The 115,273-nt window shown below is 39.1% G+C and overlaps 2 protein-coding genes across 2 annotated transcripts; both read right to left on the bottom strand.

The window, feature by feature from the left end:
- Positions 1–7,107: 7,107 nt before the first annotated feature.
- Positions 7,108–96,351, bottom strand: prmt3 (protein arginine methyltransferase 3). Its single transcript, XM_057835692.1, has 16 exons — positions 96,164–96,351; positions 95,832–95,952; positions 90,180–90,262; positions 90,031–90,080; positions 87,235–87,340; positions 85,202–85,349; positions 84,601–84,742; positions 82,467–82,532; positions 80,083–80,204; positions 75,080–75,179; positions 56,918–56,996; positions 48,340–48,527; positions 37,101–37,187; positions 24,765–24,815; positions 24,252–24,339; positions 7,108–9,387 (listed from the first exon to the last, which is right to left on the bottom strand). Exons 1-16 carry the CDS (start codon positions 96,183–96,185, stop codon positions 9,278–9,280), a joined length of 1,563 nt encoding a protein of 520 aa, XP_057691675.1. The 5' UTR covers positions 96,186–96,351; the 3' UTR covers positions 7,108–9,277.
- Positions 96,352–96,478: 127 nt separating this feature from the next.
- htatip2 (HIV-1 Tat interactive protein 2) lies at positions 96,479–111,789 on the bottom strand. Its single transcript, XM_057835705.1, has 10 exons — positions 111,604–111,789; positions 110,879–111,068; positions 110,685–110,792; positions 103,206–103,343; positions 103,030–103,091; positions 101,718–101,929; positions 98,067–98,603; positions 97,772–97,934; positions 97,641–97,702; positions 96,479–97,551 (listed from the first exon to the last, which is right to left on the bottom strand). Exons 1-6 carry the CDS (start codon positions 111,726–111,728, stop codon positions 101,719–101,721), a joined length of 834 nt encoding a protein of 277 aa, XP_057691688.1. The 5' UTR covers positions 111,729–111,789; the 3' UTR covers positions 96,479–97,551; positions 97,641–97,702; positions 97,772–97,934; positions 98,067–98,603; position 101,718.
- Positions 111,790–115,273: the final 3,484 nt, after the last annotated feature.

The following is a 115,273-nucleotide window of genomic DNA, read 5'->3' as shown; positions in this document are numbered from 1 at the left end:
TGGGTATTTGTCCTGATCAACATTCGTTTTGGAGTAATCATAATCGAATTTGGACTTTGTGTCGTAGTTTTGGTATGTTACTCATCCAGACCCACGTAAGGCAAAAATGAAGATTTTAAACAATCTAAAATAATTCGGCTTATAACCCATAAACAATCTTCCAAGTGCCAGCAAGATTATCAAATAGAACCATTAAAGGAATATTAAACAAAAGAGCTATACCAAAATTAAGCACGTGTTTTTAATATCCCTCACAAAAGAGATATTTGTGGTTGTGCACCAATGAAACTATAACCACAGCAATAATATATTTAATACCTTTCACCAAACATTATATTTTCAGAACTTTGTGTACATTTTGACCCCAACCTTCCACGGCTGATGAAGGGTAAAGCGAGTCGATGCAATACGAAAGTATCATATAAATACATATAAATAAATATGTATATATATATATTTAATTCTTACCCCTCCCTCTCCCTCTCTCAAAATGGGAAACTTCAAAAGCAAAGAGTCAAGTGTCCATCTTGTCTGTAGGATTAAAAAAATTACAAAATACTTCAGCATAGATTTCCCCCTTTTGCATGTGTAAAGCTTTGCTATGCACACAGCGCTCCTTGCAAATCTGCCTCCGTTCCAGATAAGAGTGGAACCGCTGTATTAGCCTTGGCTTTAATTACATTGTCAACTGGGAATAATTGTAATTGATTCGTGCCCTTAACACACACGCGCACACACGTGTCATGCACGTACGCGTACGCATACGCACAAGCACACACGCGCGCACACACACTCTTAGAACAAGTCTCAACGCCCTATTTTTAAACTATGGATGTTGACGAATATTATTTAAAAAAGGTTGACTTTTAACAAATCAATATCGTTTAAAATGAAGAGAAAGAGATGCTTGACTATCTATGGGTTGTGCTGCTTAATTACACATGCGTCTATAATTAATGGCCCACTCCCACTGTCGCGTGGGTGATAAGCAACAGCATCCATCCGAGGCGCCTGAAAAGCAGTGATTCAGTGGTGGAGGTCACCCAGAGGCCTGCGACTCCCATCATCATCATCATCAGCAGCTTCATCATCACCATCACTCTCTGTTGACAGGGACCCTAACACTTATAATATAGCCTATACAGGCTCTGCTATTTACTACTGAGCCACTGTCTCACATGGCTGATCTGCAAGTACTGACAACCTTTCAGAATTAGAACAGTTAATCAGGAGACGTTTGGGTGGGGTGATGATCCATTAAGACTATGTGTTTCATTTTTGGGTGCATAAAGAAGCTATGTAATACAACAAACATTGATGACACTTTTCATCTTGTGCTGGATTAAAAAAAAAAAAAAAACTTAGGATGAACGGTCATTTGAAAGGATTCATGCCCATAGCTTGTAATGTTTGGTTAGCCTTTTATGAGTAACAGTATCAGTGGTATGGTTATGCTTTTTATTGCCAAACTTGTTTACGTGTTCATCAAAATGTAATCTATAAATCAGTGGTGTTACCAGGATGCCAGGTGTGGGTGGGCATTAGTTTTACCTGGGGGGAGGGGCAAAAAAAAAAAAAAGCTACAATGCTCAAGTAGGTCGAAATTCTGCGTAGGGCTACTGCACCTTAAGACATGTTTTGTTTTCTCCTTGAGATAACTTTTGTTGTGATTGGGTCCAAAGAAATAAATGTTGATTTTATTTGACTTAGAACACATTCATAACTGAACAGTATGGACATGTAGGTGACAATGTTTTTTTTTAGGTAACCTATTGCGGTTCCTCTGTTTTATTATTATTATTATAGTTATTTTTTGTTCCGCAGCCCCTTTGAGCTCAATTTGACCCCCTTAGAATGCTTCAAAATGCACCAAAATCGGCAGGCAGGTCAAGACAGGTGCAATCTTTATTACCGTGTAAAGACAAATTTTAAATACACTATGTAGCGCCCCCTAGCAGTCATTCCTTGCCCCGCCGACTCTTTGATAAAAACTTTGATAAAATGCAAAAAAAAAAAAAAAAATAAAAAAAATAAATAATAATAATTAATAAAAATATGCGTAAATAAGTATAGCGCCCCCTAGGAACAAAACCAACATTTCATTTTTTTAAGGTGAAAGAGAGGTAACAACACAAATGTTAAAACTTAGAACACATCAGTACTATATGAATGGGATACCATACGCGGTGCCCAGATTGTCATTAGTACTACATCCCGTTTTCCTGCCCGTTAATGCCCCTGCTATAAATCTATATTCTCTAAATTTCTGTCATTCGTAACGTTGCATATGTTTTTGACATACTTTACGTGGTGTGTTCCGCCGTGCTATCAAATTTGGGTGATGTTTTTACTATACAAAAGTAACCTCATCAACTGAAGACCCTTGGCCCACTCTCAAACCCTACATTTGACTATATATAACTGTATAACTGTAATAAATGGCACCTATGGCCAGCCTATTAAGTCATTCTAATGGCTGGACCTGAGCTTATACATCTTCACGTAGTTTGCTCAGTCTTTTGGTTTGAAATGAACTGAGCTCTAATTGGAATTTCAATCTAACCAATTTCACATTTGGGGGAAGTTATACATAATTTACTGATGTCACAAAGACTGTTTTTTGCTGAACTTTTATGGGCATTTTTTCAGTAATATTTCGGTCCGTGTCCAAATAGTAAAGCAGCCAAGAGGACTAGTTCATGCAGTTAGCACTGTGATAAAAAGAGGCACTTTTCCTACCCTGCATACAACTAGGACTCATGGTCATCCTGCCAATCACGCATTAGTCCAATTGTCTGAGACAAATAACAAAAGTTGGATCAATAAACAGAGAAAGAACAATGTGGTTGGAAAAGGTTATTTGAACCTTGGATCAGGAAGTACAATGTTGTTCCAGCGGCCCATTTGAGGCAAACCTAGCAAAACAAGGATCACTACGTATATTTAACACCCACTAAATCCAGTAAATTGAACACAGTAAGTATCATCTCCTACAAATAACGCTGTGTTTTATTTGGAAAGAGGTGGATTATTCCCTCTAGTTTGAGAGTAAAATACAGATCTTGAAAAGAGGAGCTGTTTAAGCATCTCAAGTGTTCAAGGGCAGAGAACAGAATGAAGTCTAAACTGGAGGCACAAGATGTGCCAGCTCCATGCGACTTTTGTAGAAAAGAGAAATGGCAAGCGCTCAATTTGCATGTTGATCACTATTACGCCCCTCTAGGGTCACAAGTCTAGTGACCAAAGGTACCAAAAGGTAGAGGTTGTGGAGACAAGCTGTGCTTTTAAGAGAGTCGATTTTACCTAAGTTTTTACAGATTCTTTAATTCTTTTAATGGACAGGAGATGATGACACACAATTCAGGAGTATAGGAAAGATGCTGGTTAGCCAGGAACGTCTACCCAGGTGTCTACAGTAAAAGTCTTTCGACCTTTGATATCATACAGTTTATATATGCATAACAGTGAAGAGAACTAGTGGGCAGCCTAGTCCCGCCTCCTAGATAAGAAACAGTAGAATGCCTTATCAGACTACATAGGGGGGATTTCTCCGCTCCCGTCCCCGAGTAGCACAAAGAAATATTGTGTCAAGATGTTAGCTAAGTTGATACATACACTGATGTGAGAACAAAGAATGACTGTGTGAGCCTGGGAGAAGGCTGGTTAACTACATGGTTAGTTGAATAAATGGGGATATACATCTACAATATCCATCTCCTCCCTGTTCAAGTTTTACGTGTATGCCCAAGAGGCTGCAAAAATGGCCGAGGGCATGCACGGGAGGGCATTCCACGGGGTAGGTAGCCGTATAATTTAATAGTCTCCGGATCCAACACCCTCCATATTTATAAGAATCATAAACAAAGGAAGTGATGTCATGGAACGCCCCACTACCCCATCTGCATTGTAAACACTGGAGGCGAATGGTACAGATGTGACTTTGCTGCTCATTTTACATTTGTAAGTGCTTGTGAACATCTGCAGTCATGTTACTTTCAGTGACAATACAACCCTTTTCGTCAATTTATGCGCATCATCACCATCTTGAGTGTGGCATTACTGTATTGCAAATAGTGGAGGGGAACAGTAGACATGACTTTGTCATTCCTTATCTTACATGTCGAAGCGCTTGAGAACTATGGAGGACCAGGAGTGGAAAGATTCAATAAATAAATAAACAATTATATAAATAATTAAAAGTGTCATTAAAATGCTTTTATTTCAATATTTATTTATTTATTTCAATATTTATTTCAATTTTTATTTATTTCAATTTATATTTATTTATTTCAATTTTTATTTATTTATTTCAATTCATATTTATTTCAATTTTTATTTATTTCGATTTATATTTATTTCAATTTTTAATTATTTCAATTTATATTTATTTATTTCAATTCATATTTACTTATTTCAATTTTTATTTATTTATTTCAATTTATATTTATTTCAAAATTTATTTCGATTTTTATTTATTTCAATTTTTATTCTTTTATTTCAACTTTTATTTATTTCAACTTTTATTTATTTATTTCATTTTATACTTATTTATTTCAAAATGTATTTCAATTTTTATTTATTTATTTCAATTTTTATTCATTTATTTCAATTTTTATTTATTTATTTCATCATTTATTTATTTCAACATTTATTTATTTCATTCTTGCACTCTTGTTCCTATGGAGCCCCCCGGGTGCCAGGGTAGAAAAAATTAAAAAATCATAGCTAATCTGTATCCACAGTTTACTAATCTGTGGGTACAGTTTAGTAATCTGTACAGATTACTAAACTGTACCCACAGATTACTAAACTGTACCCACAGATTACTAAACTGTACCCACAGTTTAGCAATCTGTACCCACAGATTACTAATCTGTAGATGAAATAATTTTATCTGTCATTGGCTCATGGGCGGGCGTGAACTAGGCGGGGTTTGAGTTGATCGAGTAATAAGCGATTGCTTCGTCCTATTTCTTCCCAACATGGCGGCATTATCTGAGATTTTGCATGAGCTCTCTTGGGACATGTTAGATTTCTCAGAACAAATTGAAGCAGGACATTTGGACCCTGAGTACGTGTCCTACAAAACAGAGCAATTAATTAACGTTATTGGCATCATCTCGGCTCTGTCAGATCAAGATGTTGATCGAAGAGTTTTCGATAGTTTCGAACTGCGGTCAAGACAGCCTCCATTCGTAAAAACGAAGTCAAACCAGCCGCCCCTCATTTGGATTATTGTTTGCATTATGGTAATGCAATGCGCTGGCTTCAGAATGCAATGACGTGGCTTCAGAGCGCAAGTCCCTTTATTAAATATATGGGGAAAAAAACGGTGACCTATTCGATAACGGGTCCACTTTAGAGAGACACTGGAGCACCCCTAGACCCAAACTAAATCATTATCATGTAAAAATGATGTCGGAGTTCAGAGTAAAACTACTTAGAAAACTGCTAGTTATTTCTGTCATTTAGCCTTATTTCAAAACTTGATTTAAAAAAAAAAAAAATCTGGTAAATATCCAAGGACCGTTCCACTTCTGAGTTATACTAGAATTTCCCGTATGCAGACATCAGCCCGTTTAAAGGCGCTGGCCCGCGCGATGTAGAAGCCACAGACTGGACTCCACCATGGGCTGCTGGTGGAGTTCTCCTCAGAGTGTCCTCGATTAAATTTGCTGCTTCTCTGAGCAGCCCTGGGCACATTTTGGACATATGTATGTTTTGCTTGGACAACACGCGAAATGCGTCAAAGCCTACTACCGCTACACTGACCACGCTACTAATCTTCGTCGTCTTTGTGATTTTGAGGGAGCAATTATTTTTCAGATTATACGGATCTACACTGCCACTTTATGTATCGGGTGTACATAAAAATTAGCCAACGCCTCAGGCGTCAATCTATTATCTGAGACCGACTAGTTAAGACTTGCTTAGCTGAGCAACCAATCAGACGTTAGAAACTTTGACGAGCAAACGTGACAGATAAAATTATTTCATGGTTGCACCTCCAGAGGAACAAGAGTGCAAGAATGAAATAAATAAAAAGTGAAATAAATAAAAGTTGAAATAAATAAATAAAAATTGAAATAAATAAAAACTGAAATATTGAAATAAATAAATGTTGAAATAAATAAATGTAAATTGAAATAAATAAAAATCGAAATTGAAATAAATATGAATCAAAATAAATATAAATCGAAATATAAATTGAAATAAATAAAAATTGAAATAAATAAATATAAATTGAAATAAATACATATAAATTGAAATAAATAAAAATTGAAATAAATAAATATTGAAATAAAAGCATTTTAATGACACTTTTAATTACTTATTTAATTGTGTATTTATTTATTGAATTTTTGCACTCCTGGTCCTCCATAGAGAACATCTGAAGTCATTTGTTAATTTCAGGAACAAAACCTCGTCGGCCATCCACAGAAATCTCATCTCTTCCCCAGTCATTGTTGATGACATATTTTCTCTCTCTCTTTCTCTCTCTTAACAGTAAGAAATGAATTTTTGCATTCCTGCTGGCGAATGAGCTTCCGGTTGAGAGGTAAACTGCCCAAAAGATGACATAACATGAGGTTGGCTCATTTTCAAACATGCATAGCCTGTGCAATTGTGGGTTTACCTTGTAGCAGCCGGGCTCATAAACACTTAGATTCCAGTGTGGCCAGGTATAATGTTAGGTGTGAAATACCCTGTATAAAATTATTCATCCCAGTGTAGACATAGCCTGTGAAAGGTTGTTTGTCTATATGTACAATGCAATTGGCTGGCAAGCAATTCAGGGTGTACCCCATCACCTGCCTGTAGTTAGCTGGGGTAGGATCCAGCACCCCTGCGACCCTAGTGAGGATAAGCGGTACAAAAAAATAGATGTACATGGTGACAATAAACTTTACAGAATGTAAAGAGCGAAATGGATGGCTTGGGGGAAAAAAAGACTTTTTTGGAGAGGCAAGCAATTCATTCAATTTGCACAATAAAAATACTTAGACCTTAAGTTCAAACTTCAGTTTTCAACATTTCCACATCGATAAAAATTATTACCATCAACTGCAAAGACACGAGAATATATTGATACAATGTGGTCTTTATTACAAGAAATAAAACCCAAACCGGATACTAAAAATGTTGGGACAGTATACAAATTGTGAATAAAACTGAATTCAAGGATGTAGAAGTGGCAAATTTCAACATTCAATTCAAAATAGAACATCCATGACTTATAAAAAGTATAAACTGAGAAAATGTATCGTTTTAATGGGAAAACTATGTTGACTTTATTTATTTCATGGTGTCAAGAAAATTCAAAGTTGGGACAGGTGGCTCTTCAATTCCCTATGTAACCCCAGCTGAAAGACTAATTACTACCATTAGGTCCATTGGCAACAAGATTGAAGAAGAGCTTATCAGAGTGGCAGTGTCTCTCAGAAGCAAAGCCACGTAGAGGATCACCAATTGCCCCAATGTTTGTTTGTTCTTTATTTCATTCTTTAAAAGCAAATACACTCAAGATAAACACAATGGTAAAAGTATAGATTGAAAGGGAGCAGAAAGAAGACTAATCACATTATATTTGCCCCTTGTCCCAATAAATTAATTCACAAGAAAATCAGATATTACTGTGCAGAAAGATAGTGGATCAGAATTAGGTGTTTCCCAGCGAAAAATTGCCAAGAGTTTATCTACCGTTCACAACATCATCTAAAGCTTCAGGGTATCTGGAACAATCTGTGCGTAAGGCTCAAGGGCAAAAAACCGTATGGGATGCTCATGATCTTTGAGCCTTTAAATAGCACTGCACCACAAACCAGAATGCTACCGTAAAGCAGGGAAGCACGGATCCCCAACCCCCGGGCCTGAGAGTGGTACCAGTCCGTAGAGAAATAATAGTTTGTTATTGACCGCAATGTGGCCTATGCCTCTTGACACATCAATATGCCCGTGAAAAAGAGACGACTTTGGACAGTTTTTTTTAAAGGGAACAGACCACCTGCTGAGTCAGAAGAGGAGCCTCCAAGGCCATTCTGCATTATATATGGCTAGAAGCTAGCAAACGAGGCAACAAAAGTGCAATGAGAGCATCATACTTTGTGGCGACCTGTATTGCCAAAATCATTATGCCTGCGACCAATGATATTTGCCGACAAGTCTTAGGAGAGGCCCCAGTTTAAAAAGTTGATTCAGTGTGTGGTGAATTACATTTTCCATGCACTTAATGTTCATTTTTAGCCCCGTCGTGTTATTTTACAACTACTGTAATTTATTCCACACATTTTCGGTACGGGATAAAAAAGGCTCACGTCACACTGGTTCTTGGTACAAAAAAGGTTGGGGACCACTGCTGTAAAGGACATCACAGATTAGGCACAGCAATACTTCCAGAAACCATTGCTGGTAAACACAATCTACTGTGTCATTGGATTTTGCCAGCTGAAACGGTGAAAAGAAGAAGCCATGTCTAAACAGGACTCAGAAGCACAGGCGTTTTGTCTAAGCCAGGGGTCATTTAAAATGTTATCAGAGCTCAGTTCAGAAGCCTGCATCTCTGACGTATGGGGGTGCATATGTGCGAGAGGCATGGGAAGCTTTTCACATCTGGATGGGCACCATGAATGCAGAAACGTCTTCTGAGATTCGAGAACAACATATGCTCCCATCCAAACGTCTTCTCTTTTGGAGAAGATCTGGCATTTTCAACACGATAATGCCAGACCAAACGCGACATTAATTACAGCATCATAGGTCGGAAGAAAAATTATCCTTTTATTGAGGTGGTCAGCCTGCAGTCTAAATCTTTCACCTATAGAGAACATTTGATGCATCAAAAGAGGAAAGTGTAACAAAGAAGGCTCAAGACAGTGGAACAGTTAAGAGTCCTGTATTTGACAAGAATGCAACCGCATTTCTATTTCTTAACTTGTCAGCTCAGTCCCCAGCTGTTTGCAATTGCAAGAAGACCGGCTGCCTCACATTTTTAAAAATGGCCTCGTCCCAATATTTTTTAGATTTGTGGACACCGTGGAATTTACAATCAACATATTCTTCACTTAAAATGACACATCTCGGTTTAAACATTTGACCTATGTTCTCTTCTGAATATTGAAATTTGGTGCTTCCACATCATTGCATTGTTTTATTCACAATTTGTTCAGTTTCTCAATTTTGTTGAAACTCAGTTTGCATTTTAAACACTATAAAATACAAGTTCAGTTTTAATACTAACAAACTATACTTTTTTGGTTTTAATGTCAGTTACATGCCTTTACTGTACACAGTATGTCAGCTTTTTGTCTCGAAGGTCAAAAGTGACAAACAATGAGCGAGGGTCCTTCTTGTTTTTGCACACGGTGATCTTTCCTTGAAGCTCCTCCCCTACAATGCATGAAATACAAACAAAGGTAGATTTAATCTTTTGAGTTGGACAAATAATACTAAAAAACAAATATTGTTATGGTAAATAAAACCCTTCCTACAAAAGTTCAATTCTTCCCCAAAAGAACATTTAAACTCTAATATTCCAATGTATTCACAAGTATTAAAGGTACCATATGGAATTTATAGTGTTAATGTAAAATACATTTCTATTCAATACATGCTCCATAAATGTCCTGATGAGTACACAGAGCCCTGACATTTGAACTGAGATTGCCCCAAAGAACCATTTTTCTTCCCTTCAAAAGAAAAGGTTTGGGTCGAACACCCTGGGCAAATACGCGCCTTGTACATCCACGCACGTCCCCACGGCAGCTGCCTAGTCTCCACTTGGCAAAAACACTTGACACGCGAGCTGATAACTGTCCACAATTTACCATGGATTCTTCAGACAAAAAGAAGAGACCGGCTTTTCAGCACAGCCCCAAATGATGCTCAGACTCCAAACTTTACAATTGTGCTCTTACTAGCATGCCCGCCATGCACGAGATTAACACAGGGGCTGCAGTTACACTTCAGGCCGGAGGTGCAGTCGCTAGTAAAAAAAAAGTGAAACTCCATATAGCACCTTTAAGCATTTTTTTTTTATCCACCAACTGCAATGTACGCATGTACAGTTGCGTTCAAAATTATTCAATCCCCGCTTACAGTATATTGTTGTAATATTACATTTATTTTTCATTTATCATATTCATAATTGTGGTAGCACATCCCCCTCACAGTCCTGAGATCAAAGGTTCAATCTCGAGCTCCGGCTTTCCTGTGCTGACTTTGCATGTCCTTCCTGTGCCAGTATGTGTTTTCTCCAGTTACTCAAGTTTCTCCTGCATCACAAAGACATGCATGATAAGCTGATTGAACACTCCAAATTGCTTTTTGATACAAGTGTGTGTGTGAATTAGGGCTGTCAAAATTATCGTGTTAAGGGGCGGTAATTAATTTTCTAAATTAATCACGTTAAAATATTTGACGCAATTAACGCACATGCCCCGCTAAAACAGATTAAAATGACAGAACAGTGCAAAGTCCACTTGTTACTTGTGTTTTTTGGAGTTATATCGCCCTCTGCTGGCGCTTGGGTGGGACTGATTTTATGGGCTGCAGCTCCCATGAGCATTGTGTAATTATTGACATCAACAATGGCGGGCTACTAGTTTATTTTTTGATTGAAAATTTTACAAATTTTATTAAAACAAAACATTAAGAGGGGTTTTAATATAAAATTTCTATGACTTGTACTAACATTTATCTTTTAAGAACTATAAGTCTTTCTATCCATGGATCACTTTAAAAGAATGTTAATGCCATCTTGTTGATTTATTGTTATAATAAACAAATACAGTACATATGTACCGTATGTTGAATGTATATATCCATTTTGTGTCTTATCTTTCCATTCCAACAATAATTTACAGAAAATATGGCATATTTTATGGATGGTTTGAAATGCGATTAATTGCGATTCATTAATTTTTAAGCTGTAATTAACTCGATTAAAAATTTTAATCGTTTGACAGCCCCAGTGTGAATTGTTGTTTGTCTCATTGAGCCCTATGATTGGCTGGGAACCAATTCAGAGTGTACTGCTCATAGTTAGCTGGGATGGGCTCCAGCACCCCCACGACTTTTGTGAGGAAAGGCGGCACAGATGATGAATGAATGAACATTCATAATCAGATCAAATTAAAACTTGTTATACTTAGGCCTTTAAGTGCCGAAGTCATAAATTTGCAACATTGCTGACTTTGGCAGGCCAGAGCTTCAAATATAGTTCCTTATGTAAATGCTACTTTGCACCAAAAAATAGATTTCTGCCATCTTTGCTTGACGCAATTAAGGGTTATGTCCTCTCTTGATCAAGTGATGAATGAGAGAAATTAAGTGTCAGACCTTCTACAACACCATCATATTCATGATCAGATCATATTTTAAAAATATGACCGTTAAATGAGCACATTGAACAGCACTCCAAGAAGAAAAACTCTCCTACGTTAAAAAATCTTTCATCAGTAATGACAAGTGCTGCTTTTAAAGTGGTGTTTGTAACTAGCGACCATCGTGGGAAGGGCGAACGGCGGTTGAAAACTAAATCTCGAAGAGTACATATTGCGCACCAGTTATTTTTCAGTACTAATCAATACAGATGCTTGCATTTTAATGTATCAGGTACCAGGGCACCTATTATCGTGAAACACTATTCATATATAAATGACATAATTTCATTTATTTATACTGTATATATGTAGAGATGTTGTTAGTGAAGTAGCTCCATTGAAAGACAATAAAAATGTTGCATTATTTTGGAGATTAACCAGTGTCTGTATACTAATATACTAATCATTTGCTATTTACTAGGGATGTCCTAATCTGATCACGTGATCAGAAATCGGGCATATCGTGCCATTTTTTAGAGGATTGGAATCAGGTGAAAAGACTTGGATTTTTAATTAAAATATATATATTTACTGCACGTTTTTCTGCGTCGTGCTCCTACAGCCTCTCTCTCTCCCTCCTGCTGCTTTTGTTGGTCAGCACTGCACTGAAGTTTGCTAGTTAAAGTTAATGATGATTGACAGGTTAGGAGCTTTGATCTTGCCAGAGAAGCTTAGTAGCTCTACAATCAAAGGCGCAGATGTGTCAATCATTGTTTAGCTTGTAACACAATCAATTATTTAAAAAAGACAAGCATTTTTCTATATTATTCTTAACTCATTTGCTCCCAAAAACGTATAAATATGTTCTATTTTTAATTGCTTCAGTGTCCCAAAAACGTATTTATACGTCTTTTGTGTTATTTTTTTTTTTCACAATCGGCATCTATAGGTTCCCATGTATCACAGATAGAATGCACAAAGCTCAAAACCCATTTTAAAGCAATAAAACTGGCCACTGGAGGGCAGTAGCGCATTTAGTATGACCCACAACCCTATTCAACGGCAACCAACGGCCAGGCCGCAAAGCCGGGGAGAGGGCACAAGACAACCGAATGGATGACAGGCGGCTGACGACCGAGCAGAACCGGTAGAACGCCTGGGATGCCAGGCGCTGGACGACCGAGCAGAACGACCGGGACCACTACAGCCGTACAGTCCGTGCTGCTGGCGAGAAGAGCCCGCAGACTCAAAAAAATTCATCTTTTTGAAACAGGCATCAATGAGGGAAAAGCTTAACCCGCTGTCGCGGCCAACACAACGTCATATTTCCGTTAGTTATGTCTAAATAACTTGTTACTTTGCTATCAAAAGCTCTATTTGTCTTGTTGTTTCTGTTTTTTTTTTTTGTAAAAGGAAAACATTCAGATGTTTGGAATGTAACTAAAACAAAAAATAGCTGTGTTAAAGTCAAAGTTATGTTTGAAATGTATGCGTTCACAAAAAGCTCATTTTCTCAGTTTTTTCATCAGAAATTGGAAAAATGCTCAAACTGAGCTATTTTCTGATGCCTATTTCTAAAGAATAGAAAAAGACATGAACTTACTTTTTTCTGCTGAAAGAAGAGAGTCTAATCTTTCTTTTGGTGGGTTCCATGTTTATTTAGCAATAGAACAGAATTCTCTGTGGGCCTTGCAAAATCAGTCAAAATCCAGTAAAACGGCCGGGATTGAAGGGCCTTGCTCCGGTGAAAATGGCTGGGAGTGACTGAGTTAAAAATAATTCACATTGTTCAACCCCCCCCCAAAAAAAAAAAAAAAAAAAAAAAAATCAGGATCAGGACTCCATTTCGGCAGATTCTCAAAATCAGGTGACTCTGATTCGGGTGCAAGAATATGCGATTGGGACATCCCTGCTAATTAACTAATATTGTTCATTTTGGGTAGCGGTAGCATAAACATTACGTTGTAGTCAACTCAAATTTGTAAAGTACAATCATGTAAAATGTGAGCATGCACCAAATTAAGTTATTGTGGACCATGCGATATAAATTTTGTGAATGCATCTTAGTGGAATACATTTACATTTACATGCACACACATGCTCCACCCTCGTAACCCTAGATACACTAACATAAAGAGGCAAAATTAAATTTGCCAGTTCGGTCAACATAAAATATGAACTATTGCTGATAAAGAATGTTAACAGCCCTGCAGCAGTGCTGAGCTCGGACCTCTGCAGTATGAGCACAAATGCACTGGTGCTCACAAGAATGATGACGCGCGTTTAAAGAAAATGTGGTTTAATATATGTTAATAAGCACCACTGCCTTGTGCCTATATTTGTGCTTGAACGCACAGCCTCCACTCTCCATGCTACACGCTTTTAGTCGCTGGAGGTTACGAGAGGACGACGCGAGCAAATGCTGAGTATGCCACTTTTGCCTGTATTCGCCATCATTTCTGTCACGTCTCAGTCGTTGCCATGCCAACACTTCTGCTACACAGTCCTTGCTACTGGCGCCGCACTCTGGGTCTGTCACTTCACTGCAGATTTTGAACAGCTGTGGGAGTTTACATTGCTTGCAAAATATAAAATAAAAAAAAGTTAAGGTTGCCAGTATTGCAGATGGCTAGTGCAGATTTGTGACAGGCACAGACACATTGTTGGAACATAATAAGGATGGCTTACTCTTTCTGGTCCATGTTGACATCTTAAGTGAGCCCCAAATACAATGTGCACATCATTGCATCTTCTCTCTGTTTGCAATTGTAGCTCAAATCTAAAGGGAGAGGCCAAAAATGACTCTCAGAGTCATTATATAGTATAATTACACAGAGCTCCAGACTGGAACAAATGGTCGCATTTTGCAACTAAAATTAAAGCCAGTATGAGTATTTTTTTCATCTACTTGCACATATGCGACCAGTAACATTGTGGGTTTTTAATTTTGTTTGTTTGTTTTTGTTGCTGACAAACCCCTTCACGGTTAAATCCATTAGTTGGCGGTAATGTAACGAGCTGGTTTACCAAGGGAAAATACAACAGAAGAAAACGGTGGAGTTGGGCGATGTGGGGAGTGGATTATAATTGGGGTAGCGGGGAGACATGACAGCACTTGTGAACAATGGCGATAAGTGACTTACTTTCTTTTCAACAAACCCGCCGGCACAGTTTCAAAGGATGGTTGGCTTGAAGAGAAACGTCAGTCTCAATCAGTGTTGTTAATAACGGCATTAGAGTATAACGGCGTTTCCAGCTGCGTTATTTTTTTCAGTTGTGAGTAATCTAACTTTTGCCATCTTTGCAACGACGTTAGAATTACTGAGGATGTGAAGGGAAATGTTACTACAATTTGGTTGAATGAGGCGCGAGTTGTCTGATTTTGTCACAGCTGCCCCGGAAAGATCAGACCAAGAGAGAGGAGGGAGGAAGAGGGTGGTGATGCCGTTGCAAACGCGATGATAATTAGCTAGGTGGATCAGAGCGGTAGCATAGCGTTCGAGTTCTCATTACCATTCGTGTTCTCATTAGCATTGCGAGCGTCATCCTAAACTCTTCGGCAATTTTTCTTCAGTACAGTTTGCCGCATCCTGCTGAGTGCATTATCATCACCAAGTTGGTGTTGTCCTTGTAGATGCTAAAAAATATACTATATACATATATATATATATGTATATATATACACAGTATATATTAGTGCTGTCAAATTTATTGCGTTAACGGGCGGTAATTATTTTTTTTAAATTAATCACGTTTAAATATTTGACGCATTTAACGCATTCGCAGAGTGACCCGCTCATGCATTGCCTCAAATAGATTACAATGACTCCGTTTTTTGCACATTGAGAGCTAAGAGGCAGAGAAAGGCGAGTGGACACAGGCGTTTATTGGACCGCACAGTTTATTGACATAAGCTTTGGCAACTCCTTCACAACAAACATAAGTATAATTTAGTGAAAGCACAACAAAAATAATATTCCTATCCCTCAAGAAAAAAATAATGTTCACAAAAAGAAAAGAGAACTGGCATTCCCAATCAAAATAGCTATGTAAAATACACATAAAACTTACTCAGACTTTGGTCAAACTCTATTCAAAAATTTCTTTAGCTCAACAAATAAACTGCAAGGCCGGTCCAGCCTATACGCAGATTATGCAGCTGCTTAGAGCCTCTGACCACAAGGGGCCCTCAATCTCATTTTATATGTTGTTAATAGAGCATCGTGAATAATGTGGCGTGCATCGCCGATTATCTATGCAAACATCCATGTTCTAGTCATTACAATCTGGCAACCTGGGGAGTGACGTTGAACCTGCTTTGCGATAATTGGTGCTTAAACTTGCTTGGAAAATACCGTAATTTCCCGAATATAACGCACACTTTTTTCCCCAAAATCAACTTGTAAAATCACGGTGCGCATTATAAACGGGTACATGGATGGAGACAGAAATATATATATATTACATATATATATATATATATATATATATATATATATATATATATGAACCGATTTTTTTTTTTTTTTATTGATACGGCCACGTTGTGTTGAAGAAACGTATGCAGCGACCCGTTGCCGACCATTACGGTACGTGACATCACCATTTTGTTTCGGTAATACTTCACGCTAATCGGCCGAATGATTTCGTCTGTGTTAAATTCTGCTTTTTTCACTCTTCATAAAGCACAGAATTTAGTTTCTTGAACTCATTTGAGTCAACGTTTATTGCAGCTCTGTGTAAGCACACAGACTTCCTGTGTCCGTCAACTATATCTATCCCTCGGGAAACTCAAACCCAAATAACAATAGTTCCTATTGTTACTGCCGTGTTGACAGCGATGAGCCCTCACGGATTTCAGACTTAAGTTCCCACTTTCATTTTACCGTATCAATCCATGGAAGAAACCTTTATTCATCATGATGAAACGAGCAAGTCATACAGCAGCCTTTAAAAGAAAAGTCACATCTATTTTGTTTTCTTCTAGATTATGCTAAGTTGGAGAAGTTGTCAAATCATATTATTACCGTAAATATTGTCAGTTTGTTTGTTAGACGGCTAATATAGGCGGGTAATGTTACCCGCTGCCTACGCGCCGCCTAACATGGACTTCTGTCACCGTACAACATTCGGATGCTCAGCTCGGGACGTCATGCCGTTGCTGTTTTTAGTGCGCCATGACAGCATCATAAACAATGGAGGCGGACGATCACGACGTGGCATTCCTGCTCTTTTCTTTTCCACACATTTTTCTTGAACCTTCAAACTATGTCTCATTAATATGCTTCAATTCAGTGCCCATTTGGGGTCCTCCCGTCACGGATGGGGTGGAGCATTGGAGATGACCATTTTTTTTGCGCTCGTCTCCCAAGTTGTTTCCGATCAGCCCTCTGCGGGGCTGGCCCCTCCCAACTCAATGCCGACCGAACATGACTACTGTATATAAAAATGCATAGAGGAAAATTAAACCCCGAAAAGTGACCTGCGTGGTACTCCAAGTCAAAGAGGCGCGCGATCAGTTTTTTTCCCCAGACATAATGATGTCAGGCTTCCGTTGTTTTATAAAGATTTATTTCAATCACAACACGGCGCCTTCAGCTAAAAGTAGAGATGTCCCAATCCGATATTTTGATCGGATCTGGATCTGTTTTATCCGTTTACCTTTTTTTTTTTTTTTTTTTTTTTTTTTTTTTAAAATGGTAATTATTTTTTTCAGAACAGCTTGTGTCGTGTAAGCTTAACTCATTTTAGAAATGGCTAAAGGAAAATCAGAGTTGAGATAAGAAGGGGCACTGGATGACTTGATGGGCCATGAATGTTGACTTTGTCAAAGACTACCTAAACAGTTTATGAACTGAAAAGAACAGAAATAGAGATAAAGTCTCATAAGTGACTCTAGGCACAGTTACAGTAAATAGCACACCACCTTCTGACAATCATCACGGAGAAAACAACCATTTTTCTCTGGTTAACACTAAGTAGGTGAGAGCATGAAAGAAGGACCCTCCTCTTCAATAGCTGAGCCACACAAACACATCAGAGCATGACAAATGATTTGCTGTTTAATTTATTACACTGCCAGCAAGGAGGATTTGCAGGGATGTTTTGTTCCAGCCTGATGCTTGTGTGCACTCTCTTGTACTGGCACCTCCCACAGAAACACAGCCTTAGAGTTAATTACTGTTGCACTCGCAAGAACACATCAAAATGTATTCACTTTCTGCCATGATAAACCACCAAAGACAGTCAGCACAAACCACTTGAATGTTTACACCGAGACCTCAATATAGCCAAACGGAGATGAAGGCCATCCGAGCCCAAACACAAAGGTCACTATGTTTTTTTTTTTTTTTTTGGTAGTGTGTTTTAAGACGGTTTCATCAACTTCAAGGTGACTTTGGGGATTTTTTTCATTCATTGCAAAAGGATAGTTTAGTATAGAACTATGCACCAACTCTCTCTGAAGTTGAGTGTGAAAGAGAAAGCAGGGTGTGTGTGTGTGTGTGTGTTATAAAGTATACCATACACCCTATCAAGCGATCAGAGAATGCTGTTAAAAACTCAATTTCTGGTTTACGGCCCCTGGAGGAGGTTGAGGACCGTCTGAGTGGCGAAGTGGAGAGAACACATCAATAACCTGCTGCTCTCTCCTTTGCTCACCTACTACAGGGCTAATTCTCTTCCCTCTCATATGCATTCATACAGCACCTGCTTTAATATTTTTTAGGCACACCAACACAAACTAATATCCTCAAACCTAGGCGTTATCAAATATCAACCAAATAAAATACAGTGCTCATCAAAAATAGATTGCTGTTCTAATCTCTTTAGCCACTGTTCACTTGAACTCATGTTGGTCTCTAGTAGAGCTGTTCCGACTAGTCGACATAGTCGACGTCATCGACGACGTAAATCCGTTGACGAGCACAACTACCCGTTGACGGTTAGTGAAGGGTTAAAAAAAAATATATGTGCGGAAAGTTCAGAATGTCGGACGCTCGGTATGCAAGCGGGGAAAGTGGCACAAAGCCAAAAAAGCGCACCATAGTGTCCAAAACATTGACTTATTTCAAAGAAACAAAGGAGGGTACACTCTGGTGTCCTATCTCTTCAATGCCAAGCTTGGCTGCACGTCGGCCGTGAATCACCTAAGCTGTCCCCAGTTGTCATTTTCGAAGACGACAGGAGTAAGTCCATCTAACTAACTAATGACATGTTTTATTGAAGTTGCTAAGCCTGTGCAATATGCAATGAGTCCATTTATCGCACGGTAAATAAAAATGAGGGCGGTCATTTTCACGGCTGTGTTTTATCGCTGCGCCTGCGTGCTGATGACGTCTGAGACTCCAGTTCCTTTCTCTTATCAACACGCTGTAGAATTTAAGTTCAGACATACAAAATAAGAAAACACATTTATATTAAACACTGTAAACATTAGCATTGCTACATTTAGGTGAACGTGGAAAAAAAGAGCACCTACTTTAGCCTGCTATAAAACATTAGCAGTTTTCTCCAAAACGCAAACTTGCGGTTAAAAGGTGATACAAAAATCGCTGGTACACAGCATTTGCAAACGAAAAAAATGAAAAAAAAACTATTACTGACACCACATGCAATGACAAAAAGTGCTTTTTTTACGGAGTGTAAAGCTTAAGTTAGCTGTTTAGCGAACGTACTTCCGGTGAACATTTCAAAATAAAAGCATGTCATGTTCGTCATATAAATAACGATTTCTTGAGTTAATCCCATATGCTTCAGAATTTAGATTCTACGCTAATAATACATTTAAAATGACACCCTTTATGAAAAATGTGATTGGCAAAGAATAATTATTATAATTATATATAGTATATATAGTACTACACTATAATATTAACGCTAGGTTTTTTTTTTAAAGAATTGTTTTGAATCATGTTGGAAAGACGAAGTCAGTGTTCTGAATCTATTTACATTCCATTCTTTTTCACTAGTTAATTGTATCAGCATTTGAACTCATTGTTTTTTTTTGTGATTTATTATTGTTATTTACGTGTTTATTTGTACTTTAATAAATAATTTAAGTGTTCCAAAATGTTTTTGTGGATTGATAGGTGTCAACAAAAATTTCACTGGTAAATTAGTAAAAAAAATATATATTAGATTAGTCGACTAATCGTAAAAATAGTCGGCTGACTAATCGGGAGAAAATTAGTCGTTTCGGACAGCCCTAGTCTCTAGCATTCTATAATGACGCTTGTATTTTGAGAGTACAGTGGAGTGCAGAAGACGTGTCTCACAGGATATTTTAATGAACATTCCTGTCAAAAAACACAACACAGCAACCCTGTAAAGACTGACTAAAAACATTGTTCGTGCAAGTAATACAGAACCCTTACTATTGCTGTGGAGGTTACAGTAATGCTGAAAAATTTAATTCAATATTTTTCTAGTTTAGTGGGTGCTTGTCGGTCATGAAAACAGTACATCAACGGAGAATTGTCAATAATGGACGTCCTCTTCTCCCAATTAGCCAGTGACATCAAGGTTAAACTGTACACTTTAAATTTAAAAATACTGTGTACAGTGTTTTAATGTGACAGCACATAAAACAAGTTTTGCTTATCAAGCTCTTGACATAGATGTACTGTATGTCGGAATAATTATATACACATTAAAACATTTATGCTTTATTATTCTATACAGTTAGTCGTCAGATAGGATAACTTCTCTCTAGCCAGTCTTCCGTGTTTTGGGCTTTTAAGCCCGTTTGTGCATTCTATGTTAATTTACTAGCCTTGCCCTCCTCTGTCTCTTTCCTTTCCCCTCTGGCCCTTCAATAGAAGGGGGTCGCAAAGCAACTTGAAGTCAGAGTGTCCAAGCCTGTAGCTGGCCTAGAGTTGTTTCGGGACTCTCAAACAGAGAGAACTTGATTTATCTCCCGCGTGTATTGTCTTGCTACATGTAAATAAACCTAGCATTTCCTGTAAACCCTGACAATGCATGTAATTCACAAAAGATTTTAAGTATCTCATGATAATCTTAATCGCTAAAATAGTTGTAAATGGAAGTAAAAAGGATAAGGTAGTTTGATAAGAATGTCGTCACTCAAACTTAAAATTTAGATTCTGGCTAACAACTTTTCTTGCCATCGGCACGAAAAGATTAAATTCTATCACAACAGTACACACAACTCTTACATGTAGAGAAAGATACAGTAACTGTGCAATGAGTGCGACTCTTATCACACTAGAGAACTCCAAGATGGAGCAACATCACCACCTCCAATCTGATTAAAATTTCCTAAATGATCAGCAGTATTTTCGCAAAATATAGCAAAGGTAGAACAAGTATTACCGTATTTTTCGGACTACAAGTCGCAGTTTTTTTTTCATACTTTGGCTGGGGGTGCGACTTATACTCTGGAGCGACTTATGTGTGAAATTATTAACACATTATCATATCATTACACATGTTATTTAGGTGTTTTGGAGTGATACTTATGGTTTGGTAAATTTGTTAGCATGTTCTTTAATCTTTATCCTATAGTTATCTGAATAACTCTTAATAGCTGTAACGTTAACATACCGGCCACATTCGCATTTCGTTGTTCATGCATCATGTTACATTATCATACTGTACACTTATTCGGCATGTTGTTCTCTATTAGGCATGTGCCGGTTACCGGTTTCAAGGTTTACCGTGGTATGAAAACGTCACTGTTTCAAAACCATTCAAATTTTCCGTCATACTGTAGTACGGTATTCGCTATTTTACAAGTCTCAAAAATGCAGCCAGATGTATCTTGGAGCGGCAGCGCTCATCCCTCCCTCTCCGGTTGTTGATGTGTGTGTGTCAGTGACGCTATTCTGCTAAACACCAAAAAAGAAAAACTCCAAACAAAAGTCGTACTTTTTTTGAATTTATGGAAGTCTCAAATCATGGTAACTGAAATATACAGTTTTAAAACGTTGTACTTTACGTTGTATTTTTCACGTGTGAGTAGCTTCATTAGCACAAACACAACAGAATGTGAGGAAGTCATCCATGAAAAAGTTCGCCAAAAACAAAACACACATTTTCCTTTCAAATTCAAAATACAAATTAACTAAAAACTTACAAAGACGAATGTTAGCCTAGTCTTAGCTGGGAGAGCAACTTCATCAAGGTTATAAATCTCACGGCCACTGAGAAACAAGCTTGAATGAAGGAAAAGGGATAACATCAAAGATCGCTAATCGCGACAGATGATCTTGAGCCCTGAGCACAAATGTACGCTCGCTGGACAAGGAGAGGTCTCACTCCCAGTGTTTTTAGATGAAACCTTTACACAAAAACATTCACATTTTAACTAACTTATCCATTTTTAACTTATTTACACAAAAACATTCACATTTTAACTAACTTATCCATGTTTAACTTATTAACTTATGAATTCTGCGTCTTTTTAACACAAAGGCATGACATGTAGACTAGAGTTGACACAGTGGCTGAAAATGGCGAAACTTCACTTGAGCTTTTGCCCCCTCAAAAAGAAAAAAAACAGTACAGTCAATATTTTTCAATTTTATTTAGAAGTGTTTTTACTTTTTTATAGCAATTAATTTAGTTCTTGCTCCAATCTTGAGCAACCTGAACTGTGGTTGTGGGTAGTCTATAAGTTCTATTTATTTTAATTTTATTTAAAATATGTTTTTGTTTATTCATTTATTTTAACATAATATTCATGTTCCAATTTGCAAATATTTTCTGAAAAATTAAAAAAATCCCGGAAAAAAGTTTTTTGTTGTTGTTGTTTTTAACTCATACCTCTCAAAATAACACATTTTGGAGCTATAATTGCAATACCGTGATACCGTAAAACCGCTGTATTTTTGCTCACGGTTATTGTACCGTCAAAATCTCATACCGGCACATGCCTATTCTCTATTATATTTTTATTTTAAATTGCCTTTCAAGATGACATATCTGTTCTATGTGTTGTATTTTATCAAGTAAATTTCCCCCCAAAAAGCGATTTATACTCCGGTGTGACTTATATATGTTTTTTTTCCTCTTCGTTGGGCATTTTATGGCTGGTGCGACTTATACTCAGGTGCGACTTATAGTCCGAAAAATACGGTAAAAGATAGGCAACTTTAGAACCCTACGGCATTGTAGCAGTAAAAGCAGAAATTAATTCATATATAGCGTGTTACTACTCTCAGGCACACTAACACTGTTGCCAATAATTGCAACATCTGCAAATACAATTTCAGACACTGCCATGCAAAGCAAAAGTCATTTCAGTAGGAAAGTCTCAGTAAGCCCATCTGAACATTAACAAGCCGATAGGAAATTTGTGGTGGCTAAAGTTACAGGGATTCCTCCACAAAGTACAAGTAAATTAAGCAAAAAGGAAATGAAGTTTGCTTGGTAACCATGGCAAGGTTCAAACATTGTAACATTTAAACATTAGATGTCTTTACAATAAGTCAAACTAAAAACTCATAAAAGCAACATTTTAAAAATTGGTACTATGTAGGATCAGATTGTAAACTCAATTGAAATCCTTTCACAGACTTTCAAGCACAACTGCCTTCATGGATCACCATTGGACCAAATTGAATCAGTTCTGCTCTGCACATTCTTACTGCGGCATGGCGCTATCATACGGTCATCCAAAGCTCTCACATTCAGCAGCATCTATCTGACCAATGAGAGCACAGCACCGCCAATAGTGTTTGAACTGCTACAGAGGTTTTAAGTTTTTATCACAGTGGTTCCTGCCAGAGCGTAGCCAAGGGCCAACAGACATCTAGCGTATGTGTTCCCCCCACAGGTCATTTATTACAGTAGGCTCCATCTGATATCCAGTCAGTAAGTGGGCAGTCTGCCCCCACGGCCCATTCATCCTCACATCACCAGACACATCCATGATTCCCATTATGATACAGCGTACAGAGCACTAGAGCTTGTAATGTAGAGAATATAACAGACTCGAGCTGTGTTCTCCAACAGTACTTCTTGCAGAGTATGCAAACCTTTTCTCCATCAGTAATAGGAGGGAATTGTATTGCATGGGGGGGTTGCTTTCAGTCCACCGTGATGCATATTATCTTAAGTCTGAGGTGCAGATTCACATCCCAGGAATCAAATTTCCAAAAAACACAGAAGCTCCTGGTGCTCTTCCATGTGGCCAGTGTGGTGATCAGTGGCAGATTTATATAGTTTCAATTAGTCATTAAGTCATTATTTCAACACAGAATAGAAAGTGACAGATCAGTGTAGACAAGTCATTGCAATGTAGTTTAGACCCTTGTGATCTAGTAACCAACTAGACCATTCAATTGGTAGGTGATTAAAAAGTATTAGGAATTTTTCGTCGTCCTATATATTTACAAATTACAATATCAGCTTTTGTATTTGTTCAAAAGTGGTGGCTATTGCCTATCCCAGCTACGCAGGGCAGACGGATAAATGGATTGATGAATTATTATACCATGTTTAGAACTGCACATTTGAGTCCTGAAGTTAGGGAAGTTGTTGGTAATTATCATCGTTACAGAAGAATACATGACAAACAGATCTTTATCAATTAAAATTGGAAAAAAATGTGAACTACACTTTCAGGCATTTCCATACAATTTTGTGTTGTATATTCACAAGTACTATATTCTATGGGTCAGGCACTAAGCGCTTCCCTTTCGACATGTCATGAATCAAAACGTGCAAACGGCTATCAGATGAGTTTCACATGCTGTCTCTGACAGCTGAATGTGATTTGTTTGGATCCCCTGCTTTCTCTCGTCATGACGGATAATGAATGTCAAGCAGTCTGAGGACATTGGCACATGAGAAGATTACCTGACAGGCTGCTGCTAAGCACCATTATTGTACCCAAATACAGTAAAATACACACACGCACAGATGTTAAACACTTAAAAACGATAATTGACAATGCTTTATACTAACCGGCCTGGACAGGAAAAGGTTTTTCCAGTTGGAAGATGGTCTGTTTCCAGTGTGTCTTTGCGACCTGAGGACCTGTGGAGAACGTCACCTGGCAAAACAACCAAACTGTTAAGCAATGTTTATATGCAGAATAAATTGGATTATTTTACAAGCAGTTCCAAATCAGAGGTTGACCTTTGTCTCCGGATCTAGACCGCTTAAGATTACGATGAGGTTTAATGTATTTCATTAATTAAATTATTGTGTTAACCATGAAGTAAATGCTGTTATTTGATCAACAGCACTGGTAACCAAACTCTTAGTCCCAAGTAAAACACACAGAGTACTCAGATAGATGGATGAGCCTGGCATTTGCGTTCCACCTGGTTGCCTCTGCTGGAGAAGTGTTTATATCAGCAACAGACTAGGTTGCCTGTCGATAGACGACAAATGCCTCAAGGAGGGGAAGTAAGCTAAAGCGTGAACATAATTGACATTCTGTTAAATGGCTTTGCTGCTGCCAGTGCTGCTTACCTTGTTGCAGCAGCCTTTGTCAAAGAAAACGTCAAAGTAGCCGACGATTGCCTGCAATGAAATATGATAGGCGAGTTGTTAGACTGGGTGCAATAAACACCTGAATTTGTTTGGCTGCATCAGTCATAAAGAAGTCGACAGGAAAGGACAAAAAAAGATGTGTCATGTGCTGTTGAATAGAGAGAGCTAAGGAAACATGTAAGGCTATCAGAATTTCATGGTGTTCGGGGTATGGAATACTTATGCATTATTATGAAAATTCTGCTTTTCTTCTCCTTTCCCTTGATGCAAACTTGGATCCTTATTTGGCTGAGTCAACAACATGTGCCATGAGCTCCGGCTCACCTCATCAGTGGCTTGTCACCACACAAAAGTAATGCATTATCAAGTAGCCACGAACACTGTGCTGGAAATATTGCTGACGATTAAAAGAAAATCCATCTGGGAACATGAAATTAGCAAATGGTGCAATATTGAATGTATTGTAGCAATGGATTGATTGCTACAGGAAAATACCAGCATGACTCGGCAACCAACCAATTTAAACGGGTGTTGTGCTCTTACTTTTATGTTGCACATTTGATGAATTTAAGATTTAAAATTTAATTCAAACCCGTACACTGATGAAAGCACTTAAACTTTCTCAAATGGAGCGTTTTGGATGTGTTTAAACAACTAAAACACAAAGAGGAGAAGAGGAGGGACTGCCCATGACCAAACTCCCTTTGGCTCACCAAAGACAACCCCCAGGATGATTTTGCCCCCCCTATCTGAGGAAGGAAGAGAGGTGCTCAATCTCAGGAGCATACTTGTAGTGGCAATGATGCAGAACTAATAGCTTTTAATCCTGACGCAGCTGACAACTTGGAGGCCAGCTTTCAGACACAAAGAACTAAATCGATGCAGCAAAGAGAGGGGCTTTTCCTATTTAATGCTATTTATTCTCATTGTACAATGACTGAAGAAGTGAAGCATTGTAAACAGCGTTTTTCCTTAAGATTCTGGATAGAATGGCATAAGAAGATAAAATACAAGAAAAAAAAGAGCATGTCACTCCAATACAATTATAGATTTTAATCAATGCAGCGCTGTGGTAATTACAAAATTTGCTGTAATTACTCGGCAGGAAGAGCGGTTTTACTTCAGATGGTGATGATCATCATGCAGCTTTGCAGATGACAACCTCAGCATTTCATAAGTGAGATTGTCACTTGTTTTGCGTAACTTTAAACTACAGTGAAAGAGCAAGACATATCTTATCATATCAAGCCTAAGTGGCACACAATAATCATAATCTAAGCAAGGATGCACTTGCACGCACCTAATCCTACACATGAGTTAACAGTTTGACTGATATAACTGCGATTTCTCCTGCTTCCGCCTTCCTCTCCATTTTCTACCATGGTATTCTACTAGGGCCATGGCGCAGGGCGCTGGCTGTGTGCCGGTGGCGTGTCACCCAATCCATGTGGGGATTCCATCCTGCCCCGGGCCCAGCGGGCCGTGGGAGTCTCATGATGAGCCGTGTAGGTTGGGGGGTTGTGGCGGCGGCTAGTGGGCCGGAGGGGGTTCGGTGGCACATCTCCTCATTCCTTCTCTGAAGGCCGATTAAAGGTGGCACGGAGGGTCTGGGGAACAACCCTGGGTCCTGGGTGGGATGGCGGTGGCCCCCTTTGCCGGAACTGCAGGAGGAGTGATGGGCCGCGCTGAACCCCCCGCCCCCCAATTGGATGGGGAGGTGCATTTCCAGTTGTCTGTAGGACTATCACACTTCTAATAGGATTCACACGAGTGGTCGCGCTTATACTCAAGTAGAGCGATTGTCAGGGCCATGATTAGCGATCAGGCAGCATAGAATAGGATAATATATCCACACTTGCATGTGATTCACATAATACTGGGTGCCCCACCTCACACTGATTTGTGTTATCTCTTTTTGACTCACCCCCCCCCACCCCCTTTTCTTTGGTCAACAGGCCCCCTACGTGGCGTCCAAGGGAAATACAATTAGGTAATGATAGCATCACTATATTCATAGGTAGTGTAGGCGTTTAAGGTAGTCCCCGGTTTACGAACAAGTTGTTCCTGCTCTGGCGATGTAACCAAGATTTCTGTGTAAATTGGAATTAACACTTTACATACCTCAAAACATCCACCAAAAAACAACAACAAAAAAACTATTCAAAAACATTATACGTCATTGTACTGTCCTCGCCAAGACGTTGGAGCCAAGTCCTAGAGACTGTGAGCTATGCTCCGAAATTACGATGTCAGATGTCCTTGTGTTTTGCTAACTTTATTCAGCAGCTCATGACATCAACTTGCAGAATGAAACTAAACTAAAATGAAATTAAATCAGTCTCTTCTTCGATAACAGCTATTCAAATTTGCGTTTATAAGTAGCTGCTGATACAGCAATAACTACCGACTAGCATGTATCAGTTAGCGTCTGCACATGATCAAAAACAATCACAAACGTAAACTCACCCCAAGTATTCAACCACAATTGAAAATGCACAATAAATTGTACATAAGGGGTTAAATACAGCAGTCGCCTCTGGATGCTTCCCAAGCAACAAATGTGCGCGCAGGCTGTCTCCTCTGTGACTCGGCTGCTCTGTGTGTGCGTGTGTGGGGTGGGCGGCACTGAGCGTGTCTGTACATTCGCTTCCTGTTCTACGCTTCCTGCGCCAAAATAAAAGCATGCATCACAAAAAAGAAGTCAACATTAAAAAACGCTGAGACTCATGCGTAGTAAAGTCGAAATTGCGTAAATCGGATCCGTCGTAACCCGGGGACTACCTGTAATCTTGTCAGTGTAGGGTGGTGTGACTCAGTGGGAAAGTAGTCGTTCCCCAACCCAGAGGTTGTGGGTTGGATTCTCCGCCCTGATGAACTCGTCTAAGTATCCTTGAGCAAGATACTTAACCTTACGATGGGGATGTAGTGTGAATAACTTTGAGGGCCTTGAAGGTGGAAAGTTACTATACAAGTATAATCCAATTTACCATTCACCAATATACTATTCCCACTTGACACCTGGTAATCGTTGTAGATTTATGTGGAGTTCAATTTCTAAAAGATCCTGATGTCGGTCCAAAATGGCAGTCCAAAAAAAAAAAAAAAATCTACATGAACCTGAATGAAAAAACAAAACAAAAAAATATATATATATATATCCAGGTCTTTTTCCCCCCTCAATATTTGTAGATCATTAGGAGAGCAAAGGCTAACCCATAGACTTAATTATTCCTTGACAACTCACTTCGCCCTCACTCCGCGCAACTGCTGACGGTAGGGGGCTGTCCCATCTCACACTAGCTCAGGCCATTGGCACGGAGAGCAATTCTCATACTCTGCGTTCGGATTTAGGTTGAAACAGGACGACACTTCAGCCTACCAGCAGGCACGGAAGTCTCAAGAGTGATTTGGTCGAGGATTCAAGGTAATTATTATATTTTTCTCACCATACATGCATTTTGAAACGTGAATACAATGGGTTAACAACAGTGTAGCTCGTTCCCCAAGCTACCGTCATGTTTACTTACCATCCGAAAGTTGTGTGTAAATGGGAGTAGTGTTGAAGTGTGACTTCACAATGTATAAACACGTTTGGTTGATGAGTTCCTCAGCTAATAATCTATTGCATTCGCTAGCCGCCGAGAACTAACCGCCCTGTGCTAATTGCTGACGCTAATTTGACTACAATGATGAGGTTTACAGTTTATATTTCCAATTCACATGTCAATCTAGGTTTTTATTCTAATTTCCTGCTAAATGTGTTTGCTGATTATTGTCCATGATGAGCAATTATATGCATTATGTGAGCGGTATATTTATTATGTTCATATCAAGGGTGTAGGTTTGCATAGGGATGGTAGGAACACAACACTACCAACTTTTCAGGATGCTAAAATTGACTCCACCAACTTTTAAGCAACCGTATTTGCATTATATAATGAGTTCAGTTATATAGGGAATTTAGATCGTCTTCCCATATGTTGTAAGGAAAAAAATGACACTACCATTATTATTTATTTTCATTATGTTTATGTATGCTAATAAAAACTAGACATTCTGGAAGTTTTAAAAATGCTTCTTTAGTAGGTTTTGAAAACAAAGGTTTGAATCACCTGAACCAATGCATGTAAAAGTTATTATCAGTCCATACTGATTTATTTAGCCTATCAATTAATTAGTTTCATATTCATGAGAAATGTGGCCCTTTGCCCCGCTTACCCAATCTGTTTGGTCTTATTAATGTCCCGTCCCCAGCAAAAAGTGTACATGCAGGTTTGCAGTTATATCGTCCCTACTAATGTTGAGATCAAACCTACGCATATGCACGTGTGTATTATATAACTGACATGTTGCATATGGTTATACTGTATTGCAGAAAACCACACACATCATCATTCTCTGAAGTAAACCAAAAATAAATCCAGAACAGCCTCTTTAAATCTCTGATCGGATTCACAACATCATAGCGTCACTGGCTTTATTCCACGCACCCATAGAGGGATCCCAATCCGAACTAGCTCTTTTTTTTTCCCCACTCTAGACTGTTTTACATTCATATCTATTAAAACATTCAGGGATTTAAGCAATTATTCACAAGATTTTTCAATTTAAAAAGCTCTTTGTTGTGCTACTTCGAAATATTTACGTAAAATGAATTATAACTGCCTTTTTTTTTTTTTTTTTTTTAATTTGCTTTTGGTCAGCAACTGCACTTGCCAAAGCTTGTTGAGTTCTTCCCTGGAGGTGTGCAGGCCAACCTGGACCGCGTCAAGTTAGAGGAGAAACCGGATGAGGAGGAGATCTTGCCCGAGCTTTCCAGAGAGCTAGCCAGACCCGCCGACGAACGACAGTTACATGGCCAGGAAGGTCCAGGCCAAGCAGGAGCTTGCCCAGCAGGAGAACGTGGAGATCACCGTGGAGCTCGAGAGGTGTGACCCCGCCTCCATGATGTTCAACGTCCTGGTCGAGCTGGTGGACAGGGGAGAGCTGGAGACTGGAGAGCTGGGCTATCCTCAAGCGGCCATCTGTTTATTATTTATAATTGATCCTGCATGTTTTCCTCAAGAATTAAGTTTCTGATGTTGAGTGATTTATTAGCTGTTAAAAACTTACAGTAAATTAAAAAAAAAAAAAAAAAAAAGTTGTTATTTTGGTCAAAAACGTATGTTCAATATTGCTATTGATCCTGAAAATATAGGTGATTATCTCTGCATTTGGTGATTTTTGTGCATCTGGTGTAAAATCTGATTTTTTTTTTACCATTTTAAGTTTTGTTATACTTATATAAAAAATAATTGGGATTTTATAAAGGAGCGACTTTAAATTTTTTTATGCTGCTGCTCATGGAGACTCATGTAAGGCTAAGGTAGGTGCCTGTTTTGGTTTTAGGTCGGTAGCAGTGTTGGTTTTGAAAATATTTGAATTTGTGCCTGTTTTGGTTTTAGGTCGGTAGCAGTGTGGGTTTTGAAAATATTTGAAGTTTTTCAACATACGGATCGGCCCTGTTTCCCGTGTCCTGTCAAGTATTATGAAGTCTGTAGCTAACCAGTGACCAGATACAACGTCAAGACATACCACACCAAAAAGTGCTTCAAATGCTAATTGTGACATTTTTGGACAAAAAATATTCCATATTTCTATTCTACAATTACAACAAGTAGTGCCATGTTTTACTTAGAAGTTGCCTGAAAAACACAGGAATATAAGTTCCAGTGTGGCCTTGAGTTTCATATTTCCTAGGTTTCCCTGGATCAGAACACACCAATCAAACTCAATGCTGGGGAACTAAAAGCATCAGATAAGAAGCTGTCCATTTCAAAAATGTTCATTTACCCAACTTGAAGGCAAGCGAGTAGTCATGATTGTTACAAACACACACACATTACCACAAGCAAGAAAAAGCGGAATGAACGCATTTAATTTTCATCAGCATTTTGCCCAAGGCCCTGGATGTGTCTGTGATAAGTGATGACAGTGGGCTTCCTGATAGTCCAGACTCCAGAGAGGAAGCTCTGCTATACACTGCAGCACTCCAGCCAAGTCTCAGGGAAGAGTGGAGGGAAAATTAATAATTATCATCATGGATAACACCAACAGGGAGCAATTCATCATTACTCCCCTTTTGCCCGGCTATGTGTCAGTTAGCCGAGTGTCCTGACCTGATACTATTATACAACAGTGGGGGGACGCGAGGAGGGGGCATGAAGAGGAGGGAAAAACAGAGGACTGCTGACGGGGACTGGGGAGGAGGGGGGCAAGATAGGAGAGGTCTAATGCGCTTTTGATAGGGTTTACCCAGGCGTAGAGGCTTCAAGCATGACCACCTCACAGGCACATTGGTGTGAATTCCCTTCCGTGCACCTCCTCTGCTTCGCATCTCATCCTCTGCCAGATTGCTGTTGTTTCAGTGAGCTGGAGCACGAATCGCCATTGCCTGTACCTCTAACTAAAGCTCCTAATACCTAATGTCCTCAAATAACATACAAATAACCATGCAAATTAACAGCTGCAGATGCTCCCAGTTTCAGAAATGCAACCCAGACTGTACTGGCCAGGCAGGCATTTCTTTTTTAATCTAGCGCATTAATAAATGAGTTTTTTTTTTTGTTTTTTTTTTGTGGAGGGGGGGGCGGTTTATGGGTAAGAAAAAATGGTGGAAACAGGTTTGCTTTAACTATCAATCTGAAAATGGAGTTTTTCCACACTGATCAGGCTGATTCGATTGTTTATCCCTTGGCTGTATGTTTTATCTAGAAGTGTATTTTTTAATTATATACATGGCGTATATTTGTGTAGAATATTTGAGAGAAAGCTATTCTGATTCTATTAAGTCTCTCTTATGGTCATTAGGCGCACACAGAAACAGCCATGCTACAATGTTAAAAAAAGGCAAAACATCTGACAAAACACACTTTGTCAGATGAGAGCCAGTGATTTAGATGGGAAAAGTTCCACAGTTTTTCAAAATTTTGATGAGATTTAAAAGACAAATATGCAGCCAAATTTACACAAATTTGTGGCTTATTTCTTATTCTTCATATATCCACTGAAAGCAAATATTTTGCTTGTTGTATTACCTGCATGTGGCTTCAGGGTATTTATTCAGAGACAATAAGCACAAGCGCGTGAGATGTAAAGTGTAGTAAAGAAAGGAAGGCTGAAAGAGAGAAAAAGGATTTATCTTGTGTGTGAGCGGCACAGACGCAGGGGTTGTGCTGTTCATTTAATGCAAGGTTAGGCAGACTGAGCTGATGAATGGACTGTCGACAGGAGAACAAAAGCAGGCGCTCCATCATAAGGCGAGAGGCTCAGCAGTTCTCCCACACCAGTCCCAAAGCACTGGTCCAGGAGCAGTTTACCCTTCACACATCCTAAGCTTAACGATCACTGAAGATTTGAAGACAATACTGATTCCAGATCCGTATCTTTATGACAGCAGAGTACCCCTTGTGCAGGTTAACAGTCATCTGTAAATCCTGAGGCCAAGCAGCTTTAATACTGAAGGAGCGTAGAAAGGAACAATTTGGACTGATGATGCTTTCCTTACAGAATGCTTGCATTAAAATAGGCTTTTGATAGCGCTAAAAATACATCCCAATGCATAGCCATATAATCAAGTTTAATTACAGTATAGACCCTACCCACGTGACGTCACAACTCCACTCTCCTGAATGGTACCGCCCACTTGTCCGTCAAAACATAGTGTTAACCTGTTACGGCTACGTACATTTCTCCTATTTACTGCGTGTTTTTCTGCTCCTTAACATTAATAATCAAAATGGTGAAGGCGTGTGTGGCTGTTGGTTGCACTAACAGAGAAGATGGAAGGAGAGACTTGAAGTTTTACCGTATTCCGAGGGATCCAAAGAGGAGAGCAAAATGGACGGCTGCAATTCGACGTGAAAACTGGGCACCAAAAAATCACCACAGACTATGTAGTAGTCATTTTATATCCGGTAAGATGCATTTAAGATATACTTAGAGGGTTTTGGGCTGACAAATAACCACAATTAAGATCATTGCGAGGCTAATCGCCGACAACATACGACGTAGTACGACATAGTTTCAAATTCAAGATGTTTGTGACTTCCCTTTCTTCCACCATCGTTATTTTTTGAATAATATTTAGCTGGTACCAAGTGAAAGAAACTGGCCTCGTCTACGGGGCTGACAAATAACCACAATTAAGATCATTGCGAGGCTAATCGCCGACAACATACGACGCAGTACGACATAGTTTCAAATTCAAGATGTTTGTGACTTCCCTTTCTTCCACCATCGTTATTTTTTGAATAATATTTAGCTGGTACCAAGTGAAAGAAACTGGCCTCGTCTACGGGGCTGACAAATAACCACAATTAAGATCATTGCTAGGCTAATCGCCGACAACATACACGTATGTATGTAGTGAGAGTGCTATCGCTAAACCATATAAACATTAAAAGCCTTAACTCCATTGACAAACGACATGAAATACATTAGACTTGACAGTGGATGTTAGCAATAACAAAAGATTTTGAATTGAAAATTTCGTAACTCACCTTTCCAAGCACAAGATAGATTCCTGCCGAATTTTCGTGGACGAGGACATGTTTCACCCAACCAGCAACGAAGTATTTATAAGCCTCCAAGCTCTTAAAGTGTTTTTCAAATTTTCGTGAGAATAGGCTGATTTTGTGTGGACAAGATAATTGTAAATATCAGCGTAGCAGATGTCAGGCAGACAGGGCGAAGACAGTGGGTCGAAAAACATCGATTTGGGCAGCAAATATGGATCTGGCGACTGTATAGAACGAAGCTTTTCCACATAACACCTTTTATGCAACACATCCAGTGAGTTTACGGCATCAGAAAGCACCGGGTCTTCCATGAAATGCATTTTAAATTCCTCGATCAATTGAAACCAATGCTAATACAGAGACAAAATGACGGACAAGTGGGCGGAACCATACAGCGAGCACGTGATTTTATGACGTCGGTGGGTAGGGTCTATATAGCCTTAAATAAAGATACTGTACTAAATGAATTATATAAAAATCCAATAAAAGAGCTACCTGCAGGGGGTGCCGGCTATCAAACATCATTTTGCAGTATTACAAATGACTTTGGAGTATAATGCGACCTGACGAACAAAATGAGTTCCCAAATAAAAGGCTAAATTGTTTCACCCGGTACATATTTTCAAAATTGACAGTTCCTCATTAAACGTTCTCCAAACATCTCTATCATGGATTCAAATTGCCGTTATAACAAAAAAAAAAAAAAAAAAAAAAAAAAAAAAACAGCGTTCAGAAATCAAATTTTATAAATGGTAGTCAAGACTCCAAGAGGTAAAAAAAAAAATTCTCAAAAATAGTTACTTATTTTTATGAATTAAAGCGTAATAGTTAATTATATATATATATATATATATATATATATATATATATATATATATATAAGGGCTGTCAAACGATTAAAATCTTTAATCGAGTTAATTACAGCTTAAAAATTAATTAATCGTAATTAATCGCAATTAATCGCAATTCAAACCATCTATAAAATATGCCATATTTTCTGTGAATTATATATATATATTCTGTAAAATAAATTGTTGGAATGGAAAGATAAGACACAAGATGGATATATACATTCAACATACGGTACAAGGACTGTAGTGGGCATTTCACTCTACTGTCATTTAAATCTGTCTATGCTGTCCTCACTCCGAAGCGTCTACTTTTTCCAAAGCTAGTGAGCGACGCCTTAATAATCAGACTTCTTCCTTTTTCATCTGATTTATTAATAAAATGGCCTCAAACCATTGTCCTCTTTAGACCGTTTACGTAAAACTACAAAAATAAAGTAAACAAGCATTGCATTAGCAACAACGTTAGCTTAGCACGCTATACAGGTTGACTAAACATAAAAAAAAAAGCGTCTCATACAAAAAATATAACATTTCGCTAATTAACATAATATGTACATTCTTTACAACAACCATACTTACGGACAAATCTTTTCCAAGGATCATATAAGCACACCAGAGACGTCGTGCAGCCCATATTGAACAGGCAAGAAAAAAATAAACCATGTCGCAAAGCGACCACAAGAGTTCGCTGTTAGACAGCACAAAACGCCTTGCTGTAAAACTTATCAAAAGGCAGAATACTGTCTGAGAGGGACATGTGCGTTAATTGCGTCAAATATTTTAACGTGATTAATTTAAAAAATTACCGCGCGTTAACGCGTTAATTTTGACAGCCCTAATATATATATATAAACCTTCCAATTATATATAAACCATTTTGCTACAATCTTTCATCCCCCAGAAATTGAGAATTGAAGTTGGATGTTCCATGCATCTTATATTTCCAAAATAGGAGAACACGGAATCAACAACCCCATGACTTGCCCTTATAACAGCATGTTAGTAAAGCTGTACAACTACCAAGTCTGGCCCAGAATTTTAGGACATACAGTATATAGGGCCCTTTTTGTACCTGTTTGTATTTCATTTAACTTGAAAACTTAAAAAAAAAATTGTTCTGAAACAGTGTCATTGTAGTGCATCAACAAGGCCCAAGGAGTAAAAAGCTGAATACTTTCTGAATGCACTGCAGATACTGCATACATACTGTGCATGAGCTGGATTAATTCATATGATCGTCATCAGGTAGATGATGATGATTGTACAATTATGAAACACTTCAGGCTAAGTGTATTCAAGTTAGTGTTGTCACGATATTAAAATGTTCAACCCGATATCAATACTCTGATGAAAAAAATACTTGATACCATATTCAAAACTACATTTAAAAAAAAAAAAATTAACAAAATTAATAAGAAGTCACTTACATGTCGTCGTGCATTCATCGGACATCGACACAGGGGGCGCAAGATCAATTCCGACACAGTGGGGGTGTGATTGCAAGTGTGACTGTCTGTCTCTGAATGTGCCTTTCAATTGATTGGCGACCAGTTGAGGGTGTACTGTACTAGTATATAGTCCACCTTTTGCCTTCGGTCAGGTTTGCTGTTACCGCCTTCATGACACATCACAAAGTCCCGTCTCGTGTGATTTGTCAGTTGATGTTGGACAAGAGTGGAACCCCAATTATAACCACAGAAGATACGACTGACTTGCCATGTGTCTTATAGATAGTCAAAGTCAAGCTACAAGACACCTGCTTTACATTAAAAAAACTCACCATATATCCCCGAACAAAAATATCGGGAACGTGTGCATATAGAATTAATGAACTTTCTTCCCTTTAGTCATAGACAAAGTTAATTAAATCCAAGCTTGTATAGCTGAATACAAAGTTGAGATATTTGAAGGAATTCATCATCTTTTCTGTTGTGTGAATGCCAACAGTGAGATACAGTGGTTATTACCATCCTAATGAAGCCCATTTATATGTCACTTAAAATAACATAAAAGCATGTAAATAAAATAGATCATTTATAAAAAAAATAATTTTGTGAACAAATACAAGTACTAATGGAGTCTATGTGCACCGATACGAAAACTGGGCACAAAAGCGCTATATGAAGCAAACTGTGGATTTAGAATATTGATCTATTCACACCGTATAAGTATACCCATTTCATTTTCCGTTCAACTAATCCACCAAATTACTGTCTGTAGCGATGCACCACACCACCAAAGACTGCACCACTACATGCGTCACAATGCAGAGCATCAGAAGACATTAAAGTGGGGCTCTTCTGCTGCAGGGTGCAACACAGTAAAATGGAGCTCACTCATTGAAGGAACTTCAGGTGAGGGATGAGGTGGCAGTAAAAATAGTATCATAAAGCATTTCATACACTTGTGTGTTTATAGCTAACACCTACCTAAGACACAATTTATATAGTTGCAATTGACCGACCCTATGACTTTAGTTTCAAACTTTCGAAAGACTGTTTCTCTCTTTTAATTTGACAGTTGAAAACTTTGTTTTCTGTACTAAAAGCCCTCGATTGTTCTATTTATGTATATGCCAATATACAGCTGTGTATAATATCTTGGTCAGACTGATTTTGTATACCTTATCTGGTAGGTTTCTGATCAATTATTTATAAAATGAAATATTTGTATTATAATCAGTATTTGATTTTAGGTATAAAAATAATATATTATGATCTGTCTGATTAACCAATGTTTTCACAAATGTAGTGATGTGGACAATTCAGCATCACCTGTATTATCATCATGAAGAAACCAAACATGCTTAGGAAATAACTTTAGGTAAATCTATTTACTGATCTTGTGAATAAACGTGTGTAAATGGGCGTTGCGAGGGGGTGCGTGCGTGTGTGTGAATATATTACCGTGCAGTCTGTGGTGTTGGTAATCTTCAAACAAAAGTTGGATGAAAATTCCAGCTCTGATAGACATACTTTGTTGCAGTCAATTGTCTGTTGAGTGTAAAAAAGGAAATATTACAATTAGTGTTGCACTGATACCGATACGCCACAGACCCTTGTAGCGGAATCTGTATTGGGAGCCAAAATATGCTATTGGTGCAACTCAACCTCAGCTAGGAGAGATAAAATGACATATCATGCTTCATATTAAGCCTGAACGATATATCGTTTAAACACCGCCATCGCGATGTGTGCGTGCGCGATAGTCCCATCGCGAAGACGTGCGATAGTTTTTATTTTTTTTAATCCACATACGCCCTGCTTTCTGCTCTGCGCAGAGCCTCACACGCTCTTTGAACCTCACAGTCACTGCAGCACTTGCTTATTAAAGTTAACGATGCTTGTATCTTTGATCTTGCCAAAGAAGCCGGACATCACAGCACAGCAGCTGTCAATCATTGTTAAACAGTTTCTGCAAGCCGCTTTGGAATGAATGTGTGTGCGTGTGGAGACGTTTGAGACATAAATTAAATGCCAGAAGTGATCATGAGGAGTTAGTAATTTCTACATGTCCACCAAAAGTCACAGCCATGTTAGGTAAACAGAAGCATTTAATAAAGCCAAGCATTTTTCTACTACAGTACTTCATTCCTGTTCAAAAATTATTTTGGTTGGACAGTTATGTTTAAAACTGATCATAATTATTACATTGGAAGTGCTTAAAACCATCTATTAATATGTATATACATTTTTAAAAATAATACTTAGGGGAAAAAGTGAGAAAAAAACATCCCTGACATGTATCTCTTTCCAATGCTAAATCTGAATAAATACATTGAGCACACACACAAAAAAATAAAAATTTGGGGGGCGGGGGGCGCAGCTTAGCAGTTTTTCACTTATCGCGGCGGGTTCTGGTCCTCATTAACCGCGAAAAACGAGGGCTCACTGTACACTGGTCATTGCGAGTCATCTAAAGTCTTTCCAAAAAGCTATTCAAGTCATCGAGTGAAAATTTCTTTAAAAAATATATATATATATATTAGGGCTGTCAAAATTATCACGTCAACGCGCGGTAATTAATTTTTTTAAATTAATCACGTTAAAATATTTGACGCAATTAACGAATATGTCCCTCTCAGACAGTATTCTGCCTTTTGGTAAGTTTTACAGCAAGGCTTTTTGTGCTGTCTAACAGCGAACTCTTGTGGTCGCTTTGCGACATGGTTTATTGTGTTCTTGCCAGTTCAATATGGCTGCACGACGTCTCGGGCTGACGCCTACGTTGTAATATTGTGCTTATATGATCCTTGGACAAGATTTGTCTGTAAGTATGGTTGTTGTAAAGAATGTACGTATTATGTTAGTAAGCGAAATGTTATATTTTTTTGTATGAGACGCTTTTTGTTTATGTTTAGCGAACCTGTATAGCGTGCTAAGCTAACGTTGTTGCTAATGCAATGCTTGTGTACTTTTTTTTGTAGTTTTACAACGGTCTAAGGAGGACAATGGTTTGAGGCCATTTTATTAATAAATCAGATGAAAAAGGAAGAAGTCATTATTAAGGCGTCGTTCACTAGCGTTCTAGCTTTGGAAAAAGTAGACGCTTCGGAGTGAGGACAGCATAGACAGATTTAAATGACAGTAGAGTGAAATGCCCACTACAGTCCTCATGTACCGTAGGTTGAATGTATATATGCATCTTGTGTCTTATCTTTCCATTCCAACAATTTTACAGAATATATATATAATTTACAGAAAAATATGACATATTTTATAGATGGTTTGAATTGCGATTAATTAATTTTTAAGCTGTAATTAACTCGATTAAAAATTTTAATCGTTTGACAGCCCTAATATATATATATATTTTTTTTTTTTAATATCGCAATATAATATCGCAAACCCCCAAAAAATCGCAGCAATAGTTTTTTCCAATATTGTTCAGGCCTACTTCATATTACGGAAAAATAAACAGTAAGATACTACGTTCTGTGAAAGATATGCAAGTGGTTCCTGCTTTTAAAAGTCACGCCATGAGATCTTGCTGTCCTATTGGTCACAATCTTTCCCCATCATACTTTAGTAACCCAATTCTGCTCTCCTATTGGCCTATTGTTGATGACGTTTCAATTTGAGTGTCGCAGTATGATGATGTGCACAGGCATGACAGTGTTTTTGTTGTTCTTGAAGCAGGCTCAACATTTTCGCCAAAGTGGGTAAATGGTGTTATACATATATAGCGCTTTTCCATCTTTCAAGGTGCTCAAAGCGCTTTACACTATCTCACCTACTGGTGACGGAACACGTGGGGTTCAGTATCATGCTCATGGACATTTAGACGAGTTCATCAGGGCGGAGAATCGAACCCACAACCTCTGGTTTGGGGGACAACTACTCTACCACTGAGCCACGCCACCCCACTCCAAAGAGCACCAGTCTCCTCGCGTTTTTGTCTCACAAAGAGTGAGATAGGTGATAGGCACCATCTTGAAACAGAAGGAACTCATCAAAGCAGTAACACCTTTGAAGAGTGTGACTATCCTTTCATGCAAGAGGAACCAATTTCATGATGAGATGGAGAAACTTCTCTGGATTAAGGAAAAGGAAATCGCTGGACACACAATCACAGAGACTGAAGACCATAAAGCCAACGCCATCTCGCCATTTCTATTTTGCGAAAGAGGACATCGCCTCACTCGGAATACAGTGCATCACAAAAGTGAGTACACCCCTTGCATTTCTGCAGATATTTAACGATATCTTTTCATGGGACAACACTACAAAATGACACTTTGACACAATGAATAGTAGTCTGTGTGCAGTTAATTTATTTTGCCCTCAAAATAACTCAAAATATTGCCATTAATATGTAAACCCCTGGCAACAAAAGTGAGTACCCACCTTATTAAATACATACATCCCTAAATGTCCAAATTGAGTACTGCTTGTCATTTTACCTCCAAAATGTCATGTCACTCGTTACAGGAGTGCTGTCAGCATTGCTGCAGAGATTGAAGAGGTGGGGGGGGTCAGCCTGTTAGTGCTCAGACCATACGCCACACTCTACATCAAATTGGTGTGCATGGCTGTCACCCCAGGAGCAAGCCTCTTCTGAAGACGGTACACAAGAAAGCCCGCCCGTCTCATCAGACCATAGGACATGGTTCCCGTAATCCATGTGCTTTGTTGACATGTCTTTGGCAAACTGTTTGCGGGCTTTCTTGTGTACCGTCTTTAGAAGAGGCTTCCTCCTGGGGTGACAGCCATGCACACCAATTTGATGTAGAGTGCGGCGTATGGTCTGAGCACTAATACGCTCACCCCCCCCCCCCCCCTTCAATCTCTGCAGCAATGCTGACAGCACTCCTGTAACGAGTCACATGACATTTTGGAGGGAAAATGACAAGCAGTACTCAATTTGGACATTTAGGGATGTTCGTATTTACTAAGGGGTGTACTCACTTTTGTTGCCAGGGGTTTAGATATTAATGGCTATATTTTGAGTTATTTTGAGGGGAAAATATATTAACTCTATTATATAAGCTGCACACAGACTACTTTCCATTGTGTCAAAGTGTTATTTTGTTAGTGTTGTCCCATGAAAAGCTATACTTAAATATCTGCAGAAATGTGAGGGGTGTACTCACTTTTGTGATACACTGTATAAGTTTTTTCCCCCATTTTTCTTTGCATTATGTTCTATTATTGACTTCATTACAGGTATTAACAGTTGAATTAGGTATATTGAATGATTTAGATGTGTTCGGCTGTGTTTTGGCACGTTTTATTCCAGTTTTACCCAGATTATAAAATATGTGGTTTAAGTAGTGCTTGGAACAAATTAGGCAATTTACATGTAAAACACTGAAGATAAATAAAAAAAAAAAAAAATTATGAAAGGAAAGAGTTTCGAACGGAATGACTTCGTATGTCGAGGTACCACTGCACTCATGAAAGATATTGTTAAGTCAAGTCAGAGCCTTTGTTATCTTTAGTAGATAATCCTTAATGTGTTCAAAATTCTTGTAGAGACTCCTGCCGTTGATAAGTTTCAGCTTACCGTCCACATCCACGGAGTTGTTATACTGGTCCACTGTGTAGTATTTACAGTTATCCAACATGCTATTGTAGAAGTTGTGGTCCGAATCAAGATACTGCATGATATTAAATTATTTTCAATAGGAAACTCAATAGTGGTAACTCTTTACCATTAGCGATCAAATCATATGAAAATGATTCATTTATAGTAGATTTTATGCATTGTATCTTTATGGAGGCATGAATTAAACTGTAGATTCAGAACATGACAAGCATTACTGACCTGATCAGTGCAGCTTGAAATTCCGGTTTGAACTTCAATCAATTTGTCAAACTTGTTCCCATTGAAAAAAAGAAAAGTCATCCCGTTTGGAGAATAAATAATTCCAAGAGAGGGTTCTCAATTTTACGGAGTAGTAGTCTGCCTTAATAGAATGTTATTGGATTGTATCAATGAGCGGCAATGGATGAGAGTTCGTTTAATTTGGGGAGAGGGGCTGTCTATTTGTCACTGGAGGGGAGAACCTATCGATTAGCAGATTCAAATTCCATTACATCAAGTTCTGCTCTCATTCATCACATCCACACATGGGCGGAGGACATGCTACTTAACAAATAGGCCAGCCGGAGATGAAATGCATAATGGTATTAGAGATTAAAGGAGGAGAGTGCCTTGGAACACTAAAAGACATTAAGGAGGTAACTATGTTTAGATGTGGAATGGCTTTGTCTTTCCTTTAATCTCAGTGCTTTCTCAAGTCTTTAGTGAAAAGCGTTTTATTCACAGCATGATCAGAGTAATGCTGTCAAGTTTCCTAAACAGGAAGTTAAACTTTTTATTATACGTACATCTACTGTGTTGCATTTACACAGTCCTCACCATGTCTATTTGGTCATCTCAACAACGAACCAAGCCACCACAGTTCTATTCATTTTTATTTAGTTTTGTTATAGTGGCTTCCTCTTGCCAAACCTGTTCACTTGTGCCATCACTTACTTAATCGATGAATCTAAAGCTGAGTTTTACTCCACATTTTCTTGATTTCAACTGTGCAAGGTGTCAGGTAAAATGAATGACCAGAGCAATAACATTAACCAACCATGCCAAAATATCTAAATACTTTTAAGTTTTGGTCTATAAACTGTTACTTTTACCCACCACTTTGAACCTTCCAGCTTATCAGTACAGTGAAGTCATAGATTTTTATAGGCTAATTACTTGCATGTCTTTTGTTGTAAATTTCCCACAATACCATGTGGATACCCACAGTTTATAGTACGGTGCAGTTCATATGGCTATAAAGTAAGCATTTCTCTCTTTTTTTTTTTAATTTTCTATTTAATTTTTGTTATGCCAGATACCATTCCTGATGCAACCCAGTTCCCGTGGTTGGTCCCAGGAGTGGTTAGGAATTGGTGCAATGACCAGATATCTAACCCGTGCCCTCTGTGTGAAAGACAGCAGTATGTACCACAACACATTACTATCGACTAAAACATTTTATGTCTTTACTTTATAAACTCGTGTTACGATGCACAGATGTGGCCATAAGCTTCCAGTTCCACGACTGACAGAAAAACGCTACATACCCAATCTGTTAGGTGACAAAGACAACAGGAGGAAAAAGTTGTGCTAAAGTCATGCAAGAGTTCAACAAGTTGTTTTTTGGGGTTTTGCTTTGTTCTTCTAGAGGTTCAGATCAGTGGATGTCGTAATTGTCACAGTGGGCTCATGTAGCCCTTTGAGACATACAGTGTATCACAAAAGTGGGTACACCCCTTGCATTTCTGCAGATATTTAGGTATATCTTTTCATGGGACAACACTGACAAAAGGACACTTTGACACAATGAAAAAAGTGCTCTGTGTGCAGTTTATATAATAGAGTTAATTTATTTTCCCCTTAAAATAACTCAAAACATAGCAATTAATATCTAAACCACTGGCAACATAAGTGAGTGTTACCCTTAGTGAAAGTTGTCACTATTAACATACAACGTGTCAACTGTCAATATTTTGTGTGGCCACCACTATTGCCCAGAACTGCCTTTACTCTCCTGGGCATGGAGTTGACCAGAGCTTCACAGGTTGCCACTGGAATGCTCTTCCACTCCTCCATGACGACGTTGCGGAGCTCCCGGATATTTGAGACTTTGTGCACCTCCACCTTCCTCTTGAGGATCCCCCAAAGATGTTCTATTGGGTTCAAGTCTGGAGACATGCTTGGCCAGTCCATCCCCTTTACCCTCAGCCTCTTCAGTAAAGCAGTGGTCATCTTGGAGGTGTGTTTGGAGTCATTGTCATGCTGGAACACTGCCCTGCGACCCAGTTTCTGGAGGGAGGGGATCATACTCTGCTGCAGTATTTCACAGTACATGTTGGAGTTCATCTTTCCCTCAGTTGAATGTAACTCTCAAACACCTGCAGCACTCATGCAGCCCCAGACCATGACATCCCCACCACCATGCTTGACTGTATGCATGACACACTTATCTTTGTACTCATCACCTGGTCGCCACAACACATGCTTGAGACCATCAGAACCAAACAAATTAATCTTCGTCTCATCAGACCATAGGACATGGTTCCAGTAATCCATGTGCTTTGTTGACATGTGTTCAGGAAACTGTTTGCGGGCTTTCTTGTGTACCGTCTTCAGATGAGGCTTCCTGCTGGGGTGACAGCCATGCACACCAATTTGATGTAGAGTGCGGCGTATGGTCTGAGCACTAACAGGCTGACCACCCACCTCTTTAATCTCTGCAGCAATGCTGACAGCAGTCCTGCAATGATCTTTCAAAGAAAGCATTTGGACGTGACGCTCAGCACTTTCGCTCAGCTTCTTTGGACGACCAACCCGAGGCCTGTTCTGAGTGGACCCTGCTGTTTTAAAACGCTGAATGATCTTAGCCACTGTGCCTGCAATCTTCTTGTAGCCTTGGCCATCTTCATGTAGCGCAACAAAACGTCTTTTAATAGACCCTACTCACCTACGTCACAAAATGACGTGTCGCTGTATCCGGCCGCCATATTGTACCTATTTTTTAGACCTATTCTCATTGTTTTCAATTAGTCGTGCAAGTTATAGAGCAATTCATGGAAGCCCCGGTGTTATCTGACGCTGTAAACTCATTGGATGCGTTGCATAAAAGGCGTTACGTGGAAAAGCTTCAGTTTATCCATTCGCCAGATCCGTATTTGATGCCTAAATCGATGTTTTTCGACCCGCTGTCTTCGCCATCTTTGCCTGACCCTGATATTTACAACTATCTTGTCCACACAAAATCAGCCTATTCTCACGAAAGTTTGAAAAACTTTAAGAGCTTGGAGGCTTATAAATGCTACGTTGCTGGTTGGGTGAAACAGGTCCTCGTACACGAAAATTCGGCAGGAATCTTGTGCTCGGAAGGTGAGTTACGAAATTTTCAATTCAAAATCTTTTGTTCTTGCTAACATCCACTGTCAAGTCTAATGTATTTCATGTCATTTGTCAATGGAGCTAGGGCTTTTAATGTTTATATGGTTTAGCGATAGCACTCTCACTACATACATATATGTAATAAATATGAAGTGCGATAGCACTACTCCAGATTGTCCCTAGTTGAATTTATTTTTTGGCTTTTGACCTCAATAGTGAAATTGTAAATTAATTGTATGACAACTGTCTGATTATCCCCTTATAATTATATATTTTCAGGTAGTTCATTCACAACGTCTGAGTGTATGTTGTCGGCGATTAGCCTAGCAATGATCTTAATTGTGGTTGTCAGCCCAAAACCCTCTAAATATATATTAAATGCATCTTACCAGATATAAAATGACTACTACATAATCTGTGGTAGTCGTTTGGAGCCCAGTTTTCTCGTCGAATTGCAGCAGTCAATCTCGGTCTCCTCTCCGGGTCACTCGGAATACGGTAAAACTTCAAGTCTCTCCGTCTATCTTCTCTGTTTTTGCAACCGACCGCCACACACGACTTCACCATTTTGATTATTAATGTTAACGAGCAGAAAAACACGCCATAATAGGAGGAATTTACGAAGCGCTAATGCATTAACATGACGAGTATACGGACAACATGGCGCGGGGGCGTGGCTGTGACGTCACGTGAGTAGGGTCTATATCCTCAGAGAGTTCTTTTCCATGTGGTGCCATGTTAGAACTTTCAGTGACCAGTATGAGAGCGCGTAAGAGCTGCACTACAAATTTGAACACACATGCTCCCTATGAACACCTGGAAAAAAATGATAAGCAGTACTCAATTTGGACATTTGGGGATGTAGTTTCTAAGGGGTGTACTCACTTTTGTTGCCAGAGGTTTAGGTATTAATGGCTATATTTTGAGTTATTTTGAGGGGAAAATAAATTAACTATTATACTAGTATAAGCTGAACACAGACTACTTTTCATTGTGTCAAAGTGTCATTTTGTCAGTGTTGTCCCATGAAAAGATATACTTGTATATCTGCAGAAATGTGAGGGGTGTGCTCACTTTTGTGATACACTGTACATTTTCTCCCGCTTCGAGATCGGGTCGTGGAGGCAGCAGCTTCAGCAGTAAAGCGCAGACTTCCCTCTCCCCAGCCACTTCATCCAGCTTTTCTTGGGGGGATCCCTAGGCGTTTCCAGGCCAGCCGAGAGACAGTCTCCCCACCGTGTCCAGGGACGGCCCCACAGCCTGGTCCCAGTTGGACGTGCCCGGAACACCTCACCAGGGAGGCGCTCCCGAAGCATCCTGATCAAAGGCCCAAGCCACCTTATTTGGCTCCTCTTGATGCAGAGGAGCAGCGGCTCTACTCCAAGCCCCTCTCGGATGACCGAGCTTCTCACCTCATCTCTAAGAGAGAGCCCGGACACCCTACGGAGGTAACTCATTTCGGACGCTTGTATTCCGGGGTCTTGTTCTTTCGGTCATGACCCACGGCTCGTGACCATAGGTGAGGGTAGGAACCTATATCACCTTTCGGCTCAGCTCCCTCTTCACCACGACGGACCGGTGCAGAGTCCGCATCACTGCAGACGCGGCACCGATCCGCCTGTCAATTTCTCGTTCCATTTTTCAGTCACTCGTAAACAAGACCCCAAGATACTTGAACTCCTCCACTTGGGGAAGGACCTCATCCTTGAGAGCGGTCATTCCACCTTTTCCCAACTGAGAACCATGGTCTTGGATTTGGAGGTGCAGATTCTCCTCCCGACCGCTACAAACTCAGCTGCGAACTGTTTCAGTGAGAGTTGAAGGTCCCGCTTGATGAGGCCAACAACACTACATCATCTTCAAAAAGCAGAGATGCAATATGAGGCCACCAAACCTGACCCTCTAAACCCCTTGGCTGCGCCTAGATAATCTGTCCATAAAAGTTATGAACAGAACCGGTGACAAAGGGCAGCCTTGGCAGAGTCCAACCCTCACTGGAAACGGATCAGACTTACAACCGGCTACACGGACCAAACTGACACCGGTCATACAAGGACCGGATTCTTATACCCCATATTCCTGGAGACCCCCCTAAAGGACTCCCTGGGGGACACTGTCAAATCCCTTCTCCAAGTCCACAAAACACATGTAGACTGGTTGGGTGAACTCCCATGACCACCCGAGAAGCCTGCTGAGAGTATAGAGCTGATCCACTGTTCTGCGGCCCGGATGAAAACCACATTGCTCCTCCTGAATCAGAGATTCGACTTCCCGACGGAGCCTCCTCTCCAGTACCCCTAAGTCCCTCTTTCCAGGGAGGCTGAGGAGTGTGATCCCTCCTATATTTGGAACACATCCTCCGGTACCCCTTATTAAAGAGAGGGACCACCACCCCAGTCTGCCAATCCATAGGCACTGTCCACAATGTTCACGCGATGTTGCAGAGGCGTGTCAACCAAGACAACCCAACAACATCCAGGGCCTTTAGAAACTCCGGCCAGATCTCATCCACCCCCGGGGCCCTGCCACCGCAGAGCTTTTTAACTACCTCAAGTGACTTCAACCCCAGAAGACCCACTACGGAGTCCCCAGGCTCTGCTTCCTCATTGGAAGGCGTGTCGGTGGAGTTGATGAGGTCTTTAAAGTATTCGGTCCACCAACTCACAACATCCTGGGTCGAGGTAAGCAGCGCCCCATCCACACTATACACAGTGTTGGTGGTGCACTGCTTTCCCCCTCCTGAGACGCCGGATGGCGGACCGGAATTCATTTAAAGCCATCCGGAAGTCGTTCTCCATGGCCTCACCGAACTCCTCCCATGCCCAGGTTTTTGCTTCAGCGACCGCAAGAGTCGCGTGCCGCTTGGCCAGCCGGTACCCATCAGCTGCCTCTGGAGTCCCGCAAGCCAAAAAGGCGCGATAGGATTCCTTTTTCAGCCACGACAGGCACCAAACTCTTTGCGGCCACAGCTCTGGGCGGCCGCCTCAGCAAATGAGGCGTGAAAGATGGTCTATTCGGACTCAATGCCCCCCGCCTCTCCCTGGACATTGGTGAAGCTCTGCCTGAGATGGGAGTTGAATTTCCTACGGACAGGGGACTCCTCCAGGCATTCCCAGCAAACCCTCACAAAACGTTTGGGTCTGCCGGGCTGGACTGGCAACTTCCCCCACCACCAGAGCCAACTCACCACCAGGTGGTGATCGGTTGACAGCTTCGCCCCTCTCTTCACCCGAGTGTCCAAGACATGCGGCAGCAAGTCCGATGACAAGACTACAAAGTCGATCATCGAACTGCGGCCTACGGTGTCCTGGTGCCAAGTGCACATATGAGCCTTTGAGACGTTTGTCGTGATTAAGGGCCATATAAATAAATGTGACATGTCAAAGAGCAGAGCTGAGTAATGTTACGCAGCTACATTCAAACTGAAAGTTTACCTGTAATAATGCATCATGGCATAACTGGTAGATAGCTTTTCTGCATAGAATCCACCACCTTGAATCCAAACAATCTCCATACTATTAACATTCCATATGTCTTTTTAACAATGTTCTCCTTCTTTCTGTATGTGCTTGTGACGCTCATTCCACTTAGCTATTTCTCCAGACAAATGTGCATTTGTATGACATAATTGACTGCAATTAACCAATGTAATGAAAATCTCTACATGGCCAAAATTCATACTGCATATAAATTACACTGTCCACAACCACCTTACATTTAATATAATATTTCATGAATATTTACCTGTATGACTGTAGGTTCTGATATGAGCGTGTCTGCATTTAACACTTCCACCACAGCCTCTGGCACCACAACCTTCTTCATGCATGACATGTTGAAGCCATACACGTCATCCCAGAATGCAATACGTTCTTGGTACCTCTGTTTATCTCCCACTGCTGCCAAACTTAGGTTACAAAGGTCTGGATAGACTGAGGCAAGACAAAGGGCATATGGAAAACGACAGGAAAATGAAAAGAAAATGAGCATTATTTTTTTTTTAATACAGCCATTACTACTACAAGCAAAGTTAAAAGTTTAGGAAAACTACAAATAGGTGTAACTTAAATACTCTACCATTCATTATGCATATAAAAGAAAAAAAAAACACCTGAACCCAATAAATTGTTCATGTTGTCATGCAATCGGTCACGACAAATAAAATATAAGAGATTTAAAAATGAAAAGTTCACTTGGAGCAAAAGAGGATGATGAACATGAAGTCCAACAAAGTGACACTAGAGAAGGTTGATGTGGCCAATTTTGAAGGCTTCCAAAGCACTCATCAAAACTAATTAAAGAACACCTTCAAGTCCAATGGGCGTGGTTTGTTTCATCAATTTCCTGAAGCGATAGTTATGACTAAACATGGTTTGGCCTGGTTTTTGACCTACTTACAAACGCCACACTTCCGTACATTACACTTCCCATTCATACAGCAGCAACAGCTGCATTAAACATATGTTAATGTATTTTCACATATGAGATATTGGTCTCCTGTGTGATTAGGTTATAGCTAAGGGTGTTTCCACCCCCACTGTGAACTGGCATTAGTCAAGAGAGAAGCCTAGGGTCACACTTTTTTACTTTTCAACTCTTAAGTTTATTTGTACAGTGCTTAACTACATAAGCATCTCACATGCATTCACAGCCCCACAAATGGTAATGATCATCTCCACATCTAAAGCCCCCCTATGGGCTGACATTTGTGCCATCAGAAACTGAATCTTTCTAAATTGAATCTGAAATGCTAAACCTGAATTTCAAATACTTAAAATGGAATACTTCAAATGTAAAACTATCTAGGTAAAGTAATTTGAAACTGTATTTTTGATTTAAAGGCATGCGTAGAAATCTGAATAATTTGAAATTTGTAATTAAGCTTGAAGAAAAATGTAACTCCTTTAATTTTTCACATTGATGTCTCACTACAAATTCAGTTTCAGCTTCAAAATTCAGGTCAATGGCCTTGGTGAGCACATAAATGCCAAATGTTTAGTGGATAAAATGCATGATTACAATATTTTTGTATGTCATATTGTAAGGAAAAAATGGTAATGGAACTTGGCGGACGTGATTTAAAGATTTTCACACAGCTCCGTTCCCCTCAATCGAAAAATTTTGGTGCCAATTTAGATTTTTTCCCCCCTTTTTTCTTGCTGTATGTTATTAACGAGAATTATAATACTAAGAGGCTGTGAGATATCAATAGAACTGTTATGTGGCAAGATAATAAAAATAAAGTTAACAAAAAAAAAAAAAAAATCACATTCATGACCAATTATCGAAAATAGATCGAAAATTACGAACATTTCCGAATGTAGCCCGGAAACAGCCGAATGGGGCTGTGACGTCACAGCCAGGAAACAAAAGGTCGAAGCAGGTGCCATCGTTGTTTATCGATGAGAGAGTTACGTTCGTGTTTGATCAAAAAATTGCTAAAATGGTTCCAACCTGTCGTGCTATGTGGTGTACAAAAAGCCATTTGTCGCAATGTAGTACCCATGAGTTCCCGAACTAGAGAAAAAGAGCTGGACTACGCAGACAATGAGTAAAGTTCGTCCATGCAAAGAGGGCTAATTTTGCAGACCCAGCCTCCGGCACGGTTTTGTGTGCTACGCATTTTACACCTGAAAGCTATTCGAGCTATGGATAAATGAAATCAGGTTTTGCTAAGAAATTGTTGCTGAAAGCAGATGCGGTGCCCACCATACATGAGCAGCCTCCTAAATTTCCCGAGATATTAAGAAAGAGGACGATGACTGACACTGATGAGACCACCCCACCACCCCAGGCAAAGCAAAGGAGGGGAAGCAGCCAAGCTCGAAATGGCCAGAGTGAGTACTCTTTTATAATAAAAAAACATATCATGCATTGGATATAGGACTGGACACATGTATAAATTATCTCTCTTAAAATATAAACAACAAATCCTTTAATCCCATTCATATTTGTGTCTGTTGGCAGAGCGAAAACCTATGATAGCACAATAAATGATAATTATTCTATATATTACTTTATTTTGCGGTCACGGTGTGTCAGCTTCACAAAAAGAAATGCAAAACAAATTATTGGCTTTCATTTGGGCTCATATTGATAACCCAAAACACCAAAGAAAGGTTCATAACTCTCCTCGTCACCATTAGAAGAACGTTCGTTACGTCGGATTCGTCGCTGCAACTACAAACAAAATTGTCTGCCATCATCGCCGCCATTCAGTACTTTGTCAGGACCCAAGCGCTGAGCCAGGTGTTTCCTAGTTGTGACGTCACGCATACAATATGCTAGTTTCAGGGATCTCTGGCACCAGTCGTTTTAGCTTGACAATCGATCCAAATTTCTATAATTTTCTTGGTGTTGCAATGTGTGTAATTACACGAAGTGGCATGATATAAATCCAAAAGGCATGCGTTTATGGATAAATGATGGAATATTAGCATTTCCCCAGGTGTTGTAATACTCTTTAAGATCACTATTGTCAAATATAGATGCAACATTATTCAAAAATCATTGGATGTTGCTTTTATTCATGCCCGGGCAAGCTGACAAAAGTTGTTATCAAGATAAGAATTTTCTTATCAGCCAATGACGATAATAATCAAGATAATTATCACATCCTTTTTTCAAGTCTGATTTTTGCTCCTGATTGAAAGTTGACAAAGCCAGATGTTGCTTTAAACCAATCTTTAATGTTACAACAAAGATGCATGCTGACAAACTACTACACAGCATTTCAAAAATATGAAGTCCATTGCAAATGAGGTAATCAAAATGCAGAACATTGCACAAAATGTCAGATAGACATACAATCCCCCCCAAAATAAAATAGACATAAATAGACAAATTTTAATTTACATTCAGCAACTGTTGTGCTCGTTATTGACGACTATAACGAAAATCGACAACCAACAATTTTTTCATGACGATGACGGACGAAAACAAAATAAAAATGTGTTTTGGGAGACTAAGACATAACGAGCTGAATGCCACTTTTCATCTGGCGAGATGAGACCAACATGTAAATGCACAACAGCTCCCATCACATGTTCACAATGTGTGAACATTTCTGAGTACTTAGCCTGCATCGTATCAGTGTCTGTGTCACTCATGGGACGTGCTGCACCCCCCACCTCCCCGCCCTGACTCACAAGTGTGTCCTCTCCAGTCTCCAAGCTTGCACACACGGTAAGATTTGTTTTATCTTAGCCAGAGAGAAAATAAAATGTTGATTTAGCCTTTAAAGGTCGGTGCTGAGTGACCATCACACACTAAATGTAACCCGTAGAGTTAGCATAGCATTCGCGTTCACATTAGGGTAATGTTAACAGAGAGCATACTCAAACTAACGTATATTTTAATTTTTTTTTTTTTTTTTTACATACAGTTCGTGGCGTCTCAGGTAGGTGTAATTAATTGAAAATAATTGTACTGTTTTTCTGCTGAGTGCGTATTATCACCGAGTTGGAGTTGTTCTTGTAGACGAAAAAATGAGCATCAGCGCCTGCCCCCTTCACTCAGGTGTTTGGGTGGTGTAATTACAGTTAAATCTATTCACTTTGAATCAAACGTTCTTATTATTTCTGTTGAGAAAATTCTATGAGGATAATTATCATTAGCGTTTTATTGCCAATGGTTAATTGGGGTTGTATTTCAGCAAATAACATTAATTTAATCGAACATGATTTGCTTTTGCAAGCCACTGCAAAAGAAGGTGGCAAGGACGGATCTGACCCGTTTGACAGTTTTGACAGCTGTACAGGTCTGCACCATTTATGTTGTGTTTTGTTTCCTATTGTATATATAAATATGTTTTTTTAAATAAAATTTTAAATATCCTTAGGTAATGATTATCATACAGAACTTAAGTATTTTATTGACATAATAACCATTCACTTCTGTAGCCCTACAAACAGGCTGATAAAGAATTTAATGGGTAAAAACTTTTTTGAAAACAGTGGAGAAAACCTTGCCTGCAGGCATCAATGTAGAAAAATAGCCTTCAATTTTCAATGATTGAAAAAATATAACCCTTACTTCTTGGCATGGGCTTTTCTTTTTATTTTGCCAGACATATGGGTTGCTGTTCAGCTTCACATAGCCTTCAATACATCGGAGCATAAATTGCAAGAAGGGATGGTGACAGCTCAGTGATGGGCATCTCATGGTCTCTCATTATTAGACGTTGCCTGCTTGTGACCATGTGAGTGTCACGATACCTAATGATGGTGTTTGCTCACTTAGAGACAGAAACATCAGTTCATTTTATTCTCATTTTACTTTTACTGAAGCAAAAGAGTGATCATGAAGGCAGGAGGGGGCTTTTGCTGATTTGGCGAAATTTGGACAGGCTTAGTTGAAAAACGCACTGTATAAAGGAGGCAAAAAATGAGCAAGCAGAGGAGGGGTTACTGTACTGAGAATGTAAAGGGGGAAAAAACTAACAAAAGGGGCACATGGGTGTCCCCAGATTCATGGCTTTGACATCTGCGTCCTTCTCGACTCACTGCTTTCAGCCCGTTTGTCATGGGCCCCCCACGCGCCAGCCCAACTACACTTGCTCTCTTGAGCCCCCTCGTTGGTCGGCTGTGAAAGAGTGGATGGCGAGGGAGGGAGTAGAGTATAAAACAGATCTTTTGCCAGGACACGCCAGGACAGGCATATCATGCTAAAACACATTATGGATTAAAGGGAGGTTAATTCTATGGTGAAATAAGTTTTGTAATTGGGGGTGTGGGTGTGTGTCTACACGGCGATTAGGGATAGACATGACATTTTGGCTTTTTCCTGATAGAAGTCATTATAAACAATTTTTTGATTGTGTAAAAAAAAAAAAAAAAAAAAAAAAAAAAAAAAAAACACCAAAACTAATATTAATCCTATATTTTTGGGGGGATAATTTGTGACATTCTCTAAATCTATTAGTATCCACATAATAAATCTGCAGAAGCTCAAACAGCAGTCCATTTTAAATCCAAAGTTTATAAATAACATATCAACTGTAATACCTCTATGCCAAACTCATCCAAGCATGTCTTAACTGAGACGAGACCTTACTTCTAGAAGTAATGGATGAAAACCAGGGTCAGGGTTAAAGGTTCTTGATAAGCCGAACAGCATATTCTGACCTTTCATTTACTGTCCTGCTAAGGTCACAGATCTATCTAAATGGGTACTACTATACTGGCTGGCTGTATGTACAGTTGCTTTCATGCGTGTGACCTTTAACACTTGCTTCAAAAAGCCAGTGTGGGAGAACACCTCCCAGGTAGAGCACATTTGACACAAGCCATTACATCTAATGGATGACAAACACTTTCACTTGAACATCTTTTTTGATGCTTATGTGCTGAGTTTTTTTATTTTATTTTATTTTTCGACTAATTCCACATCGTGATCCCCATACAGGAGCATTTTTTCCTTTTTTTTTTTAATTATTTTTTTTTTAATTATTTTAATCTTCTCCCTCTTCCACCAGTTTCTCATTTTACTGTTGGCATCTGATTCTGTTACGATAATACCCAATAATGCTTTTGCATTAGTAGCTGTTTACATGGTTTACATGGTGATGCTGCCACACCAAGCAATGGCAAAAATGGAAGGCGAAGATGAAAACTTTTGATTCCGGCCATCAAAGCCGAACGATTTGATTGTGGGAATTGCTCCACAACCATATGAATGGGTTTCTCTCGCGTCAATGACATCAGCACTCGCATGCGTCACTTTAGGCATGCGCAGTCGCTGCTGCTGTACATTTAAAACAGCAAACATGATCAGACGTCGGCTTTAATTCAATGTTTTTATAATATCTTTAATCTAAATTTTATGTTCGTGTTTTTTGAGCCACTTGAAGCAGAAGAAAAACGACGTGGACGCCATTGCGTCGAGTGGGCAGACACGTTGTCTACCAGGCTGACGAGGTTGTTGTCAAGAAAGTGCATCATTGGCTGTCGCCTTGTCAATCTGCACTGCCCCCTATGGCCTGGCATGAATACTACATCATTTTCATGCGGAATTGCAACGTCGTTTGAATGGAGACTGAACAAAGATGGAACCATGTAAATGCAAACATGAAATGAGTCGTATTCTCGGCGCATCACCATGTAAACAGCCCCTTAGATGACTTGTTTGCTTAGGCAGCAGGTATTACCGCTTTATGCTGCTGCAGGTCAGACTAAATCCTTTCAAAGTGGTCTATTGTGCTGTGTCCAAGATAGGCCAGATTTTACAGTCACTGGTGAAAGTAGTGCCCAAATGCAGAATACCAGACTGGAAGACTAGACCACCAATCAGCCAATAGGACAGGCAAATGGAAAGCTGAAGGGCCTAGACGGAAAACACCATCAACGACAGTTAGTTGAATACATCACTAGAAAAGGGGGGGGGGGAGAAAAAACACGGCAAAACCAAGGTCCAAGCCAAGCCGATTTGAAAATGGGAGAACAAGTTGAGTCGGAGAGGCTTATGTTAGCTGATGCCTGATTAGAAGCAACGTTGTCCTCAAGATGAATAGCTAACGGGGTGGGCATGACTGACAAGCACTAAATTAAAAAACTCCAAGAGCACACAGGTAAAAAAGAAAAAAAACAGCAGGATTGTGAAAAGTTCTAAAACGGTATTAGAGATTTTTTTTTTTTTTTTTCAAATACCGTATTGGCCCGAATATAATACGACCCCGATTATAAGACGACCCCCTCTTTTTCAAGACTTAAGTTTGAAAAAAGACTTTTTGAACACCAAATTAATTTTTATACAGAAACGACCACGGAAAGCTTTTCTCTGACTGAGCATTTTTTAGGCGATCTTTTTGAGCTCTCCATCTCCGTACATTACACTCTGTGACACCATATTTCACAGCCGCTTTGCAGTTGTTTGAAGACACCGCCTCATTTATCACCATCAACTTGAAGTTTGCGTCATAACTTCTCCTCAGCTGCCGGTGTTCTGCCAAAATGTCCTACATCGGCGAAACGTCCTACATTAGTCGAATTTGACACCTAAATTACTACCGTGCGCTCTAAACTTGTTTTGTTTAGATGCATACAGGAATAACGTACTAAAGAAATGCCTGCAGAAAATACTTAAATGTAGTTATGTCAAATAAGGACGATTTAAATACGCTACGTGGCTAATGTGGTCAACTGCTTCAAAGCTAACACAAAAAAACACAATGGTTAAAAGTATGAGAGGGTAATACATGCAAAAAGTATCTTTGAGGCTGTGAAAAGGTTCTAAATAACTAAATAAAAACAAAAATAGTGAGTACTCGCCGCTTCCAACCGATGTGCGCATGCGTGTGAATGCATATGCAAGCGCCCTGAGCATTGTGTAGGACGTTTCGCCGCGTAGTAAGGAATGGCCAAACACCGGTTAACCTGGCCAATCTTCGACCCACTTTTCTCCAAATTGTCGCGAAGTTTCTCCATTTTCGGTTATCTCTTCTATTACCGGTATTTTCTTCTCTTTTCCTTCTTACCACTTTCTTCTTCGTGTCAGGGGTTCGCTTTGGCCGCCCGAGTCGCGTTCAGCATTCGATTCATTGATGACTGGCGCCATCAAGCGTCGTGAATGGGTATATATCTAGGCCGCAGTTTTTTTTTTTTTGTTTTTTTGTTTTTTTTTTAGACCGCAGTTATAAGACGACCTCCTCTTTTTCAATCTTATTTCAGTGCAAAAAACATCGTCTTATATTCGGGCCAATACGGTAAATCAATTCAAATTACAATGCATTGAAGCCATGGCTCTAGTTAGTGTCCAAATCATTTTTTTTTGGTTTGTACATAAGACTTTTGTTAGATACAGAGCACAAACACTGGGTTTTACATTTTTTCCCGTAAAATGGTTGCATTAAAAATCCAAAATCATATAACAAAGTAATGTGAGAAAACTAAAACACTAATGCTGGATGGTTAGCATGTTTCTGTTTCTTCCACAGGACACTTTAATTGAACCGCCACGAGTGGACATACCGATCGTAGCTGAATTCCCATGAGACTAAATTGTTCCCCTTCAGCTGTTTGTTGCAACTCCCATTAGTCTCACCTTGATTAATGGCCTTGTGCATTGTTGTGTACAAGTCATGCATGAGTGTTTTTTTCCATACAGATATTAGCCAAATGTAGTATACCTAATATGGTGACTTGATTGCTTTGGAAATTTGGCAAAAAATCCAAGGATGGATTTGTGTAATTGGTATCAGAACTGCTCATTTATATAGTGTACACCATTTAAATTTCCAAAAAATGGACACAGTTTTACATGACATGTTCCCTTTGTGTAGATTAGTATTTTTGAGATAGAAATCAAGAGAGAATAGAAGGGTTACCTGAACCACCATCATGCAGAAAGAGGTCTCTGGCCACTAAGATGGAGTCCAACATGGATTCAAACAGCAAAAAGTAACCCTGCGTAAGACAAAATGGCAGTAAATATACAATATCTATGTCACTTTCTAGCATATTTAAGGCACAAGAATCACTGTACAGACACTTACCCCTGTAGATATATTTATTCCCACATATTTTTTCATTTTACTTGGTCTATTTATTTCTACATTGTCTGCCTTCTTTCTATAATTTATGACTATTGGGATTAGAAGTGGGAGCTTTTCTCCCACGGTTATAAGACAGCAGCTGCTAGTAAAATTTCACTTTCTTGTGAGCCACCCCATAGGTTAACATGGGGGCCTATCTACTCGCATTTTGAAAAACAAAGCTTTTACTTGGTCTTAATGAATGTATTTAGCTTAGATGATCATTGCTTTGTTTTCATTCCTGAATTGTGTATCGCCATCTTCTGTTCATTACGAGATTTAGAGAAAATGTTACAAAAGAAAATCAACATTTTTCTTCTGCACTTGCAATACAAGGATAATGGAATATCATGTAGTTACTGGATAATTAAAGGGAACCACAGACTTAAAGACTTGTAGGCTCTAATAAGCTACAGTTGTTTTACTAAAATATGTTATTAGAAACAAATATTATTGCCATTGATTCAAAAATCTGTAATACAGTGGAACCTCAACATACGAAGTTAATTCGTTAAGTCGAAATGATCGTATGTCAAGCAGGATTTTCCCATTAGAATACATTATAATTCCATTAATTCGTTCCACAGCCTGAAAACTTACACTAAATTTTTCATAAATACTGATGGTATCATTGAAAATATAATTTCCAAAGATCAAAACAAATACATTATGGATACAAATTTGAATAATAATATAATAATGGTAATAATGATAATAATAAAACTTGCAATAATGTAAAATAACGGGTTCTAATGTGGCGAATGTGTTTGCGTAGTGTACTGGAACACATCGTGTGGCTGACCGGATAGTGTGAGCCTTTTTAGTTTCACTTTCACTTGGTTTACTTGCTGCCGACAGGGGACACTAGGCATAGGTTGATGGAATAAATGATTAAAAACCTTACAAAGCTGGCGATTTCTTTGGTGATGTCACCAAAATAATAATTGCCACCTTAACTTGTAAAGACTGGTGAACGGAGGAGGACCATCATAGAAAGTCTACGGCTGTATTGTTGAGCGAGCCATATCACGGATGCGCACCCCACGCTCAGATTTTTCTATCATATCTATCTTAATGTCAATGGTAACAGTAAGCATCCCGTTTTTTCCTTTGTTTCGCCGCTTGCAGCAACATTGTTGAAATCCGTGTTGATTTCTCTCACAAGAAAATCTACCATGCAACCGTCTTGCGGGAAAAAGAAACTGCGGTGCTGTCATAGATAGTCTTATTTAGAGCATGTCATTGGATGTAGAAACAAATGGTGAGTCAAATTTTACGTCCAATGTCGAAAAGATCGTGTGTTGAACCAATCGTATGTCGAGGTACCACTGTATTTAGTTCATTTTTTGACCTATGGAGGGCGCCATGTTTTACACGTGTAATGCATGCTGAGGGTGATGACGAGGTTAGGTTGGACTGGGAGAATATCTGCTCTATACAAGCGACGCTAGTATGACGACTGGCATGATTTTGTCACATTCTGCTGCTGGTCAGACTGTTTTGTTACAGAGCTGTGGGATGAGTTCCCGACGTCATACCTACATCCAATTCCACCTCATTAGCAGTGTCTTTAAACCGATCCTAGGTGACTTGCCAAGTAATTGACTTGCTACCATTTGACACTTTCTATCCTTGACCCCTTCGTTGAGAGTTGCATCCTTGACTTTTTTTTTGTTCGTCTGCCCCTCACCGCGGTTTTCCCTCTGTTCTTGTTTTTAATTATTTTTTATTTTTACTTTTTATTGATCCCGACTTACTGTCAACCTCTTTTTGTGATTGTATGTTTTTTGTGTGTTCAATAAACCCTTCTACACAACCCTCTGTTATTGTTTTCTGCTGGCTTCCGCTTTCATGGACCGTAACAGATTTGTTGGTTTTGATCTGAGGACTTGTTACTGATTGCAGCTAATAGATTAATAAACAATATATATACTATCGATGTAGAAAAAATATATCATGGTCCTTCTTGGTGTTAGTTAATGTTACTAAACAGTGTGGTCTTGAACGCTACCTGCATGCAGCAATAGTGCTGAGTCCGCAGCGGTCACTAGACGTTTACTACCGGTGTTCTGCAATACCATCCTACGCAGCGAGACATCTACACATGCGGACATTGGTTAAAAGCAGCAAGTAATTACTATTCGTGTTTTTTATTGAGCCTTTTATTACCTTTTCAGTGCCTCAAAATACTTTTTGCATGTGTTTCCCTCTCATACTTTTAAGCATTGTTTTGTTGTGGTAGCTTTAAAGCAAATTGTTGATCTGGTGACCAAATTGGTCACGTAGTGTATTTAAACCAACCTTACTTGATATTACTACGTAATACGTAAGTATTGTCTTCAGGCATTTTTAGTACGTTCTGCCTGTATGCATCTAAACAAAAGCTGAAAGCGCACAGCAGTACTTTAAGTGTCAAATTCGCCTCTTACAGATGTTTCGCCAGTGTTGGACATCTTGGCAGAACACTGATTTTGTCTACTCTCGTCTCATCCCGTCTTTCCCGTTCAATTTGCTTTTGCTGCTAATTTTGTGAAATATCGACAGTGCTGTCTTGATCATTAATGTTCCTCTCGGGTTCAAATTGAAAGGAATGAACAGATGACATGTTTATGTTGCTAGTCATACTCTGAAAGCCCTGCAGCCCTGCCCATTGATGTCACCACCCACAGTGCATTGTGGTGTCAACAACAATGGCGACCTATTAAACTAATTTCACAAATTTTATATAAACAAAAACATCAAGAGGGGTTTTAATATCAATCTATTATTACTCATACTAACATTTATATTTCAAGAACTACAAGTCTTTCTATCCGTGGTTCCCTTTAAAGGAACACTAGGGAACTTTTCGAATCTTTATATTTTCATAACATCTATGATGTCGAACGACAACTAGTTGAATTACACATTTGTTATGGCCTAAGGGGGTTTGTTTCGCTTTCACCCGCACTAATTAACTTTGAGGAGGGTGGCAGGAACCCTGCCACACACACACACACACAAAAAAAAAACAAGTGTGCTGACTGCTTTACAGCATACGTCACTTTCCCCCTTCGTTATAAAGACGGAAGTTGATACGAACGCTTTCGCGCCATTTCTGCAAAAATGGCAGCGTAACAAGAGACGAAGGTTTGTCAGAGGAGACAAAAAAGAAAAAGGGAGGCTACCAGAATAAAAGGACAGTCAAGAATAAACAGGGTGGGGCGGATTACGGTGCAAAATCAAACGATTCTTATTTTCAACAGTGTCATATGATATTGCTTAGCCACAACTGGATTCATATCCTCACTATTCATCCTTCACACAACCGCTAGAAATAGAAATGTTGTTCAATCCAACTTTAGGCGACCGGGAGATCAGGATTTTACAACACTGTGTGGTGGTCCTCATGGGAAATGCAGTCTTAAGGCAAAACACGACCGCTTTTGTCCACCTGTGCCACTAAAATCGACCAAAACTGAAAGTTACCTAGTGTTGCTTTAAATGACAGTTGTCATTTGTAACAATGAAAACCCCAAATCTCCAGGACCATAAAAAGATTAACATCTCTACAAGGTCTGCAACAAAACATCCAGATTTGACCCCAAGACAACATACTGTTCTGCTCCAGCAGAGAGCACATCAAGCGTTATATTATTTAATTCTTAAATTGCATTTAGTCTACACATCATGTCAGATTCTGCTGATGAATGGCCTTTTTTCCCCCCCCTAACTTCCAACCAGCAGATTGGCCAAGCCAAAAAGCAATCCTATTCACTAGGTTACGCACTGTGTAAGTTGAGGATGGATAAATAGTGCTAAATTGAGGTAAGCGCTTATTATGCGAATTACAGCCTTGCACTGAGAGGATGACAGGAGGAGGAACAAACGAGGAGCGCAACAATGATTTATAACTTTGACCCCCAAATCAACACCATAGACATCAAGGTCCAAAGCTGATGACTACGAGAGTAATGATACAGATAAACCTAAACCAATTGGAATTTTAGAAAAGGGATAAATTTTTTGTTTGCCAATGCTGAATTGGTTGTGATCCAAAGTCAGATACATTCAATTTTGCTGACTATGGTCCACTCAATGACCTTAACGTTATACCCTTTTTAAAACCCTCACACGGCCATACACCAGCCTCATAATTTAGTGCCAATTTCACGGGACACTGCTTCACTTGAAGGAAAAGGGATACGAGAGAGGCCTGTATGGAGTCATACCTTCATGATCAATGATGGTCCAGGATTATTGCCACCAATACCTTAATGTCCACACCCAACAATTAAAAAAAAAAAATTTTAATCAGTGTTGCAGCCACATTTTTGCGGGATGTTTTGTAGAACCCCAATTCTAATGAAGTTGGGACGTTGTGTTAAACATAAAAACTGAATACAATGATTCATTTATCATGTTCAACCAAAATTGAATACATTTCAAAGACAAGCTATTTAATGTTCAAACAAAGACAAGCTTTCAGTTGAGGGCTGCCACATGGAACGATTCGACTGCAGGCTTGTTGAGCAGTGAAATAAACAAACCACAGCTGACTAACTCTCTTGCTGCGATGATCAGCACAAGCCGCAGCTCATTTTGGGCATGCGCAGTCACCGCTGATGGCGGGCCCCTTCTCTTGTGTATCCTCCAACATTTGGCCACGTTGTTTTGTATTTTATAACCTTTATAGCTATACGTTGTCAGTGAAGAAGCATTGAATACATGCCAAAAATAAAAATTTTAAGGCAGAAACCGACTACAGTAGTTTTGATGCGCACAGCACGTCAACTGACTCGCGAGACTTTTTGGAGATTACATTACTGAAGCAGACAGCTGAGCATTGAAAAAAACGTCCGATCAGCTTGCTCCACTTTTGAAAGCAGACTGCAGGTGGCATTAGTAGGTGCCGATGGAACAATGTTGAATATATTAAACACTTCCATTTTATTTGTGCTTTTCTTTAAGATTTCTGCAAGATTGTGTGGTGTCTTGATGAATAAACTACTTTTTATGTCCTAATTTTTGTTAATTCTCCTTTTACACACATGCACAAAAACCTTTACATGCTAAGTTATGACACAGGTAGCATTGTACTATATATTAACAACTCATGTAAGTACAAACAACTCGAGTGTCCTTCATGGATATTTGTGCAATCAGAGTAGCATGGCTCTCAGTCAACGTTACGTTGATATTTCGAAGTTTTGTAGTCCAGTGCAACACGAAGTACTAATTCTCATTTTCCATCAGTCCAAACAGAAAACAGTCTGTCATTAACATTGCGATGCGAGACGTAGGGATGGGCGCGACTAGTCGTTTAGCTGCCTACTCATACTTAAACGTTTCGTAGTTTACTACTCTGTTAAACGCAGCATCATGAGCCCCTTTCAGACATACTGTACGTTGAACTCCGGTAGCCCTTATGTCTGAAAGGAATTTCCCAGGTCGACTGACACAGAGATGACACAGACATAAACTGGGTCGCGTCCTAGTATAATGTCCGGGACTTCACTGGGACGCGGCATGCATGAAAGCAGCCGGTAAATTCGCCAGTCACAGCGCGAAGGCTGATGACGTCAATATCATGGCGGGCCAATCACGATTTCCTCTTTCTTCGTAGTAAGACGAAAAGCGGTAAACAAACATCACAATCATCAACATGGCAAACTGAAAGCAAAGCAAAATTAAACTGGAAACGTAACTAATTTAATTTGCTACTGAATCTTAGAACTGAGAAAGAGACAGTGCATCATCCATCTTTGAAATGTGTGGTTTATTTTGTTGCCAATGCAGACCAAAAATGACGTAATGTCAGAGTTATAAAATCCCGTCCCTCGACGCACAGAGAGTACCAAGTCGCCAACACTGGACAAGTCTGAAAGAAATGCACCCCCCCCCCCACACACACACACACGTAGGAGGGGGTAGCGACACAAAGTTTGGGGAAGTTTTGGCGAACGTATTTCTCTTTCAATTGTTTACCTTTAGTAATTTTATGTAACATCAATAGAATTTAAAAACTTGTTCTGAAATTCCGGCTAAAATAGGCAATCAACACACAAAATTTGTGCATTTTAAACTTTTTATCTAATATGTGTATTAAATTGCAAGTTTTCTTGCTTATAGACTAGTCGACAAGTCGCAAATAAAAATCAGACTAGTCGGCAGGGAAATTCCCATTCCCTAGAACTACTGAAAATCCAATGTCGGTTGACTGCGCCGAACAGCCTGAGCTCAGGAGGATGTTGTCAAGGAAGTGAGTATTGGCTGTCATGTTGTAAAACTCCACTTCCCCCTATTGCAAGGCATGAATACTACATCGTATTTACGCGGACTTGCTGTGTCGTTCCAGTGGAGATCGAAACCAAGTGCTGGTTGTGTGTAGGCCTGTCGTGATAACAAACTGTGCGATAATTATTCTCATAAATTATTGCGATATGCGATATTATTGCACCGCACCCAATTTTTTTTTAACCAATTTACAATAACAGTGCGAATACAGTATATATTAATAGATCAAATACACCCATTTAAATGCGATAAAAAGTTTTTGAATTTAAGAGTATTTAAGAAATCACAACTAAAAACAATAGACCATGCCTGTTAAGTAAAAAACAACAATATTGATACCGCACAGAAACACATAAAATGTTTAAAAAAAAAAAAAAAAAAAAAAAAAGGCACTTAATAACAAGCATTTAGGCAAATGAAAACTTTTCCCATCATAGCTTCTGCAATGGTGTTCCATAGAGATGCAACGATACAGTTAAGTCATGGTTCGGTACGATTTTTGATACGGGGGACACGATTTTCGATCCGATTCAATACATTTAATACTCTGTAAAAAAAATTATATTTTTTGTTTCGTTTTTTTTTTTTTTTTTTTTTTTTTTTTTTTTGCTAACGAGCGAGCAAAAATTAAATTGCTATCATATAAACATGCATTTTAGTGCATAATATTTATGTGCTTACTTCTTACTGATCTGAAAAAAAATCGTATAAAAGTGCTGAGAACAATCTTTACTGCTTGTAAAGTGAGGCAGGGCACACTGTTGATTGCTACAGCTCTCTTAGCAGCTAGGTTTACTACATGAGCAAGACATCCTATTTGTGGTCCGAATCCATCTGTGTCACGTACTGAATTAACAATATTTGCAACATTATCTATAGTCACTGGTATGGATTGATTTGGCCTTCTTAACTTCCATTCAGTCATGACAGTTTAAAATTCATTGATGTAGTATATGGACTACATGTCCCATAATCACTCTGGGCTCACGTAGCCAATGGCATGGGACATAGCACATCTAGTTTGCCATTTCATGATATCTAGTGTGTGCGCGCATCAAAAAAGTTAGCAAGCGGTGCTGAAGTCACGTCTGCTCATTACTACACAACACCAGCATATGACAATCGACTTTCATAAACATGACGAGTTTGAAGCACAGCGCTCTTAATTTCATTCAGCTGTTCGTTGTCAAAGCGAGGTTGTTCGTAGCAGCGAAGCCGGTAACAATGTTTTGGCGGACTTTGTTGTAAATATTCGGCGTTGTGCCAAAAAATAGCCGCCCCGCGTGAAATGTCACTCCTGACAGGAGCGCCCACACGTCAACAACACCGGCGCGTCAAAGATGGTCCACAGTCACTACGGAGCACTGACGCGGCCGGTATACGTTGAACAATAGGATATAATGGGAACGATTGGCTCCGGCGCTAGTTTTTGCCGGACCTGGAACGAAGATGCATTTTGCGCAGTTGGTAACGAGGAATACGAACTTTTAACAGGACGTCTGCCGCACGCGCGCACGCACATACACGCAAGGCGATAAATCACTGCGAAAAAATTACCGCCTTCATTTTTCCGCGATAAATGGAATTATTGCATATTGCGTCAGGCTTAGTTGTGTGCACGCAAATCTGTAATTGGGTGTTTTCTGTTGATTTTGTAGGAGTGTCTCCATGTAAAGTTCAGTGCCAGGGTTGCAGAGGTGACACACTGCAGTACAGCCACTTTGCATTAACATAAGAGACTAATGAAAACCCTAATGAGAATGGGCTGAAACAGCATATACACATTAACTAAATTAGCATATAAAACACATCTCCCTGCGGCCTCACAGACAGTGATCAAGCATTAAAATAAAAATAGCAAACCGCTTTTGACACATTTTTTTTTTTACTGTTCTACCACAAACTCACCTTGACACAGGTTTCTTTTCCACAATAATATCATACCATTAAACTGCAAATAATAGTTTTCAACCACAGTAAGCCTATTCTGAGGTAGCAGAAACTACCAATCTGATTGTGAATGTGCTTGATGGAGTGGAGGACTACGGATTCAATTTCAGACCAGAGAAACACAGTGAATCACAACTTCTTAAAACAGTAGGTGAGCTTTGCGCCCTCCAGTTTTCTGTTGCAAATATCAATCATTCCCTTACACGAGAGAAGGGAAAAGGAACAACGATCCAACATCAGGTAACCATAATATAAACAGGGAAGATGAGAGCTTCATGAGGAAAAACGGTGTCTTTAAGGACACTTTACAAAACATGCATTTTAAGTGCTACTGAAGTGTTAGTGTGAATATGAGAGTAAATGGTTGTTTGCCATGACCAGTTTGGCAGCCTGTGGATTTTTCCTCTTCTTCTACTGCCACCAATAACCACTGAATCTTTCCGTGTGAGTGGGCTGTAGGATGGCCCTAGGCCACTGCCTTTTAACACATTAAATGCTAGTCATTTTCAGAAGAGGCAACCACATACTGCTAGCCATTTGAGGATTTATAATGATCTTTTAAGTCCCACAAAATGTTTTGCACTATGACCAAGAACACAAACGAAACCAAAAGATAGAGAAGATTCCAATGCTCACTCATTTCTGTTATATAGCTATCAGCAATAAAATTGGAAAATTCCACAGAAATTTCAGTCTCAGGCTATAGAAACGCAAACAAAATGAGCTTGTGAAATTTCAAGATTTTTTTTTTTTACTTCGATGCTACTATTTTTTACAAAGCGTTAAAATCCTCTACGGTACATAGGATAATCCAAAGATAAAGAGAATTTTAAACAATGTGTGTAACGGTCAGGGTTGAAAACCCATACTTAATTTTGGGGTACAACAGTAGACTAAAATGTAATTTCGGTTTGGTTTCTGGAAGTATTTGTTTTGGTTTTTCTTCGATGTAGATGCAAAATTCATTGGGAGATAGTGGCGATTTAAGTGGCTTCAACATGTCAATACAACTGGATTTATCCGTTTGGCTTTGTCCATTGGTAAAATTAATGAAGCCAAAAAGTTCTTCCGTGATGGCACCGGTGGTCCAGTCTCCCGCGGTCGCGCCCAACGCCGCCAGCCATTCACTTGAGGCCAAAAATGGTGAAGATGGTCTTCTAGCTCAGGCTTCTTGCTTGCATTTGTCCTGATGCCTTTTGTCATGACTGCAAACTTTTAATTTGGAGCCCTCTTTTGTCAATAGTATGGAGATCAAATTGATACAACAGTGTCCCACATAAGGCACGCAGGTTACGCACGCAGCGCTTAGCTCACCCTAATAATAGATTTTATGAGTGTGGAAAAAATGCATAAAACAAAACCAAAACGGTACGCAAGTGTACCGAAGCGAGCACACAAAAATGAAACTGTGCAATACACCCACATGAACCGTGATATCCCTAACTGGATGCCTGTGACCTTCGGGCCCTTAAACGGCACTGCACCAAAAACAGGAATGCTACTATAAAGGACATCACAGAATGGATGGGCTCAACAAACCTTCCAGAAACCACTGTCTGCGAACACAATCCACCTTGCCATCCGCTGTTGCCAGCTGAATTGCTACATTGCAAAGAGGAAGCCATTTCTAAACAGGACCCACTGAATAGTCAGGGCAGAGTGTATATGTCAGCAAGGCTCTACTATGAGTATGTTCAGATGGCACCAAATTACCATATGATACTCCGTGTAATAGATTCCGTGTGTAATCGCTTGGTGACCGAACATTATACAGATTCTAATTGAAACGCAATGTCCATTTTAATCCAAGCAAATGGGGAACACGCAAATTAGTATCACATCAATTTAGCTATGTGGAAATTCACGCAGTATTATGAAATCAGTCATACAGCTATTATATTAGAAAGTAAAACATGCAAATACAGCATTGTGTTGCAAGGGCTTTGAACCTAAAAATAAAATAAAAAAAATAAAATTAAATTAAAAAAAAGATTTGATTTGGAACACCCATTTATGGTGGGAGGTGAAGGTTCGGTCAGTTAGCCCATGTCGGAACAAAGGCAAATTAGTTTGTACTTTTCTTCTCCAGTTACCGGATGAAAATTGCTGTTTTTATATTTTTTCCCTCTTAATTTTTGATTTACACCAACTGTATAAAGAGATTACACAATAACTTTTAGTCAAATCCAAATATAAGAATAAAGCTGTTCCTTTGGTTTAAAAATAGTCTTTTTTGTAAACAAAGAAGGCACTTATCTTCCATTTTATATGCAGCATCCTTAGTGTTTGCAAAATTGCTAACAAGTTAGCTCGCTCAATAAAAATGAGCTACTTCCTGCAATATAACATAGTCTGCCTAATAAACTGATTAGATATTTTGATTAACAAATCCCACATCAACACCTGGTTGGGAAGGTCAATTAAAATGTGTTCGCTACACACTGCCTCATTGTTATAGCACTTTGAGGAAAGAGCTTAATGAGTGCTGTACATAAATATAACTCAAACACAAGAATATTTAACATAGATGCAACCAATAAATCAACATTTTACCACCTGTGTCACCTGTGAACCTGTCAAATCTGTGAGAGTGTTATACGAGTGATTGACAGTAAGATGGACGAAAGAGGAGGATGACTGATCACTTCCATTTTCTTTTGAGGCAGGTAATGCTCTCAGTGCCAATAATGAGACTAAGAAGGGGCCTCTATTAATCTACCTACTGACAAACATTGAACTGACTTGATGAATTCTGACATGTTTGAATTTCTGCGTTAAAACTTTAAAAGTTGCACTCCAACATTTTAGAAAGTAGATACAGATTTAAATTGTTTTTAGCTTAATATCAATCTATTTTGTAATGACTTAAATATTTTGGACAATTTGTTATATATAAATAAATACATATTGGCTCTCTGTAGCGCCACCCATTATAAGTGAAACTAAACAGAGTACCGTATTTTTTGGACTATAAGTCGCACCCGAGTACAAGTCGCACCAGGCCAAAAAAGCGCAATGATGAGGAAAAAAAACATAAGTTGCACCCGAGTATAAGTCGCATTTTTGGGGGAAATTTACTTGATAATATCCAACACATAGAACAGATATGTCATCTTGAAAGGCAATTTAAATTAAAAATACAAGAGAGAACAACATGCTGAATAAGTATACAGTATGATAATGTTACATGATGCATGAACAACGTAATACGAACATGGCCGGTATGTTAACGTAACATAGCTATTAAGAGTTATTCAGATAACTGTAGCATAAGGAACATGCTAACAAGTTTACCAAACCATCAGTGTCACTCCAAAACACCAAAATAACATGTGAAATAATATAATAATGTGTTAATTATTTAACACATAAGTCGCTCCAGAGTATAAATCGCACCCCCAGCCAAACTGCGACTTAATAGTCCGAAAAATATGATACATTTGTCTACTGCATCTGCGAGAAAGCCATTCAAAATATGTACAAGGCTTATAAAAGGTTTATTTTGATGAGAAAATCTAACATTGTTTAGTACAAGTCAATGGAGGATTACAGTTTTGAAGCCAGCCTCCAGTGGCATTTTCTAGGACTGCACAATTTTAAAACACTTCTAGGGATTCATTTTCCCAGGTTACCCTTGGGCCTGCCGATTGAGATGTAGGGGCATGGCTTAGGGCAGAGATTCCAGTAGAAGAGGAAGTAGTGAAGCAAGCCACTGAAACTAGTAGCTTCAAATTCATATACATTTGGGCAAGACCGATTCATTCGCAGAACACAATTCAACATTCGGTCATGTGAAGTGCTTTACATCACATTAAAATCATTCATTTTTAAATATACTATTTGCCGTTCAAGTATTCTGCACCTACAGTAAACAATTCAAATGTTTAGCACCTGCTGATAATATATTAAAAATGCTTAGGTCGACCTGAGACAGTTGCTCATGTCAGATCTTTTGTTCTGACTGTACTGGACTGACAAAAACAAAGCAAAACGTTACGGTAGTATTTGAATGTGCCATGCTATAGTATCACTACAAAGCAAACAGGCGTATCACCGGTGATTGATCTTGGTGAGAGTCTTTATTTAGTCTTTGGGGACCTCATGATCACTGCCAGCCCCCTAAGTCTCTTATCTGATTCTCAGTGTTTGTTTCTCCGTGTGCCAAAAGAGAGGAGCGATCAATGGTGTGAGTTATGAAATGACAGTGGTGCTACTAAAAACAGTCTTTCAAACACTACCAAGAAAGATGGACACTCATTCACTTCTTTCTCCTCCATCACCATCACTGACAAAGCACATTTATCAAGCATCTGTCCATTATTCCTGTTAACACTGTCTTCTCCGTGCACACTAATGGCAGAGACAATTGGACATTAACTGTATGATACCTTTTACTTCAGAACAATCTTTAATGGACAAAAAAGTAACGCATCGGCTACTACTGTATTTAACAATCTTGTTATGGGGATATAAAAAAAAATCTGCCATGTCCCACTGTGCAATAATTTACACCATATATTCATGAAACCATCTCATTAAGTAATGATGAGAAGCATTAGATAAAAAAAAAAAAAAAAATGTGATTAAGTTTCCCCATATAAAAGCTCAAACAAACGTAAATAACCAGACAAACACAAGCAAACAAAATGTCATAAAACAAAATACTTAAAAATCCCCATCTCTGCAGTACTATGCCATAGAGTGTCCATCAAAATAAACTAACTTTTACTCGCCCACTCCAAAACCATTTTAAAAAAGCCATTGAGGGGTTGATTTGCTGGTTTGTTTTGGATCACTGTCTTACTGCAAAACCAAGTGCACTTCAGCTTGAGGTCACAAATTGATGAACATTTTCCTTAAGGATTTTCTGGCAAAGGGAGACTTTATTGTTCCATCAATCACACAAAGTCGTCCAGGTCCTGAGACAGAAAAGCAGCCTCAAGCTGAAGTCAAAAGAGATTGTGGCAAGATTTAGGCCTGACAGACACATCGCGGAAAAAGGCTGAGTGTTGTTGCAGACGTCTTGAGTTAGGAGGTACTGATCACCACGTTGATTTTTTTCTTCTTTTCGCATACTTCATTATTTTTTTATGACAGGTTCGAGGTGATTTCTTGATTTAACATGTTTAGTAAAAAGGCTTGGGTGGGGTCAGTGAAAAGGAACTAGGTTTTGCCCCCAAAAATGATGAGCCACAGTTAGTTCATGATTTAACATGGAAGGGTGTTACTTGTTCACAAGGCTAGGTAACTTTGAATAGTAATAAAAGTAATAAAAGTTTGAATAGTTCCTCAAATATTAAAAAACAAAAAAACAAAACAAAGGAGTGCGGGGGGGGCAAAGAAAGCACATTTGTCTCAGTTCAGAGGTCTTAAGGTTGGTTTATACCGGACACATCCGCGTTGTCCACACACCTTCACACGAAAAAGTCACATCAGCGGCCACGCCTTTCCGCTAGGCGTACAAACATGTCAGATTTCCGCACAGTGTACCTGCTGAAACTTTTAAAACACGCTGACATTTCGTGCGGAGATGCACGGCATACGAGCTAATATTGGCGGAGGCAAGTGGAAAGGGCGGAGAGGATTCATCAATTCCTGTGGCAAACCATGGCGGATGAACTACTAATTGCAGAAGTTCGCGAATACAAACATTTACATGATTCAGCCGATAAAGACCTCTAAGATGAAAATGCCATCAATCAACACAGAAGTTGCCGCGAGCTCCCCTATGTTTCAGGAAATGGACTGAATGGATTGTGTCTCTTGCTCGCTCGCTATAATATGAAGTTGTTCGTATGCCGCAGATACTGTACTTTTTGCTGCCCCTGTAGTCTGGGATCTGTTTCACCACAGGGGCAAGCCGCACAGAGCTGCGCGGAGCAGCACAGAGTACACATTGTGAAAAATGTGTGCCGGATGAACTCTATGAGTCTTGTTTCCACACAGAATGTTTAACTCGTCAGATATAACCCAGGCTTAAGGGGTCTTGTAGTGTTCATAATAATTAGTGCTGTCATAGTCGGAAAAACAAACTTGTGGCAAAGCAAGCACTGTGATGGCATGGACATCAAACCAGATTTTGGTGCTTATACCACCAGGGATGGGCACGGGCCAGGTCCTGCTGGAATATTAAATCTGCATCTCCATACAGATCCTAAGATGAGGGAACCACAAAGTCTTAAACATTCTGGTGGATTGCTTCCTTAAATCCTAGGTCACAGCAACAGAGTTTACTGACACCCGTAATGGACATTGCACCCCAAACCAGGACTGACTATGGATATTTCACGCTGGAATGTGGTGCTTTTTGAAGCTGTAACTCATTCTACTCATTTTGTATCTATGTCAGATTTTTTTCTCTGTTTGATAGCCCGCTGAAGCCCACGGTCATCTTTGTCATTGTAAATCATCAGACATTTTGCTCTTCCACTAGACTTTACATTGATATGCGGGTACACAGCACTCTGGACAACCAGCCTCCGTAGCTATAAACATTTTAGGGTTACCCATCCTATGGAGGGTGTAAATGATGTTCTTCTGGCCAGTTGTCAAGTCTGCAGTCTTCCCCATGTTTAATCGAATTGAGACAACTGAAGCGATTTGCCACAATAATGAGAGAATTTCTAAGAGAACGTTAAATTATATAAATTCATGCCCTGAAAAAATGTAGGCCGATTTCTTTACAGTACTTTTTTTTTTTTCAAATCCCTTTTCCATGGGTTTTATGAGCTAGAAGCCCAAAATATGTGAAAATAAGCAAACACTTGAAATCAGTGAAGTTGTTCCCCCTGAAAGTTTTTACTTTGCAATGAATTATGGAAATAAATGAACTTTTGCATGATGTTCAATTGTTTTTTAAAAGGGTCAGTATATTTGTGTTCAAAACAACAAGAATGAATAAAGGGACTGTTATAAAATCTGCAGGATATGTTTGTAATATGAAACAGAAGGGGTGATTAGGTGATTGTGGAAATAAGGTCAATGTTCACACAGGTTTATGTGTGTTCACGATAACAAATAATGGCATGAATTACAACAAACTTTTGTATTAACATTTTGTTGATTGTTTTGCCTCCAGATCATGGAATGTCATCACTGATTGCATTGATTGGTATTTATATATGCATAAATAATGTTTAAATATTTAATCTTAAATTTATTAGCATATTAATGTCACCTGTCTATGAAGTCCTTTGGGATCTTTTAATGATTTGGGGCTGTATAAATAAACTTAACTAACATTATCATTAAAGGATCCAACAACTAAGGTAGTATTAAGTCCCTGGTCAAGAGGTGTGCAGATGCACATCATGTTTATTGTCATTTTCTATATTTTGTGAGAGCAGATTGGAGGGCGACCTTTTCAATGTTGTAGTCTCCAAGAAATGTCTGCCACTAGAGCCTAGATGCGAAGTGACTAGAAGATCCTTAGATATATTAGTGTTCCGTGAGCCAGTGTCATTAGATATTATGCTCCCTATCCTTCACCGTTCCACAAGCATGTCACTTGCCGAATTTCAATTTCCCCGGTGAGGGGATAGGAAGGCTCTGGCTGACGACCCCTGTTCGTGACCCTGGGGTATCACGATGGATGGGAGGAGTTGGAGGGGACAGATACAGGAGGCTCATGAATTAGGGATGACTTCAGCGGTGCGTTCAACTTTGGCCGTACAGCCTGTATCACCACGCAGAATCTCACTGATAAATGGGCATCAAGTCAAAATAAGACTGCTCCCCTTAGTTAGGTATTCCGAGGACATTATGGTTCAGGTTTAGTCCCATTTAGGACATGCTAACACATGCTGAACAGTTGGTGACACATTGCATTATGTAAGTTTGGTTGATAGCATCAAACCACAAGGTTGAATGGAGTATGTACTACTGTATTATCACATAATAGTCTGTTATTGACTGCAATTTATCACCAAGCTTTCATCTCTTTAATCTGTATTCTCAATTATTTGAATTATACAACTACTTAGTGTGATTAACATTAGAGCTGAATGATACAGTCATGGACAAAGTTATTGGCACTCCATAAATTCTCTTCATAAAACACACTAATTCTTTCAGAAATTAAGGCAATGACATTTTTTTTCAGTATCAACGTTATTTCTTGGATATGCATTGGGGGGAAAAAAAAAAAAAGCTGGAGAAAAACGCTAACATTCACACACACAAAAAAAGGCCTGAATTTTTTTTATTTATTAACATTCACACACACAAAAAAAAGGCCTGAATTTTTTTTATTTATTATATATATACTTTTTTTTGTTGTTGTTGTTGTTGTTGTTGTTGTTGAAGTAACTGAGGAATTACCTCCTATTACCATCATCAAGTTTCTTGCCACTCTTAAAAGAAATATTTGACCACTCTTTTGCGAACTGCTGCAGGTCTCTCAGATTTTAAGGGTGCCTTCATGCAACAGTACTTTTGAGATCTCTCCATAGATATTCAATAGGATTTAGATCTTGACTCATCGATGGCCACAACAAAACTATCCAACGTCTCCAACCATTTCTTGGTGTTATTTGAGGTATGTGTACAATGTTGATTCAATGTCCTGCTGGAACACCCATGACCTCTGACGCATACCCACTTTTCTAAAACTAGGTCCAACATTGTGACGCAAAACATTTTTAAGAGGTCTCTAGATTTCATGACTCCTTGCACACTGTCAAGACACCCAGTGCCAGAGGAAGCAAAACAACCCTAACCATCATTGAACTTCCACTATGTTTGACTGTAGGCACTGTGTTCCTTTTCTTTGCAGGCCTCATTCTTTTTTCTGTAAAGGGTAGAAAGACCCGCTTTTCCAAAAAGCTCTAACTTAGTCTAGTAGTCTGTCCACAAAACTTTCTCCCAGAAGGTTTGAGGCTTACTCAGGTACATTTTTGCAAACTTCAATCTGGCTTATTTATGCCTCTTAGTCAGCAGCGGGGTCATCTTTGGTCAGAATAAAAAATGTTGTCTAAAAAAAAACAAAAAGAACTGTAGACACGGATGATGTACCAAAGGGGAAGGATTAAGGCAGGAGGAATATAAATCACTGACAACAGTCGTGAAGACTCATATACTCTATCGTGCGACAACGAGGAATACGAAATTGAAAGTGGGTCAGAGAAAGAAGTAAGGCCCGAAGAACGATTCAGGAAAGTTTGTACTATACAGGTTTAAACCAAAGGCAGTATCACATAACACGACCCCAGTGATGAGTCCGACACTGAAGCATTAGCTTTCGATCCATTTACTGCTACTGCAACGCATAGACTCAAATGCACTGTACAATTGGGAGCGACGATGTGACAGGGGACGTTAAGGGAAAACAACTTCAGAACGAGTGTGTAGCAACGATTATTTTCCTTCATTTAATAATTAATATTTTTAAACTGGGCAATTATTTATTGTGTGACTGGCACTTCCAAGATTTTTCAAGGACTTTACGCAAAATTCAAGTATTTTTCAAACTTTGAAAACACAACAATTAATCCCAGCATTTTCAAGGATTTCAAGGACCCGTACGAACCCTGAAGCTGTATTTGCCACACCAAAATTACCGCTGTCTCATCACAGCCATCACACTGGATGTTTCCCAAGACTGAGCATCAACATTTGATACATATCTTTTAGGGTGCACCAAGTGAGCAAAGGCATTTTTTACAATAAATTCGTAGGCTACATTATTCTGACCTCAGCAACATAATGTACTCTGGAATATTGTGTACTGACCATCCATTCTGAGATGATGATATCAACCTTCTCCACTGGGAGCTTGATGTCTTCTATGCGACCTTTGAGCAAAGTGATCTTGTCCTCCAGCTTGTTGGACCTGAGGTAAAGAAGATATGTAAGCTTTACAAAACTTGCAACAAACTTGGCAAACGGCTCCATTCCTCAAGTTGTGAGAGCTCTTGTGGTTTTAATCCAAATCTCAAAAGCTGACATATTTCATTACAGGGTTGCTTGCACAGCAACATTCTTGCTTCTCTCACAGAGGGATAGACTTTCTGCCCTGTGTTTTTGAGTGCACTGGGATGGAATAGCAGTGCGATACAGAATACGTTTAGAGAGGTGGTCTAAATTTTCCTGCCAAGTCTTTTATAGCTCAGAAAAAGATGGTGAGAAACTTCTGTCATGAGCGAAAACCAAAACAATTCATACTGGAATCGATACGTCTTTGATTGTAAAGTATATTTTAGGTTAAATAATACTCGAGTCAAATTAGCAGAATAGACTGACTGGACCGATAAAGCGCTTAGAGCAGGGGTGGGCAAACTATTCCACAAAGGGCCGAAGTGGGTGCGGGTTTTCGTTGCAACCCATGAAGGACACTTTTTTACCAATCTGGTGTCTTACAAGTGCAATCAGATGACTGCAGTCAGGTGCGTCTTGTTTCCTCGGGCCTCTCATTGGTTAAACTGCCTATGCTGGATCAGTTGTAACAAAGACCAGGACCCACTGTGGCCCTTGAGGACCGGTTTGCCCACCCCTGGTTTAGACAAATGCACAATGTCATCAAAAACACACCAACAACAAAGTTCACATTTTTGGATGTTCTCACTATCACTGTATTACAGATGTGAACAATAAAAGTGAACTCGTGAAGACACAATGATTAAATAGCATCTGGAATGTTTGAATGATCCCTCACTTCAGGCCGCCAATCAGCAATATTACTCATTGTGAATATTCCATTACCATGACACCTAATGTTACAGAGGACAGAACAATTACTCACAGCAGCCCAGAGTGCATTTCCGTTGCACCGATGCTTATCTTGAACGGTCTTCCCCATCTCTACCACTCTGCACGGGTTGCTATCACATCCTTCCAGAATCCATCAGCTCCCCCATCAAACCCACCCCCATCCACCAACAACCCCGTCTTACTCTTCACAAGAGGGAAACGCTGCAAAGTCATTATTTGGGTATTTTAAAAGATAATGTTAGCATTCAGCAGTGTGTCTGGGCAGCCTTGTAAGGAAATCTACTGTATACAGTTTATGCCATAGTGATGTGTTGGAAAGAGGAAATGCTCTGTATTTTAAAGGGGGGGGGGGGGGGGTTTACATGCAATTTTCAATTTTAAAAGCTTTTAATCATGTTATATGGTAATTTCCTGGTTAAAAAGACAGTTGGAGTGGTTTTCTGAACCATTCACCTATGTTTGAGAAACTGTCAAATGTGTCACATCTGCTGGTGGGGGCGGCTGAAACGCTTGCTGGTACCTACCTCGGCCTTTTCCTCCTTGCTCATCCTCTGCTCTGACGTGTGCCGAAATGCACTCCTCCTGCACAACACCTACCTACCCCGCATCCTGCCTACCCTCCGCCACAAATCAAGTTTGTATGTTTGCTTAGCGAACACTTAGCGCTTGGGCAGACTATAAGCGTGAGGAAATGTTGTGTACCTTATAAATAGACGTGAGTCAAACTTTCAGCAAACGTGATCGTCTTTTATTGGACTGCCTCTCTGTAGTTGCACTGAGTGAAACGAAAGCAAAACGGAGAGGTTGGGGTGGGCGTTGGGGGGGTTTCCTTAAGAGACCCATTTCCAGCCATTTGAGACAGTCATGATGCAAACACAAGCTTACAGTATATTAAGTCATATGAAATATATCGCTTTCACAAATCAACTCAAGGTAAAATTGTTACTTGAATGTGTGAATGATACCATATGCCTGAAAAATAGGCGAGACCCCCACCTTTAAGTGTTGTTTTATCTATTTATTGTGTTGCGTAATTTATAAAGTGAATGGTATTATTCCCGACCAAGAACATGTGTTTTGGCATGACTGCCAGACACCTAAAGGTAAATCGAAGCCTTCTTAAAATTATTGCCCAAGTAATTTTTTTCAGGAAATAGACTACATTCATATACTAATACTGATGCAATGAAATGCGCTGCCAACCAACTGGGAGTATTTAGAATCCAGTGTTTTGCTTAGGAAGGACACTTTGATAGTGGACAGTAATAATCGGGATCCAAACGCTGACTTTCCGTCACTGGACGACTCGCACTAGTCAGTCAGTCAAGTAATTGGCACCCAAAAATTGGGGGGGTTGGGGGGTGGTAGTAAGAGGAACGCTATTTCAGGTAAGTTGTATGGTATGTATGGATAGCACATCTGACAATCAAGGTGTTTGCCTTATTTGTTATTTATAGCTTGTTGGGCCAGAAATTAACTGCAGATCAGAACCAATATGAGTTTGATAGCCCCCGCTCTTCATCACTGGGAGCCAAACAAGGATTTACCATCGCTTAGCATGACTAATGTATATTCTGGCCACAGCACATGCCCATCAACTGTAAATAGGTATTTGCAAGTTGTTCTTCAATTTCCCTGCGAATAAACCTTTTTCTTGGCGATGGAATTAAAAGGGGAAAAAAATTGTTTTAGCAAAAAGTGGGTTAAAATAATCCCATTTATTCCAATATACAGTACCTGCTAAAGTTGAGTTTGCAATGTTCATTTTGTGGTCACAATCCAGAGCATTTTAGAGGACAATCCATCAATTCCAGCCATTAAAAAAACCTATCTAGACATTATCCATTAAGGAAGTGACTGTGAAGGAAGAAATTCAGCCTTTCATTTAAACTTCAGCTACGAAGAGGAGACAGGAGATGGATGCTCCTGTGCAACCAACAGAAGCCTCTTTAATTACAATCCTGATATTAGAAGGGGAAGGGAGACTTGTGCAGAAATAAGAACGATAAAGTCACAGCCAAAGCAGGACATCTTTGCCATGCGTGTTCCTTTGAGGGTGGAGCTGGGCACTTATTGCTGGCGGACCTAAGGTGCACCCTGCATGCCAACTCCTGCTCCCACAGTGAGCTAGTGGGCTGTAAAATTAAAATGTCCTTTTCTTTCAGCAAACCCTGTTGCTTTGCTTCGACGAAACTCTTACATAACAGACATAATGACAGTTGTAAAGGCTTTTAAGTAAAAAATGTTATAAAAGGCATATACGTATGTGAAGAACACTGGTGGTGTATTGGAGAACCCGTGCATATAATGGACAAATAAAGTCCTCAGATCATGTTAACAACATGTCCATCACAGACTCCAGGTGTCAATGAATAAATGAAATCTGGCCAAGCAAATGAGCCACAGTAGAGAAGAAACCTATAAACTTTACACAATGTATACATGTAAAATGTAGATTTCAAATTCTTTATATTAACATCATACAAGTCGAACCTGAGTATAAGTCAAAGGCTCAACCAAGTAGGAAAAAATGCATTGCTGGCTCTCCGTTATTGTCGGGTGACCTTATTTTAAATTCCAAAAAGCGGATACATATGAGAGACAATCCCTGTTTAGTCAAGTCAAATCATCAGCTAATCAAATGTTCGTCTGAGGGAGAAGAGGGAGTCGGAACATAATGAAAAGAATTCACCTAATAATGGTAGGGCCAGCTCTAGTTTGAAGTATATTGAGAGCTAAGGGCAGAGACAAGCAAGTGGAGAGGACGCAGGTGTTACCGGCACCCGCCAAGGGGGCCGCTCTTATTTTCATTGTGACCGGCATTGTCAGATTGAGCAGTGAGGAAGAAAGTGGTCGAGAGAGAGAGAGAGGGAGCGAGAGAGTAGAGAAAGTGCGCATTTAGCGCTGGCTCAAGTGCTATACCCCCACATGCTTTTGTTTTGTTCATAAAAGTACCCACAAAAAGCCATCCAACGCCTCTCGGTGTTTACATGTTCGCCGCAGTCTTCCTCAGGAGGAAATTGTACGACCCGAGCCATCCTACGACAACGAGCCAACATGAATCGGCGGTCCGTAACATGCCAATTACCAAGATGGACGAATTGGTAACGCAGGCATATATTGGAGCCGCGCTATTTAATGGAATAAGCGGTGGCATCTCTTCCACAACTGTTATAACTATTGTGACAAGCGACATGGGGAAGAATAACTGGAGATGATCTTTTTCTTAACACCATGTATTGGACTCAACGCAGAGAAGATATACCATATGGAGCAACCACTGTGACTCATGGTTGCTCAAATTCCCATCATGCATTTGGGCATTTAAGAACATTTAAATTGCTACAGTATCATTTAGTGAAAGCACAACAAAAATAATATTCCTATTCCTCAAAAATAAAATAATGTTCACAAAAAGAAAAGCGCTCAATGCAAAGAGATCTGGCATTCCCAATCAAAATAGCTATGCAAAATAATACCCTATTCAAACATTAAGTTTAGCTCAACAAATACATTAGATGGCAATATTTAGTCACAATATACAAACTATCAAAATTACTATAACTTGTACTCACATTTATCTTTTAAGAATTACAAGTCTTTCTATCCGTGGATCCCTTTCACAGAAAGAATGTTAATGTTAATGCCGTCTTGTGGATTTATTGTTATAATAAACAAATACCATACTTATGTACAGTATGTTGAAGGTATTTATCCCTCTTATCTTTCCATTCCAACAATAATTTACAGAAAAATATGGCATATTTTAGAGATGGTCTGAATTGCGATTAATTATGATTAATTAATTTTTAAGCTGTGATTAACTTGATTAAAAATCTTAATTGTTTGACAGCCCTTATATAGCATACACACACACACACATATATATATATATGTGTGTGTGTGTGTGTGTGTATATGTACTGTACATACATACAGTAAAACAGTTTCCATCAAATGTCACACAAGCTGTGTTAGGACAGCAACAACAAATGTTGGTTAAAAGTTCCTTATAATGTCCCTTACCTGACAATGTCCATGGCCTGGTATATAATATCTGATTGGTCAACAGCTATGACCTTTTTGGCTCCAGCCCTGGCAGCAAACATCGATAGTATGCAAGTCCCACAGCCCACATCTAAAACAATCTAAAAGGCAACAATAAAAACGTGAAAGTTATAGTGCGAAAACATATACAATATTCAGATATTAGAGGCACGTGGACTTGAGAAGTCAAGGAACTCCTAACACATTTATGTTGCCTGGTCCGTGAAGCTAAACTGCATTTACCGATGAGTAATATGCTACAAAATGCTTGTTGTGTTCCAGCAGAAAATGCAAGATCACTGTAAAATCCAAGGAGAGCAAAACATAAATCGAAGCTTGTATTTACATGACTTGGCAAGCAAACAGTAAGATAAAGAATGGTGGGAACGAAGTTGCAAATGCATGCTGGCCATCAGTCATTCCACCTTGCTGAGGATGAAGAAGCACGAATGTTGTTTTTACACCAATGGAGTAACTACAAAGTTCAAAAACTACATTTAAAGTCCTTCAATCACATCAAGGGGTACTTTACTGAATTTGATAGATTAGACTTTACTGAGCCACAACCTGTAGTCCTTTGTTTTTAAAATGAACCAGAAAAAAAAAAAAAGGACAAAACACAGTTTTAATCCCATTTCGCTGTTGGCCAGGAAGCCAGCGTCAGTAACCGGAAGAGACGTATTCAAAGGGAGGCTTCTTTGCATGCTGCGCTAGCGTTCTAGTTGCTTTTCCAAGAACATTTTCTATTGAAAAAATGGTTAACTTGTGTTGTGTAAGAAACAATGGTCAATACGAGTGCTGTAGGAAATTGCTCTAACATGAACACTGCTTTTTTCCGTTCGACCATGTAGTGAACTGAGTGGATTGACCAGGCAGCCGGTAAGTATTCTGCTGTTTTCAGCAAAACATTTTAAGAAAAACAGCTTTGACCAAGTGAAAAATGACGCGTTGCCAATGAAGAGTTGTTAATAATGACAGTGGAACCCAAGCAACATGGTTATAGCCGGCATTGTTGGCCCCAGCGTCGCCAAAAGTGATTATTCTTCGAATAATTTGCCGAATCGTATTGCACTAATGAATCCAAATTGTACTTGAGTGAATTTTTTGGATGACTACTTTTACTTGAGTAATATTTTGAAATAACACCACTGTTGCTGGAGTAACATTTTTGGCTAGTCTACCCACCTCTGCCTACAGCTAAAGGCAAGTTAAATTCAAGACTTCATAATGCCATTTGAAAGTAAATTAAGGACTAACTTGTCAAAACAAACCAAAAGTGAAAAAAGTTAAGTTTGTATAACTTATGACACTATTTTTTTTAACTCTGTAGATTTTTGTCATCAGATTTTTGTAAAGTGTCTTCTAGCCTCTTGAAAAGCACTATACAAATAAAATGTATTACAATTATTATTGCAGCTTAAGTTCACGCACAACCGCATGATAGACCTGAAAGTGGAGCCAATGCAGAGAATCAGTGAGTGGCATCACTTAATTTGTTTCATTCTTTCAACAAAACAAATATGAAAATTGGATTCAAGAAATTTTAAAGCCAACTAAAGTGTTACTTTGAAAATAATAATTCTACTGTTGACTTTTTAATTACATCTAATTTAGGACTTTAGTGGGACCAGCTAATTTGATCATGTATGCCACCACTGGCGATAAATGCACTAGCTGTAGTGAGACTGCACTCAACTGTACGAACCGCTTCCTGTGCGTCTATTTGAGACAACTGTCTTATAGGTACCCTGCTGTTCTTATGGGCTTGTGTAGAGGCACAGCGCTGACACGACTAACACCGCTTTGCTTACCAGCCATATTTGTGTGCACTATGCCAAACCAATATTCGTGGCACGAAAAGTAGAAAATCCTTGTTTTCAAACTCCCTCCTCTATCTCTGTGCTGACGGGAATATTGTACATGAATCAACCTGCCTTTCACACTTCCACACTCATCCTAGTGCTCACCAACAGCCCCCTATATAATAGATAGCCATGATATGGACCACCGGTCCCTGGGACTAATGGCAATGGTCTTTGTGTAAGGGGTTGTTCTGTTAGTTGAAGCCTGCATTTGTTATCAGCACCATGCAGTCGACACTGCGTTTACTAATAAAGTCATGCAATGGCTTAAATCACACGCTGTCGACGTATTAATGCCTTTCCTGAAAAATACAGAGTGTGTTAAAGGCCTAGCTCCTTATTAAACGAGCTAATCTACACATAAACTCACAGGTACGTTGATGGCAATAATTAAATTTGCAAATTAGCATTATTGAAATAAATGCACATTTTATGCCATGGGACAGTCAATATGTAAATGTGGTCTTTGTATTTATGGATGTATTTCTTAAACAGTCTCACCTTGTCTCTGAACACCTCAGGGTTTCTGTACATGAAGTCCCTGTAGGTCTCGGTGCGCACTTTATCCTATGAAAAGAACATAAAATTTCCATTTAAATTTGAGAGAAGCATTCATGTCATTGGTTCAAAGACGGTTGTTAAAGATGCAAAACCACATGTTCCCGTTTTATTGCTGCATGTACTGCAACTGCACATGCTTGATGCATATGTACTAAAACTGCACATGCTTGATGCATTTTAAGGTGAGTACAAAAAAAAAAAAAAAAAAAAAAATACAGATTTAGTAAAGATCTGTTTATTATTTTCTTTGATTTTACATTTGTTACCATTTATCTTGCATTCAATTTTACCATTTTCTACTTTTAGTCACTACAGTCATATTTTTAACAGTCCTATCTCAGAAGTCTCAAGACTCGTTGGTGAACTTATGGTGATTCGAGGATCCGCTTGTTGCGAAGATGCTGCGGAGATTAATTCTGTCAATCATGACTGGGGAGATGTCTCTGACATATCTTTGAGGTCATTGACTTGGAGTTGTGATGACTGATTTGAACAGTTCTTTTTCCGTAGCAGAACGATATTAAATTTACTCAGGATTGTTAATACTATATTTTTTCTTTTACTATAAAGCGAACTAAAAATCCTTTTTTTTTGATAGTGCTCCTTATCATCCAGTGCATCTTGCCTAATCGATGAATTGTGTTTGTGCTTAATGACCTCAAACTATTTTGTTGGAGCTAACTATTATACTGCTACAGTAAAGTGATGCAGACACACATTACCCAAATCCATAAATTAAACATTAAAACAAATAATAAATTAAAAAAATTACAATTAGGCTCCAACACACAACCCCCTCCACCCTGACCCTCGTGAGGATAAGCAGTACAGTTTAGTTGATGTATACTATATTTTTTTACGGTAAATGGTCCTAAACATCTGTAACACTTTTCGACCTTCAAGCAAGTCTATGCTTCCAGGTACTCAAAGCACACTGACAATATTTCGTCATTCACCTACTGAAGACAAAGATCAGGAGCAATGTGTGTTCAGTATATCTTGCTCAAGGACACTTCGGCATGGTCACCAGGGTGGGGGAATCGAACTCACAACCTCTGGGTTGGGGAACTAATACTGGGCCATGTAGTCCCATTTCTTTATTGCAGTAATGTTGTAGAAGGGCTTAACCAGGGACTGATGCTGAGAAGTAGCACTAGGTACAAATTTTATATAAATGCTTCATATTGCTTTGTATAAGTATGCTTGATATTGGTTGCATTTGTCAAATAAAAATGTTTATGAAAGGTGGTCAACAACTAAACACTATCACAGGGTGCCCCTCCACCCCAAAAAAATGTATGCCAAGTTATTGAATTACCAGTAAATCTTGAGTGCATTGCAATCAATCAGCAGGGTAAAAACAATGTGGCTCATTGATATGAATCACACCAATGTCAAAAGAACCACAGGAAAAAACAAAAATGAAACCATCAGCATTCTAATGTCAATTTCACACAGCTGCTTGAGATAAGGGTAGTTTAATTCTGTTTTAAAGAAGTTTCTTTTACACAGCACTTTACTGAAACCCCTCATCTGAAACTAACCATGGCTATTTATTACTAATTGGTAAATATCTATAAAACTGGAGGTAATTTAAAAGTTTTGAGAAGAACAAGATAATCACACCTTGTTTTCCTTAAGTCCCTCTCCCTCCACACACAGTGCGTCAGCATCAGCTTGACGTGCACAAACGCACACAAAACGTAAAGCTCTATGGTCCAATCAGGATGTCCGGCAGAATATGTGCAAGTGCTGCAGTAAGTAATATGAAAGTGCACATAGCCGCGCAGAGACAGCTCTCTCCAAACTTTGATACTCGTGTTTAAGCATTGTAAAAAAAATTATTTTGCTGTAACAGAAATGTTTGTCTCACATGGCAGCTTATAGATGACTTACCACTTTCCCCAAATTTTCAGTATGAATGTACATACTGAATTGCCATTTACATACAAATTTAAAATTGTGCAGCCAGGTTTTCCACTTCAAAGCCTGCTGTGCTGCAGGAGAGTGTTTAGTACCAACATAACTAGCTTATGCGTACATGTTTGTATGTAGTTTTCATTGAACCTCAAACCTTGAGCATCTCCTCATGAATGCCATAATGACCATAGGAGCTGAAGTAGGCTTCATCCTCATCTGCGCGAAGCTCGGCAACACCGGACACATTAGTGGACCTTCCAGGTTCGGCATTCAGCACCAAATCCTGGACCAGCAGCCTTAGAGAATGCAAGATAAATTTAAATTTTGTGTGTCACATAATAGGAATCAGATGAAAAGCAGTGAACAGAAAGCAACATTTATAGCATACAGGACTAGTGGCAAATGGAGCAGATGAGAGATATTTATTAGGAGCTCACTTTTCAATCACCCACCTCCTCCCTTACCCTTCTTCACCCTTTTTTGTAATTTTCCCTTAAGCCCCATTTTCTACCCCCCCCCCCCCCTCCTCATTTTAACTCTGTGCTGCAGTGGAATTTTCCCTTCCTTGAAAACTTCTTCCTCATAGAGTACCATTGGTTGAAAAATGGATCTGAAAAAGTAGCCCTCTGCTGGCCAGTTTGTTGTATTGCAAATGTTAGTGAAACAAGGGTGAAAGCAATGGGAAAAAATTAGCTACAAGCTTGACCTTGGCATTCGTATAGGCTAGAAAAACTTAAAACAGTAATATAACTCACTTAAGTTTTTGTAGATCTTCAAAGGATCGAGCCACTGCCTCTTCAGCCTTGGTTGCCCTCTGCAGCAATGCATGATGGTGGGCGTCCGCCACAGACTGCTTGAATGTAGATGCAAACTTCCCTTGGCTACCACACAAGTCTTCAAGGTCTACAAAGTACAACATAAATTTTAGACTGGACGTATAAAAGCATGAGTAAATGATTAATAACCAGTTTATCCAGTGGTATAAAAAAGTATCAACCTTTTGGAATTTCTCACATTTCTGCAAAAAAAAAAAAAAAATCACCATCAAATGTGATCTGATCTTTGTCAAAATCATACAGATGTAAAAACTGTCTGCTTGAACTAAAACCACCCAAACATTTATAGGTTTTCATTTACTGAGGATAGTATGCAAATAATGACAGAATCGGGAAAATAAGCAAGTGAACCATCACATTTAATATTTTTTGCCCCCCCCCCCCCCCCTTTTTGAAGCAATTATAAATGGTAATGGAATAATTCCTGTAGCTGCAGATCAGTCTGGCACATCGATCAGGACTAATCTTGGCCCATTCTTTTCTAAAAAACTGCTGTAGTTTAGTCAGATTCCTGGGATGACTGGAATGAATCGCTGTCTTTAGGTCATGCCCCAGCATCTCAATGGGGTTCAAGTCTTGACTTTGACTGGGCCACTCCAGAACATGTATTTTGTTCTTCTGAAACCATTCTGAACTTGATTTACTTCTGTGTTTTGAATCATTGTCTTATTGCAGCATCCATCCTCTTTTTCCTGTCTGACGGACGGCCTCAGGTTTTCCTGCAAAACATCCTGATAAACTTTTGAGTTCATTCTTCCATTAATGATTGCAAGTTTTCCAGGCCCTGAGGCAGCAAAACAGCCCCAAATCATGATGCTCCTTCCACCATGCGTCATGGTGGGGATGAGGTGTTGATGTTGGTGAGCTGTTCCATTTTCTTCCACACATGACATTACTCCCAAAGAATTCAACTTTGGTTCCATCAGTCCACAAAATAATTTAGCTTCTGTGTAGTTTTAAGTGCCTTTTTGTGAACATTAAACGGGCAACAATGTTTTTTTAAAGACAGCAGTGGCTGCCTCCGTGGAGTCCTCACATGAACCTTCTTGGCTATAGTTTCACATATAGTTGATGTCTGCACAGATATTGGACAGTGCCAGTGATTTCTGTAAGACCTTAGCAGACACTCTAGGGTTCTTTTGACCTCACTGAGTATTCTGCGCTGAACTCTTGGCGTCATATTTGGTGGACGGCCACTTCTTGGGAGAGAAGCAACAATGCCATATGATCTCCATTTGTAGACAACTTCTCTGTCGATTGATTAACATCCAGACTTTTAGAGATGGTTTTGTATCCTTTCCCAGCTTTATACAAATCAACAATCCTTGATCGCAGGTCTTCAGACAGCTCTTTTCATCGAGCCATGATTCACATTAGACAATGCTTTTCATCAAAACAATTCATACCAGGTGTGTGTTTTATAGTGGGCAGGGTAGCTTTAAACCACTCATCAACGATCAGGCACACACCTGACTTAAACTGTTAGGTAAAAATTGGTTTCAATAGCTCTCCAAGTCTCCTTAGGCATAAGGCTCACTTATTTCCAGTTCTGTAATTGTTTGCATACTATCTTTATTAAAATATGAAAACCTATCAATGTTTGGGTGGTTTTAGTTAAAGCAGATAGTTTTTACATCTTTGTGATTTTGACAGATCGGATCACATTTGATGGTGATTTTATGCAGAAATAAGAAATTCCAAAAGGTTCACATACTTTATCATACCACTGTTCATGGGCATTTTCTACACTATCAATTTGAAAAAAAAAAAAAACAAGATTTTCAATATAGTGATAACAATTTTTAAAAAATTATCATCAAACAGAATACATATTATTATTAAATGATCAAAATAGGTGAATTTCTACCCAAAATAGACAAGACACAAGTTAGAGGTTTAACCTTATGTGTCACAAAACAGTGTTTCTTAAAAGGTAAAGCTTGAGGTAGTACCAATTTGCAATAAGGGATCATCCTGTATAACCGGACGGAGAAAGTCTTCACTTTCCCATTGGAATGGACCATCTGGTAGCCCCATGAGATGTGATGGATCACATTTCTTGGAGAGAGAAAACAAGTGTAATCAACCAAATATCACCAAATAAAAGTCTGAAACTCAGATTTTTATATTAGGATACAAATACTACCGTATTTCTCGGACTAAACGTCGCACCTGAGTAAAAGTCGCACCAGCCAAAAAATGCGCAATGAAAAGGAAAAAAACATATAAGTCGCACCGGAGTATAAGTCGCATTTTTGGGGGGAAATTTGATAAAATCCACCAGTAAGAACAGACATGTCATCTTGAAAGGCAATTTAAAATAGTGAACAACAGGCTGAATAGGTGTACGGTATGCTAACATTACATGACGCCGACAGGCCCACGGGTATTAAAGCCTGACGCAGCCTGAGCCCGATCAATTACCTTGATTTGCTTGGCGAGCGCGAAAACCCCCGAAATTTTATGTTTTATTTGTGAGGACTCAGGAGAAGGCGGAAATGCGGGGATGCGATGCGTGATTGTGTTGTGTGTGATCACGTTTCTGATAATGCCGGTACATATAGACCCTACTCACCAACATCACAGAATGACGTGTCGCTGTATCCGGCCGCCATATTGTCCGTCTTTGTTTATCCGTATTCTAAATGGTTTCAATTTGTCGTGCAATTTATAGTGCAATTCATGGAAGCCCCGGTGCTTTCAGACGCTGTAAACTCATTGGATGCGTTGCATAATAGGCATTATGTGGAAAAGCTTCAGTCTATCCATTCGCCAGATCCATATTTGATGCCTAAATCGATATTTTTCGACCCGCTGTCTTCGCCCTCTCTGCCTGACATCTGCTACCCTGATATCTACAACTATCTTTTCCACAGAAACTCAGCCTATTCTCACGAAACTTTGAAAAACATTAAGAGCAGCGCTCTAAGCAACATTGCTCCGTGTGACCCTTTACTTCCAATTTTCTAAAATGGCGACAATCAATTAAAAAAAAGTTGACTGCGATGGCCAACGCTTCAAGGATAGGTGGATATTGGACTATTTCTTCAATAAACACGCAACAACTGTGACTGCCTCATTTGCAAATAGACAGTCGCTGTTTTCAAAGAGTTCGATGTGACGCAATATTACCAAACAAGACACGCTGACATGTACGACAACATTCTAGGGAAGATACGCAGCGAGAAATTATAGCAACTTGAAGCTAGTTTAATTTCACAGCAGCAGTATTTCGCAAGAGCCCGAGTGTCGAAAGAACGCCACAAAGATGAGATTGTTGAAATTATGAATTTAAAAAAATTATAAAGCAAATGTGACACACAGAAGGGCTTGCTAAAATTTCTTTCAATATATAGTTCTATGTAAATCAGCCAAGGTAGCTCCCCGCATTTTTACCACACCAAATCTGGCCCCCTTTGCAAAAGGTTTGGACACACCTGTTTAACTTCTTTCACTTGGTACCAGCTAAATATTATTCAAAAAATAATGATGGTGGAAGAAATAAGCATCTTGAATTTGAAACTGTATGTTGTCGGCGATTAGCTTCGCAATTATCTTAAATGTGGTTGTCAGCCCAAAACCCTCTAAATATATATTAAATGCATCTTACCAGATATAAAATGACTACTACATAATCTGTAGTGATCGTTTGGTGCCCAGTTTTCTCATCGAATTGCAGCAGTCCATCTCGCGCTCCTCTCCGGGTCTCTCGGAATACGGTAGAACTTCAAGTCTCTCCGTCTATCATCTCTGTTATTGCAACCAACCGCCACACACGCCTTCACCATTTTGATTATTAATGTTAACGAGCAGAAAAACACGCCATAATAGGAGGAATTTACGTAGCGGTAATGCTTAAACCCGACGAGCTGACAGACAATATGGCGCGGAGGCGTGGTTGTGACGTCATGTGAGTAGGGTCTATATGGCGGCACCAGTCAGGGGGGCGGAGTTGTGACGTCATGTGATTGGGGTCTATATGCATTACGACAACAAATTAAAGCCAGTCTTTTGTAACGAATTCTCCCAGTTAAACAAGACTAAGATGGATATTCAATAAACATTTATTCTTTTCTATTTGCGTGTCTGTTGTAACAGGCGGATAGTGGATTTTACATTTTAATCTCGAGCTGGCAGATAAAAAAAAAAAAAAAAAAAAAAAACGCAGGTTTTCTCAATGTTTCAATAGTCTACATATTTTTATGATCATTATAAATGCATTTACACAACAAAATAATGCTGGAAAAGTTTGTTAAATATATTTCTCGTATGAGACCAAAGTGCCACATTCGTTTACATTCAGCGAAGCTGACAATTTTCTGTATAGCACCTTCAACAATCAATTTGAATCCTTTCCATATCCCACTCCTAGCGCAGTTGTTTGCTTGTCAATTCCCCAGTCTTTTGTTTTTCACTCCAATAGCTGCTCCACAAAGGAAATACCAGGATGCGCGCGGGAGGGGAAGCCTGAAAAGAGAGCGAGGCCACTGCGTTCACGTGCGCAGGCATGCACAGCGCCTTCTCCATTTTATCCAAATTTTATTTAACATCCATACAGTTCTAGAATATACATTCATTAAAAAAAAAAAAAAAAAAAAAAAAGCGAGAGAGAAGTCGGCCCGACCCGACCGTAAATAATCACACATAAATCGCTCCAGAGTATAAGACGCACCTTCTGCCAAACCATGAAAAAAACTGGACTTATAGTCCGAAAAATACGGTAATTGAACTCAGACATGTATACTCACCGAAGAGCGTATGAAATTGATGAGCTTAATGTAACTGTAGTCGTCTAAATCTAATAAGGAAACAATGTTCAGTTAGAGTAATACTACAATATCTTATCCTATCAATATTTGGCTTTCAGTTTATTTATAGTGTTTGAGTGTGTCCTTACTGTATTTCCTGATCACATCAATAAGGTTGACTTGGTGCTCAAATGTGAAGTGTTGCAGGGTGGCAGTCACCGAATTTAGCAATCTGGAGGGGAAATGTACTACTTTGACATAACCTGCACTAATAGTCTCAGAATAAAACACTAAAATCAATACTGTTTTAGGACAGAGAAGACTATGAAGTTAGAGTAATCCACCCTAAACCGGCTTTGCTTTATAACAAAAACAAAAAAATATATATTTTTCTGCAATTGATTACCAACCATTATTGGTCAATCACTGAGCCTGGAAAGGCATTTTTCCTGTCAGATAACAGATGACCGTGTGCAATACCTTTGTGATCAATACTAATGAAAAATTTTTGAAAAATGCTGCCAGTACAGCGCTGAAAAACATGTGCTAAATGATCATTGAGCTCAGCTACGGTACCTCAAGCAACTAGACCGATACATCAATTGAAATCAAGTGTGTTGCATCAGTGCAATCTCTGTTGAAATGTATGTCCTGTGGATCACTGACTAGATATTATAGATACTCACCAGATATTCACATTACTTTGTAATCCTCTATACAATATAAAACTAGGACTCAAAGAAATTATCAATATTATAATAATATATATAGATAAAACAGTCTTGTAATGAACTTTGTGTTAACCTTTTAGCGTGAGTACAAAGGCAGATACCATACTAGTATACAACTGATTGATTAATGTACAATTGAAACTAGTAAACTGGGAATATTTGGCTCTTCTTTCATTGTGAAATCTTGTCAACAGCTTTGAGTCTAAAAATCACTAACTACTTGCGGCCTGTACTACGAACAGAATTCAACCTCCCCATAACTAATCCTGTTTACCAGCGGGTAACCGGAGTTGACAAAACCTGGTTATCTAGTTTGTGGTCAATTGGTGCTACGACGCCGATTATGAGGTAGATTAGTCGAACCTGAGTCCACCCAATCAGAGTTACTGCGCGTTCACATAAAAGGGGGTGGAGACCAGAGTCAAACACTACTTGTTACGATGGCACGGGCACCTTACTTCATGGAGGAGGAATGCGCGATAATCATGCGGAATTATGAGGAATTAAAATCTACCCTCACCTCGAAATCTAACACCGCTTTAGCGAGTAGAGCGCGAGTGGTGTGTTGGCAGCAAATTACAGCTCGTGTGATTTGTGAATGCGTCAATATGCCAGTTTACTTATGTCCATGAAAAGAAATAAAGCTTGCTGTCAGGACAATAAAATAAGATTTGATGTTAACTGTAAGAAATAATTTATCGTATGTGCATCACCACATGAAGCAGGATGATTTTATGTTTAATCCTATTGACTGTATGAATATGTCCTTTGAACATCTTCAGAGTAGAGGTTAGATCGGGCCTGAAAAATCGAGCCCAACCCGGCCCCTTGATTTGCAGGCCCGAGCGCGAAAAAAAAAAAAAAAAAAAACGAAATTTGATGTTATATTTGTGAGGACTCAGGAGAAGGAAATGCGGGAATGCGATGGGTGGTTGCGTTTTGCGTGATCACATTTGTGACGATGCCTGTACATAATGATAATAAATTAAAGCCCGTCTTTTGTAACTAATTCTCACAGTTAAACAAGACTCTACGATGCATATTCAATAAATATTTATATCTTTTATATGTGTGTCTGTTCTATCAGTGGATTTGACATTTTAATCTCGAGTTGTCAGAAAAAACCCCCGCAAGTTTTCTCAATGTCTACATATTTTTATGATTATAATAAATGCATTTACACAACAAAATAACACTGGAAAAGTTAAATATATTTCTCGTATGAGAGCAAAGCTCCACATGTTTACATTCAGCGAAGCAGACACAGGTTTCTGCATAGCATTTTCAACAATCAATTTGAAGTGTTTCCATACCCCTCTCCAACCACTTTCTGAATCGCACGGCATACAGTGTTCTTATTTAGATATTCAGCATCACCGATGTAATACATATATTTTCCGCTGGCGAAAGAGCGCAAGGATAGGCATACATTCTGCTCAATTGTGAGGGCCTGACTTCGGTAGGTTACGTGAAAGAAAATCTATATCTTTCATGGAGAACATCGCCCGAAGAGAGCCCTTCACAATCCGCGCGCCAATGTTGTATGGGTCGTCCAGGTACGCTGTCATTGTCAAGAAGACACGTCCGCGGAGGAGTGCTGTTTAAATACAGCGTGGTTAATCGGAATCCTGGGGTTAAGATATAACTCTGAGACGACCAGGTTTGACGTGTGGCGTGTGTTGCTGTGGCAACACTCCTCGGTTCCAACATATCCACCTTTCGTAGTCTAGGCTAGCCGGGAAGCGACGCTGCACGTGATGAAATGACTCTCAAAGTTACCCTGCTGAGCCAGAAAAACTGTTTCATAGTATAGGCCACTGGTTACCAGAAAAACAAACATGAGCTCACAGCTTTATAGCCATATACCAGATAATTAATGGTAACTGTAGTATAATTGGACAAGTGAAAGAGGTATGTAGTTCTAGATGTCCAAGCAGCATTGGTAGCAATATAAATAGCTGTTATTCATAGTATCAGCACTTGTGAAAGAGGGGGGAATTTAGTCAGCCACCAATTGTACAATTTCAGATTTTTTAGTCCAGTAAATCACACAGATTTTTCAGGAATTTATTTGCAAATTATGGTGGAAAATTAAGTATTTGGTCACTTACAAACAACCAAGATTTCATTTTCTCACAGATGTAACTTCTGTGAGAGGCTACTCTGTCCTCCACTCGTGACCTACAGTTATTAATGACGCCTGTTTGAACTCTTATCAGTATAGAAGATATCTGTCCACATACCCAAAGTCACACTATAAACTTCACTATAGCCAAAACTAGAGAGCTGTCAAAGGACACCAGAAACAAAATTATAGACCCGTCCCAGGCCAGGAAGACTCAATCTGCTACAGGTAAGCAACATGGTGTAAAGAAATCAAATGTGTTATTTGAAAATGAAAGACACACAAGACCACTGATAACACCATGTTACAGGAAAAAAATGCTCCTAGGTTGTAATTGTTTTGTGTTGCTTGGGCCCAAACAAAATGAAAAAGTGCTACTATAAAAGGTAAAAAGTTTGGTTTTGCTAAAATTAGAGGCTATATTCAAAATTTCCGATTTTACTTCCTAGTTGTGCAGAAAATATTTAAGATAAATGTCAATTCTTTGTTTCAGGTCAAACCAAGTCTATAAAATGAGAATATACACATATGTGTATAAAAGTATAAGAAAGTACAACAGTAAAGAAAAGACGAAAATAAAATTTCAAAGTCCTGACCACAAACCCAAACTTTAGGGGAATCATGCCTCAGAGACTGCAAGCTGTCATAAAAGCCAGAGGTGGTGCTACTAAATACGAGAGATGTGTTTTGTTATTTTTTTGTTTCTCATGATGACATATGTTTTCCACAGACTGGAGTGATTCCATATTTCCCTGCACTTGCTCTGTAAAATTAACATTTACTGACCACCACAATGTTTTTTATTCATTTAGTTTAGTTTTATGAATGCTAAAGAGTTGCACTTTTGAAGTAATTCATTATTTTTTCAAGCATTTTATCCGGGTTTGTCCTACATAATAAAATGTCTGAGTGAGTGCTCGTCCGAGACTGGTGATTCAATACTTTTTGCTTGGGGTTCTACCATATTGGCCCGAATACAAGACTGCCCTGATTATAAGACGACCCCCTCTTTTTCAAGACTCAAGTTAGAAAAAGACTTTTTGAACACCAAATTAATTTGGACACAGAAAATAATTACAGTACATCTGAAACAAATTATAACAATATATTTGAGAAAAAAAGCATGTTATTTTGCCCTTATTCAAATCTTAATATCTGAACATTTAAATATGTAAACTAAAGTGCAATCACATTCGTTAATGAATGGCTTCTGGTTTTTGAAATGTATAGAAACCAATCTATTGTGATAAAACAACAAAATTGCAATAACTGCATTAAATATCAAAGTGAAGTCTAACTGTAGTCTTGAAACAAATCTGAATAAGGAAAAACATTGCAATAAAATAATGCAAACTGGTTAAACTAGTAGATCTGATGACAGAACATCGCTTCAACGATATCTGGCGCCATCTAGCGTCGTGAATGGGGAGAGTAGCTGAGATCTGTCATAACAGAACATCGCTTCAATGATATCTGGCGTCATGAATGGGTATAATGTCTAGACCGTGAATATAAGACAACCCCTTTTTTTAAAATCTTATTTCAATGCAAAAAACACTGTCTTATATTCGGGCCGATGCGGTAATATCTTTGAGAAAGACAGCCATCCCAAACACACTGCCTGGGTAATGAAGGTGCTTTGTAAGAATAATTTCAAGGTCCTTGAGTGGCCTAGCCAGTCTCCAGGTCTCAACCCCATAGAAAATCTTGGATGGAATTGCAAGTCCATATTGCCCTGTGACAGCCCCAAAACATCATTGCACTAGGTATCTGCATGGAGGAATGGGCCACAATACCAGCAACAGTGTGAAACTGAAGGAAAAAAAAAAAAAAAAAAGACTTACAGAAAAGTTTGATCTGTCAAAGTACTGAGATTAATTTTTTTATTGAACAGATACTTATTCTCCATAATTTGCAAATAAATTCAGACAGTATATCCCCCCCTTCATTTTCTCATAGTTGAGGTATACCTAATGATGAAAATTAAATGCCTCTCTCATCCTTTTAGTGGGAGAATGTGCACCATTGGTGACAACCCCCCCCCCCCCAACCCCCCAAACACACCACCCCAGAAACCTCACGATACAACGACTATCGATACATTGGTCAGGAAAACATTCTAGGATATTTTACTGAACAACTAACAAACAGAAAAACAAGTTATCTTCATTTTTCGGGTATAAGTATCACTAGTAGATGTCCAATTCATTTGAACTGGAAGGGTGGCAGCGAATGAACCCCTCCCACTTCAAACAGGCCTGTCCCACTTCTATGGCCATCAGTGGCAGCCAATGCCAGGCAACGAGGTAATGTTGGGCCACTCCAGGCCAACCTGTTGATTTTCAGTCACTTCCTATTGATTTGGGGGCATTTTATGGGTCACTTCCTGTTGATTTTAGCTTACAGAACAGGATGGTGCCCTGGGAATGAAAGGGCAGTGACTCAAAACTCAACAGGAAGTGACCTGTAAAGGCCCTGAAAATTGGAAAAAGTGACTGAATGCTCTGGTTTCGAATGAGCAAACGTTCATTCACCCTTTCCAGTCTTAATGGATTGGACATCGAGCGCCGTCAATGGCAGGCATAGAGCTAACAGATTTTGGTAGCAAGTTGTTGGTTACCTGCTTTTTTTTCTAAATACATTGACACCTTTTTAAAACAAGTTTTCGATTCTCGGCATGAGCATATTGATAATCTTTTGAGATGCAAATTATCATGATATATCACCATTTCGATATTTTGTCACACCCCTACTATACTTTATACCCCCTCAATGGGAATGGGGACAACCAGAGAGTACGCGTAACCAACGCTTTCACGATACCATGTGAGGGTTTAAAAACAATGACTCCCTCTCCCACTCCCACATAGACTGACCCCATCCTCTCCCAACTGCTTCTATAGAATCCCACCACACCAAAACAAAATAGCAAGTTGTGCCATCACCTGTCACAAAACAAACACGAAACCTGTTGACTGTCCTCCTCAGTCCACTGCCACTGCTCTTGGTCATCACCAGAGTCGCCGCTTGATAGCTCGGGCATGTCTTCGTCATCCGCACAAGGATCTACAGTAATGAAGCACAAGTACTTACCAAACGCATTGAGTTTAGAAGAAAACTACTCCTGTTGCCAAATGTACATCGGACAACAGCCATAAACAAGCCGTGCAAAAAGCACATGATGTTCATCAAAAGCTGAAGAACGTGCTTCAGGACATGCATATTTCCACGCGTGATCATGCTGTACTATACATTATTTGTAGTTTGAATGACTCACGTGTGTTTGCGCTTTCCGCCATGATGCTGCGGTTTCCCCGAATACTTCCTGGTGACGTAGAGGTAGTGCGTGACTGCGTGACACTTCCGGAAAATTCTCCACAAGATGTCGCTGTTACACTTGAATGCTACACACAATCCAAGCAATTGTTTTTCCCCTGAAGCGTTTTTCTAATTTGTATGTTGAACAACAATAGGGTAACGAAAATTGCTATAAATGGGATACACATTATGGTTGCTATACACTTACAAAAATTTGATTCAAGTAGTGACGTTTTTATTCGGAACAGAAAACCCAAGAGCCCTTGGGCTGAAGTGATGTTCATTTACTTCTGTTTATTACTAAATACATTCGTGCCAATAACCATATAGGTATACACCAATATTGTCCCAGAGAATTGCAAACAACTTACATTTACATTATTAGGATATACACATCATTTTCATCATCTGATCAAGAACACCATTATATTTATGGTTTAAGCTTCAATGAGGTTGCATTTCTGCTGTTGTAAGGAATGAAATTATGTAACCACTGAAAAAATGACCACTTCCTAGTTCCTTCAGTAGTAGAATTCACAGGGGGCTTTTCTGTCCACGTTACATCAAGGGCCCGTGGACTCTCTGATGGATGGATAACTGGAAGCAAAAGTCTTTGGAAAGGTTTGAACCTGCCTTGGACTGTAGCTTGCTTTTGAAAGTGGGCTTGGTTTCCTTTGAAGAAATAGTTAACTTGTGGCTTTATTTTGCGTGATCCTAAATTCTGCTTTTTATACAGGGGATTGCCTTCTTTGCCAGCTTTTTGTCGTACTCTGATGTGGCGGACTTGGGCATATCCTTTTTTCCCTTTCCAATCGCTAGAATGCCACCGAGCAGATTCTCTACTTGGCGAATGTGTCTTAATTACAGACTTGCTGACATTTGGAGTGGACGTATTTGGTTCGATTAAAAGTTGATTAGACACAATTCTTGGATGAGATTTGTTTTGAGAGTACAAAACTGAATAAGCATCCTCTTTTTGTAATAAGTGTCGATCTTTAACACTGACCGCCAAATGAGCTGAGGACATTCCTGAATCAGATGTTTCAGTGAAATTTTCATTGGGAAAAGTAACTTGTTTGTGTTCTTGATGTTTCTGCACAGTCACTGCTGAGACACTATGGAAGCCAGATGGATAGTATTTGACTTGAACATTTGTGGATTGTGGCACAGGACTGAAAAGGTAAAGATTATTATTAGTCGTTGATCCAGAATCAGTGGTGCCATTTTGAGGGATCCCCAAAGTTGGAATCACATCACCAGCTGCTGTGCTATTAAAACCAGAAGGTTGAACCCAATCTTCATGGTCATAATGCAGGCCCAAGTGAGTCAATCCTGTGTTGTTGTCACCTACACAAACACACAACAATGGCAGAAACTCTACAAAGTATTTCTCCACTCAACTCATCAGGTTTGACTCAGATGCAGTTCTTTGTTACCTCTTTGTTCCCTCCTACACTTTACATGACCACCCAGGAGCAAAAAACAAAACACAGAGAGCCTGCAAATAAAAGCATTGTTAGATAATTTGCCCCAAAATAATAAAGTTACAAACGCCGGAAACTTTTACCTCATAAAATGTACGAGACTCATTGTTGAGTTCAGCAGTGAAGAGCAGCTGTGTGTGAATGGCAAGAAGCAGCCCTGCTACTTCATAAACTCCCTTGGGGTAACTCAGCTGTTCTACATTTGGATTGATTGCCGCCCTTTATCATAACCTCCTACTGTGAAATCTTTTCAGGTACAAAACAAGCACGCAAATTATGTTTATGCAGTTTTGCCAGCTGTTCTGTTGGATTCAATTATGTTTCATTATTGTAGAGGCAAATGTGTCGTATTGTATTGACAAATTAAATGAAACTTACTCTATCTGAATGGAAAAGAAATGTTGCTTTTGTCTCTTAATAACGTCTCGTTTTTAAAAGAAAAAAAAAAAAAAAACTACTGAAAATAGGTAACCATTAGGTCACAAGAGGGCGCTACAACATAACAGACGAGCGACACAGATTATTCCCATCCAAGCGATATGCATTTATTCACAAACCAAAGCAATGTTCAATTAAATACAATAAAATTAAACTCATTTCAAATGTTGTGTTCTGGTATCTCTGATATTTTTACTAGAACAACAACAAAAATCATTCACTTAAGCCTATCTACAGTTCATAAAAGCCAGCACCCCAAAACATTCAAAACATGCAAGCAAGCAAGAAATGTTTAAGGCAGTGTGGTCCTTACAAAATATGATGTGTCCCAAATCCCAGCAGGTAATATTTTACAGGAGGAGATAAATATATTTTCAGTTACAGAAATAAGAATTTAATAAAAATAATAAGCACCTTCCTTTGACATGATGCGGTGATCCTGAGCTGTCAAGTTGCCTGCTTACCAACTGCAATGACCTACAAATGGAAATTAAAAGTTTGGGATTTAATTCAATTTACGTCGCAACAGTAAAGATTAAATGAAAAGACAAAAAAAAAAAAGCACTGGTGGTTCTCATAAAATTTACAGCTGTGTTTTGTGTCGTGAGAATACAACTTAAAAAAACAACAACTTTGTGATAGTACTGTATTGGCCCGAATATGAGACGGCCCTGATTATAAAACGACCCCCTCTTTTTCAAGACTCAAGTTTGAAAAGACTTTTTGAACACCAAATTAATTTTCATACAGAAAATAATTAGAGTACATCTGAAACAAATGATTATAACAATATATTTGAAATTAATTTTTATACAGAAAATATTACAGTACATCTGAAACAAATGATTATAACAATATATTTGAGAGAAAAAGCATGTTATTTTGCCTCATTCAAATCTTAATATCTGAACATTTACATATGTAAACTAAAGTGCAATCACATTCGTAAATGAATGGCTTCTGGTTTTTGAAATGTAAATAAACCAATCTATTGTGACAAAACAACAAAATTGCAATAACTGCCTTAACCATTAAAGTGAAGTCTAACTGTAACTGTAGTCTTGAAACAAATCTGAATAAGGAAAAACATTGCAATAAAATAATGCAAACTGGTTAAACTAGTAGCTGAGATCTGTCATGACAGATTATCGCTTCAATGATATCTGGCGTCATTTAGCGTCTTGAATAATGTCTAGACCGTGAAAATAAAGACGACACCCTCTTTTTCAATCTTATTTGAATGCAAAAAAACCGTCTTATATTCGGGCCAATACGGTATACTTGAATATACTAGTATACATATATATATATATATCAGGGCTGTCAAACGATTAAAATTTTTAATCGAATTAATTACAGCTTAAAAATTAATTAATCGTAATTAATCGCAATTAATCGCAATTCAAACCATCTATAAAATATGCCATATTTTTCTGTAAATTATATATATATATATTCTGTAAAATAAATTGTTGGAATGGAAAGATAAGACACAAGATGGATATATACAGTGGGGAGAACAAGTATTTGATACACTGCCAATGGGAAAACCCATTGGCAGTGTATCAAATACTTGTTCTCCCCACTGTACATTCAACATACGGTACATAAGGACTGTAGTGGGCATTTCACTCTACTGTCATTTAAATCTGTCTATGCTGTCCTCACTCCGAAGCGTCTACTTTTTCCACAGCTAGTGGACGACGCCTTAATAATCAGACTTCTCCCTTTTTCATCTGATTTATTAATAAAATAGCCTCAAACCATTGTCCTCTTTAGACCGTCCTAAAACTACAACGAAAAAAAGTACACAAGCATTGCATTAGCAACAACATTAGCTTAGCACGCTATACAGGTTCACTAAACATAAACAAAAAGCGTCTCATACAAAAAATAGAACATTTCGCTTACTAACATAATATGTACATTCTTTACAACAACCATACTTACGGACAAATCTTGTCCAAGGATCATATAAGCACAACATTACAACGTAGGCGTCAGCCCGAGACGTCGTGGAGCCATATTGAACTGGCAAGAAAAAAAATAAACCATGTCGTAAAGCGACCACAAAAGTTCGCTGTTAGACAGCACAAAAAGCCTGCTGTAAAACTTACCAAAAGGCAGAATACTGTCTGAGCGGGACATGTGCGTTAATTGCGTTAAATATTTTAACGTGATTAATTTAAAAAATTAATTACCGCGCGTTAACGCGATAATTTTGACAGCCCTAATATATATATATTTATATATATCATATACTGTATATATCATATAAATACCTCAGGACTGAAGTCAACAACATGTTATCTATAGCATACCGCACGTAACACATCACATTTGCTCATTCATATTCATGATGTTAGCAACTGTTGCTATGGGGGTCAAACTCGCGTTTGTCCCTCATGCAGTGTATGTAAATACTGTACGACCGAGATGTTTACTGAGCTAAACCTACTAATTGTGTCTGAAAAAAATGTCCCTGGTGCCAAATTCACAGGTAAAGATGTGGAAGAACATACAAACGTTCAGTTAAAGAGATGGCTTGAGTGTCGAGGGCTGAAAAAGACGGGAAAAAGAGCCGATCTGATCCAGGGGAAGCTTTTTTATCCACACCTTTTTCTTGCGTGCATTGCCTTACCCCACTGACATTCTCCTGTTTCAACAAGCTATACTTTACCACCATATGCGCTGTCTTTCTTATATATTATATCCTCTGCATGGTTGTCTTACGTCTCTGACCGTTCTTGGGTGTAATTTATATTGCTATTTTTGTGTAGCGATCGCAAATGCTACTCAGTAACAGCCAACGAACACTTCTAATTTTTTCATCAATAACAAGTCTTATTCTAATAATTTATTTCCCCCGTACTAAGGTTGTTTCTTTACAACAGAAAAGGTAAAGCTGTTAAATCAAGAGCCTACCTGTAGGCATGAATAGACTACAAAAAGACCAAGGCCAAACATCCGTATTTTCGAAAAATAGGCCTAGATGACTGTTGTGATATATAAATAAAATTGTATTTTTTTTCAGGTCATTCACTGTCAGACAGAAGTAGCACAGCAAAACGCCACGCTAAAAAATAAGTAAAAATATAAAAATGGCTTACTTCTTTGGGGCAGGCTGTGGTAGGCAATGGATCCGAATTGTCATGTGTAGGACCATGGCCCCCAACAAAATGTTTACTGCATATGAAGGTGAATGGCTTCACCTTGCTGGCGTTACACTGGTCTTTTGGACGTCCGCACAAGTTGATCAATTGTTCACATTTTTTCCTTCTGAGTTTTTGCCTTTGGGAGATGTATGAAGAAAACATCCTTCATATGTGGACGGTCGTAATGTCTATAGTTGTTTCTACAAGTTTCAAAGCAGCAGTGTTTAATCGCTATGTTCTTTTTTGAAAGATTACCGGCAGAAAACAAGCAGAACTAGCATGGGTTGTATGCGAGTGCGCGTCTTTTAACCCCCCTTCCGGTTTACGATGGTGACGTTGCGCAGCCTTGCGGTCTAAAAATAGCATTCATGCGGTACGCTATTACATTTTAAAAGTGACACCGTTTTGATATCACAAAATGCATTTGGATAGGTACCTTAGTCACTCTTTCCCAGTGTTGCAATGGCTTTGTTCTCCAAGATTTCAAACTTGTGCTCAGGCTGGAGCACAGTATTTGATACCATAGCCTTTGCCACTGTTTGGATGGGGATGGACATGGATGTGGAGCAAACAGCAGAGACTGCGCTAAAGAACTGTCTTGCTAGCCACTCGCCAGGACGACTCTCTTGTCTGTCAACCAGCAAAACCCTGTTGGAGAGAAAGACAAATATAAAAAAGCCAAATGTACGGAGTCTAGGGACAAAAGATTAGCCAATAAGGATGGCTGACAATGTTCTCTGTAACTGTGACTCTGTGTCCAGCATTTTAGAACATTGGCATTGATTAGTTTCTGACCTCTGAAAAAGAAAAATACATTAAAAGCCTGATTGTCAACTGATCGTGTACTGAATGAATATCAGTTTCACCAGTTTCATTGAAAGTAACAGCACTAGACAGCAATTGCAGCAAACCAAACCACACATCTTTTACTTGTGAAAAAGGGTACAAATCATAACAATAATTGTTCCAACAGCAGACCTTATACGTTAATCTTAAGTGACTGAAGGTGTGTTCAAAAGCATTCTAAATAGATGGTTTTTGTTTTGCTGCTAAGTTCATTATTCGCTCGCTTGTCGTTTGTTCAACAAGGACAAGAGAAGCTTGCAACTGCAGTCAGTTGTGAATGCACAATATGTTACCCTGTTTGTGTGCTGTGATATTGAAGCCAAATACAGATACAACAGTAAGTGAATGCGCAACAGGTATGACTACATGAAAACACACACACCTACTGACCTACACATCACCAAAGTGAATTGTAAAACTGCAGTTCATAAACGTGTTTCCCTAAGCAGAGTGCACTGAACTGTTATTTGGTTCCGTGCATTCTACCATTCTCACCACTCTTGATGTACAGTTTTGCTAAAAAAAAAAAAAAATTAATAAATAATAAAATACGGTAAACAGTACAATAATCAGTATTTTGTCTATATTTAAGAATATTTTAATGTCAAAGTACTGAATACAAAATGACCCATCCATTCTCAAAACCGATTAATCCCACTAAAGTTGGGATAATTTAGTAATTTGGTTCTTGAGCAAGAAATGTTTGGGAATGAGATCCCTGGTCCAAAGTTAGTAGAAAGTGTTTTAGCGGTTAAACACCAATGTGATTTAATTGATTTGTCAGTCCGGTTAAATCCTTACATAGAGTAAAACATGACAGAATGCTGCCAAACACACATTAAACTTTTTTGTTGCAAGGTTTATGTCCAATTTATAACATTTGAAATTCCTAGATAACTTACCCAGGTCTGTAAATGGCATATCTGTCAAAATCCAACGCCTTAATATCTGCTTCCACTTGACCCTGGAAGAAAAAGTCATTACATTCAGTGAAGCTTTCACTTCATGATTTTATAAGACAAAATTCTAGAGCAATCATATTGCGGGCAAGAACAAACTATACACATCAGAGAAGCACCTTCACTTTGAGGTAAAGGAAATTGCTGCTTTTATCAGCTCCTCTTGACGACTCAAGATGGAATTGTGTGCAGCCTCCAGCTTTGGCGAGCTCGGCAGATTTCAACACATAGTCATGATCAACTCTGATGAATCCTTGCTGAAATCATAAGAATATAATTAGCAAAAATTGCAAATGTGTCTGAGATGTCAGAGTAATCTTCATAAATGTGCTTAGTTGGTTTGTGATCATTGTCAGAGTCAATGGAAAAATCTTCTCTCTGTCGTTTTATACTGGCAGATGGTTTGGGAGAAATGTTATAGAACCACCCAATCCCTACTCCTCTGTTTACGTCTGACAACAGTGTTGCAAGTAACCAAGCAAAGGTCCACGTGAATTCCTTTTTGGAGATTATCACCATACTGGAGTTCCCGACTCGGTCAAACTCTGCGTTGACTAAAGACACAAGAGCAGGCCTGGGTGAACACAGTTTAAGGAGCTGGTGATCAATTTCTGCAGGCGCAGGAGCCTTTCAGGGGTGGTCTGATGGGGAAGCAAACTTGGCAGACTAAGTGGAAATGTCAACTCTGCCATCCCTTAGACTCAATGCAGGTGTGGGGAAGAGGTGAATTGTAGCAAGGCTCTCTGATAGACAGTGGCGCCCATAAAATACAAGATATCAAACCACTCGGCAGCTCCTGAAGCAACATACTCATTCATCTCCAATTTCTTCAGATGGAGCAAAGGACCTTCCTTCATGCTGTAGTACAATTTTATAACCAGCTTTGCAGTACATAAGCATGTATACAGCTATCAATGTAACATTGTACTCATTCGTACATTTGTAATTCCAGAGATGATTGCTTATACTGTTTGGATTGAACCTACATGTACGCAGGTGTGAAAGTGGGCTGAAATGCCGTGTTCTTTGCACTTCAGTGGTTTTAGGAGGTTTGACCCCCCCCCCCCCCCACACACACACACACACACACCACCAAAATACAGTGGGGCAAATAAGTATTTAGTCAACCACCAATTGTGCAAGTTCTCCTACTTGAAAAGATTACAGAGGGCTGTAATTGTCAACATGGGTAAACCTCAACCATGAGAGAAAGAATGTGGGGAAAAAAACAGAAAATCAATTTGTTTGATCCAGAAGAGGACTGGGAGAATGTGTTATGGTCAGATGAAACCAAAATACAACTTTTTGGTAGAAACACAGGTTCTCATGTCTGGAGGAAAAAGAATACTGAATTGCATCTGAAGAACACCATACCCTCTGTGAAGAATGGGGGTGGAAACATCATGCTTTGAGGCTGTTTTTCAGCAAAAGGACAAGGACGACTGATCTGTGTAAAGGAAAGAATGAATGGGGCCATTTATCGAGAGATTTTGAGTGAAAATCTCCTTCCATCAGCAAAGGCATTGAAGTTGAGACGTGGCTGGGTCTTTCAGCATGACAATGCTCCCAAACACACAGCCAGGGCAACAAAGGAGTGGCTTTGTGAGAAGCATTTCAAGTTCCTGGAGTGGCCTAGCCAGTCTCCAGATCTCAACCCCATAGAAAATCTGTAGAGGGAGTTGAAAGTCCGTGTTGCCCAACGACAGCCCCAAAACATCATTGCTCTAGAGGAGATCTGCATGGAAGAATGGGCCAAAATACCAGCAACAGTGTGTGAAAAGCTTGTGAAGAGTTACAGAAAACGTTTGGCCTCCGTTATTGCCAACAAAGGATACATAACAAAGTATTGAGACGAACTTTTGGTATTGACCAGATACTTATTTTCCACCATGATTTGCAAATAAATTCCTTAAAAATCAAACAATGTGATTTTCTGTTTTTTTTTTTTTTTTTTCCCCCCATATTCTGTCTCTCATGGTTGAGGTTTACCCATGTTGACAATTACAGGCCTCTATTATTTTCAAGTGGGAGAACTTGCACATTTAGTGGTTGACTAAATACTTATTTGCCCCACTGTGTTTAAATAAATAAATATATATATATATATATATACACACAGTGGGGAGAAAAAGTATTTGATACACTGCCAATAGGTTTTTCCCTTGGCAGTGTATCAAATACTTATTCTCCCCACTGTACATACACTGTATATATATGTATATTAAGGGTGTCAACAATAATCGATGCGGCGATGCATCCCGATGCGGGGCAGGGACGATTCGATTCGATGCGGGCAACACGCTGAATCGATTCAGCGCATTTAAAAATATACAAGTACGTTCAAAAATCTTCCCTGCGCAATTCCGGTGATGCAATGGATTTGGTTTCCCCATTTGTATTGTTATTCTCATGTTTACCTGTAGAGAAAGCTACTTTACATTCAAAGCAAGCCCGTAGAGGTAAGATCGGGCCTAAAAAATTCCAGCCCAACCCGACACGACCCGTTGGTATTGAAGCCTGACCGGCCAGATCAATTAACTATAGATTTGCATGCCCGAGCCGAGTGATGCGGGAAAAAAAACGCAGCAGCAGCAGCAATTTATTTTCATTTCTTCAAGTTTTCTTACTGTTTAAATAGTCTACATATTTTTGTAAGAGTTATAAAAGCCTTTACACAACGAAATAACGCTGGGAAAGTTTAATATAAAAAAAAAAACACGGTTTTGCAGACACACAGAGGAGAAGATTCGAAAGGATCACATTTGCCTTTGTGTGCATAAATAAAAGTGTCTTTCCTAACAAATTCTCAGTTGGCAGACAAAAAACGCAAGTTTACTCAATATTTAAATAGTCTACATATTTTTATGAAATTTATAGAAGCATTTACACAACGAAATAACGCTGGGAAAGTTTGATTAAAAAAAAAAACTTTTACAGACACACAGAGGAGAAGATTCAAAAGGATCACATTTGCCTTTGTGTGCGTAAATAAAAGTGTCTTTCGTAACGAATTCTCAGTTGGCAGGAAAAAAACGCAAGTTTACTCAATATTTAAATAGTCTACATATATTTATGAGAATTATAAAAGCATTCACACAACGAAATAACGGGAGGAGAAGAAGAAACAGAGGGCTGCGCCACAGCCTTCTGCGCATTTTTTTTTTTTTTTTTTTTGAATACTTTATTAGTCCGGCGCGGCGGCCCGACCCGACCCACCGAAACGTGAATGCTTCACATTTCGGGTCGGGTCGGCTTCGGGCACAAGATCTAACCTCTATGCAGGTGGGACGAGGAACCCAAATCCGCTTCCTTACCGGAGTAACGTCACAGACAAGCGCAGTTGTAATCGAGAGAGCAGAGAGATAGGACATAACATAACAATGGCTGAAACGGAGAAAGAGGGAGCGAGAAATATTATAGATATAAGATTGGCTAGGCCTACATTTTACTTTTGTTCTACATTGCAATTTAGTTGATGTTTTGTTTGCAACTGAACTGATCCCTGGATTGATATTGCGATAAAGATGCTGCTGCACTACAATATTTTCTTTGTCGTTTTCTTTAATATTTACTTGAATATTTTTATTGATGGGTCGTTGTGACTAAAATACAGTGACTGTTATTACTGATTTTGCACAGGAGTTCAGATGTTGCACTGTGTGAAAGGCTGCTACTGTGTGTAAAAAAAAAAAAGAGAAAGCCCTGGTCTCATTATAAGCACTAATTAAATGCTTTGATCTGATTTTTTTTTTTTTTAAGATATATATGAAAGTATACTATTTTCATTTGACTTCGACCAGGAGTGACACAAGAGCCAATAAAAAGTTGTTTAATGTCTGTCCGCTTGTGTTGGCTCATGATTCACAAAAAATATGCTTTGCTTTAGAATTTTAATGCATCCCAGGCTTTAATGCATCGCAATGCATTGCCGAATCGAACCGAATCGAATCGTGACCCTCTGAATCGAATCGAATCAAATCGAATCGAATCGTGACCCTCTGAATCGAATCGAATCAAATCGAATCGAATCGTGGCCTTCCGAATCGTAATCGAATCGAATCGTGAGGGCGGTGTCGATGCACACCTCTAATATATATATATAAATATATATATATATATATATATATTACACACATATAAAATTCTGGGTCTAGGTCCGTGTCAACCTTTATGTAGGGAGTTTTTACAGGAAATTCTAGCCACTTTTACCCCTGCACGTAGCCGATGAAGTTGCCACACTGCTCCTGATCGCTCTTCGTGATATGAATATACGAGTGTGCAAAAGCTATCAAATGACTTACAACATGAATAGAAAATATACTGTAGTTAAGACATAGACAAGGTTAGAATATTTCTTTTTTCCATGAGACTCTGCTTCCATCAAAGAATGCTCCTTTTGCAATAATTACAGCATTGCAAATCTTTGGCATTCAGTTAATTTGTTGAGGTAATCTGGAGAAAAGGTGCTCTTAAAGGGCGAAGGGTTTTTGAATAAGGATGGCTGTCACTATTTTGCAACGCCATGCCATACGATGTGGACAGTCCTTGATTGGAGCTAATTTCATCCTACAGCAGGACAATGGCGCAAGGCACACCAATAATTATTCAAGAACTTTTTAATTAACCGCCAGCTAGTATGGGTGACCAGCACAGTCACCAGATCTCACATATATTAAACTGTTGTGGAAGAAGCTTGACCGTATGGTATGATAAAAGTGCCCATAAAGCCTATCCAATTTATAGGAGGGGCTTATGGAATTATAGTGACATTTCTCGAGATTAGCTTAACAAATTAACAGCTATAATATCAATGGTCTGTATTACTGTAATTGCTGCAAACGGAGCATCCTTTGCCGAAAGCAAAGTTGGAAGGAGGAAATTATCTTAAAAAAAATTTTTTTTTTAATTCTAACTAGGGCTGTCAAAATTATCGCGTTAACGCGCGTTAATTAATTTTTCTAATTAATCACGTTAAAATATTTGACGCAAATAACGCACTAGGCCCGCTCAGACAGATTTAAATGTCAGTACAGTGAAAGGCCAACTTGTTAATTGTGTTTTATGGAGTTTTTCCGCCCTCTGCTGGCGCTTGGGTGTGACTTGCATATGTTATCTGGCGTAATGTCGCCCTCTGCTGGCGATTCAGTGCAGCTGATTATTTGGGTTTCGGCGCGCTTTTCTGACGTGATTATATGTCGACGCAAACTCACACTAATAGACAGTGCTATTCAGACCAGCTAACGTCCGCATCCAGTATTCAGTGGCAGTTCTCATAGCCCCATCACACTGTTTGTGTCTAATACATGCTAGGGCAGGGCGGTAAACCGAAAATTTACCGTGACCGAAATTCTTAACGATGACCGACTTAATTTTGACCATGTCGGTAAATTCGGTAAATCAATAAAACAAGAAAATATAGTCTTTTCATCCCGCTTTGATTCTGTGTTGTTCGTCTATGTTCATTCCCCTTTAAGAAAGCAGTCAATGGGCTCACGTAGAGAGTCACGTGATCATCAAGAAGCCAATCAAACAAAAGCCCGGTAAGCTAACGCTAGCAGCTAACGCTACAAGCAAAACGTGATGGAGTGTGGCTTAAGGGAGGTTCACCAAATTTTCAACCGACATTTAGTAGACTCTTGGTGGCATCCAGACGGGCTTTCACCCGCTGTCCTCCCTTGTTCTCACGATTTCCGGAGATGGTGCTTTCAGTGCTTTCTCCTGGTAGCCAGGCTAACGCTAGCTAGCGGCTAACGCTACAAATGAACGTGATGGAGTCGGATAGCAGCTCTAACTTTGTCGAAACGGCTGAACTTAATGAGTGGATTGGGCACGGACTGCATCTAGCAATTACTATGTGGCGTTATTTTGTATCTGTCTGTGTGTGATTCCTCTGATAGCTTTTGTGATGGTAAATCATTCAGCATAAAGTACAATCCAACGGCGAAACTTATAATGACCGAGAAATGGCCCCAGCTATTTTTCTGTATGTGCTTATTTCTGTGTCATTATTGCTATCATAAAATCTTAAGCGTTTCATTTGAAGAAGATCAATATAGCTTTAATGTGTGTGTCTCTCTCTTTGTTTGGGGATTCATTTGTGCGTGCATTTATTAAAAAATGCACTGGGGGGGACCCTGAAACCATAATGTAAACACTTGTATTTAATAATTATGTCACAGCAGCCATTAACAATAAGTTGTCTTTTTGAAGTGTACAGTTCAAGCTGCAAGTCATTTGTGTTACAATGACATGTTTGCACAGGCATATTGATTTTGATAGTGTACATACTTGAATTCTTATTGCTTACAATACATTTTTATAAACTTAATGTTTAGACTGCATGTACAATTGTTAAATACAGTATATGAAATTGAATGCTGGTAAATAAATCAACAAGAAACAGTTAATCTGTATTTCATGCATTGATTCAGATTTTCAAATTATATAACAGTACGCTTGGGCGAATTTATCGTCATTTATCGTTATCGAGATAAATCTGCTCAATTTATCGTGATACATGTTTAAGGCTATATCGCCCAGCCCTAATACATGCATCGCTTGTGAGTTATATTCCTCCTTTGTTTATATTCATGAGCATTAGATAGTTATTGATGATGTATATTTGAATTTTTCACATATATGGTGAAATGCAGTTACATTGTTAGATGCTTGTGAGCTAATTGGCTAGTGCTACTGCTCAAATGGACACGTGTGTGTACATTTTATGTTATTTTGTGATTTATGCAAGTTATTGACACATTGCCTTGTTATTTTCAGTTTTACAAAAATACAAGAAACGTGCTCCTGTCAAAAACAGATGACTTCAGTAAAGCCCATGCAACTTTGCCACACCGTCTGATTTCTTTTTGGAACTTATGTTCGCTATCTGTCAATTTGTGTACTCACACACATTGAGGACAGAATAGGGCTACTAGTTTATTTTTTTGATTGAAAATTTTACAAATTTTATTAAAACGAAAACATTAAGAGGCGTTTTAATATAACATTTCTATAACTTGTACTAATATTCATCTTTTAAGAACTACAAGTCTTTCTATCCATGGATCACTTTAACAGAATGTTAATAATGTTAATGCCATCTTGTTGATTTATTGTTATAATAATCAAATACAGTCCATATGTACCGTATGTTGAATGTATATATCCATCTTGTCTTATCTTTCCATTCCAACAATAATTTACAGAAAAATATGGCATATTTTATAGATGGTTTGAATTGCGATTAATTGCGATTAATTACGATTAATTAATTTTTAAGCTGTAATTAACTCGATTAAAAAATTTAATCGTTTGACAGCCCTAATTCTAACATTATCTATGTCTGCACTACTTGTAAAATGTTTTCTATTTATTTTGCGATTCATTTGATAAATGCAAGTGTGACTTTTCATTGAAAAACTTGTCAAAATTATCTAGGTGACCCCAAACCTTTGAATGGTAATATACCTGGATGGACATACATTAAATTTTATACAAAACGTATTTTGTGAATATTCTGTGGCCATAAAATCGTCCACTTAGCTGTAAACAGCAATTCCCCCATTGTGGGGAAAACTGAATCTATATATTTAACTCACAGCCCCTGCTTTTGCCCTAGTTGTTCCAAGGCAGCAGTAGCCAACATCATGTCCCTGGAAGGCAGCAGCATAATCATCAAGTTTTTCAAAGTCCACCACCTGTTGAACCTGAAGGAGAGAAGACGCGACGCAAGAAAAAATTTGAAAGTTTCATCAGAAAATCTGTCGCATGGCCTCATATTCACCTCACTGACCAGGTTTTCAAATTCTTTGCCCTCAAAGTTAAGCTGCCTTCTCCCAATGAGTGTGATCTTGGAGAAGATGTTGCGCATCAGTAACTCTTGAAGCAGCATCTTGCCAGTTTCCCCAGATGCTCCGAGGATGAAACAGCTCTTGTTCTGTTGTCTGAAATTTTCCTCCAGCCTTTTCACATCTGAAGCCATTCTGGGTGGAAAAATGAAAAAAATAAATAAATAAATAAAGACTGCACTGTCGCATCTATATAACATTGTAGAGACCAGTACAGTATATTCGTACTAGTAGAATCATGTATATCAACCAGGTTCATTATGTTTTATAATGATAATGGCACATTGATCTATCTGCATAATAAACACTGTTGCTACAGCTGTTTGCGATGAACGAAAGTTTTTCATTAACACTATTAAACTATCCGATTTATTTAAATTTATATTATGAATGACAGTATTTTTAATCCCTTTTTAATAACTGATTTTCAATAGGAGTGACAGAATCTGTAAGTACATTTGATATTGTGCAATTAACACTATGTCAAAACAGCATTCGGTACTATTTCTCCTAGTCACACAAAAGGAGCTTGAAATGACAGTTTGTACGAACGTGGATCGTTTTCTTTTATGTAAAGTTACTAGTAATTTACCCACAACTTTCACACCCTAAGCAGTTAGCACTAGTAGATCAGCTGTGTGGCACTGTCAAATGTCAAACGGATCTTTACCTGGCGATGTGAACTGGCTCTGGGTCGTCTAAACCCTTGAGAACAACTGCGACTGCGACGACCAAAACTGCTAAAAAGGCTGTAGCTTTCCCTAATGTGGCGCACAGCAGTTTGATAACAGACATCACTCGGAACAACCTCTGCACTGACAGAACGCTTCCTGGTTGTCTTGCGTCTGTCTTCCTGCTTCTCTCATTGGTGGAGCATTGCGGAAAAATGTCACATGTCTGTGTTTTATTTATTTATTTATTTATTTTTATTTTATTTTATTTTTTGTTTCATTTTGTGTTACAATTCCAAATGCTGAGCTGGTTGTGGAAAATTTTAAATCAAATGACGTCATTAATAAAACGTCACCCATACCACCGGGAGGAGGCACTTCTTCAAAGGGAGATAAGTTTCCAAACCTGCTGCAATTTTTTATTGTAATAATTTATACGAAAATATTGAAAGGAAACAGACTTGGCTTTTGCCTAGAAAATATCTATTGAGAAATAAAGTTAAAGAAATCACAGTAAAAATACTTCACAGGTGTTATCCTGCAAAAACAATGGTTACATTTAAAATTAACATTGATACGTTATGTTCTTTTTGTGGAAATGCAGAGGAAACTGTCTCCCATTTGTTTTGGCAATATACATCCTCTCACATATGTTGGGTTGATTTGAATAATTTTATCAACTCCAAAGTCGAGCCGTCAATGAAATTAGTTTTTAGACATATTTTGTTTGGCCTATCTATCATTGACAAACTAGAAATAAATAAAAGATATGTTATAAATCTAATTTCAATTCTGGCAAAATTTCACATCCAATGTGTAAAATGTGCGAATCAAAGACAAAAAAAAATGTTTTCTTTATATTTGGACTGTTATGTACTTCCTTGATCTAAGTACATGTAAGGCCGAGACTTGCATGGAACAACACTTCTTTATTCAGTGTGCTTCTCAGAATATATGTCACAGAGACATAACAGAGATTCCTTTTTATACTGTAATACCACACCCACAGGAAGTGCACACTATGGCAACAGCAGTGTGACACAAATATGTCACATCTCCTCCCCCCTTACATAACATGTCCCAGAAATAAACACAAAACTACCTCCTGTTTTCTCCTCATTACTTATTACTATATAAATCCAATCAATCAGGAGGTCGCCTGTTGCGTGCAGGATAACGACGTTCAACAGTCACTTCCGATTTCCCACTTGTGGAAACAGGTTCCGATACCGTTTCAGGTTCCGTTTGTGCATTGGTTGAATTAGACACAATTACCGCAGGATTGTTTGGGTTTGACACATCCGGTAAGCTAGACATTTCTGGTATTTTTGGCACATCCGGTAAGCTAGACATTTCTGGTATAATTACACTGCTAGCATCATCACAATCAATAGACAGTTCTGGAGTAGTGTCTGGTGTTCCCAACAATTGATCCACATGGCGACGCCAAACACCATCAGCTGTCTGAACGGTGTAGGAAACAGGCCCAGTTTGAGCAATGATGGTGGCAGAGGCCCACTTTTCTTTACTCTGGTAACTCCGGGCCATAACAGAGTCATGAGGTGCAAAAACTCAGTTCTTGGAATGCAGATCTCTGTACTTGACTTGCTTCCGTTGATCCATTTGAACAATCACACTCAGGGTTGGTGGTTTCAGGAGATCCATGCCAGTTCGTATCTCTCGAGAAAACATGAGGCTCGCTGGCGATATTTTGGTAGCTGCATGCGCAGATGTTCGCTATTTGAGGAGAAATTCGTGTAGTCTCTGATGGAGTGTACTTTGCCCTTGTGATGCTTTGAGAGCATGTTTGTGGGTCTGCACAAACCTCTCTGCCAAGCCGTTGGTTGCCGGGTGATGGGGAGCCGACTTCATGTGTTGAACCCCATTGGCTTGCAGGAATTCAACCATTTCTTTTGACACAAATTGGGGCCCATTGTCTGAGACGAGTTGTGCAGGGGCTCCAAAACGACTAAACATCTCCCCTAACTTCTCAATTGCCTTTTCCGATGTGGTTGATTTCATGATAGCTACCTCTGGCCACTTACTATGGGCATCGATAGCAACCAGAAACACTGGATTTTCAAAAGGCCCCGCAAAGTCAATATGAATGCGGTGCCAAGGGTCCTGAGGAAAATCCCAAGGATGAAGTGGGGCTGCAGGTGGATTGTTGCGACTCTTATGGCAAGATGAACAACTTTTTACCGTCTCTTCGATCTGTTTATCTAATCCTGGCCACCAAAAATAACTTCTCGCCATTTCTTTCATTTTAACAATACCACTGTGACCTGCATGCAGTTGCGCAAGCATTTTAGCACGCAATGACTGTGGCACAATCACTCTCCTCCCCCACAGCAAACAACCCGATTGAACAGAAAGTTCCCACCTCCTATCCAAAAAAGGTTTGAGAGCGGTGTTCTCACACTTGGTTTGTTCTTTAATTGCCATGTCCATGACGACTGACAGGTCGGGGTCGTTCCGAGTTGCACGTTTTACTTGCAACGCTGAAATTGGTGGATGTTCAACATTTCGGAGGTAGGTTCATGTTTTGTGACAGGAAGCGGCAACCTCGAAAGTCCATCAGCATTGCAATGCAAATCAGATTTACGATACTTGATGCCCGTTGAAACAGAGCAGGAGCAGATGTGATGCCAAAAGGTAATCTGCAATATCTGAAAAGTCCCTTGTGCGTGTTAATTGTCAGCCACTCCCGTGATTCTTCATCCACATGCATCTGCAGATAAGCTTGGTTGAGGTCAATTTTTGACCACCGCTCAGACCTGCAAACAAATCATCGATCAATGGAAGTGGGTACTGCTCCACACAAAGCATCGGATTCAAAGTCACTTTAAAATCGCCACATGTGCGAATTCCGCTATTCTTTTTCAGAACCGGCACAATTGGTGTCGCCCATTCGCTGGTGGTGACTGGTTCCAAAACCCCACTTTTGACCAATGCATCCAGGTCAGCCTCGACTTTGTCACGAATAGCATACGGCACTGTCCTAGCCTTCATAAACACAGGTTTGCTTCCTGGTTTAATGTGCAATTTCACTGTAATGTCCTTCATGCTGCCCAAATCCTCACGGAAAACCTCTTCATTCTTGTCCAGTATGACTTGTAGTTGTGAAGGACCGTCTGACAGCTGCCGAACTTCTAGCCAATTTACACGAAGTGCATTAATCCACAGTCGTCCCATGATGGAAGCAAAATTCCCTTTTGTGACATACACTGGAAGTTTAGCAGTTTGATCCTTGCATTGCACAGTAATGTCAGTCATTCCTTTCATGTGCACTTTGTGTCCAGTGTACGCTTTGAACACAGTGTCTGACGGTCTTAATGGAAGGTGTCTCAAACACTGTTTATAGACTTGGTAAGACACAAGAGATGCCTGTGATCAAGTATCTATTTGCATTTTGACTGGGTGACCCTCTAACTTAGGTGTGACCCAGTAACACCCTGACTTCCCATCCACGCTCATTACATGCACGGTGTGCAAGTCATTTTCATCTTCGGAAGTAGAGGCACTCTCTACCGCTTTGACATATTTCTTTGTTTTCTTCTTGTCATTCATTTCCTTATCTTTGTCTGTGCTTGTTTTTTTCCGACAGGCACGCTCAACATGACCCTTCTTCCCACAATGATGACAGTTCATTTCTTTGCACCAGCAGGT

The sequence above is a fragment of the Corythoichthys intestinalis genome, chromosome 1, assembly GCF_030265065.1.
Source record: "Corythoichthys intestinalis isolate RoL2023-P3 chromosome 1, ASM3026506v1, whole genome shotgun sequence".
In the NCBI taxonomy this organism is placed as follows: domain Eukaryota; kingdom Metazoa; phylum Chordata; class Actinopteri; order Syngnathiformes; family Syngnathidae; genus Corythoichthys; species Corythoichthys intestinalis.
This window is presented reverse-complemented; position numbering and strand designations above follow the sequence as displayed.

Excerpts from the sequence above, each read along its gene's own strand:
- prmt3 (XM_057835692.1), bottom strand. The coding sequence starts at position 96,185 with ATGGCGGAAAGCGCAAACACAC. Across the intron at positions 90,081-90,179 it reads TGATGTGATCAGGAAATACA|ATTTAGACGACTACAGTTAC; the intron begins GTAAGGACACAC and ends TTTCCTTATTAG. Across the intron at positions 87,341-90,030 it reads TCAATTTCATACGCTCTTCG|AAATGTGATCCATCACATCT; the intron begins GTGAGTATACAT and ends TCTCTCTCCAAG.
- htatip2 (XM_057835705.1), bottom strand. The coding sequence starts at position 111,728 with ATGTCTGTTATCAAACTGCTGTGCGCCACATTAGGGAAAGCTACAGCC. Across the intron at positions 111,069-111,603 it reads GAGCCAGTTCACATCGCCAG|AATGGCTTCAGATGTGAAAA; the intron begins GTAAAGATCCGT and ends TTTTCCACCCAG. Across the intron at positions 110,793-110,878 it reads GCAAAGAATTTGAAAACCTG|GTTCAACAGGTGGTGGACTT; the intron begins GTCAGTGAGGTG and ends TCTCTCCTTCAG.